This window comes from Malus domestica, chromosome 17, assembly GCF_042453785.1.
Source record: "Malus domestica chromosome 17, GDT2T_hap1".
Taxonomy (NCBI): Eukaryota; Viridiplantae; Streptophyta; class Magnoliopsida; order Rosales; family Rosaceae; genus Malus; species Malus domestica.
Genome location: NC_091677.1, coordinates 26,313,819 through 26,449,264, shown reverse-complemented (window position 1 = coordinate 26,449,264; position 135,446 = coordinate 26,313,819). Strand labels below are relative to the sequence as shown.

The 135,446-nt window shown below is 37.3% G+C and overlaps 15 protein-coding genes and 1 long non-coding RNA gene across 20 annotated transcripts; 6 read left to right on the top strand and 10 right to left on the bottom strand.

Moving 5' to 3' along the window:
• Positions 1-21,527: 21,527 nt before the first annotated feature.
• LOC103437293 (protein FAR1-RELATED SEQUENCE 8) lies at positions 21,528-26,528 on the top strand. Of its 3 annotated transcripts, none has more exons than XR_529673.4 (3): positions 21,528-21,685; positions 23,101-25,426; positions 26,182-26,528. XR_529673.4 is itself a non-coding variant. In XM_008375770.4 (2 exons), the coding sequence occupies exons 1-2, from the start codon at positions 21,617-21,619 to the stop codon at positions 25,264-25,266; spliced, it is 2,235 nt and encodes a 744-aa protein (XP_008373992.1). In that variant the 5' UTR covers positions 21,528-21,616; the 3' UTR covers positions 25,267-25,666. The 3 variants fall into 3 exon arrangements, 1 of the variants encoding a protein (XP_008373992.1); XR_529674.4 differs by having other exon boundaries at positions 26,179-26,528; XM_008375770.4 differs by lacking the exon at positions 26,182-26,528 and having other exon boundaries at positions 23,101-25,666.
• A 1,391-nt stretch (positions 26,529-27,919) lies between these two features.
• Positions 27,920-28,378, top strand: LOC139193435 (uncharacterized). The gene is made up of 2 exons (XM_070816456.1): positions 27,920-28,183; positions 28,286-28,378. The coding sequence occupies exons 1-2, from the start codon at positions 27,920-27,922 to the stop codon at positions 28,376-28,378; spliced, it is 357 nt and encodes a 118-aa protein (XP_070672557.1).
• A 15,397-nt stretch (positions 28,379-43,775) lies between these two features.
• Positions 43,776-46,920, top strand: LOC114822473 (protein FAR1-RELATED SEQUENCE 6-like). 2 transcript variants are annotated; one of them, XM_029096846.2, is made up of 2 exons: positions 43,776-44,006; positions 44,765-46,920. In XM_029096846.2, exon 2 carries the CDS (start codon positions 44,765-44,767, stop codon positions 46,766-46,768), a length of 2,004 nt encoding a protein of 667 aa, XP_028952679.2. In that variant the 5' UTR covers positions 43,776-44,006; the 3' UTR covers positions 46,769-46,920. The 2 variants fall into 2 exon arrangements, with proteins under 2 accessions (XP_028952679.2, XP_070673391.1); XM_070817290.1 differs by having other exon boundaries at positions 43,840-44,006; positions 44,856-46,920.
• A 961-nt stretch (positions 46,921-47,881) lies between these two features.
• LOC139193714 (protein FAR1-RELATED SEQUENCE 6-like) lies at positions 47,882-50,772 on the top strand. Its single transcript, XM_070817289.1, has 2 exons — positions 47,882-48,227; positions 48,607-50,772. The coding sequence occupies exon 2, from the start codon at positions 48,650-48,652 to the stop codon at positions 50,654-50,656; it is 2,007 nt and encodes a 668-aa protein (XP_070673390.1). The 5' UTR covers positions 47,882-48,227; positions 48,607-48,649; the 3' UTR covers positions 50,657-50,772.
• LOC114822604 (uncharacterized) lies at positions 50,666-53,530 on the bottom strand. 2 transcript variants are annotated; one of them, XM_029097325.2, is made up of 3 exons: positions 53,398-53,530; positions 51,304-52,321; positions 50,666-51,037 (listed from the first exon to the last, which is right to left on the bottom strand). In XM_029097325.2, the coding sequence occupies exon 2, from the start codon at positions 52,274-52,276 to the stop codon at positions 51,317-51,319; it is 960 nt and encodes a 319-aa protein (XP_028953158.1). In that variant the 5' UTR covers positions 52,277-52,321; positions 53,398-53,530; the 3' UTR covers positions 50,666-51,037; positions 51,304-51,316. The 2 variants fall into 2 exon arrangements, with proteins under 2 accessions (XP_028953158.1, XP_028953159.1); XM_029097326.2 differs by having other exon boundaries at positions 50,666-51,029.
• A 395-nt stretch (positions 53,531-53,925) lies between these two features.
• LOC114822551 (putative pentatricopeptide repeat-containing protein At3g15930) lies at positions 53,926-56,487 on the bottom strand. The gene has a single exon (XM_029097087.2). The coding sequence runs from the start codon at positions 56,485-56,487 to the stop codon at positions 54,217-54,219; it is 2,271 nt and encodes a 756-aa protein (XP_028952920.1). The 3' UTR covers positions 53,926-54,216.
• A 75-nt stretch (positions 56,488-56,562) lies between these two features.
• On the bottom strand, positions 56,563-61,085 carry LOC114822552 (zinc finger BED domain-containing protein DAYSLEEPER-like). Its single transcript, XM_029097088.2, has 2 exons — positions 60,818-61,085; positions 56,563-59,034 (listed from the first exon to the last, which is right to left on the bottom strand). The coding sequence occupies exon 2, from the start codon at positions 59,010-59,012 to the stop codon at positions 56,973-56,975; it is 2,040 nt and encodes a 679-aa protein (XP_028952921.1). The 5' UTR covers positions 59,013-59,034; positions 60,818-61,085; the 3' UTR covers positions 56,563-56,972.
• Positions 61,086-62,238: 1,153 nt separating this feature from the next.
• On the bottom strand, positions 62,239-63,981 carry LOC114822654 (uncharacterized). The gene is made up of 3 exons (XR_003770790.2): positions 63,753-63,981; positions 63,140-63,202; positions 62,239-62,425 (listed from the first exon to the last, which is right to left on the bottom strand). It is a non-coding gene; the product is annotated as an uncharacterized lncRNA (long non-coding RNA).
• Positions 63,982-76,159: 12,178 nt separating this feature from the next.
• Positions 76,160-85,740, top strand: LOC103437290 (PX domain-containing protein EREX). The gene is made up of 10 exons (XM_008375768.4): positions 76,160-76,650; positions 78,141-78,251; positions 80,001-80,099; positions 81,549-81,635; positions 82,455-82,563; positions 82,668-83,446; positions 84,139-84,303; positions 84,392-84,634; positions 84,865-85,083; positions 85,301-85,740. Exons 1-10 carry the CDS (start codon positions 76,357-76,359, stop codon positions 85,559-85,561), a joined length of 2,367 nt encoding a protein of 788 aa, XP_008373990.1. The 5' UTR covers positions 76,160-76,356; the 3' UTR covers positions 85,562-85,740.
• Positions 85,741-88,326: 2,586 nt separating this feature from the next.
• LOC103437289 (DEAD-box ATP-dependent RNA helicase 35-like) lies at positions 88,327-90,388 on the bottom strand. Its single transcript, XM_008375765.3, has one exon. It carries the CDS (start codon positions 90,313-90,315, stop codon positions 88,459-88,461), a length of 1,857 nt encoding a protein of 618 aa, XP_008373987.2. The 5' UTR covers positions 90,316-90,388; the 3' UTR covers positions 88,327-88,458.
• Positions 90,389-90,770: 382 nt separating this feature from the next.
• Positions 90,771-95,814, bottom strand: LOC103437288 (signal recognition particle subunit SRP54 2). The gene is made up of 9 exons (XM_008375764.4): positions 95,234-95,814; positions 94,590-94,689; positions 94,135-94,288; positions 93,589-93,739; positions 93,338-93,486; positions 92,608-92,708; positions 92,348-92,505; positions 91,578-91,692; positions 90,771-91,408 (listed from the first exon to the last, which is right to left on the bottom strand). The coding sequence occupies exons 1-9, from the start codon at positions 95,462-95,464 to the stop codon at positions 91,080-91,082; spliced, it is 1,488 nt and encodes a 495-aa protein (XP_008373986.1). The 5' UTR covers positions 95,465-95,814; the 3' UTR covers positions 90,771-91,079.
• An 11,200-nt stretch (positions 95,815-107,014) lies between these two features.
• Positions 107,015-109,062, top strand: LOC103437287 (uncharacterized). The gene is made up of 2 exons (XM_008375763.4): positions 107,015-107,357; positions 108,731-109,062. The coding sequence occupies exons 1-2, from the start codon at positions 107,100-107,102 to the stop codon at positions 108,920-108,922; spliced, it is 450 nt and encodes a 149-aa protein (XP_008373985.1). The 5' UTR covers positions 107,015-107,099; the 3' UTR covers positions 108,923-109,062.
• Positions 109,063-109,827: 765 nt separating this feature from the next.
• Positions 109,828-117,532, bottom strand: LOC103437286 (uncharacterized). The gene is made up of 11 exons (XM_008375761.4): positions 116,993-117,532; positions 116,441-116,509; positions 115,695-115,787; positions 114,526-114,644; positions 113,641-113,836; positions 112,743-112,918; positions 111,807-111,936; positions 111,462-111,622; positions 110,825-110,916; positions 110,601-110,697; positions 109,828-110,241 (listed from the first exon to the last, which is right to left on the bottom strand). The coding sequence occupies exons 1-11, from the start codon at positions 117,314-117,316 to the stop codon at positions 110,196-110,198; spliced, it is 1,503 nt and encodes a 500-aa protein (XP_008373983.1). The 5' UTR covers positions 117,317-117,532; the 3' UTR covers positions 109,828-110,195.
• A 1,454-nt stretch (positions 117,533-118,986) lies between these two features.
• LOC103437285 (uncharacterized) lies at positions 118,987-122,516 on the bottom strand. Its single transcript, XM_008375760.4, has 5 exons — positions 122,035-122,516; positions 121,532-121,664; positions 120,573-120,793; positions 120,207-120,380; positions 118,987-119,379 (listed from the first exon to the last, which is right to left on the bottom strand). Exons 1-5 carry the CDS (start codon positions 122,224-122,226, stop codon positions 119,293-119,295), a joined length of 807 nt encoding a protein of 268 aa, XP_008373982.1. The 5' UTR covers positions 122,227-122,516; the 3' UTR covers positions 118,987-119,292.
• A 918-nt stretch (positions 122,517-123,434) lies between these two features.
• On the bottom strand, positions 123,435-126,094 carry LOC103437284 (uncharacterized). Its single transcript, XM_008375759.4, has 4 exons — positions 125,882-126,094; positions 125,424-125,575; positions 124,178-124,715; positions 123,435-123,919 (listed from the first exon to the last, which is right to left on the bottom strand). The coding sequence occupies exons 1-4, from the start codon at positions 125,920-125,922 to the stop codon at positions 123,751-123,753; spliced, it is 900 nt and encodes a 299-aa protein (XP_008373981.1). The 5' UTR covers positions 125,923-126,094; the 3' UTR covers positions 123,435-123,750.
• Positions 126,095-134,401: 8,307 nt separating this feature from the next.
• Positions 134,402-134,731, bottom strand: LOC139193434 (secreted RxLR effector protein 161-like). The gene has a single exon (XM_070816455.1). The coding sequence runs from the start codon at positions 134,729-134,731 to the stop codon at positions 134,402-134,404; it is 330 nt and encodes a 109-aa protein (XP_070672556.1).
• Between the last annotated feature and the right edge of the window lie 715 nt (positions 134,732-135,446).

Below are 135,446 nucleotides of genomic sequence, written 5' to 3'. Positions count from 1 at the left end.
CCCACCACTTCCCAATGATCCTGAAAAAACCCATCTGTAAATCCATCAGGACTAGGAGACTTTGTTGCCGGAATTTGAAACACAGCTTCCCGAATTTCCTCGTCTGAGAAAGGGCGGATAAGTTCCACATTCTCCAAGTCCGATACCTTCGACTCCACCGATGCCGCTACCTTACCATCCTGCCGTGAGTCTCCAGCATGGAATAAATCCATAAAATACGTTATAGCAATTCTCTGCATACGTTCCGGTTCCATCTGCCATATTCTTGCATTATCGACCAATCCCTGTATCCGATTACACCTCCTTCGTTGTACAGTTTGAGCATGGAAGAACTTGGTATTTTTATCCCCTTCCCGAAGCCATGTATTCCGTGATTTTACCTTCCAATAATATTCTTCCTCTTTAATAGCCTATGTAAGCTCATTCTCCTTCTCTTTAATATGCTCTTGCCCCACCAATGGATCCAAAATCCCCCTTCGGATCTCATCCTTCAATTCCTCAATTCGTCGCTTAGAGTTTGGTTTCGTAGACTTCTTCCAAGCAACAAGTCGATGCTGAGTACCCTTTAGCTTTTCACTCAATCTAAAGGCTAAAGAACCTTCCACCGAATCCTTCCACACATCCCTAATAATATCCCTACAATCCGGGTTTTTCCCCCACTTCGAATCATAAATAAACCGATGTGGTCTTTTGATAATAGTTCCATCAGATGAAAGGACTAACATAGAGTGATCTGATCCTTCTAACACCACATGGTTAATTTTCGCCCTAGGGAACAATTCCATCCACCCTGCCGTGGCCACTCCTCTATCTAACCATTGTTGAATCAACCCATCATCACGCTTATTCCTCCATGTAAATGAAAAGCCTGAAAAGCCCAAATCAAGAAGTTCGTTATCTGCCAGGAATTCCCGGAAGTCCCTCGTACTTGCCATTGACCGATAATTACCACCTTCCTTCTCTTCATTATCCACAATGTCATTAAAATCTCCAATCACAATGCATTTCCCCTGAGAGCTACCAACCCTCATACTCAACTCTCTCCATTGAGCCCTTCTCAGTTTTTCATCCGTACTAGCATATACCGTTAACATCCGCCAATCCGAATGAATCAGATCTCTTCCAAAACCCATTTCAATAAATAAATTCTTCCACAAAATGCTAGAAATGCCAACCTCATCTCTCCAAAAAACACACAACCCGCCCCCAATGCCTTTAGGTTTAACCGGTTGCATAAAGTCTATCCGTAACACCTTTAAGAGATAACTATACCGTTCACTTTTATTTTTTGTTTCCAGTAAAATCACCACCCCGGGGTTGTGAAGCCTCACCTGCTCCACCAAGGCATCAACTGTCAAGGATTCCCCAATTCCTTGACAGTTCTAGCATAATGTTTTCATGGTGCCCGTGGAGACCCTTCACGGCTGGTCTCATCCGCCTAAAAAAAAAGTAACACTCGCTTATTCCATATACTACTCACCTCCCCACCCATATCCGTCCCTTCAGCATCCACTTCTCGAACCTTCGCTTCATTCTTTGACTTTCCTTACACACTGCAGCAATAATATGACCCAACTCAAACGGGTCCGAGTCTTGAGTGTCGCCCTGAACAGTCCCTATAATCTGAATACCATTCACCTCTACCTCCTGATGGTCCCCGACAACCATCCCGCCTTGTTGTGCTACCTCCAGGTTTCCCTCCGCTTCCATATTGAGTGGAGCATTTAAGTCCACCTGCAAGCCTTTCTTATACCCTGCCTCATCCCCCTCATCTTGCCTCGCAGGTCCTACAAAATCAAACAGCTCGACATTCGTTGTTCCAGGCACTACAACCCCTCCTCTACCAATGAGCCCAGCATCAAATGCGTTTTCTCGCGCCTGTCGAGCCTGCTTCTCCACTACTCGATACTTAGCAATTAGCTCATTCCTTTCCCCATTACCAGTTCCAATCCAAGGCATCTGCTGATTATGTGTATCCTTCATGTCTCCCCCACCTAACCTGCTGGATAAATGAACCTGCTGCGTAACCCTACATCCGTCATCCCGTATCTCTTCCTCACCACTCCCTCCATCCCTCCATCCCATTCCCACCCCCCGTGGTTCCATAGAGTACCAACTACACTCCTCATCGCTTGGCTTGTCGATCGACGAGACGGTGAATGGATCTCACTTCCCCGCAAATCCCATCGAGCCTCCAAACCTGCATATGGCAATTGACCTCTCTTTTTCTGTGATTCGTCTTCCTCCCCTAAGCCATGCAACTCATGCAAACCGTGAGTTCTACAAACCCGGCTTACATGACCAAGTTTGCCACAGTAAAAGTAATAATTAGGCAACCCTTCATATTGCAATTGTACCCAGACACGTCCTTCATTCGGAAACGTGACCATCATCCCCCGCATCAGTGGTTCCCGAAGGTTGATCCTGATATGAACACGAAGAAATCTTCCAATGCATTCTCTGATGGCTGATTTATCAATCCGTACCACCTTACCAAGCTTTTCTCCAATTGCCATAGCAACTGTAGCCGTCATACTCAGCGGCGGGACTTTATGAATCTGCACCCATATGTCCCCTAACGACAGTGCATCCCATCGTGCCTCTCTCCTATCTGTACAATCTTTCAGCATAACAAAATCCTCTCGAAACGTCCAAGGGAAATCTGAATCAAGCACACGCTGCATATCACGCTTAGCCACAAACCGCACCAGAAATCGACGGTCACCAATCTCTCTAATAGAAACCTCTTCCTTGCCTCTCCATAGCGAAGTAAAACGATCCACAAAAGCTTCCCCATGAACTGTCCTATCTGTTAGGACCTCGGCCAATACCATATGGTGGAAACCAATCAACGCTTCTTCTACATCCTTCCTCGCGATCACCACACCATCTTTCTCCTTTTCTGTCAGTTGAAGTTTAATTCCCAAAGCTTGCCCTAGTTTTGCCATCATATCCTCCGTATCAGGCTCCTCCATCTACACCCCACTCCTCACTAACCCGACACTGTGCTTCCAACCCAAGCAACCACCCTCACAAACGTAGAAAAAGGTCGTCCGCACAAGGTCAGAGAGATACCGCCGTCACGCCGCTAGGGTTACAGCCACAATCGCATAAAACGCTTTCCGACTTTCTCGGAAAGAAACCTCCTTTCGAGGACAGTAAATTAAGGGAATCTTTTTACAAATTGGTTAGATTAACCATGAGTAAAGTTAAAGACTGGAAAAAGTTTGTATAAATAGACTATTAACAATAATATCACTTAATAAATTGAATGGCTCCACAACAAGAAACTGAAAACTCCATTAATGGACTAAAACTTTTCCCCGAAGCGTAAATCCAATCAAGAGCAGTTTCCCTTTTGTTACCAATCATGATTAGAAATTAAAATCATCCAAGAAATAAGAATATTGATGATAAAACAGAACGGATAGGGACCCTCGTGAATTCTCATTTGAATTTAAAACTAGATTATATTTCACATGAGTGTTAGGCATGCAAGATATGATGTCAAAGTAATGATCATGAAAATCTGGAGTACACCTTTACAAGAAGCTATAAGTACCAAGTATTCCAGGATGGACTTCCTCATTTCTCACTTCAAACGAGTGTTGTTGGCATCAGATCATGACTGCAAGCTAAGATCCTCTAGGTATCATTTTGGTTCTCAGTAGAAAGATTATAAGAATAATAATATCTCCACCAAAATTTTCAATACCAAGAATGTAATTAATCACAACCAATTTTCATCTATCACAAAATAGATAACAATGCCAAAAATTATTTTCCGTATTTGATTCCTCTATCCCATTTATAACCATGAAGTCAATAAAATTATTATCGATTTCCTTCATAAAGCAAGCAATTAAATTTTCGATAACCCCACAATCTAGGCATACACAAGTTTGACTACTGACCAACAAGTTTTATAAAACAAAATTGAAATATAGTGCAATTAAACCCCCACAATTTAAATGTTGGTCTCTTGTGAAATTGTATGGCCACTGCCTCTAGAATAACTCATAATGTGACGACCCGTCAATTCTTCATGTAATTTCCTTCCCGAGTGTGTAAAATAACGATTATGCCCTTATTGGCAAAGTGGAACTTGACGTGGACGTAGTTATTTGACTTTTAATTTATTTTTCCTATTATCGTAATTAAATAGTACTCGTTGTTACGCATGCGTGAGCGCGAGTTAGGCCCGAATCGGATTTGTAACGAAAAAGTTACATTTAGTTAAAGTGCGTTAACAACGGGTAGAATTGTACATGTGTGTGTTAATTATTTAGTGTTAGAATTACTATTTTTGATAAGGTGAGCCGGATTGTGTAATTTTAAAGTGCACCAAATCTTAGCACTTCTCTATTTAAATCTGTCCCGTGACCTGCTCTTCCTCACCAACCAATCAATCACTCTCCTCATTTCTCTTACCTAATCAAACAACTTCCCTCTCTCTTTTGTCCAATCAGAAAACCCTTTTCTCTTCTTCACTCCAAGCCTCTCTCTCCCCTCTACAACACAAACACCATCATTGAACCTCACAAATCGAACCTCAAACTACCACTATCGTACTCTCCTCATCACCACGAGTCCATCCTCGGAGCAACTCAGAGCTCCGACTCGGGTGTAGGTTCTCTGACGACTCTCCGTTCGAGTTACAAGGTTGTGGATGGTCCATATGCAACTACACAACTCCATGGAGTCCCTAGCTTAAGTTTGAAGTTGAGCCAACATGAAAACACGTGGTTTTGAGACGAAAAAAATAGGTGCAAGACTTTCGAGGCTTTTTAGTCCATTTTCATCCACTTTTTGGACTCTCAAGAGGTCTAACCTTGTTCTTCTCTTCCCCAGCTTCATTTCCATATAAAATACGTTGAAAATGGTTGAGAAATGAGAAAGTTATGAAGTTTTTGCAAAAATCTAACCAAATTTTCCAGAATCTGGTGAACCAGAAGGCGGCGACAGCGGCAGAGCTCTACTGGAGAAGAAGAAGGAATATTCTGTTAGGCTAACGGAATATTTTGACGCCGTTAAGGTATTTAACTAATGTCGTTAGTTTTTACAGAATATTTCATCAAATCTGACGAAATATTCCCTAGGGATCTGCCAACGCGTGTAGCTGCGACTTGGAGCCGAGTGGCAGCACATGAGGGCGCGTCCGGCATCGTGGTGGCTCATGGTCGACGTGTACGGGTCCGTGACGTCACGTAGAATGTTTTCATATATTTAAACCTTGCGTTTGAGCAAACTATGGGGGATTTTCTAGCCTTTTAGTGTATGACCTAATTAATTAGTATAGTTGTTTCACATATATGAGAGAATTACCCCGGGGAGGTAGGAGGACAAGCAAGGCTAGGAGGCTACGATCCGACTACGTATTAGTGAGTGGGCATTTGTTTTTATATATTATATATAAAGTTTTATAGTTTCCACAAGTGCTTTTGGATTGATTTTATGCTTATCATGCCATGTTTTATTTAATTTTAAAAATGCCATTATATTGTCGAGTTTTATGTATTGTCATGGCATGTTTATATACATTATACTGGCTCATCATGCACGTTTGTACCGGTGTAGCACTCCCCCTGGGCCCGGGCCAGGCTTCACGTGTATGTTCACATCGCACTGCACACTCACCTTGGATCCATTGTAGGTGCCAGCCCTGTCCTAGGTTGCAATAGGCAAACTAGGACTCGTATGTCATGCACCTAGAGCCAATCTTCGTGTGATTGTAGTACCAGAGCGTATATAATGATTACACCTAGTCCTGTTCATGTCAGAATCCCTCTGCATGAACTCGTGTGTTAGCATAGATTGATGAGCACCTAATTTTCTTATGCCACGGTTGAGATATTATGATTTGTGTATTTCTGGAATTATTGTTGATTTACATTTGATTTCATACTTATACGTAGTATGATTTTCTGGAAACTATACATGTTTTACGGCGAGGGGTTAGTATGTTCAGAAAATATATGTGTTTTATAAACCTTTGTTTTTGCCCACTCACACCTTCTGTTTTTCGCCCCTTCAAGACTTGGTTAGCTGAATTCTCTGTGGTGTATGAGGAATCTTTGGCAATTCTGACATATCCCTACATAAATGTTGGAGCTTATTTTCGGTTGTGTAATAAGTACCTTAACTAGATTCGACTGCTTTATTTATGTCGTACTGTCATCTATGCTTTGAACACTTGTGTTTATTGGTTTCTTCCCACTACTGCGCACTCTTTGTATTAGTTTAAATAAATGCTAACTTTGGTTTAAATTTATCCATATTTTATACATCATATTCCTTTTGGCTACGTCACCTTCGGGTGTCGGCCAACTTCGGTCGGGGTGTGTCAGTTTGGTATCAAAGCATATGTTTTGGCAGTCCTGTGTTCCTCATATATGTTATAGGTCCTAATAATTTTTGATCTCTTATATCAAAATCATGCCACCTCGTAGAGCACCACTTATCTCTTCTGAGACAAACTTTTTTTGTTTTGGGCAACTCGGTGAGGCTATCACCAACGCCATTCAAACAACACTTCGTCCTTTACCTTAGAGACCGTATCTCATCTTCAGATAAATAATTTCTTTGGTAACTAGGGACCCGAGAAATCCGAGGTTTGGATCGACCATGTTGAAAAGACTTTTCGTGTTATGCAACAACATAAGAATCTTCTAGCGGAACGATGGGTCGAAACAGCGACGTGGTTCTTTGTCTAAGAGCAGAATCATGGTGCGCTTAGGAGTCATACCCATTGTCTGCTCAGGATGCCATGAGATGGGATGTTTTCAAACGCCTATTTGAAGCCAGATTCACACCTCCTGAATACAAAGATCGAAAAAGAGATGAGTTCACAGAGTTGAAGCAGGGTAAAATGTTAGTCACATAGTATCACCGGAAGTTCACCTATTTATCTCGTTACTGTCCTGCTATTGTTGAGAATCCCAGAAAGATGCTTTATCAGTTTAAGAAGGGAACTCGTAAACGACTGCGTTTTTTGGTGGCTTTTACTCTATGCTCCACCTATCAAGAATTCTTTAAGATTATGCTTTGTGTTGAAAATTCTGAAAATGGCCCTGATAATAATGATGACGAAGAGGATAATAGTAATACTATTATCTAATGGGAGTTCAAATTCTAATACACCTCAAAAGGGCGACAAATCTACTGGTAGTTCACGTTTTCAGAATCAAAGGAACTCCAACAATTCTGGTGCTCAGTTCTGTCATAGGTGCAATAATCATCATTACAATGAGTGTAAGAGAGGAAATAATGAATGCTACACCTACAATTAGATAGGGCACAGGTCCAATCAATGTCCTCAGAATCAGAAAAATCAGCCTCCTACATTACCACCTACAATTCCTCTACAACAGATTCCGGGATCTGGTACCTACCAGTAGACAGGTTATGACAGTGTTTTCCATTATCAGGGTGACATATCCCAGTATCCGGGAAGAGCGTACCAGCACCCACCTAATGTCCCATATTACCAGGGTGGCTATCAACAGTACTAGGGATGTTATACATTATATCAAGGTGACAGAGAACAATGGTATAGTGGAGGTAAGTATCAGAATCTCGATGTAGCTTCTAGCAGTGGTGGCTCGGGCAGACAAACTAACCAAACCAACCAGGGTTGAGGCAATCAAGGACATGGCAATCAGAATCAAGCGAACAAAGGTCGTGGAGGTAGACAACAAGTATAAAGTTGCGTCAACAACATCACGATACAGGATGTTCAGAGTAATCCCGACTTAATCATAGGTAGGTTGAATGTTCTAGGCCATTTTGCTAGAATTTTAATTGACTCGGGTGCTACTCATTCGGTTATTTCCCATACGTTTGCTCAAAAGACTCAACCTCACCCCGCTCCACTAAAAAAACTCAACCTCTCCCCACTCTCCTCGGTTATGATTTAGAATTCTCGATGCCTAGAGGTGAAATTTGCTATGTTAGCTGGGAGTATAAGGGATGTCCCATTCTTATCGAGGATGTAGTAATGCTAGCTAATCTTGTTCCCTTGGACATCGTTGACTTCGATGTTATCTTGGGCATGGATTGGTTAGATTACAATTATGTCATGTTGAATTGTTGCTAGAAAATTGTTACTTTCCATCGACCAAGCATGCCTATTGTAACTTTTGTCGATGAACGTAATGGTCTGAAACACAGAGTTATCTTTGCCATTGATAGGAGCATATTTATGCGACTTAGTTAGCTTGTTCTTGTGCATTTATGTTGTTATTTCTTAGTCAATTATGTATTTTAAGCTATTTTCGTGTGTTTGTAGGTCCATAGGCCTTATAAAGTAATAAGGTGCATTTTGGTGCATTTGGGAGTAGTTTTTGGCTTGAAATGGATAACACATGCATGGAGCAAGGTGGATGGACGAAATTGAAGATTAAATAGGCTAGGAATGTGTTAAAGAGAAAGAAGAATTAATGTAAAAAGGACAAAGAGCTCAGCAACCAAAGAAGAAATATGAGTCAAGATTACCTTATCTTGATTTAACCTTTCTTAATCCTAATCCAACTAAGTTCCAGTCATAAGGAGGGTTCCCAAAGATATTAGGACACTAAATAAGGATTCTAGAAGCCTTAATCTCAGCCATAAAGGGGTGTCAATCAACCATTCACCTTCCATGTCGTGCCATCATCATTGTCCATTCCTTGCACTCATTTGATGCACCACTCCTTCACATTTCCATCAATGTCGTGCCATCACCACTGTCCCCTCATTTGATCCAGATTTCATGCACCATTGCAATCCCTTTGGATTCCCATGCCGTGCATCATCATCCATGTTCTCTCCTTGCACTCAATTGATACACCATTCCTTGTTCCCTCCATCATTTCAGATTTCATGCATCATTTCATCACTTTAACCTCCACTCATTGCTGCAACATTCATTGTTCCTTCCATCATTTCAGATTTCATGCATCATTTCATCACTTTAACCTCCACTCCTTGCACTCATTGTTCCCTCCATCATATCTGATTTTATGCACCATTACATTGAATCATTGCACTCATTAATGCACCATTGCACTCCCTTTGGATTCCTATGCCATGTATCATAACTCTTGCTTCACCCTTGACTCATATCTGCACCATTCCACCTCTTTTTCCCTTCTCTACCATGTGCACAATCATTCATGTCCCCTACTTGCACTCATTGCTGCACCATCACTCCATTTTACCCCTCATGCTTTGCATCATCACTTCACTTTCACCTTTGAATCATTTCAACACCACTTCATGCACTCATTGCTGCATACATCACTCCATTTTCCCTCCAAATGTCGTGCACTACCTCTATAAAAGGAGTGTGTGTGTGCAGCTATAGGGAGTTCAAATTTTGTTAGAGCATTCACCACCATTTCAACACAACCTTCATCCAAACACATCCATTCATCTTCACATCCAATCCTCCATACAAACAAAGCTTCAAGCACTCACCAACACCTTGTGTCGTAACAAAGGAAGGGAAGGAAAGTGCTTGGACGTGCTTGCTGATCAACTTGGATCGTTGGAGCGTTTAAGTGTTTTCTTTCTTTTATTTCCAATGTTTAAATTCATTGTCTTTCGTTTTGTTATGAACATGAGTGGCTAAACCCCTCTTGGCTAGGGGTGATTTCAAAGCCATGATTATGTGTGCAATATGATTTGATAAATTCCAGTTTTGAATTCTTGAATCATGAATGCAATTGGCTTAACTATTTGATTGATAACTTATTTGTATTTGTTAATTAAGGGTCGACACTTAATTGGCATGCATAAATCCGTTGCTAGAATATAAGGAAGTTTTACATAATCATTACAAACTTATATTCACATGTAGTGAAGGTCGCTTATAAACGATCGCGTTAAGTTTAATTCCTAGCATGAGTAACATGATGTCATAGTTGCAAGTGCTTTGTCAATGCTTATGATTTTCATTAAATGTAATGATCTTTGATTGTATCTCTATTATGATGTCATGTAGGGAACTTTTGAAGAATGTTTTGGGTTGTCGAATGATGTCATCCAATCCAATAAAACAAGGAAAATCTGAGAGTTAACTAGTGATGTCACGGTTAATTTAGAGCATTGTTGTTCATAATTCAATGAAGTAGTAACTGGAAATCAAGTTGTTTGCATACATGTCATGTGTGGAGAAAAAGCCTCTAGCTATCCCATCATCCATCTAATTTCCTAAATTTGTTTTCAAACCTATTTTTAAGTTACAATTTGTTTTGTTATTCTAAGTTCGTCCAAAACACAACCCCCCTTTACTTTCTTGTTTCAAATTGTTTTAAACTTGTTTTGTTTGGGTTCTAAGTGTTTTGAGTCAAGCTCAAACCTTATTTTTGTCCAAATTTGTGTTTAGTGTCAGAAACTGCCTAGTTGGTGTTTTTAGGCAGTTTTGAATATTTTTATCTTATTTTGAGTCTTGTGAACTAGTTTTGAGTCTTTTGAATCTATCTTATTGTTTTTAAGTTTGTTTTTGTGTCTTTAAGTCAGTTTAGAATCAATTAGCAATCCCTCATAATCCCCGGCCTAGAACGATCCCTACTTATACATATACTACAATTGTCAAAAGAGGGTTTAATTTGTGTGTTAAGTTAATTTTCGCATCAAGTTTTTGGCGCCGTTGCCAGGGATTAGAAATGCTAATCCCTTGTTATTTCTTTTTGTTTATTTTCATGTGTTTTTGTTCCTAGTTGTTGATTTTACTTGTTTTCTTGTTTTAGGTGGTTTATGACTCGAAGTTCTCAACCTGTTCATAAGCACATCCTTGACTTTGACGACGATTTTGAACGAACTTTGAGACGAGCAAGGAATCAACAAGAACCCCAACCACCTTAAACTGCACCAGATCTTGAAGAAGACAAAGTAGAAGAGCAAGAGGAGGCCACGGCAGGGACTTTTGAAGAAGTCCAAGATATGGCAGTAGACAATCGAACAATCAAGGAGCTTTCCGATTCGGGATTGGACAATGCTATGCCCTTATGCATTCAATATCCAAGGGTGGCCCAAGACAAGACCGACAAGTTCGAATTAAAGTCCAGTTTATTGCACCATATTCCTAAGTTCCATGGGTTGTCCATGGAAGATCCTAATAAACATTTGAAGGAGTTCAAGGTTGTTTGTTCAAGCCTGACCCCTGTGAATGTTGATGGGAGCATTCTGAAAATGAAGGCTTTTCCCTTTTCTCTCTTGGAAAAGGCTAAAGATTGGTTGTATGAACTAGCCCCTGGAACTGTCACATCATGGGAGAGTATGAAACGAGCATTTTTGGAGAAGTTTTTCCCAACTTCTCAAGTCATTCTACTACGCAAAAGGATTAGTGGCATTCAGCAAAACCAAGGTGAATCATTTCCAACTTATTACGAACGTTTTAAAACTCTGGTTGTTTCATGTCCACAACACCAAATAAAGAAGGAGTTGCTCATTCAATACTTCTACGAAGGACTCCTCCTCATTAAATGCCAAATGCTAGATGCCTCAACGGGAGGAGCTTTGGTGGACAAAACACCCATGGCTGCCAAGACCTTAATTGCTAACCGAGCATTGAATGCTTAACAATATGAAGGCGTTGATCAAAGAGACAACCCACGGCAACAACAAGTTAATAAGGTAAGTGTTATTTTCGAACTTCAAAATCAAATGGCTAATCTTACTACTCTTCTTTCACATGTGGTTGAAAAACCAAAAGAACAAAGTGTAGCTGCTTGTGGCGTGTGCTCAATGCAAGGGCACCTCACGGATAAGTGCCTTCAATTGATCGAAAATGGAGGGTGGGAATCTGCCAACGCCGTGGGTTTTGGGAGTCAAAACCAACCAAGGAATGATCCGTTCTCGAATACATACAATCCAGGTTGGAAAGATCATTCAAATTTCAAATGGAGGAAGCCCCAACAAACCCAACAACAAAGTGCATTTAGACAGCAACCTCCGGGATTCTACCAAAGGCCGTATGCACCCACACAACTTGCCCAAAATAACTCAGGTTCGTCTTTTGATAATGCTCAAGTTATTCAATTACTAATTACGTTGGAGAAGGGTCAGGAAAATCAAGCCAAAGATATGCACAATTACGCCAAGGAAGTGCAAAATCAAGCTTGAAAGGTGACTGAATTGAAGAGACAAGTGGGACAAATGGTTGAATTCATGGGGCAATTTAGTAGAGAACAAGGTAAGTTACCTAGTCTGACGGATGTGAATCCAAATGAAGGCTTCGAATCTGCCAAAGCCATCATCTTGTGAAGTGGAAAAGAAGGTGGATCTGATCCCAACCCATCTAAATCCAATCAAAATGAGGACGAAAAGATGCAATCTGAGAAGAAGGAACAAGGCCTGCCCATGGCAAGGATTGAGCAATCTTTGCCGCAGCCACCTACACACCCTAATTCGACCACCAAAGGTAAGTTGGGTTCAAATTCCATGACTTCTAATTCCATTCCACCCAATGCACCATTTCCTCGCAGGTTTGTGCAATCAAAGAAGGATGAGAGCGACAAAGACATCCTTGACACATTCAGAAAGGTGCAAGTCAACATTCCACTTTTAGATGCAATTAAACAAGTCCCCAAGTATGCTAAGTTCCTGAAAGAGCTGTGCACTACAAGGAAGAAGGCTTCGAACAAAGAGGTGGTAAGGGTAAGTGAGAATGTCTCGGCCGTGTTGCAACAAAAATTACCTCCTAAGTGCAAAGATCCCGACAGTTTTACAATTCCTTGTGTTATAGGAAATACTCGCTTTGAATCTGCCATGTTAGATCTAGGTGCATCAATAAATGTCATGCCTTATTCAATATATGCATCTATGAACTTGGGAGAATTAAAAAATGATGGAGTGATTATTCAATTGGCCGATAGATCTAATGCGTATCCAAAAGGTGTTTTGGAGGATGTTTTAGTACAGGTGAATCACCTAGTCTTTCCGGCGGACTTCTACGTGCTTGAAATGGAAGACTCGAACCGTTCCCCTCAATTACCAATCTTACTTGGCCGACCATTCATGAAGACTGCCCGTACGAAGATAGATGTATTCAAGGGAACATTGACCATGGAATTTGATGGGGAAGTTATTGATTTCAATATTTCTGATGCTATGAGATATCCTCATGATGGTCACTCTTGTTTCTCTATTAATGTGATTGACTCTTTGGCGCAGGAATTCCTTGATGATTTGAGTGAGGATGCACTTGAAAAGACTCTCACGCAAAACATTGGACTAAAAAACGAAGGGTTAGCACTTAGGCATGCCCACGACAACAACAAGGAACACTTTGCCGTGCCTATTCAAGAAGAATTAGTGGAGATGGTTGCTGCCCTAGAGTCAAATCCAAGGCATATTGGTAAGTCTCCTAACCTTATTTCAATTCACATTTTAACTAACAAGTTGCTTCCTTCTGTAATCCAGCCACCTTCCCTAGAGCTTAAACCATTGCCTAGCCATTTGAAATATGTGTTTTGGGGAGAACAAGAGACGCTACCCGTCATCATCTCTTCTTCACTCACTGCACAAAAGGAGGACAAGTTGGTGAGGGTGCTTCAAGAATACAAAACTGCCATTGGGTGGACATTGGCCGATATCAAGGAATTAGTCCTACCACTTGCATGCATCAAATACTCTTGGAAGAAGGAGCCAAAACATCTAGAGAAGCACAACACCGACTCAATCCACCCATGATGGATGTTGTGAAGAAGGAAATAACAAGCTACTCGATTGTGGAGTGATTTACCCAATTTCTGATAGCCATTGGGTCTCTCCAGTCCAAGTTGTTCCTAAGAAGTCCGGAGTCATTGTGGTAAAAAATGAAGATAATGAGCTTGTGCCCACCCGAATCCAAACCGGATAGAGAGTTTATATTGATTATCGGAAGCTCAACGCTACAACAAGAAAATATCACTTCCCGCTATCCTTTATTGATCAAATGCTTGAAAGGTTAGTCGGTCATTTTTTTTATTGTTTTCTTGATGGCCATTCGGGTTATAATCAGATTGTGATAGCTCCCGATGACCAAGAAAAGACTACCTTCACATGTCCTTTTGGTACCTTTACTTATCGACATATGCCATTTGGGCTATGCAACGCACCAGCCACATTCCAAAAGTGTATGGTAAGTATTTTCTCAGAATTTGTGGAAAAAGATCATTGAAGTGTTTATAGATGACTTTAGTGTTTTTGGTGACTCATTTGATGCATGCTTGAATAATCTAACTTTGATCTTACAACGATGCATCGAAACTAATCTTGTCTTGAATTGGGAAAAGTGCCATTTTATGGTAAAACAAGGTATAGTTTTGGGGCATATCATATCAGAAAAAGGGATTGAGGTTGATAAATCCAAAATAGATCTTGTACGTCACTTACCCTCTCCCACTTCGGTGAGGGAGGTTCGTTCTTTTCTTGGCCATGCAGGATTTTATAGGAGATTCATCAAGGATTTGTCAAAAATCTCCCAACCCCTTTGCCGTTTACTCCAAAAGGAAGTAGCCTTCGAGTTCAACAAGGAGTGTGAGACCGCTTTCAAAACCCTCAAGGACATGTTGACTTCAGCCCCCATCATCATGCCACCAGATTGGAGCCTTCCATTTGAGCTAATGTGTGATGCATCCAACTATGCCATTGGTGCTGTTTTAGGCCAAATGAGGAACAAACAGCCCCACGTCATCCATTACGCTTCCTGGACCCTAAATGATGCTCAATTGAATTATTCTACCACTGATAAAGAACTTCTTGCAGTTGTCTTTTCTTTAGATAAATTTCGTTCATACTTACTTGGCACTAAAGTGATTGTATATTCTAACCATGCAACGTTGAAGTATCTTCTCACCAAGAAGGAGGCCAAACCAAGGCTGATTCATTGGATGCTCTTACTTCAAGAGTTCAACATTGAAATAAGAGACAAAAATGGGAGTGAAAACGTGGTGACTGACCACCTCAGCCGTTTGGTGCACGAGGATGACTCCTTACCCATTCTAAAGACATTCCCTGATGAGCAATTGTTGTCCCTAGAGGTAAGTGAGCCCTGGTATGCTGATTTGGTCAATTATTTGGTCACAAAACAAGTTCCTAGCACTCTAGATAAATACAAGTGTGATAAACTCAGAAATGATGCACGATTTGATGTGTGGCATGATCCATATTTATGGACGTATTGTCCTGACTAGATTATTCGTAGATGTGTGCACAATTCTGAGTTTAATTCAATTCTTGCATTCTACCATAGTTATGCATGTGGGGGTCATTTTGGCACCCAAAGGACGACCCTTAAGGTTTTAGAGAGTGGTTTCTATTAGCCTACATTGTTTAAGGATGCTAGAACATTTTGCATAACTTGTGATAGATGTCAAAGAACAGGTACAATAGGTGCCAAGGAGCAAATGCCACAAACCTTCATCTTTAATGTGGAGATCTTTGATGTATGGGGTATGGATTTCATGGGACCCTTTCTGCCCTCATATGGTTTTCCTTATATTTTGCTAGCCGTTGATTATGTGTCGAAATGGGTGAAAGCTAAAGTCACCCGAACTAACGATTCTAAAGTGGTGGCAGATTTTATCAAGGCTAACATCTTTTCCAAATTTGGCATGCCGAGGGTGTTCATCAGCGATGGAGGCTCCCACTTTTGCAATCGCACCATTGAGGCGCTGTTTAAAAAGTACAATGCCAAGCATCGGGTTTCCACACCATACCGCCCTCAAACAAGTGGCCAAGCTGAAGTTTCGAATAGAGAAATCAAGCAAATCTTGGAGAAGACTGTTGGGCCAACCCGGAAGGATTGGAGCTTGTGTTTAGACGATGCACTGTGGGCATATCGCACTACCTACAAAACACCTCTAGGGATGTCTCCATTTCGACTAATCTATGGCAAGCCGTGTCATCTTCCTGTGGAACTAGAGCACAAGGCGCATTGGGCCGTGAAAACATTCAATTTGGACTTAGATGCTGCTAGAATAAATAGAAAGCTCCAATTGAATGAACTTAAGGAGATAAGGAACGAAGCCTATGAGAATGCACGAATTTACAAGGAGAAAACAAAGGCGTTTCATGACAAATTGATTCGGGGAAAAACATTCTCAATTTGACAGAAAGTGCAGCTATTCAATTCCCATCTACGTTTGTTCCCTGGTAGGTTACGTTCTAAGTGGATTGGGCCGTTTTTTGTTACTAATGTTTTTCCCCATGGTGCAATCCAAGCTTAAGGAATGGCGACAAATTCAAGGTGAACGGGCATCGTCTGAAGCTATACTATGAGAGTGATGTGGGGCAGATTGTGGAAGAAATCCCACTCACTGCCGTGGGCCCTATCCAAGCCTAGAAGGAAGTTTCATCCGGCTGCAAGACGTTAAAGCAAGCGCTTCTTGGGAGGCAACCTATGTATTCAAATAAGGAAGATCTTTGAATCACTCCACGATTAGTTTTGCGTTCCTAAAAACTTTCCATTCTCTGCATTTTTTATTTTGCCATGATTGTCATTTTTTTTTCTTGTTTGATTGTTTTTTGTGTGGGTTTATGTTTACATGTTTGTGTTACTCTGGTTTAATTATTGGTTTTGCCAAGTAGACGGAACCGATGTCGCCGAAACCGAGACGTTCTGGGGAAGTTGAAGAGCGCTTGGATCTGTACTGAAGCCCAATGCTCCGACCCCATACGGTTGCACCACCAATCGAAGCCCATTGCTTGAACTGGTAAGCCCTGCCATCTGTGGTAGCTCCGAATTTAACGACGAATTTTAAAGCGACGACATTTGATGCAGATACTAAAGCCATAGGAGCTCTAGAGAATTGAAAAATGCAAAGGGAGAAATGAGAAGCTCGAAATGCGAGGAATTGGCGATCAGCTTTTATAAAACGAAGGCGGTTTGGTGAGGTTATGCTCTGCGTTGAAATGCTTTAGATTGTTGGGTTTTTTTTTTTGCAGATTCACGGCGGAGGTGAAAAATTAAGAGATAACCGACATAGCTTTTCATGTCGTTTCCCACAGACAGCGCCAAATGTTGATGCACAAAACCGGAGGGGTCTTGGAACAATGTAAATCCGACCGTGAATCTGCAAGAAAATAAAAAACACAAGATGTATCGTGGTTCACCCCAATGTTTGGGTTACGTCCACACTGATGTTGATTGTATTTCTCTATATGAATGTATGGATTATAAGCGTGAGGGGGAGTCCCACAGAGAAAGAGAAGGTTTGAGAGAGCTTCTCTGTGAGGATGAGAGCTTTGAATATGAAAGCCTCTGTTTGGGGATGTGAGGCTTGAGGATTGTGAGGGTGAGGAGTCCCTTTTATAGACTAAGAGCTCATCCATTTTTACATAGATCATGGGCTCAATGTCTGGAAGCCAAGTAACGAGGCCCAATATAATATGGTACTAACACAATAGATTCACATTATAAAATCAAGTGATATCTAACCAAATTATGATCGTCTATCCAAATGTACCAAGTACAACTAATCCTCATCACCCCTAAAATGCATATGGTCCCCCATCGCGGATATACCAAGCAGAACCATATACATAATCTCATCGTGCAGGCAGTGATCACCCATCGCGGATATACCAAGCATGATCACCATTTAATATGTATGGTCCCCTATTGCGGATATACCAAGCAGGACCATAAGTATAGTTTAATCGTGCATACGAATGATCACCCATTGCGAATATATCAAGCATGATCACCCTTGAAATACGTATGGTCCCTCATCGCGGATATACCAAGCGACCACATCTTAACTCTAGGTAATGATCACCCATTGTGAATATACCAAGCATGATCACTCCTAGAATGCGTATGGTCCCCCATCACGGATATAATAAGCAGAACCATAAGCATAGTTTAATCATGTAGGCGGTGATTACCCATCGCGAATATACCAAGCATGATCACCCCAGAAATACGTATGGTCCCTCATCGCAGATATACCAAGCAGGACTATCCATGTACCATTGCTACATGGTGCAGTAAATTCAATACACAACCTACCCATACCTTAACCCCAATGAATTACAACGTAGTCACCTACACCATCATCTTCTCATGGCCACCAACTAATATGTCACACAAGCATATAAGTTATATAGAATACTTCTAATAGGATTCTAGGATCATATTGTCATAACATTTATCATACTTATCATTCACATTATTAAGAAGATAAATAAACATATATATATATATATATATATATATATATATATATCACAATATGATGCCTCATACATGTAAACTGATGTATATATTATCGAGGATAACTCACTAACTAATATAAGCCCACTAAGCCCTACATAGTCCCTAGTAATACTGATTTTAATATTTAAGATCAATTCGTAACATATTGACCAAAAGTCAATTCTATGTCAAAGGTGAGGTCCACAACCCTATACAAGTCAATCTGGAACATCCGCCCATGGATTTCCGATCTGTAACTTACCAAGGGTCTCATTTATCTTTTAGAACAATATTCTAAAATTTCGGAACTATCTAACGGTCGGATCTCCGCTAATTGCTAGAATTATGTTGCTATCAACGTTTGGTTTTACAACTTGGAAATCCAATTTAGGAGGATCCGTACGTCGAATTTCTGATCCGTCAATTTCTAATGTCCTCCAATATTACGTACTATTATGTATTAAAGTTCTGTGTTGATCCAACAGTCGAATCGTCAATTCATATTATTATCAAGTGACGGCCAACTACGAAACTACATTAAAACATCGGGATTTCACTAAACGGATGTCAAATATGGAATCGAGGCATCAAATTTAGCCTAGGATGGACAAGTCGGGTCTCGACCCCCCAATGCCGCAGCCATGCACAGCCCGAAAAATTTCACCTACTTTAAAAATTACCAAATTTTACAAGTAAGTAGATCTCAGTGAGGGGAGCAATTTTCATAATTGGGCCGAAGTCCAATTCGGCCGGGAAACACCTGAAAACCTCCTTGATCCCCCAGAGCCCTATAATTTGGGTGTTTTCAATTCAACCTCCATACAAGCTCCGATGCCTCCACCACTGCTTGGGTTTTGTTCCTAAGGTTGAGGGGAACCTATTGGTGGTGATAATCGATGAAGTGGACTTCGAAAATGGTGGATCACTGCCGAGACGCCATCGCACCCATCGATGCATTTCCCACGAATCCAATGCCAAATTGTATGAATTTTGGGATGGAATTGGTAGAATGAGGGGCGAGATGATGATTGGGAGTGGTACATCGGTCCAATTTGTCGGAAATCCAATGGAAACCTGTCAGAAAATATGGAGGAAATGGGTCAGTCACTCAGGTCAGAAAAAGGATCCGTATTGGGTGTTTTCTTCCCCCATCTTTTCCCTCATTTCTCCTGTCTCTTATTCGTCAGTTCATATCTCCCTTCTCTCCTGAATGGGCAATTAATTCCCCCTATCTCTCTTTTCTTTCCTCTCTTATCCGTCCATCTCTCTCATTTCTCTCCTCCACTCATCATCACAACCGTCCACGTGGCTCAATTAGATTGCTCCAGAAAATCTGGAGCCTTCTAGAGTGAGGTTTAATTTACTAAAATGACTCCGACTTTAAACTTTAATATTTCTTTCGTTATAACTCCAAATTACGTTCCGTTTACGTTCATGCGCTCGTATTGATGAGTACTATCCAAATACATAAAGAAAAGTAGGAAAATATATGCAAATCAAATACGTCATCGAAAATTCAATTTAGTCCATTAAGGGCGTTTTTGTCCTTTTACTTATCAAAAAATTTGTACGCCGTAAATATATAAGCATTGAAACTACGAATACGAATATGAAATACGAAATACATAATTTTAAATAGTGAAATCCGGGGACGGAATTTCACAGATTTACTTCGAAATTTTGAGTAGCTTTTCAAGAAGGGTTCGAAACTACTCTACAGCACCGCCTATCATCCTCAAACCGATGGACAATTAGATAAAACTATTCAAACGCTGGAAGACATGCTAAGATCTTCAGTCCTGTAGTTTAGAGACAAATGGCACAAATGCTTACCTTTGATAGAATTCGCCTACAACAACAGCTTTCACTCCAACATTAGTATGTCACCATTTGAGGCGTTGTATGGAAACCTTGTCATACACCGTTGTGTTGGTCCGAGGTCGGCGAAAGAGTTTTGGTGGGTCCTGAAATTGTAGATGAGACGACGCAAAATATCCAAGTGATAAAGAGTAATCTGAAAGCAGCATAAATTGACAAAAGAGTATAGCAGATGGACATTCGACTGATAAGGTATATGTAGTTGGAGATTGGGTGTTCTTAAAACTATCACCATAGAAGGATGTTGTACGTTTCGAGAAGAAAGGAAAACTAAGTCCTCGTTACATCGGGCCATACCAGATCATTAAGCGTTGATGAAGTTGTTTACTGACTTGATCTACCTCCGAAATTGTCAAGAAAGCATAATGTGTTCCACGTGTCCATATTACTAAAATACGTCTCTAATTTGTCACATGTGATTCCTCCTTAGCCGTTAGAGATTAACCCAGATTTGACTTATGATGAGGTTCGAGTGACAATTCTTGACTGGAAAGGCAAAGTTCTCAGAAACAAAATAGTTCGTATGGTGAAAATCTTATGGAGAAACCACTCTGTGGAGGAAGCTAACTGGGAGACAGATGAGTGTATGTGGGACCTTTATCCACGTTTGTTCTTTAACTATGATCTTCAGTAGTGTTGACATTTCGGGGATGAAATTTTCTTAATGGGTTAGGTTGTGATGACATGTCCCTAATTCTCCATGTAATTTCCTTTCCGAGTGTGTAAAATAACGATCATGCAATATTGGCAAAGTGGAACCTGACGTGGACGTAGTTATTCAGCTTTTTATTTATTTTTCCTATAACCGTAATTAAATAGTACTCGCGCGAGTTAGGCTCGAATTGGATTTGTAGCGAAAAAGTTACGTTTAGTTAAAGTGTGTTAACAATTGGTATAATTATGCACGTATGTGTTAATTATTTAGTGTTAGAATTGCTGTTTTTGATAAGGTGAGCCGGATTGTGTAATTTTAAAGTGCACCAAATCTTATCACTTCTCTCTTTAAATCGGTCCCATGACCTAGTCTCCCTCACCAACCAATCAATCACTCTCCTCATTTCTCTCACCCAATTAGACAGCTTCCCCTCTCTCTTTTGTCCAATCAGAAAACCCTTTTCTCTTCTTCTTCTCTCCTTCACTCTGAGCCTCTCTTCCCTCTGCAACACAAACACCATCATCAAACCACACAGATTAGACCTCAAACCACCACCATCGTACTCTCCTCATCACCACGAGTCCATCCGTACGAACCGATTCTAAAATGATTGAGTTTTGGTGAGGATCCTAAGAATCCGTAAATCATGTTCGTCATTGTACATCTCGTGGTCAGTTTTTGTTAAGTACTGTTTATGTTTAATTTTAAATAAAAATATTTAAAATAATTTATGACCGTAAGATATACGATGAATGAACATAATTAACGGATTTTCGAGATTTTCACAAAAAGATTTGTGCGAGGATAAAAAATAGATAAAAAAAAATACACAAATAAAAAACAGCGGTCCCAGCAGTTGAGGGCAAACTAAGGTCACACAACTTTGACATAAGGCGAGCTGAAAGCTCTCCGCCAAAACCATGAACGGCGATGGCACTTTCTCTCCGATCGTCCAGGGTTTGTCAGCAGACCATGACCTCCACATCACCGTAAGTTTCCTCTGTCAGATCATCTTCTTCGCCGACTCTTCTAACAATCTCTCTTACATTGTTCACTCTCTGTTTGATTTGTAACAAGATTAGGGTTCAAAAGTTGAAATTGGAAGTAAAGTTGGGTAATTCTTTTCAAATTTGTATGAAGAACATTTGGGATTTAGAATTTGAAATTTGTTTTATGGTATAGGATTGGGAACTAAGAAATTTTAGAATTTCAGGTCATAAAGCAATTGAGCAGTTTAATTGGAACTCTACTTTGTGAGTTATTTGGGTATGATGACAATTTTGTCAGTTTGGGGAGTTGAATCGGAAGGCCTAAGATTTTATTGAACTTGTTCATGAATACTGTATGTGCCAAGTAATGGTTGAGCAAGTAAAATCATACACATTGGAAGAGGGGGAGAGGAGGGTAACAAGGAATGTGGGTGATATGTAAAGTTCTTAATGATGGTTGAGCAAACGCTATTTGAGCTACTGAAAGAAGCACTGCTGAGTAAAAGCGCTTTATAGAGAAGCACAAGGTGTGTGGTTGAGTGAATTGAGCTGATTGTATCTGCAGATTGAGCTCTGCCTGAACAAACCTTGTAATTTCATTGTAGGTAGTTGGGGAGGTAATAATAAAAGCTTGTTAGGAAACAACCTGCGATAAGTTAATCAATTAAGTTTTGGAATTAGGTCCAGATAAGTGTTAGTATATTACACACAAGAAACTTCGGCTCAAACTGACGTAATGAAGCTTCAAAACTAAAGGATGTTAATGTTAAAATTGGATATTTGGATCAGTTAATTAAGCTTGGATGGTGAAGCATTAACGTTAGAAATGTCTGCACTATCAGTGAAGGATGAAATAAGAGGATGACGATTAGCACACTCGCGTTTGGCTATTAATGGAAGTGGCAAACATGAATGGCCAACATATCAAAATGATGGTTGATAGAATAACAGCAGCAAAACTAGAAAATGAATATTTAAGGGAGCTCGGGATACGACAGATAAGAATCCAAATTTTGCATCTGGTCTGTGTACATGTAGAGAATATAGACGGAGGGTACTGATCAACCACAGTGAATATTCTGAAGTTTTTTAGAAACTATATAAACAATCATAAAGTGAATAAGATTGTGACCTTGCTATCACTTTGCAACAACAACATGCGTAATTTTTTTCAAAACAAAAGAACAGCCAAAAAACTATATTTAAGGGTCTATAAAGCATCATAGTTTTGCATATGGTTGGCACGCGATTTATTTTTTATAAGAAACAAGGTGAACAACAGGAACAATGCATCTAAAAAAGCAAATTAAGAAACTTGGTTGGCAATCCATTGCTTCATATTTCTTTGTTATCTTTCATAAATGCTGCTTGTATTTGGAATATCTTAAGATTTATTGGACTGTTTGCTATTGCAGATAAAAGAAGGTTCTCCAAACAGTGAGCAACTGCTGGAGGATGAAAACAATGACCTTGAAAATGATTGCGAGCAATTGTTTGAGATTGAAGGCAATGAGGCTGAAAGTGAAAGAGATGATACAAGTGATCAATTTTTTGACATTGAAAGCAATGACCATGAGAATGACCAAGGTGATATCAATGAACAATTATTTGAAATTGAAGGCAATAACCATGAAATCAGCAGGGATGATAGAACGTTAATTGATGATCAAAATGGTGGATCTCAAGAAAAGGACTATCCCCCGCCCTTTGTGGGTTTGGAGTTTGATTCATACGATGATGCTTACAATTATTATAATTACTATGCCAAGGAACTTGGCTTTGCCATCAGGGTGAAATCTTCATGGACAAAACGTAACAGCAAAGAAAAGCGTGGTGCAGTGCTCTGTTGCAACTGTGAGGGTTTTAAAACAATTAAAGAAGCAAACAGTCGCAAGAAAGAAACAAGAACGGGCTGTCTGGCAATGATAAGGTTGAGGTTAGTGGAATCTACCAGATGGAGGGTGGATGAAGTCAAACTTGAACACAACCATTTATTCGATCCTGAAAGAGCTCAGAACTCCAAGTCGCACAAGAGGATGGATTTTGGGGCTAAAAGAAAGATGGAGTCAACCCCTGATGTTGAAGTACGTACGATCAAGTTATATCGGACACCTGTCGTGGATGCTGTTGGTTATGGATGCCCAAACTCCAACGAAGAAGAAATAAACAACCAGGTTGATCGGTTCAAGCGATTGAAACTCAAAAAAGGAGATGCTAGAGCTATGTACAATTATTTTTGTCGGGCTCAGCTAACTGATCCGAATTTTTTCTATGTGATTGATCTGAATGATGAAGGACATATGAGGAATGTGTTTTGGATTGACTCCAGGTCTAGGGCTGCATACAGTTATTTCAGTGACGTGGTTTCATTTGATACTACATGTCTGTCAAACAATTATGAGATTCCACTTGCTGCATTTGTTGGCGTAAATCACCATGGGCAAACTATTTTGCTTGGTTGTTGTTTGCTAGCTGATGAGACACCAGAAACATATATATGGTTATTTAGGGCATGGCTTACATGTATGTCTGGCCGCCCTCCACAAACGATCATCACAAGCCAGTGCAAGGCCCTGCAAAGTGCTATAGCCGAGGTTTTTCCTAGGGCTCATCATCGTCTTTGTTCTTCGCATGTTGTGCAAAGTATTCTTGAGAATATGGGAGCTATACAAGAATATGAGGCATTTCAGCTGATTTTGAGTACGACTGTATATGACTCTGTAAAAGTAGATGAGTTTGAATTGGCCTGGGAAGATATGGTTAAGAGATTCAGGATTAAGGATCGTGAGTTTATTCGAAGTCTGTTTGAAGATCGAGAGCGATGGGTTCCAGCTTACTCAAAGGACACATTTTTTGCTGTGATGCCCAACATTCAAAACGGTGAGTCGACGAACCCATTTTTCCATAGTTATATCCATCCGCAAACTTCTTTGGAAGAGTTCCTTAGTGTCTATGATGTAATTTTAGAAAAGAAGCGTCAGGAAGAAACTCATAATGATAATGAGTCCGGAGAATTGAGTTCAATGTTACGAACAGGATGCTATTATGAGTCGCAGCTCTCTAAGTTTTACACAAAAGATGTATTCAGAAAGTTTCAAGATGAGGTTTTGATGATGTCTTCTTGTTTTAGTATAACTCAAGTTCACACAAATGGACCAATTGTAACCTACATGATCAAAGAACGTGAAGGGGAGGAAATTCTGAGGGGTGTTAGGAACTTTGAAGTCATGTATGACAAAGCGGGGGCAGAAATTCGTTGTATGTGCAGCTGCTTTAATTTAAATGGCTACCTGTGCCGGCATGCCTTGTGTATCCTCAACTATAATGGTGTGGAAGAAATACCGTTTCAGTATATCTTGACGCGATGGAGGAAAGACTTTAAGCGGTTGTATGTTCCAAATCTTGGGAGTAATAATGTTGATATCACGAACCCAGTTCAGTGGTTTGATCATTTGTATAGAAGAGCAATGCAAGTTGTTCAGGAAGGGATGATTTCTCAGGATCATTATATGGTGTCTTGGCAGGCATTCAAAGAGACTCTGAACAAGGTCCGTCTTGTAGCAGACAAGCATGTACAGTAAAAAAAGTGAATATAGCCTTCCGTCATTCTCTCTAGTCCTGGAGAGATGCTATGTAGGAAAGACCAGAGACAAAAAGGCTGGCGATCGACTGTATGAATTGAAGGGTATAACCAAGGAAGACAACAGAATGTACGGAATTCAAAAAGAAGGATCTCCATAGGTAATTGTGTGCTTTCTCTCCTAGGATTATTATTTATATGCTTTGAAAAAATTCAAGCTAGTTGTTGACGATCTAGTGGTAACCAGTAAGTGGATGCCATCACTCTGCTTGGAGCCTTTACAAAGTTACTTGTACTGATTATATTAGTGAGTAGTGAGTAGTGACCCGCCTAAGTTTGTTTTTGGGATCAATAATTTGGCCATCCAAACATGCAAATTAAATATACCTTTTCTTGGATAATCACTTGTTCCTCCTTTTCCTTTTCATTCCCTTCTTGTTTTTATTTTTTTGCTTTAACTTTACATTATCAAGCCTTTAAACCGGGTTTGTTTAATGTTATGCAAATAAATTCTCTATCGGGGCTTTTTTTTTCTTTTTTTTTTTTTTTTGGATCTATAAATGTACATAAATTTAAGTGGGACTGTGACCAAGTGTAGGAGTTGTATATAAATGGTTTCCAACTCCATTTCAGTTTGTGTTTGCCATTTGTGATTTTACGGGGCATTTGAAGTCAAGAAGTTACAGAAGAATGTCCATATTTTTGTTCGTTTAATAGTTCAAAACTATTATCATATATCTTGATGATGATAATTATCATCACCGATGATCTAAATGTCTTGTATCTGACCGTCCTACTTTCTACTCCAGAAAAGAATCATCATCAAATTGTTGAACTCAGAACTTAAAATATGTATTTGGATTGATGAGTGATTAATTTTTCAGCTACACTGCTAACCCTGTGCTATATACAGCAGGTGGTTTTGGCAAATGTGCTAGAAGATATTGAAGAAGTCGTTTTAACAGTATAGAAGGTGATATACCGTAAACACAAGGTGCAGAATCTTAGACTAGATGTTTCTTTCTCTCCTTCCTTTTACGTTGCGATAGAATGGATCAAACGATTGCCTACCATAATCCTACCCTTCTTCCTGATCCTCCTTCACGCTTAGCGTAACCCGAAGAAGGGTTTTAGACGTTTCTGTAAGGTAGTTGAGCTGACGTTTCTTCGTCGCAGCACTCTTCTTAGCTTCTTCCGTTGTAATTTGAAGATTGTGGCACTACTCTTTTGAACTCTTGTCTATTGAAGATTGAGGATTGTTGAGGATTGTTGTTCGATCGTTACCTTTGCTGCTTCTCATGTTCTCCATCTATTTATTTTTATTTTGAAAAAAATAAGGTTCCAAATAAGTAGAAATGAAAATAGTTCTTATAACAAAAAAAAAAGTTCGCATTTGCTAAAAAATTCTATTGATTGGGAAAGTGAATTTTTTGCCTACAAGCACCAAATTACTCTTGCATTTACATTTTTCTTTTTCTTCGGATTACAAACGATATTCTAAACTAATTTATTACAATAAAAAGTGGAGGAGGGTTGAACAGAAAAAGCCCAACCTGTTGAAAATGCTGGTGGGTAGTGAATGCTCACAATGCCTTTGGTAAAGTTTTTCAATGCCCTCACAGATTGGTTTTCAACATTGGCATTGTTATACATACACATTTCAATGCCCATGAAAATTGGAATAGACTTTGGAAACAAAAAGGAACGTATTTTCAAAGTTGAGGGTTGTAAGTTTCAAAATGCAATAATACAAGTTGCTCTATAAATATACAGAAAGAAAGAAAGATCAATAACATCATCTCTTCCTCCATCTTTTATTTGTTATCCTCTTGTGCTATCGTTTCAGTGTGACATTTTACACCTGCTTTGCTCTATTCACTAAAAAGTTTATCCCTCCAACTTTTACATATTTATAACACATTATCAGCATGACTCTCTAAATATAACTATTCCTCATTTCTCTTCGCCGAAAGAAAAAATGTTTCCTCTAAGGTTTTTATTGTTCATCTTCTTCCTCTGCCTCAACTGCGCAATATACCCTCGCGATGAACCGTTTGCTCCATGTCTGCTTCTAGTTCTCAACCTAACAGTTACATACATCTTTGATTTCTTGTTTGGTGTAGATATTGATTATTAACCCAGTATTTATTTATGTTAATTTTATTGCAATCCAAGATGATACGGTACAATCGCTCATCTTGAACTGAAAATTTAATATTACTGCGATCCAAGATGGTGCAGTATCATCGCCTATCTTGGATTGTAGATCTAATTTTACTACAATTTTAGGTGGAGTGGTATTTTCACCCATCCTACCGTGCATATTTAAATTTGCTTGCTGTTTAATTTCATTGCAATTTTAGGTGGAGCGGTATAATCGCCTATCCTACTCTGCATATTTAAATTTTTCCTGCTACTGGAGTGGTGCAGAATAATTGTTCATCCTATGTTATATTATTTCAATGAGAATGGTGCATTACAATCGCCCTCCTCATTCACCCTGAAAATCTCGAGCTAGAAGTTTTGAGTGCTTATCATTTTGGCCTGAAGATCAAAATGAAAAATTTGTAAGAAGAAGTTCTAACACTATATTCCTCCAGGAATACATATTGTTGCAACTTCTTACACATCTCATTTTTCTTTCAGAAAAGAAAATGGCGAAGCTTGAATATTCTGCCCTGAACATTACCGGGAAAAATTACCTTACCTGGGTACTGGATACCAAGATCCATATGGAAGCAGGGAATCTTGGAGATGCCATCAGGGAAGAGAAAAGCTCATCCTTTCAAGATCGGGCGAATGCCATGATCTTTATTCGTCGCCATCTTGATGAGGGACTAAAGAGCGAGTACTTAACGGTTGAAGATCTGTTAGCTCTCTGGCAGGCCTTGAGAAGCAGATACAATCATCAGACAACGGTGATTCTTCCAAGAGCTCGCTATGAGTGGACTCACCTAAGGATCCAGGATTTCAAGTCAGTGACAGAGTACAATTCTGCGTTATTCAGAATTACCTCTCAGATGAAGCTCTGTGGGGATACTATTACTGAGAAAAATTTGATGGAAAAGACTTTCAGCACATTTCATGCATCTAACGTGCTCCTGCAGCAGTAGTATAGAGCACAAGGCTTCACTGAATACAACCAGCTGATATCTGTGCTCCTAGTAGCTGAACAGAACAATGAGCTCCTGATGAAAAATCATCATTCCAGACCTACTGGATCTGTACCATTCCCAGAAGTGAATGTTGTTTCCCTCGAAGTGAATGCCATATCCTCTGGTGGCGATAATCATAAACGAGGACGTAGCCACAAGTGAGGTCGGTGGAACAGGAAAGGCAAGAACCATGGTGGTCAGTTTCACAACCAGGTTCCAAGGCATAATTCAGGCCCGAGCTTTAAAATTATGAGTCGCCACAAAGGCAAAACTCACATGAACAATGCTCCCAGGAACTCTAAAGGAGCCTGTCATAGGTGTGGTGGCAATGGGCATTGGGGGCGTACTTGTCGTACCCCAAAACATCTGGTGGATCTGTATCAAGCCTCCCTCAAGGAGAAAGGTGTCGAGACCAATTTTCTTGACCAGGTTAAACCAATAGATATACCTGATCCAGTGTGTGACTTATCAGGACAGTTGAACATAACCCACCTAGATGTTTCAGACTTCATTGTGGAAATGGGGAATGAAGTATACCGATCCAACTAAATCGTTTATATTTGATGTACTTTTATTATGCTGAACTTGTAGTTTAAAACTAGCATTTCAGATTCAATAAAAATGGCATGTAAATTTCTTGTTATAACTTGCTTTTAACTCTGATTCCCTTACTCAGAAAGCATGGATAAAAACTATGGTCATTCTCAAAACATGAGATATGGCGAAGACATTTGTCTTGCAGACTGCGCAACTACGCATACAATACTTCGAGATCGAAAATATTTCTCAAGATTGATGCTTACAAAAGTAAGGGTAACAACAATATCAGGACTTTCAGATGTAATTGAAGGCTCAGAGAAAGCCCAAATTATGTTACCAAGTGGAACAATATTGTCCATACAGAATGCGTTGTACACTACTCAATCTACTCAAAATTTGTTAAGTTTCAAAGACATACGTTTAAATGGATACCACATTGAAACGAAAAGTGCAGAAAATGTGGAGTATCTATGCATTACCTCCAATGATACCCAGAAGCGTATATTGGAGAAGTTGCATAGTTTGTCGAGTGAATTTTATTATACATATATAAAGATAGTTGAATCACATACTATCATGAACCAGAAGTTCATTGATTCAAAAGTTTACATGCTTTAGCATGACCGTCTGGGTCACCTAGGATCTACCATGATAAGTAAGATCATTACCAACTATAATGGACATCCATTATTGAGCAGACACATTGCTATCTCAAATGACAACCCTTGCAAGGCTTGTTCTTAAGGGAAATTGGTAATTAGACCATCACAACTAAAGGTTGATGCTGAATCCCCATCATTTCTGCAAAAAATTCAAAGGGATATTTGTGGACCTATTCAACCATCCTATGGATCATTTCGATATTTTATGGTTTTGGTTTATGCATCTACCCGATGGTCACATGTTTGTCTCTTGTCTACTTGGAATGTAGCTTTTGCGAGACTTCTTGCTCAGATAACTAAGTTACAAGCACAGTTCCCAAATTATCCTATTAAGTCAATCCGACTTGATAACGTTGGTGAATTTACATCTCAAACCTTTGATGATTACTGCATGACATTGGGCATCGATGTTGAACACCTTGTTCCTCATGTCCATAGTTTAGCAGAAGCATTGATCAAGCAGCTTCAGTTAATAACCCGTACTCTGCTTATGAAAATACAATTGCCATTTTTTGCATGGGGACATGCCATCTTACATGCTGCATCATTGGTTCGATTGAGACCTATAGCTAACCACCAATACTCCTCAGTACAACTCATGTTTGGGCATCAACCAAACATTTCACATTTACGAGTTTTTGGTTATGCTGTTTATGTGCCTATTGCACCCTGGCAATGCACTAAAATGGGACCCTCAGCGTAGACTGGGAATTTATGTGGGTTTTGATTCACCATCTATCATTAGATATTTGGAACCCTTGACAGGTGATATGTTTACAACTCGTTTTGCTAATTGTCACTTTGATGAGACAGTATTCCCGTCATTATGGGGAGAAAAGATCGTTCCAGAAGAACGAAAAGAGCTGACATGGGTTGTTCCCACGTTGTCTCATTTTGATCCATGTAGCACTTAATGTGAAAATGAAGTGAAACGAATCGTTCATCTTCAAAGCATTTCCAATCAAATGCCAGATGCATTTAATGATGCTATGAAAGTGACAAAATCACATATACCAACTGCAAATGCACCTGCAAGGATTGATGTCCATGTTGAACAAAATAAAGTGGCTGCGATTGATTCATCTGGTGCACGCCTGAAGCGTGGTAGACCCCCAGGTTCAAAAGATTCAGCCCCTTGAAAGCGAAAGACAAGGGTACAACTGAATCCAAATGAAATCATTCAGAAAAAGAGAATGAATGACAAATCTACAATTCATGATTCTAGACTTCCAAAAGTAGAAAATGTCCTTGATGAGACACATGTCCCTGAAGAAACACCAGTACATAAGAGCAAAGAAATCTCCATAAATTATGCATGTACTAATGAATTGTGAGATCAGAATGAAATAATCATCGACGATATGTTCGCATTCGCAGTAGCCACTAAAATCATATTAAGTGATAATATTGAGCCCTGCTCTGTTGATGATTATAAACAGAGATAAGATTGGCCTAAGTGGAAAGATGCAATCCAGGCAGAATTAAATTCCTTGGAAAGGCGATATGTTTTTGGACCAGTAGTCCAAACCCCGCCTGGTGTAAACCCTGTGGATTACAAATGGGTATTCACAAGGAAATGCAATGAGAAAAACAAGATTGCAAGATATAAAGCATGATTCGTTGCACAAGGTTTTTCGCAAAGACCTGGAATTGATTATGAGGAGACATACTCTCATGTAATGGACGCAATTACGTTTCGTTACTTAATAAGTTTAGTGGTTTTAGAAAAACTTGACATGCGACTTATGGATGTCATCACCGCGTATCTATATGGAGAATTAGATACTGACATGTATATGAAAGTCCCATAAGGACTTAAGTTGCCTGAAACAAGTAACAAACCACGAGGTATGCTCTCGATCAAATTAAGGCGATCATTGTATAGGCTAAAACAATCTGGACGAATGTGGTATAATCGTCTCAATGAGTATTTGATCAAAGAAGGATACATCAACAATGTCATTTGCCATTGTGTGTTCATTAAGAAATCCAACTCTGGATTTGCTATAGTGGCAGTATATGTCGATGATATGTACCTAGTTGGAACTCCTGAAGAGTTAAATAAAACAGCTGAATATCTAAAAATCGAATTTGAAATGAAAGACCTTGGAAAAACGAAATTTTGTCTCGGCCTGCAGATTGAACATTGTGCTAGTGGAATTTTGGTCCACCAATCAGCTTATATTGAAAAAATCCTGAAGCGATTTGGCATGGACAAAGCTTATCCACTCAACACGCCAATGTTCGTTCGTTCTCTGGACATTAAGAAAGATCCATTCGGTCCAAAAAAAGATGATGAAATGATCCTTGGTCCAGAAGCACCATATCTGAGTGCAGTAGGTGCTTTGTTGTATTTAGCACAATGTACTAGACCAAATATAGCTTTTTCAGTCAACTTGTTAGCCAAGTATAGCTCTGCTCTAACAATCCGTAATTGGAAGGGTGTCAAAGATGTATTGCAATACCTTCGTGGGACAACAGACATGGGTCTCTTCTACTCAAAGAACTCCACAAATGACCAAGTCCTTGTTGGATATGCAGATGCTGGTTTCCTCTCTGATCCGCATAAAGCTCACTCACAAACTGGATATGTGTTTAAGAATTGAGATATAGCAATCTCATGGCGCTCAACAAAGCAAACATTAGTTGCTACATCTTTAAATCATTCAGAAATACTTGATTTACATGAAACAAGTCGTGAATGTTCTTGGTTAAGATCAATGATCCATCATATCCGGAATTCATGTGGTCTAACTTCAAAGACAAACACTCCAACTGTCATTCATGAAGATAATGCAGCCTGTGTTGCCCAAATGAAGGAAAGATTCATCAAGGGTGATTAGACTAAACACATATCTCCCAAGTTTTTCAATGCATATGAGCTCCAAAAGGCTAAAGTTATTGAAGTCAAACAAATCCGTTCTAATGAAAATATGGCAGATTTGTTCACCAAATCTCTACCAAAATGCACGTTTCAGAAGTTAGTGCAAAGTATCGGATTACATCGACTTACCAAACAGCTATATTTGGAGAAGGCGGAATCAGGGGAGATATATATCAGGGGGAGCATCCATGATACATGTATGTTGTACTTTTTTTCCTTCAATTAGGATTTTTCCCATTGGGTTTTTCCTATCAATGTTTTAACGAGGCAACATAAGCATATTTAACACTACATCAACAATCCAAGTAAAGTTGTACTCTTTTTCTTTCGCTATGATTTTTTCCCACTGGGTTTTTCCAAGCAATGTTTTAATAAGGCAACTGATGTTGATATGTATGCATCCAAGGAAGAGTGTTGAAAATGATGGTGGGTAGTGAATGCCCACAGTGCCTTTGGTAAAGTTTTTCAATGCCCTCACAGATTGGTTTTCAACATTGGCATTGTTATACACACACCTTTTCAATGCCCATAAAAATTGGAATCGACTTGGGAAACAAAAAAGAACGTATTTTCAAAGTTGAGGGTTGTAAGTTTCAAAATGTAATAATACGAGTTGCTCTATAAATAGAGCACTCGACTGCAATCAAAATATACAGAAAGAAAGAAAGATCAATAACAACATCTCTTCCTCCATCTTTATTTGTTATCCTCTTGTGCTATCGTTTCAGTGTGAAATTTTACACCTGCTTCGCTCCATTCACTAAAAAGGTTATCCCTCTAACTTTTACATATTTATAACACAACCAAACTTTTAATGTATTTTTTACGCACTGTACAACTCCCGTAGGTTTCGCATGCTTAAAATCTAAAAGACTATTTGTGATAAAAACTATTTTTTTTTTACCTAATTGCTTTGAAGCCTTGATTTTTTATTTTTGTTTGGAGGAAATTGATGCCATGAAAGGAAAGAAAAACTTATTGGTGGTTAAAATTGTGGGAAAACTAACCAAAAGCCCTAAAAAGTTTCCTTTTAATCATCAGGACAAAAGTTTTCAAAAATACCGATGCTACCCTTCAAACATCTGTACAAAATTGGCCAAGTATTCAGTAAAATTCACATGGTCTTCACCAAAGAATACATCTAAAAGAAGAAAAATGAGGACTGACACTTTCAAAAAACATTTGAATGTAAAAGTTAAAGTGGCAAACATTGCAGCAGCCAAGATAACATGGATTCACATGACCTTCATTAAAGAAAAGACAAGTTAACCAGCTTTTAGAAACAGTGTGCAACTATTTAAAAAGTTGTAAATATATGAAAAATTATTTTGTTGTTTAGGAATTTGGTTTTGTATATAAGGGAGCTTTTCCTCCCATGCAGAACACGAAACAACTCAGCAGAGACACACCATCCTTTAATCCTTATACACTCAAGTATCCAAAACCTTCTTAGCATCCTTTGTAGACATTTCTTTGTAAACACTTCTCTTTGTAAACATACTATATATCAATAAAAATTCAAGTGTACAGATTCAAGTAATCTCCAAGTTTTACTTTCTACTCCAGAAAAGAATCATCATCAAATTGTTGAACTCAGAACTTAAAATATGTATTTGGATTGATGAGTGATTAATTTTTCAGCTACAATGCTAACCCTATGTTATATACAGCAGGTGATTTTGGCAAACGTGCTAGAAGATATGGAAGAAGTCGTTTAACAGTATTGAAGGCGATATACCATAAACACAAGGTGCAGAATCTTAGACTAGATGTTTCTTTCTCTCTTTCCTTTTACGTTGCATTAGAATGGATCAAACGATTGCCTACCATAATCCTACACTTCTTCCTGATCCTCCTTCACGCTTAGCGTAACTCGAAGAAGGGCTTTAGACGTTTCTGTAAGGTAGTTGAGCTGACGTTTCTTCGTCTCTGCACTCTTCTTAGCTTCTTCCGTTGTAATTTGAAGATTGTGGTACTACTCTTTTGAACCCTTGTATATTGAAGATTGAGGATTGTTGTGGATTGTTGTTGGATCATTACCTTTGCTGCTTCTCTTGTTATCCATCTATTTATTTTTATTTTGAAAAAAAAATAATGTTCCAAATAATAGAAATGAAAATAGTTCTTATAACAAAAAAAAGTTCGCATTTGCTAAAAAATTCTATTGATTGGCAAAAGTGAATTATTTGCCTACAAGCACCAAATTACTCTTGCATTTACTTTTTTTCTTTTTCTTTGGATTACAAGCGATATTCTAAACTAATTTATTAAACTAAAAAGTGGAGGAGGGTTGAACAGAAAAAGCCCAACCAAACTTTTAATGTATTTTTTACGTACTGTACAACCCCCGTAGGTTTTGCTTGCTTAAAATATAAAAGACTATTTGTGATAAACATTTTTTTTTTTTACCTAATTGCTTTGAAGCCTTGATTTTTTACTTTTGTTTGGCGGAGATTGATGTCATGAAAGGAAAGAAAAACTTATTGGTGGTTAAAATTTTGGGAAAACTAACCAAAAGCCCCAAAAAAGTTTCCTTTTAATCATCAGGACAAAAGTTTTCAAAATTGTCGATGCTACCCTTCAAACATCTATACAAAATTGGCCAGATATTCAATAAAGTTCACGTGCTCTTCACCAAAGAATACATCCAAAAGAGGAAAAAGGAAGACTGACACTTTCTGAAAACATTTGAATGCAAAAGTTAAGGTGGTAAACATTGCAGCAGCCAAGACAACATTGATTCACATGACCTTCATTAAAGCAAAGACAAGTCAGCCAGCTTTCAGAAACAGTGCTGACAGCTTTCAAAAACAGTGTGTTGTCACTATTTAAAAAGTTGTAAATAGATGAAAAGTTATTTTGTTGTTTAGAAATTTGGTTTTGTATATAAGGGAGTTTTTCCTCCCATGCAGAACACGAAACAGCTCAGCAGAGACACACCATACTCACACCATCCTTCAATCCTCATACACTCAAGCATCCAAAACCCTCCTAACATCCTTTGTAGACATTTCTTTGTAAACACTTCTCTTTGTAAACATTCTATATATCAATAAAAGTTCAAGTGTACAGATTTAAGCAATCTCCAAGTCTTAAGTAAGTTTTTTTTTTCTTTATTTAGTGTGTTTGTTTAATTAAACTTCTAGTCCAAAACAGGGAAACACTATTGTAGTTATATTATTAACCTGCTAAATTGAGGATCTTACTTTATTCGAGCACTCTGTTATAGTTGAATGCTTGCCATATAAATAACTGGACATTAATCAGGGTACCTCTGAGTTCAGCCGTTAAGGCCTTATACTTGTATTGTGAGTGGTCGTCATGCTGAAACATGTCGAGTTCCATATGCAAGGTTTTATGTCTAGTTTGTTATAATATTCATTCGACTATTTAACCGGGTCTGCTATCTGAATTTGGTATCAGAGCCAAGTTTAGCATTTTAATAGTATAATTATAATAGTAAAGTACCTTAAGGACGAAAGTCATTGACACAACTGATATCACACTTGTTTATTTTGTATGAACAACATATATTATTGTCCTTGTAGACCTTGTCAACCACAACCACCAGGTATTTATTGCCCCAGACATCCAACTATAACTAGCATAAAGAGAAGATTAGCATACATATCTAAAAGAATTAGCAGGACATTGAAGAAGCAAAAGTTTTATCTTTGTTATCTTGAACATCCTTCATTTATTAATAAATATAATAATTCAGAAATGTATCATAAAGTTTTAGAAGCAAAAAGAGCAACAGATTAAGTTTTAGAGACCCTGAGAGAAGAAAGAGAGTTTCTAAGAAGCCAGTTAGCCGTCACTTTAGAGAAAGGTAGACTGTAGTTTATGATAGATTACATTAATTTAGAAATTAGTGAACCTCAAAAAAGAAAGATAACCTGAGACTAAAATAGTTTAGTTTGTTATTTTCCATTGAGAAAGCATAATCATATTTTGCATAGTGAAGAAAATCCACAAGCCAATAGTATTATAGATCTTATTATTAGTCAAGCAAAAAATATAAAATTAGAAAATAATAAGCATAATCATTTGCTAAACTAGTTGTTAGAGCATTTTCAGAAAAATTCCATAAAAACAATTAGACAAAATTTAGATTATATTACATCTCAGTTAGAAGATAATAATAAAAATATTCAAAGGTTTCCTAGCAAAAGAGAGATAAAAGATTTATTGACCTCATAGGTGGTAAGCTTAATCAAGTAGAATTTAGATCATTAGAAATAGTTGAGCAGTTAAAATTAGAAGTTCAAAAAATTCAATTAGTGCAAAAATATTTGAGTGAATAAGTAGATAAGTTGAATAATAAAATAGATAGATTATTAGTTTAATGACTGATTCTAGAACTAGCAGAAAATATATCCAAGCTTTGAAAGAAATTAATAAGTTAGATAAAGAACTAGTAGGTTTAACAGATTTTTCAACACAATAAATGGGGGCAGCCTCTCCATAAATGGGGGTAAGGCTAGCCGACATTCACCTCTCCCAGACCCTGCGTAAATCGGGAGCCTTGTGCACTGGGTACGACCTTTTTTTTATTCAATTAATTTTAAGTTTCGCTAAGAAATTAGATCAAGTTGAAGAACAAATAGTAGAAATAAACCAAGTTTTACATAAAGCATTTCATCACTTCCACCATCTTTGTTAGAAAAATTAGAAAATTTAACTTTAAGTGCAAATAATCATATTAGAAGACCTAAGATAAATCATTTTGATAATAGAAAATGGAACTCATTAGGTGAAAAGGAAAAGAAGTAGTTAGAGCTGAAGATATTTACCCAGATGAAGAAGAAGCACAAGAATTTATTAGAAGAGGTTTTGAGAGAACACAAAAAATTAAATATAATTTGTATTAATTAGGTTTATTTGAAAATAGAAGCAGTAAATAGTATCGTCAACATGAAATTAGTTGTATTGATAAAGAAGTTACACTCAATTTAATTAGTAAAGAAGCAGTTACTCATTTAAGAAAATCACATTTCAGTCAAATTCAAATAGGAACAATATTAATTGGAATAGCATGATTAAACAGAGCACAAGTAGGCACAAAAGCTTTAGTATACATATATGATGATAGATGGGATAATCACCAACAAGCAGCAATAGCAACAACTGAAATAGATTTAAGTTCAAACTTAGCAGTCATAGTATGTATTCCAAATTATGTTATGACAATTAATGAATTTAGTAAATATATTAAAGTGAGCATAAAAACAAAAAATTATAATATGAAAGGAGAGTATAAAATTTTGTGTATTAGCTTAATGTATATTGGTATAGTATTTGATAAATATAATCATAAGTTTAATTTAGAATTTCAAAATTTAGTTCAAACATTTGATAGTAAACATGTAAATATGATAGAAGCAAAACCCGTAGATAATAACTTTTTAGAAGAAACTCAGTAAACCTTACTTAATTTACAAGTAACAAGAAATAAACAACCAGATAGAGTACAAATATATGAAACTAGTACAGGTAAAGCAACAATCAGATTTAGTAATTACAAACAACTAGAAAAAATAGAAGAGGATGAAAGTGAAATTGAAAATGAGAGTATTCATATGACTTTTGATAATTTAGATATTAATTTAGTTGAGCAAAATTTTGATCATATTGTAGATAAGCTTATAGAAGGTATTAATCATTTAGATGAAGAACAATATTTAGAAAAATATAAGACATATGATTTAGGACAACATAGAATTTCAGATGAAGAGATGAAAAAATTAATCTTAGAAATAGGAGTAAAACATATTTTAGGACCAAAAGAATATAATAATTTATTAGAATTGAAAGCAGAACATAATCCAGCAGAAGAAAGTAGTACATCAGGAGTAAAAAATCCATGATACAGGGTAGAACTGATCAACAATTTTTTAGACCAACAAATGAACAATATAATGAAAAAGCAAGAGTAGATTACATAGAAGAAAGTATGATAAAACCACCTAGAGAAAATAGGATTCCATATTTGAGAGGGTTAGAACAAATTAATATAGCAGGAAATATATTAAATTTAGATAATGTAGATCCACAAGATTGGGAAAGAACTATTGAGAGATGGGAGAAGTATTGCATACATGCAGTATTAATGTTAGATTTTAATAATTCACAAAATATGTTAGATTACTTAGAGCATACTTTAGATGGTTTAGTTTTTTGTTATTTTCAGTCATGGAAAGTTCAAAATCCAGAACAGCATCAGGTAGCTAAAACACATTTTAATATTGATGGTTTTGTTACTTTGATTAAACAAAAATTTTTGGATCATAATAAGTTATATTACAGAAGCGAACAAAAACAAATCAGAGCAATTAGAAATTTAGAACAATTACAAATTTGTGATTTACAGTATATAGCTGATTATACTATAAATTTCTTTAAATATTTAAGAAGAACAAGTAGAATTAGTGATATTTATTAGATACTTATATGACAAAAATAAAATGACTAATAGGATAAAAGATTTGGAATAAATGGCAAAAGCATCCAAAGAAAAATGATATTGCAATAGGACCTAGAATTACATGTATATGATATACTTAGACAAGAGTGTAGTCAAATAAAAGTTAAGAAACAAATTAGGAAGCAATTTTACATGAGTTGTAAAAATATAGATTTACCACAACAGTATGGTTGTCATAAGAAAAATATGTACAAAAAATATACAAAAAGAAATATAAGTCATACAAACTATACAAACAGTATAAGAACTTTAGCATAAGACCTTCAAGAACATATAGGAAGAGAAAATGCATTCCAAAACAATTTAGGAAAAGAAGTGGCAGACCTTGAATTAGAAAATATAAAACGCCAAAAAATAAGAGTAGTTGTAAATATTATTCATGTGGAGAAGTTGGACACATTAGACCTAAATGTCCAAAATTAGGAAAACATTTGAGAGAAAAAGTACATTTGATGGAGTTGTTTAAGTTAGAAGAAGATAAAGATATACAGTCAATATATAGTTTAGATGACTTAAGTGATAATGCAAGTATTTATAGTATTGAAAGTATAAATATGATAGATTCAGACTCAGAAGATTCAAGTAGTTTAAATAGTGATTTAGAAGAATATATGTGTGCATTCATAGAAAAACAACATGAAGAATAGTACAAATACATTAATTTAGGTTGATCAGAAAAATTTCATAAGTGTAGTAAATTAGTTGCAAATAAATACAATAATACATATTCAATATTGTGTGAAAAGTATTATAGTAATAAGTTATTTGAAATTAATTCAATAGAATCATAAGAAAGTACTGAAATATTAGGATATACTTTTCATAGTATAGAAAAACCAAAAAAATAGTTCTTTGATTACCATAAATTATGAAATAGAATTAGCAAAAGAACACAAAATACAAACAACAGCTATGATAGATACATGGAGTACAAAGAGTGTCTTAAGAGAATAGTTAGTACCAGAAAAATATAAACAAAAATTAGCAAAATCAGTGAGAATAGCACAGTTTGATGAGAAACCAGTTTATTTAACACATTGTATTAATAATGAGTCTATTAAAGTAGAAAAACAACAATTTAATTTACCATTAACATTTGTTTCACCAGTAGGATCATACCCATTCATTTTAGGTTTAAATTTTTTGAAAAGTTTACAAGGTTTTTTATTTATGAATCCTAACATAACATTTTTCAAAAGAGGCATTACAATAACTGATCAAAGTAATATTGTAGAAGCATACAAAAGCATAAATATAGAATAATCTAGTAGTCAAGATAATTATTATTTAGAAAACTCAAAAGAAAATGATGGGTATAATAATATAGAAAAGTTTGATGAAGAAATATTTGAACATGAATATCCGATTTTAAAAGAATGAACCTATATAGAAATATTACAGTTACATAAACCTAAGAGTTTAGAAGAATTATTACCATTAGCAGAACAAACTAGAATTATAGGAGAAACCTACAGTTACATTGGAGTAAAAATAAAATACTAGCAAAATCAGATATAATTAATCCAGATTTAACCATAAAGACAGTTGACATGCCTTGTAGTTTATTAGATAAATAAGAGTTTGAGCAGCAAATAAAAGAGTTGTTAAATTTAAAAGTAATTAGACCATCTAAGTCTAGACATAGATCGGCAACATTTATTGTGAGAAAACATTCAGAACTAAAGAGAGGTAAGGCTGGAATAGTTTATAATTACAAGAGATTAAATAATAATACATATGAAGATAGTTATAAGTTATCAAATAAGGATGAACTTATAAATAAAATTCAAGAAAGTAAATATTTTAATAAATTTGATTGTAAATCAGGATTTTAGCAAATACAATTAGTAGAAGAATCAATTGAGTAAACTGCTTTTACATGTCCAGAATGACATTTTGAGTGGCTTGTTATGCCATTTGGACTTTAAAATGCTCCATCAATCTTTCAAAGATGGATCAAATTTTCAAGAAATATGGTAATTTTTGTAGTGTTAATGTAGACGATATTTTAGTACATAGTAAGAATAGAAATGAACATAGAAAGCATTTAGAGATAGTTTTACAAGAATTTATCAATAATGGAATTGTGATTAGCAAAAATAAAATAGCATTAGAAAAGTAAGATATAGAATTTTTAGGAATGTATATCAAGTCAAGTACAATACAATTATAAGATCATATAGCTAAAAATATCTTAGAATTTCCAGATAAGTTAGAAGATAAAAAATAATTACAAGCATTTTTAGGATTGTTGAATTATGCAATAAATTTTATCCCTGATTTAGGAAAAAAAAATAGCAGTATTGCATAGTAAAACTAGCAAAACAGGACAAAAATATTTTAATAATGAAAATATTAAATTAGTTCAAAATATAAAGAAAGAAATTACTTAACTTAAGCCATTAACATTACCATTAGATGATAGTTACAAACAAGTTGAAACATATGCTTCATCATTAGGATATGCATGTATACTATACCAGAAAAAGCACAAAGAGTCACCAAAGTATGACGAACAAGTTTGTAGATATTCATCAGGAACATTTAGTGATGTACAGTCAAGATTACCATCAACAGATTTAGAAATTTTAGGGATAATTAATTCACTTGAGGCATTCACTTTATTTTTACATAATGAAGTATTTACTATTAGAACATATTGTCAAAATATAGTTTCTCATTATAACAAAATACATGTTAATAAACAGGTAGCCTGAAGATGGATTAATTTTGTTGATTCAATTACAGGAAATGATTTTAAACCATTGTTGAACATATAAAAGGTAATAACAATACATTAGCTGATATCTTATCAAGATTAATTTGTCGAACATGAATGAAATATCGTGGACCATCATCTTCAAATAGCACAAGACCACAAAGCAGAAGAGTATCTTTAAATAGCATAATGATGCACCATGGACCTCCACCATTCAATGGATTCCAAAATAGCATAATCAAATCAGCATCACCACTAGTATCCATTTTCAACTTTAATGATAATATTTTTGAAGGAATCAAAAATCCAACTATGAGATATAGACCAAGAGTACCAGGACTTTCTGATAAGCAACATGTTCTCTTAGATAATTTTTGGAATATCCAAATCAAACAGCCAAGCATGAAGTTAGGTCATGAAAAATTAATTAGAGTCTTAGAACAAGAGTTTGATAATTTTAATTTTAATTTCCATCAAATTCAGCATCATATTCATTTTCTTGAGCACCACTTTCAAGTCATTTCTAGATACCATGAGTTATTACTTAGTAAGTTTATCAAAATAAACTAAGAATTCTAATCTTTTAGAATGCAGCAAAATGCAAGTAAATTCTGAAAAGAGAATTGAAAATAGGTTTAGAAATTAATCAACATAAGAATAAAGAAAAAGAGGTTATTGAACCCATAGTTTAAGAGGCTAATGAGTCCATAGAAGATTAAGATTGAGCTCTTAGAAGAAGACATTGAAATGGAACAGCATCATAATAATGAGTAGTATCAGCATCTGAGTGACAAAGAAAAACAAGAAAAATATGAAAAGTTTCTTAGGAATTTACCTTTAGACTTAATCATAGATGATACCCTATTAGAAGAAATTTCAAAAGCAAAATTAAGAATAATGCCACCAGATATGCAAAATGAGATCCTGAGTAAAGCATCACAATCCATGAAAGAGTTACAATTACAATGTGCTTTGTATCAGTCCATCTTTGATTCAAAACTAGGGATGAATATTATTACAAAGATGTATCCACCATGTTTTTGTGATAATACAGAGAGTTTTATTTGTAAACTAGAGGTTAATATAGTTGTAGCCAAGATTAACATGAGAGATTTTAGACCATGACATTTTAGCTATGAGCATCAGAAAAGGCATAATGTAGTGGAGGTTACCCCAGCCTTACTATTAGAGTTTTGCTATCTTGATAAAATATTCATTAACCATATTTCCCAACTAGAATTTTTTTCCTGAAAAACTTATAAAAGTAGCAGGAGATTATCTACAAAAGTTGAAAGAAATTTGCATAAGTTTTATTAGTAGTCCTCCAGATTGATATGTACATATGCATAAGGAGAAAACTAGGCATATAGCCATGATTAATGAAGAGTCTTTTAGACTATCCCCTATCTCTCCACACAAGTGGACTCCTTCATACAAACATATTTTAAAATTTCGAGGGATCCAAATGTTAGTATTAGATGAGTTTGAAGATTTTAGGTATGATATGGTATTAGTAGGAGAAAAAGAAGAAATGTATATTTATAGTATGTCAAAAGCCCATCATTAGGCATACTGGAAGCCTCAAAAATTCAAAGGAGAAACATAAGATATGTATTATAAGGTGAAAGAAGATAGAGAAAGATGCATAGCTAGTAGAAGGCAATGAATAGTACTGGAACAATTTGACAGAAGAAGTGTTGCATAACATTAACAACATGATGAAAGCATGAAGAGCTGACAACAAATTAACATAAGTTGAATAGCATTATGTAAAATAATGTATTTCCAGACAGAAATGTCAACATCATTAGGGATCCCGCTGCAACAATAAAATAATAGCATAAGAGTAAATAAAGAAAAAAGTTTGATTAATTATGAATTTTTCATACGCAAAATGTTCTTTTGATTAAAAATAATATCATACCCTTTTTGTTAAAACTCTCTAAAATTTTCTTTTTCAAACCCATAGCATCTCAAGTTTAAACGACGTCTTTCCTTTTAATGTAAAATATCGCTCGTAAAAAAAAAAGCGAATTTTTATTAACTAGGCCCTGCTATGACGTGTCGAAGACTAAAAGATACATCTCCACTTGTATTTCACACCTGAGATGAAGGGGAGACCACCCCAAGTGTAAGAAAACGAAATGCAGGGGAATCCAAACCCCAGAAACAAAATTCTCCTTCGCTTCGACCAGTGAAAAAAGAAGCAGAGTAATTCAGCGCTCTTGTTACAGGCGGACCGGCGAAACCGTTGGCTCGCGGGTTTGTGGATCTTCTCTTTCCGGTCCGAACCCGTAAGTACTCTCGACCAATTGCTCAGGATTTTGTTGTCAATTGCTCGTATTAATTAATTTGAATTTATTGTCGCAGCTTTCTTAGGGTTTGGATTTTGAGTCAAAATCTTCAAGTTTTTGGGAGGAATTTTAGGAGTTGTATGCTTGCAATTTTCTGTTTGGTTCAGTAGAAATTGAGATAAAAAGTTGAAAATTTTGAAGTTTAAGAGGACAAAATGGTTGTTTTGAGCTGTTTTGAGTGTAGGATTGAGTATTGAACTCAGACTTAATTATGTATTTGGTTTGAGTATTTGATTAAATTGAAAATTTTGTTCATATCTTCCATTGTTTTGCTTTCCTGGGTTTTGTGTGATGCGAATGGGGCTTTCGCATAATATGAAGACAAAGTTTAAATTTGTCAGGTAGAAATTGATTGTTTTAAGTCCCCTTTGGGTATAGAGAATGATATAGTTGGTAAAAATTATGGTAAAGTTTCAAACTTTGTTTGACAGTTTCTTTTCGTAAGCAATTTTGTGATAACATGACTTTTGACGGTTAAAGTGAGTACGTATTTGTTTGCTCTAGTGATGGTTTGATCATTAGTTGTATTTGGATTGTTGGCTGGATGGTGTTTTATGTTCGCCGGATATCAATTTTACACAATTATTTTTTATAAAATTAAAGATTAATTTACTCTTTTTGTGAAAGTTGGTCTATTTATTCTAAATTTCTTGGTAAATGGTATATGGGATTTTTGTAAGGGTTCACTTGTCTTTCAGATGGAAGTAGCCTCTCTTGACAGTGAGCAAGTACCGGATGGTGAGTGCAATGAGATCATAACTGATGGAGATGGTGTTTTGACTGAATCAGATGTTCAAAATGGTGTCATTGAAGGAAGAAAGGAATTTGTTTCACCTGCAGTGGGAATGGAGTTTGAGTCTTATGATGATGCTTATAATTATTACAACTGCTATGCTAAGGAAGTGGGATTTCGTGTTAGAGTGAAGAATTCATGGTTTAAGAGGAACAGCAGAGAGAAGTATGGTGCCGTGCTTTGTTGCAGCAGCCAGGGTTTCAAAAGAATTAAAGATGTGAACCGTTTGAGGAAGGAAACGAGAACTGGATGTCCTGCAATGTTAAGGATGAGATTAGTGGACTCCAAAAGGTGGAGGATACTTGAAGTTACACTTGAGCATAACCATTTGCTGGGTGCTAAAATGTACAAATCGATTAACAAGATGGGAAGTGGAACTAAAAGGAAGTCACAGTCAAGTTCAGATGCAGAAAAACGAACAATTAAGTTGTACCGAGCACTTGTAATAGATTCAGGGGGCAATGGGACCTCAAATTCGAGTATAGCAGATATCAGGACTTTTTCTGATCATCCGGATCAGTTGAACCTTAAAAAAGGTGATACACAAGCAATCTATAATTACCTTTGCCGAATGCAGTTGACCAATCCTAACTTCTTTTACTTGATGGATTTTAATGATGACGGGCTGCTAAGGAATGTGTTCTGGATTGACGCTAGGTGCAGGGCAGCATGTGGTTATTTTGGTGATGTGATATACTTTGACAACACATATTTGTCAAACAAGTATGACATCCCACTTGTGGCGTTTGTAGGGATCAATCACCATGGCCAGGCAGTATTGCTTGGTTGTGCTCTACTTGCTGGGGAGACAACGGAATCTTATACTTGGTTGTTCAAAGCTTGGCTTACATGTGTATCAGGACATTCTCCACAAACCATTATTACTGACAGGTGCAAGGCTTTGCAGAGTGCAATTGCAGAAGTATTTCCAAGATCTCATCATCGTTTTGGTTTATCACACATCATGAAGAAAATTCCAGAAAAACTGGGAGGGTTGCGCAACTATGATGCCATCAGGAAGGCATTGACTAAAGCAGTTTATGAAACTCTGAAGGTGATCGAATTCGAAGCAGCCTGGAGGTTCATGATTCAGCGTTTTGGAGTCGGTGATCATGAGTGGCTTCGATCTTTATATGAAGAACGGTTTTGGTGGGCTCCTGTTTATTTGAAAGAGACATTTTTTGCTGGAATGGTGGCTGCACGTCCGGGTGAAGCCTTAAGTCCATTTTTTGACAGATATGTACACAAACAAACTCCACTGAAAGAATTTCTTGATAAGTATGAACTGGCTCTCCAAAAGAAGCATAAGGACGAAGCTCTTGCAGATATCGAGTCAAGAAGCGCGAGTCCCACATTGAAAACAAGATGTTCCTTTGAGTTACAGCTTTCAAAAGTTTACACTAGAGAAATATTCGAGAAGTTCCAATTTGAAGTGGAGGAGATGTATTCTTGTCTTAGCACTACACAGTTACATGTTGATGGGCCAATCATAATATTCTTGGTCAAGGAGCGTGTTGTCGTCGAGGGAAATAGGCGAGAGATAAGAGATTATGAAGTCCTGTACAACAGAACAGCAGGTGAGGTTCGTTGCATTTGCAGCTGCTTTAACTTTTACGGGTATTTATGTCGGCATGCATTGTGTGTGCTTAATTATAACGGGGTAGAGGAGATCCCTTCGAAGTACATTTTGTCGCGATGGAAGAAGGATTACAAGCGTTTATATATTCCAGATCAAGGGTCCAGTAATGTTGACGCCACCGACCGCGTGCAATGGTTCAATCAGTTGTATAGAAGTGCCTTGCACATTGTAGAGGAAGGTGTGATTTCTCTTGACCATTACAAAGTAGCATTGCAAGCATTCGAAGAGTCGTTGGATCGGGTTCATGTCGTAGAAGACAAGCATGAATAAATTACCTGTAATGTTAAAGGTTCGAATTTTATGGAAGTAGAAGGGGTAAATGTAGGGTTATTTTCCTCCTCTGTTCCTCAACCTGTTTATGCAGTTGTAGATTCACCCTTGTTTCGGATTGTACAGTGATTGTCAAAGCGATTTTGCACATATTCTAAGCTTGCATTTTCAGGTCCTACTGAAAACACTTTACAAAGGTGAAAAGGGGAAAAGAGAGAGAACCCCTTATATGAAATCGCTTTTAATTCTTGTATGCCTATTTGGAAGCGCTTTTAGATAAAAATACAAACGTCTTTAGATTACCAAGAGCATTTTTGACAACGTTTAACATGAAAAATTAGAGCTTATTTGGGAGTGCTTGTAAAATTATTGAAAGTGCTTTTAGAGAAAATGTTTATGGGTTTCAAAATCACTTAAATGCTTTCGGTAAGAAGCACTAATTATGTGTTTTCTGTTGAAAACACTTCAAAGTGTTTTTTTTTTCTTCAGAATTCGCTTGCATTTGTACAAAATATTGGTTTTAAAAACATTTTCACAAAAAATCTTTTTAGCAATTTTAAAAGTAATTCCAAACGAGCACTTAATCAGATTAAAAGAAGCTACCAAAATGCATTTCCATTTTATTAAAAATTAATTTGCTAATAGAGTCGCCACAAAGACTTGACAAAACTAACTGCAGACTAAAGATTAAAGATAGTTAGTGTCACAAATGATGGATAGTTGACAAAACTAGCAAAGTCTTGGCATACTGCCTAATATTTCAAAGCCCTCTTGCTTCTCATAATCTCCCCTTGTTTTCACCCTTCTTGCTCTCACATATAGATGTAGGATAATTGATGGTATGTTTACGAATGAGCTCTCCACACTATTTATAGCAAATGATGTGAAGTACAAACAAAATGGCTCTGTTGGTAATTTGTTATCGATTAATTATCCACAACTTTGTTAGTAGTCCGTTATAAGTGAATCATCCATCACTTTGGTAATGGTTTATTGTAAGTAAATTATTGATGGTTTTGTCATCCACCGCCTAATTTTTCTTCTCTTTTCAATGTGTGGGTATCGGATTATTACAACAAATTACTACTTTCATCCACTGATATTTTGGGAACATTGGTGCAATGAAAGTGCTTTTGGGTGCGTTATTAGAAAATTAACAAATCATTTTTGAGGGTTCAGAGAGAAGCGAAAAGAAATATGGATGTCTAAGCCCGAAGGCAGCCCAACGAAAGAGGTCCAAACCTTGCACAAAATGCAAAACCAACGAAATCCCCACAAAGGAAAAAACTCGGCTCGCTGAGACAGAGAGATCGTCGTCTTCTCTCTAGACCAGGGAGTTTCCACCCTTACATTTTCCGTTCTTTTTCCATTTTTGCAGGTTCAGAAACAATCGCAGTTTAGAAGATGAAGATTTGAAGAAGCTGAACAAGTTCTCGTGGGAGGTGGGCACTGAATCCAGGTCCGTGTTGTGTAGGCTCAGCTGGGTTTGTAGAGTTTTTTTATTTTTTTTATTTCACCTTTTAATTAAGTTAAATTTATGTTTGCCGAATAAACTAAAGATTTGATCTTTGTTTGGTTTCTGAGAAAATGAAGGAAAATCTAGAAATGGGTTGCTGCCCTTTTCGTTTTGTAAACTTTCAAAGTGAAAAGAAAATATGGGTTGCTGAAAAATACCCAGCTGAAGCTGAATTGGTGATTCTATATATTCAAATGGTCAATGGAGGAAGCTGATTGTATTAGGAAATCTTTTGAGAGATTATTTTGCAAGAGTTGGAAAGTGGAGGGCAATGAATTTTGTAGGCTAGGATTAATAGAAATTATTTATGCTTTTTTGTTAGGGTTCGGTATCAGTTGGTGTCTTGGTTTCGTATTGGTTGGAAGATGGATGAAGTTTCACTCAACACTGAGCCTGCGGGCCAGGATGATGCTGATGAATTTGAGATTGAAGGAGACTGCGCAATGACCGATTTCATCAGTCAAACCGGCATTATTCAAGGAGAGAACCCTCTCCCGCCGGTTGTTGGAATGGAATTTGATTCGTATGAGGATGTATATTACTTCTATAATTGCTATGCCAAGCAACAGGGATTCGGGGTTAGAGTCAGCAATACATGGTACAGAAAAAGCAAGGAAAGATACAGAGGAAAGCTTAGCTGCAGTAGTGCAGGTTTCAAAAAGAAGAGTGAAGCTAATCGCCCGAGGCCAGAAACTAGGACCGGTTGTCCAGCAATGATAAAGTTTAGGTTAATGGACTCCAACAGGTGGAGAGTTATTGAAATTGAGCTTGAGCATAACCACTTGATCAGTCCAGCCAGTGTAAAATTTTATAAATCCCACAAGGCCATAGGCGTTGGAACCAAAAGAGCGTTGCAGATGGATACTTCTGAAGACGTACAAAAGATCAGGCTGTTTCGAACAGTGATCGTTGATTCTGAGGGTAATGGAAGCATGGATGGTGATGAAGGAGAATCTGGGAATAGAGTTGACTACTCCAGTCAGTTAAAGCTAAAAGAAGGAGATGCCCAAGCCGTTCAGAATCACTTTTCTCGGTTGCAATTAGTGGATCCAAACTTCTTTTACGTGGTGGATCTGAATGAGAAGGGATGCTTGAGAAATTTGTTTTGGGCTGACGCGAGGACTAGGGTTGCTTACGGTTATTTTAATGATGTGGTTTCCATTGACACGAAATGCGTGGAAAACAAATTTGAAGTCCCGCTGGTATCATTTATTGGAGTAAATCATCATGGGCAATCGGTGCTGTTAGGTTGCGGTTTAATTGCAAGTGAGACGGTTGAATCCTATACATGGTTGTTTAGAGCTTGGCTTACATGCATGATGGGACGCCCGCCGCAAGCCATCATTACTAGACAGTGCGGAACATTGCAAACTGCCATTTCTGATGTTTTCCCTAGAGCTTCTCATTGCCTTTGCTTATCACATATAATGCAAAAGGTTCCAGAAATTTTCGGAGGATTGTTCGAGTATGAAGCAGTTAAAGAATCTTTGAGTAGAGCTGTTTACTACTCTCTGAGGGTGGAAGAATTTGAAGCAGCTTGGGAGGATATGGTCCAGCACCACGGAATTAGAGATCATAACTGGCTTCAAGCGTTATATGAAGATCGAAAGCGGTGGGTTCCGGTATATTTGAGGGATATATTTCTGGCGGGGATGTTCCCGGTCCAACCAAGTGAGGTTGTCTCTTCATTCTTTGAGGAATTTCTGGATAGAGATACTCCTTTGAAGGAGTTTCTGGATAAGTATGATCGAGCTCTGCAAACGCATCATCACCTGGAAGCCTCGGCAGATTTGGATTCAAGAAACTCGAGCTATACGTTGGAATCGAGATGCTATTTTGAGCTGCAACTCTCAAAATTGTACACTAATGACATTCTAAGGAAGTTTGAAAAGGAGGTGGAAGGAATGTACTCTTGTTTTAGCACTAGTCAACTAAATGTTGACGGGCCAGTCATAACATACGTAGTGAAGGAACAAACTGAAAGTGGTGGAAATCGGAGGGAGACGAGGGACTATGAAGTTTTGTATAATCAATCTGAGATGGAGGTCCTTTGTATCTGTGGCATGTTCAACTTGCGAGGATACTTATGCAGACACGCACTGTCGGTCCTAAACCAAAACGGAGTGGAGGAAATTCCAGCTCAGTGCGTTCTTTCGCGATGGAGAAAGGACATCAAACGGAGTTACATTTTCGATCATAGCTGCAGCGGCATTGATATTAATAATCCAGTTCACAGGTATGACCATCTGTATAAATGCATAGTGCAAGTCGTGGAAGAAGGGAGGAAATCAGAAGACCGTTACAAGCTCGCACTAGGGGCGTTGGATGAGATATTGAAAAAGCTTTGTCTTACAGAGGATCCTGCCCTGTGAGACTCTGAGTGATCAAATTATGTAGAAATTGAATGGTGTAATGCATAAAATTAGGGCAGTCTGTGTGTAGCTGGAATTTTGTGTACAATATATCTATAAAAGCAATCTCTCTGCCATTTTTCTGTTGATTTTTCTTCATGAAATTCATCGTCTACTTACCCGGTGTTTGGGTGCGGAAAGAAAAACTCCGAAAAATCGGAATTTAAGCGTGGAAGTCTTTTTCCCTTGTTTGGCAACAACCCTGGAAATCAGCAAATGACATTTATCCCATTCCGAAGCACAGAAATATGGACACGAGCAATAATCTTGCAATACTCTTGGCAAGAAACTGAGCCACCACCACTCTTATCCTACGCTCACAGACGCAATGTACCTGCAATTCTGCAAAATTGGATCTTTATTTTGCCAAACATGTTGAAAGCACAAGACGTTAGATAAATCATCGAACTTAAAAGAAATTTCTTTCCATTTCATCATTTCACGATTCATAAGCACGTAGAGGGATGTGCATGCATACAGAGAAACTGATTCATACAAGGATAGCAAGTAGAGCCACTGAAACGAAAAATCACAAATCGCTTTCTCAAAGATAAGATCAAACTGTTTATTTAAACCCGAGCAGTAAAACTCAACCATGAATGGCAAACCTGCATAATTCCTTTAACCCGATCCTTGGTCAAGTACAGGAAGTCTGCAGTGTAGACTGATGGACTTATCGATTTGATGAGAACCAGGAATGAAAAATTGGAAGATCACTGTCAAGCAAGCACCTTGTGCGGCAATCCCATAGAAAGCGCAGTCCGGTTTAGCCAAGTGGCACTGAAGGCTCTTACCAAAATGCTTGACACTCACTTGCACAGATTGAGCATCACCCCTTAAAATAGCCCTTGCCGACCGAGTCTGAGCGGTCATATTTCGATCTTCAGATGGAGCATCAGCTTGCTCACCTATGACCAACAGCTTCTGAAACTCTGCACCAAGTGTGATGAGTGTTGTTGAAATCTGAATGTGTAAATCCCCATACTTGCTTATGGTAACATTGAGCAAATCACCAACATGCCTCATCCGATCCACAAAATTTTGCAACTGATTCAGATCGGGAACCTGAACCAGAGTCTGAGGCAAGTCTTGAGCTGCATCAAGAGCAGTTTGAAGTTCCAGAACCTGGGCTCTGGACAAAGGTTTTGAGATTGGTACATCCTGAATTACCGCAGATTTATAACCCTTGGTCTCGAAAGTCAGGAAAGGCAATGGTTGGGTAGAATTTGGAGGTAGTTTTTTAACCAATCTAATCTGGAGCCGGTTGGCTGTCGGACCATTTCCAAACTCAGTACATATGCTGACACTGCTACGAAGAGCACGGTGGAGAAGAGAGATGTCTACTGTAAAGGCAATGCGGTCCTCATTCTGGCTGGAGATGCGATAGTCATCAAAAAGAGCTTCTTTGCGAAACTGGGCAATGGATTGAATTCCATCACCATTAAGAAGGTTGTGGAGGAAGATAGCATGGTCTCTGTTGAGGTAGAGATGGCATATCTTTCCCATCTTGTCTAGGGCTGGTAGGAACCTCTTTTCCAAAAGATTTACACCATTCTCTGTAAGAAATGCCTTGAACTTCATCTCTTGGTGCGTGTCTGTTCTCGTCTCACTTCTCAGGAAAGATGGCTGAAGGCAAGCCAAGAAGGGGTTAGTGTATGCATTCAACACAACAAAATGTGTTTAAATTGCAATCTTAAGATAGTTCTCAAAAATATCTATTCAGACATCGTAACAATACTTCCTGTAGACCTGTCTTATCGATGAAACTGTAAATATGTTTCACAATTTTGGATATTGCCTGGATTTATTATTTATAAACAGATATGTTATCTCAGAAACTACACAGAGGAGCCCAGCAAGTAGCAACAAACTGCACAATTTCGGAAGTCTTACTGTGATATCATAGTTTGGTCAATTTAACCTCACAGATTATGAACCTTCTCCCAACTAATTGAGATTCTTTTAACACGGTACACCATTCATGGTCAGTATCAGTATCAATATACATTAAGGGCCTAGTTACAAAAATTGTCCTAGCACAAAGAAACCCATTTGCTTTCAACTAATCAGGCAGTTACAGTACAATAAATTTCTACAGAGTCCGATAAGCGCTCTTCTGCATTCTATCTTCCCCTTTTACTCCTCTTTCAATCTATCTATCGTGCATCGCACTCCAACAATATTATCTCCTTTTTCTGAATTTTACCATTATTTCTCTTCTCTTCCATGTTTAAGGGTGTCTCCATAAACTTAGCAGTAAGCACAAAATGCCCTAAAAATACATATAGCTATAATCTTATACGTAAAACAATAATAAAATCAAATAATCGTCTCAAAACCAACCGGAAGCAAAATTTCATTTTCTTAGCATAATTAATTCAGTCATGCGTCTAAGTGACTTTTAATTTGAAATTCGATTATATATCATTACAAACAAAACAGCACACCCACAGAATCAGGACAACCAAAATTATATTGAATTACTGACTGAAATGGATTTCTCTGAGGTAAGAAGCTAATACACAGATAAAGCTTCATTTATTTAGCTTCTGTTTGGGTGCTGAGAAAATTGAGCAGTTTTCGATTCTACTAGTTAGTTTCAAGGGCTAGAAATTTGAAATTTAAAGAGAAATCTATTGTTACATTTCCAAACATTTTCTAGGGAAACAAACACATACGGATTTAGAGTTTTCGAATCTAACCTTTTGGGACTTGGGATCCGTCAAAAGATGGGAGGTTCCGCAGTCACCGCTGCCGCTGGACTCCGAGAGACTGGAGGGACTGGACTGGCCTGGCGCCAAAGCTCCTGGTAATTTATATAGGGCTTCTAGCGACAAGTCGTTTTGGATATTGACGAGTAAATGTCGTTGTTAATTTTAAATATGATTACAAATTAGATGGAAACGACACAGAGGAACAATCTTCTCAAAGCAGCTCTAAGAAAGGTCGGAATAGTTTAAAGGTACTTAGCAAGTGCTTGATGAGATTACAGAAGTTAACTTTAAGAGGAGAAAGTTAAAAACTTTTAAAAATTTTGATACGTGTAACACACTGTGTCAAACTCTAATAACAATGTAACAAAATCACAATATAACATGAGGTCATCCATCACTTTTGTATTAGAAAACTGCACATAATGATGTGTGTATTCATAGTTTTTCTATGATGAGTGTATTCGTGTTTTTTTCCATTCTATATCAGCTTTTCAAATATTAATAATAATACGAGTATTACTATTTACAGAATATTTACTTGCTGCGTTGAATATCATATCTTCAATACACGTGAGACTTATAGGTTTCGCGCATGCAAGATCTCTCTCTGAGATACATTTATCATTGAAATTGCAGCAAATGCTAGAGGATTTAGCAAATTAAGAAAGCAAGTTAATCATCAAACTACACTATCTTCTTCTTTTGCTTGGAAGAAACCAAACATTTGGACCTATTCTAGTCCTAACTGATTATCCCGCCCCCTTGGCCGCGTCGGCTAAACTGGCCAAAGGTCCTTTAATCAAACCGTCACCAATAATCTTTACACGAACACGAACCGTGTCTAAAATGGTGGAACCGAGTTCCATCCCTAACAATCACTTCTCTATCATAAACTCTGGAGACCAACTTTGCCATGCTGTGACAATCCACACAGATTCTAAGGTTCTTCATGATTCTAATTGTCGCCCCATCTCCCAAACTAAGCAGCCCAAATGCCATTGCTAACTTCTCACTATGCCTGCAAACTGCACTCTCTTTATCCTCCTCCCGCACATCAAGGAAAACCTCCGATGTATCCGGGGAATACCCGACAACTTTCAAGTCTTCAATCGTCTTATCCAACTTGGAATAGATTTTTTCGGATTGAGGGTGTGACCGGTCCCCGGCAACAAACTCATGAACATTACCATTCACCTCTATCGAGCTGCAACCAGGCGTCTTCTTGATTCCCCTGTCCATCATCAGTTGCCTTACGTCGCGCAAATTGTCCCATTTACTGCAAGCTGCATATATATTGCACAAGAGAACATAAACGGAACTGTTGTCGGGCTCCAGCTCGAGCGTCTGTTTAGCTGCAATTTCAGCCAGTTCTGCATCTCTGTGCATTCTACAAGCGCCAAGCAGAGCTCCCCATACAACTGCATTTGGTTTCATTGGCATGTTCTGTATAACCTCAAAAGCTTCGTTTAGATTCCCTGATCGACCAAGAAGATCCACCATGCACCCGTAATGTGAAACTTCAGGCTGGATTCCATGTTGGGTGATCATACTATCGAAAAAGTTCCTTCCTTCAGCCACCATTCCAGAGTGAGTACACGCAGAAAGAACACCGATGAAAGTTATCTTGTCGGGAGTTATCGAAGATTCTAGCATTCGAGAGAACACGTCAAGAGCTTCCTTACCATGTCCGTTAACAGCAAGGCCAACAATCACAGCCGTCCATGTAAATTTGTCCCTTTGAAGCATTGCACTAAAGACCCTCAAGGCTTTCTCAACATTTCCACACTTGAAATACATGTCTATTAAAGCATTTCGAACGAATACATCATTCTTGATCTTGTTCTTGTCAATGTAAGTTTTTATCCATTCTCCGAGTTCAAGTGCTCCTAGATGTGCACAGGCTGTTAGAATGCTTACCATAGTGTACTCATCTGGCTTTACATTCGAAGTTTGCATCTGGCGGAAAAGTTCCAGTGCCTCTTTGAACCGGTTCACCCAGAGGTACCCATCCATTATTGCAGTCCATGAAATGTAGTCTCTTTCAGGCATCTCATCGAAGTAGCTCCGAGCTAGATCAACTTGTCCAGAACTGGCAAACCCCTTAACAATGGTAGTCCAAGAAATTACATCCTTTGTTTTCATCTTTTCGAAAATCTCAAGTGCAACGTGCATTTCCCCACAAGCTACATACATGTCAACCAAAGCATTTCCCAACACTAAATCAGGTTTGATCAGGCAATCCTTGACGTATTTATGAACCTGCTTCCCGGCATCTAAATTCTTCAATTTGGAGCACGCTGATATCACCGAGACAAGTGTAACTGAAGTGGGCAACGCTCCTGTTTTCTCCATGTCACTAAAAAGCTTCAAGGATTCATCAAACTTCTTGATTCGATTGTACCCAGAAATCATTACATTCCAAGTTGCAACATCCTTCATGTGAATCATATCAAAAACCCCACGTGCCATATCAATTAGGCCACAAACAGAATACATATGCACCAAAGCATTTTGAACAAAAACATTAGTATCAAGTCCATACTTCAACACATGAGGGTGCAACTCTTTGCCACATTCCAGCGCAATTTCACGCGTGAATCCCTTCAACAAGAACGGAAACGTATAACAGTCGGGCTTGATACTCATCCTCTGCATTGCTAAATACAAAGAAACCCCGTCTTGAGGGCATCGTATCCGACTATAGCCTCTGATCATGGTGTTCCAAAGAAACACACCTGGTTCAGAAATTGCGTCGAACACTTGACGGGCATAGTTCACATCACCAAATTCATCAGTACAACAAAAGACGATGATTCTGTTACGCGCGATCGGGTGCGATGTGAGGCCTGTTTTCACTGCTTGGGCATGTATTTGCTTGATGTAGTACATGGAATTGCAGTTTTCAAATAGAGCAATTGGTGCTGGGTTTCTGAAAGACTGAAGCTGGGTATATGTTGGCAAGTGGGTTGGAGTTGCAGATGCCATAGCGATCCTTTTCATGAAGTTCATAGAGTCATAGACTGACAAGCTTAGAGATGAGAAGATCCAGTGAGTTCTGGAAGCAAGAAAGAACATCATACAAAGAGAAAAAGCATTCCTCTCTACCGCCGGCAGCGTGTTCGCACCGGCACCGACAGGTTATGGAAAATTGGATGGCTTCAACAAATTTATATGCTTGTACTCGAATTATCAGTCAGACCCAGAAATTCTACAATACAACGGAGGATATATCCCTCGACTAAGTGATGAGAGAGATACTAACAGCGGAATATACCGATGATTACAACAATTCATCATAACATAAAAAGTAGACACAATCAACTTTCTAAGACAGGAAAAATGGAGAAAAAATTATACACTCGGGCAATTTATCTTGCAGCTAAATTACTAACCAATAATGTAAACAGTTGCTATACTACAAGCATAAAAGTTGGGACTGTAAGCATTCTATGACTGTCGGAAAAACAAAATTTAACTAGCACCGCTGTTTACCATCTAAAAACCACCGAAAAGGGCCCATCAATGATCTACCTAAAGGAAGAAAACAAATGAAACCTATGGCACTAGAATTCCATTTTGACAGCAGAATTAGACTCTTGAAGTGCTGGTGGTTGCGGTAACGGTCCATACTGAATCCAATCCTTGGCGCAGATAAGGGCCTCAAGAGTTGCTGTACCCAATGAAGTCCGGTAACTGTCCATTCTTTTTATTTCGGTGTCAAACACAGAGTCTGGGGCAACAGTAGACACGGGTATTGACAAGATATCAGAAGCCATCCTGGAGAGAGTTGGGTACTTGTGTCTGTTAAGTCTCCACCAACCCAGAACATCAAAGTCTTCCACCCCATCGACCAAAAGAAATTCTTCCTCTTCCAGATACTGATCTAGTTCTGACTTCATTTGCTGGCCGCCTGTGATATCAGGCATAAAGAAATCAAAATCTTGCAGCCCATCTGCAGAAGAGAGTAGAATCTCCTGAGATGGTATTTCCGGTAGCTCTGTTTTCATGATGCCGTCGTTCCCTTCTTCTATTGGTATTTCTGGTAGAGTAAGCATTTGCATCATGTATTCAAGGAAGAGATCATGAATACCACCGTCAACAATCCTAATCCATGTTTCGGCATTCTCACCATATATTTCAGAGAAGGTTGACTCTACATGTTTCATTTTGAACCTCGGATCCATAATAACAGCAATAGCTAAAACAAGGCAGCAGTTTTCCCAATACTTGTCAAACTTTTCATACAGAGGTCTGATCAAGTAGCTGACAAAGGGATCATCACTCATGGCTGCATGCATCAATGCCTTCTGAATTTCTGATACTTTTGGAAAGAATGCATTTGCAGAAGGGTATGTTGGGGCAGTTACAATGTTGGCTGCATCGAAAAAATACATTAAGTATGTACATAGAGTTTCTACCTGCTTCCATTCTTCCAACGATATGTTTATGTTATAATCAGGATCATATGTATCCAAGCAAGCAAATACTTCCCTCAATTCACAAGCCGCAACCAGCATATGATAAGTTGTGTCCCACTTAGTTAAATTGTCAACTGAAATGTTCTTTGAGCTAGGAACTTGAAGTTGTTGCTTCAGCTGAACAAACTTTTCTTCACGGGATTCTGAAGTTTTCACATACTTAACGCTTTCACGAACTTTCGTGATTGTCCCGCTCAATGCCCTCAGTGCATCTTGTGCAAGACGACTCAGAACACGAGCATAGCAATTTCGTATCAGTAACTGACTGCTGAGCATGTGTGGGTTCTTGACTGAAAGAAGCCCTTTCAGATTTCCAATTATGGTTTCATTCGATAGGGATTGGTCAAGTGTGATGGTAAACAGCCGACCTTCCAGATGCCAATCGGACAAGCAGGTCAAAATAGCTTGACTAAAAGTGTCACCTGAATCAGTAGACGGTACCATTACAACATTAAGGATTTGACGATATGAATTCCAGTCACCATCAATGAAGTGTCCTCTCAAGAAAACATAGCCCAGGTTCTGATTTGAAGTCCACAAGTCCACTGTAAGGCTGACTCGTCCAGGAATTCCACTGATAAGATTCAGAAGATTCTGCTTTTCTCTATGGTAAATAGCCACACAATCATCTTGAACAGCCTTCAAGCTTACCATATTGAACTGAGGTTGCAGTGTTCGAACAAAACTAATGAATCCTTGTTGTTCCACAATGTGAAGTGGATACTCATGCATAATTATCATCATAGCAATCTCATGGTTGCAGCGTTCCTGATCAAAAGAAATTTTCGCATGGCCAGAATTTGCTCTGGGGCGTCGTTTTGGTGCATCAGTAGCACCAGTCTTGGAGCTTGGCGTAAAGGGAGTCATCTGATTTTTTTGACGACTTACTGGGCAGATACCCAGGGCAATATGTCGTTTTAGATGGCTTGTGCCTGCCAGCTTTGAACCAGTGATGTAAGCAAAATATTTCTTGCACTGCTTACAGCAAGCCCTAGTATTTCCAACCCCAATAGTTTCAATTGTGAAGTGCTCCCAGACAATAGACTTCTTTCTTCTGCGCTTGTTTGGCTGGGTTTCTGAACTAGGTATGCCATTAGTATCAGTTGGGGTCAGAGGAGTATTCATCTTCCAGTAAGCAGGTCCAGTCCTAAAACAGATCGACATGACCAATAAGTGAATTACAAGATTTCACAAAAAAAAATATGAAAAAAAAAAATACACAGTTGATCTAGCAGTAAAGGAAAAACAGACAAATTCAGCATCGGAAAACTTAAATTAAGAAAAGAAAAATAAATTTCACAACAGACACATGTAAGAGGGTTAGGGACAAACGGCTAAGGCCATATTTCACCTCATATGATCTGGTAAGCAACTTGGTTATTCCTTCTCACTCACAATCCCAGTCTCATAATCCTAAACATTACACATTATTAAAATCTTAACCATTTTCATCTAAAAGCCCAAATTTCCTACTTTTAGACCATGCTAAGTTGGTCAGTAGAACTATGCATGAAAATGAATTCACAAGAGCACTTCCCAACAATACAATAGGATTATCCTTTCATCCCAGGGCAATGAATTTTCATGAGCATAACTCAACAAAGAAAGAAGCTTTTTTTTTTTCTTTTTGTTACTATATTAAGCTACATCGACAATCAACCCTGAAGTACAGCAACAATCAACCCTGAAGTACAGCAGAACAAATCCAACATAAATTGCATGTTTCATCTGCATGCTTACAATAAAACCAAAAAGTAAATAAGTGCCAACTAAATACAGACCAAGGATTTTACCTACATGAACCAAACTACATACAGATGATTTAATTGGAAGTCAGAAAATAGCATATTCTACTAGTATCAGATAAATCCTATTAAGACAACTGAAAAATGCAAAACGCATCACAAAAAGCAGAATAACAAACGACATAGAAACGGTTCTTGAAACAATAAACGTCACCGAAAACATGAACACAACAGTTTAAAGTACATCGTCATAAATATTTTATCAAGTTACAACATGGTTCATTCTTATGATGCAGCTTCTGCCAACCAAACCACACAACAAAGTGGAATGAAAAGCAAATACAATCGAGTATATGCATACACGATGTGTTAAATTGAATGGATGAATTACACGATTTGTTACACAGAACACGGTTGAATTTACGAATCTCTGGTATATGCATACAAACTAGCAAAGTCTATTAGAATCAAACAATTTAGAAAACATAGAATAAAACCTAGTTCAAGACAGAGCTAGTTGAATGCAAAGCGCAGTGTTTATAACTCTTGAGGCTTTGGATTCAACCGTGAAATGTGTTTCATTATTGGCCTTTAAAAAATATGCCCACTACAGACAGACGCATCAGTATTACAATTGTCATATTTTTTTTACCAGTCACAAAACTTCTACTGCATCCTATAAAAAGTTAAAAACCCAGCCCTGCTGCACGTGAATTGTACATAATGCAGCAAGTACAATCTGCTTTATGCTGAAAGCAATTGTACCTTGAAATGTTCAAATAATACTATCATTAAAAACAGATTAAAAAAACGCTAATCAAAGAAATTAACAGATAATTGGGGATAATTAGGTCAGCAGCAACCAAAACTAAAAGCTTAAACCCTAAAATCACACCCGTAAACACATACAATAAAAACACAATTACCCGTAAACGCATAGATTACACACAGATATACACACATACGCACATACATAAATACATACACACACATACAGATACAGCCAAAGAAATTGAACAATATGACAAAACCCTAAAAAAATTTAAATTCAAAATTTCAAAGAAAGCTAAAGAAATTAAACAAACCCAGAAATATCAACAGTCCAGAGGCATCTAATAAATCCAGAAAATCAACAAATTCAAGATCCAAAAGTTTCCAAAAAACCGAAGAAAAAAATAGCCTTACCCTAATTCGCAGCCCCGAAGACGAAGAACCGGCCTCTGCGACACGAAATTCGGAAATTGTTTACTTTCGGGCAAAGAAAAAAAATAAAAAATTTGAAAATTCGAAGGTTGAAGACGAAGTTGATGGGCTTGAGGTTGAAGGTACAGAGCTTTTTGGGGATAAACCCTAATGGACCTAAACCTCGAGAATTAGGGTGCGGCCTGTGAGGATTTTAGGCTTTTTTGGGGGGTGTTTTTGTGAAAGCGAAGCGAGAAGGAATTATTTATTTAAGCTGCGGCCTTGGGGGGTCCAATTTATACAGGGTGCTACCTCCCCTTGGCTTCTTGCCCACTCTTTTCTATACTTTAATATTTTACCAATAAAATAAATACTTTAATATTTTTACTTTTTTTTTTTTTGAAAGCAATTAATATTTTTACTTTTTAGCATGTAAACTTCCCTGTACTTTCTCCATCACTGATCCTAAATGTTGAATTAAGCATTCAAGAGCAACTCGTCCCATTACAAGAATAATTGCCCGTAACTCGGCATGCTACTGAACTTCGCTGAGTGACACTCCTAACCACTCAAAAATTACCATGTGGTAATTTTTAAATATAATTTTTCATTTTTTTATATTTAAATTACTTGTAATTATTTTTCCTATTAATTAATATACACCATGAGATCGATCGAATGAGTCTTGTTTTCTTCCCGGACTCTTTGCGGTATGGAGTCTTCTCCCCAAACCATCTTTCCCTTCTTCATATCCAACTATTATAAAATGAAAAATAAAAATCCGGCAAATTTCCTCCCTTTTTTTTTTTTTTGAAAAAAAGTTGTATGTTCTTTTTTTTTTTTAATTATGAGCAATATTTCGTTGAAATTTGTTATATATTAGAAAAGTTGTAATTGTTTGTTTCTTGAATTTTGTATCTGGGTTCTTTGTGATATTTCATTGCAATTCCAATCCATTATTTCATCAAAAGAAAACTAACATCCATGACAATTCTAATCCATTATCTCGTCAAAATATATTCCTCTAAAAATTTCTAATGACTCATTCGTATAGAGTAGTCAATATGTTCTCACCTTGTACACATGGAACTCTTTATATATTATTATCAAGTCTGAAATTTAAAGCCAGTGTATTAAAAGGCTGAGGCATCCGAGGGATAGACCCGCCTAGGCGTGAAGTGAAGCCTCATGGGATTAAATTTTTTAAATATATATGTTTTATATATTATACATATAATTGTATAAAAAAAATAATACTTTGTAAAATAAACATCCATTCTCAATTTATCATTCAAATCCATAGTCATTCAAAAGATAAAATCATCTAAATTCATGTCACACCCCAAATTTGAAAATAAGGATGATAATCAAATTAGGGCATGAATAGTATCTTAGTAAAACAAAATTGAAATATTACAACAAAATTATGATGGAACCAGAGCCATCTAAAAGTTCATTTAGATCTGTTTATTTAATACATCTTTAGTACTCTTACCACACACTCTTAAGATACTAAGACACTTTATTTTAATTACAACTAGGAACCAACACACATATGATATGGCTATTCATTTAGAGACAGGTCATCCTCATGTTCCTTCATACTGGTACCTGCAATAGCTAATAGGGTGTGTGAATTTCATGCCCAGTAGGAATCATATACCGTTCAAGTTCGTTTATCACAGTTAATCAAAGTGTCATGCATCAAACAATATGGTAAAATACAAATGATATGACAAAGAAGTACCCATGAACTCACTCCCTTCTAATCCCGCTAACTTATATTTATGGCATCCAAACCCGTACGTCTCATATCATGCTTATACCACCTGGTTCCAAACACCATAGAATATAAGTTAACTCCCATTCCTCCCTTAACCCTAAATTTTATTATTAGTTTCAGTTTCATTAATATGGGCCCTTCCCCCGATGCCTAACTATATGTTCAAGCCATTCCCCCGACGCTTGAACATATATATAATTTTTCAACACTTTGTTTAACCAAAACTTTACACAACCCAACACTTGACTCTGTATCATGTAATGCAATATGAGCATTTCAATTTCATAGATACAATTGTAAACCTCAACATATTCAATCCAGCAATTTTACATAACTCAACCATTCATCAAAACATAACAACATTTAACATAGTCGATATATAAAATTCATCGAAAAAGAAACTATCAACCCATAACACAACCATGACAATCAAAGGATTCAATTTCATCCAAGCATTTCATTACTATTGTATTAGATATAGTTACTAATATCACAAAGATTAAACATGATATAGACCTATCATCGGGAAATAGAGCTCATACCTCGTGTCCAGCTAACTAGAATACCTCTCTAAGCCTCCGAAGTGTCCGGAGTCACTCCCAGGCCTAAAATCACATAAATAATAATAAAAGTTAGCATAAAACTAGAATGAAGATTCAATTTCAGCCTATCAAAAGTTTACCCAAATATATCCTTGTCACAACCTCGTGATGAACCATGCTTAAGTCCTCATATTGTGACCCTATTTTCATCCCTCAAAACTCCATGGAATGATGCAATTACTTGGATTTTAAAGCTTAACAAACCTAGTTTCTAATCTAATAAAAGTTTCTCAAAACGGATTTAAGAGAAGAAAATAATCAAGCTCCAAAGTTGAGTTCACAAACAGCTTTTTTGCAGAAAATCTGCAGAGATTTTCAGATTTTTTTTCACATTTTCAAATCATATTTTTCCATAGAAGATCTCAACCAAAATCGGTGAAATAAATTGGGCTTTGTTCCTAATCATGTCTAATTTCAAATATATAAGAAGACTTTTTAAAAAGGTAATGGATTGAGAGAAAACAAGAGCCACAGTGAGGCTCACCCATTGCAGTTTTCTAGAAATCAAAGTTGCAGTGGTAAGAAAATAGAAAATTAACTAATTTGAGCTAACCTTTTGTACCAATTGAAGAACACACCAGGCACTCTCTCATCTCCCTTTTTTCCGTTTTCCTACTTTTCCCTTTTCCAAAACTTCTCGCTCTCCTTTAGTTCTTCTGTGAGAGTTAGAAATACTCTCTCTAACCCCATCATTGCATTCTCTATTTTAGAATGCTTACTCACCCCTCTAAACTACCCACATCACCCCCAAAATTTATGAACAAGATCAGATTCTCTTGGCTCTCCACCATGTGATGGTTGGGAAGAAGAGTTTAGGATGTCTACACGTTAGCTCATCCTTTGTCTGTTTTTTTTTTCTTTTTCTTATTTAATATTTAAAAGCTAAAATAATTTTACTACTATCATTTATATATATATATATACACACACACATACTTTCCAAGTGTTACAATTCATCATTCAAAGGTAATATCATCCAAATTCATCATTCAAAAAGTAATACAAACAAAGAAATCAATTATTCATCCAAATCATCTTTATCTAAATCAATTATTCATCCAAATCCTCTTCATCTAAATCAAAGGCAACATCATCCTCTTCATTGCCAAATCTAGATGAATTTGTACAGTATGTTATCAATTCATCAAAAGAATCTTCTGAATCATACTCCAAATTTCTTCGACTTGAGGATCCTTCATTACCTCGTTTTCTCTTGTACGTAATAGGACTTCGAGGTTGAGTAGGCTGGTGTGGAGTAGTAGGCTCACGATGAGGAGGATAACTCTCTAGGCTCTCGAATGTATGGGCCACTTTCATAAACCGGGGGAAGCACATTTCTTATAGCCTCAACATTGTACAATGACTCATCCTCGAGCCATGTAGGATCTTCTATCTCCATTATCCATTCATCATTGAAGGCAATTTCTTCCACAACAATGTGATTATGCTTCTTCCTCCTTTTGACTTCTCTCTTGTAAAGCTAAATTGTACTTCACATAGGCTAAAACATTAAGCTTATTCCTTCTTTTTGTATGAATCTACAAATAAATCAATTCTATTATTTAAGTCTAATCATCTTAACCAAAAATGACACTTGATACTAATATTATATTTACTTACATTTTGAAATGTGCTCAAATTCCTCTCACATCCTGACACCCTAGAAGTAAGGCTAAGAACTTGGAAAGCAAACTTCATTAACTCGGGTGTTTTAGTCCCAAAGCACTCCCACAAAGCCGCTACAAAAACAATAGTAGTAAGGTAAGTAATTTAAGGGTTAATGATAAAAATATATTAACAATTGACTAATTAAATCTTACTTGGTGTTCGCCTTTTCCTAGTTTGCATAGCCATAAAATCTGTAAATTCACCAAGCCTACCATTATATAAATCCAATTGAATATCGGCCTCTTCACGTTCTTTCTTTTTCCCAAGCATCATATCCATGCAAGCAAGTAACCCACTTCGCACTTCATCACTATCTGTGAAATTTTCCTCATACCGAAATTGTGGGTTTAAGTAATAGCTCGTCGCATGTAGTGGTTGATAAAGTTGATCGTCCAATCTACGATCTTTCTCCAAATAGGCATATTTTTCTCCACTTTGTTAAGATTGTTTGCAATTTTCGTTTTTGTGGCATCCATCAACTTATATATAAAACTCGTTGGGGGGGGTCTCTACTCCGAATCAACCTCTCTCAAGGCACAAACAAGAGGATGAACACCATTAATGCAAAAGGAAACTTTACCTCAAACTCACGATCATGTAGCACATGATGCTTAGCTAACTTTGCTTCATCGGATTTTGCATAGGTACTTTTCCGACCATTCTTGAAAGGCAAACAAAGCAACAAGATTTTCCTTTTGTTTTTGTAAGCTTTGAAGTGTGAGGAAAGAAGTGGCAAATCTAGTGACCGCCGAACGAAAAATTTCCAAATTGTTGGTGTACTTTCTCATCAAAGCTAGTACACATTGATGTCCATATAGATACTTTGAAATATACCTAGCATGTTTGAGTCATCAAATCAATGTAATAAGCTGCACATGGAGTCCACCACACCTTATCTTTCTTCCCTATAAGTTATGCCCCGGCATTGTTGTAGTTCAAAGCATTGTCGGCTATAACTTGAACCATATTCTCCTCCCAAATTTCTTGAATAACATCATCCAAATAGCCATATAATAAATCTCTATTCTTAATAGAGGCTGACACATCAACCGATTTCAAAAACCAAGTACATTATGAGCTATTGACAAGAAATTTGATTAAACACCTACTTTTTCCATCCGAACATCCATTCAACATAATAGTGCATCCATCTTTTTCAAGCATTTACATGTTCTTTCATCATGCTTTCTACATCCTCAACTTCTTCTTTAAGTATCTAAGTCCTATATTCATAGCTTATAGGAGCATCAAAGCTGAGACTAAAATTGGATACCGCTTTCATTGCTTTAATATTCATTGTTTACCGCATTAAAAGAAATGACACTAGTGTAGAACCATCGTGCAAGTGCTCGGGATGTTTGTTTGCTTTCCTCTTTTTTGAAAGGTGTATTCAATGTGGTTTGACGAGCTTCCGATATAACATACCTATCAATTGATCCCCTTGACCTAGGTGGGAGAAAAGAACCGATTTGTTGTGAATGTGTGGCACTTACACTCACACTCTCACTCCCACCACTTTCACTTTTTTCTCCACCATCACGACACAACTCATGGCTATCTTTATTCTTTTCTTTAGTTTCGATAACATTAGCAAAGCATTGTTCCTTCACATTGGGAGAAACTTTTTTACAACTAATCATTCATCCCGAACTTACATCACCCAAGTGATGTTTGAATCTAGAAATTGAACCCGTGCATTTGTGATTACAAAAAACACAATAGAAGTGCTAGGTGATAGGATCCAAATCTTTTGCCCATGACAAGCAAAATCTTTCTTAAAAGAAGCCATATTCTTCAATGCCTAAACAATAAACATTCGATGCATATAATTAATCCATTTTTTGAACAAACAATAAGCATTCCAATGCATATTCTTCAATGCCTAAATAATATATAAACAAAACTATATAATTAGGCCATATGAACATACTATGTAAACTATATAATTAGGCATTTATATGTCTTGACTTCACACTTGCATAGGGACCGTGAAAGTATATGACTTGACTTCTTATAATTATATGAACATACTATACAAAGTTACATACAATAATTAGGCTTGTTTTGTAAGCAGTTTTATACAACAATTTTGTAAGACTTATATATAAAACCTATATACTATGCACAAACTATATATAGAAATTTAAAAGAAAAATAAAAAAATAAAATCGCAAACTTTTTCAGAAACCTTAACCTTTAAATTTAGGGATTTGTGCGCTTGCTTACGGTGATGTTGCTGGGTGACAGCAACGTTGCTCTGAAGAATGAAGAAGGCAGAGGACGCAATCAAAGGAAGAAGAGAGATGAGGTACGGTCCGTATGGATATGGAATTAAAAATCTCTACCTAAACGGCGTCGTTTTGGGTTTAGGAGGGTTTTTTTTTTTTAACCAAACAAGACGCTTGGACGCCTGGACGCCTGGACGCCTGAAGGCGTGCCTCTGCCGCTTTGACGTTTCTGGCAAAGCCTTCCGCCCACTCCCTCAAAATAGAGGAGAGAACACTGACGCCCAGGCGGCCTAGGGGCGCCCTGAGGCGAGCCTTTTAAAACATATGTTCTTAATATAAAATTTGCTAATAGCTTTGTAGTATATTAAAACACATGTTCTTAATATAAAATTCAAATGAAATGTAAATTTGACAAATGGATTCACATTTCCAACCAACCAAACTTTATGTACAATTAATTTATCAGTAACAAGATTTGTACCACAGAGAAAGCATATTACATTTAACCATTTTGTCCAACACAACCAAGTAGGCCAAGGGTGTTGATGGTGCATTTTATCCCATGTATACAATTATGCACATCAATTAGATAATAGCTAACAAAAATCACCCAATTGGTTATATGCATTTCCTATGGCATTTCTAGTATACACATCAAGCAAAATTCACAAAAAAAATCGTATGTTGAATCACAACAAAACGTTTATCTTCAAGATCTTCATCTGCTGGGGTTTTCAAAGCAGTCCCTAGTTCAATTCTATTGAGATAAGCTTGAATCACATCAACTCCATTTGGTTCTACCATGTCTCCATCAGCATTCTTCTTTGATGTGTGCATAATCACAGCCCATGTTTCACGCTTCATGGTCTCCACTTCCAAGTCTATCTGCCTCTTGTGTGCCACTATTGAATTGGTCTGCACTTTGTGCAAGCACATTTGCTTACTCAACCTTTTGCCTTTCCTCTCTCTCAACGACCGCAATCCTAAGTCTCCCATTTTCAATATTAACTAGCTTGGTTTGCAGCTTCTCTTTGCTCCTCATATGATGCTTTAAGTGCTTCAAGCTCTCTAAAAATTTCTTTTTTCTCAGTTATGATACCTGGCACATCAGACCACACAACACTTATCACAAACCCTCGCAATTGCTTCTCTCAAGCCCTTATAAATCAACGTATAAAGTATGATGAACCTCATCAGTTACCATCTCAAATATGTCATCTTACTTTTTTAGCCTTTTATTGAAATCATCTTGCAATTACATGACAAGATTAACTACTAATTCATATGCACTCTATATAAATTTGTAATCTATTAAATCAAAGATATTTCAATCATGCTTCCATATTAATTCATAAGTTATATGAGTGATTGTTCTGTTTTTGGGCCTATGGTGCATACCAATAAATTCGTATACATGAGAACCTATTTCATAACTCTACTGTATTAACTAATGCAAGTTGACGTTGACTTATGATCTCCATTTACACGATATTTCATATCTTAACAGCAACATTTCATCTTAATAACATTTGCAATAACATGTATTTAAATTTAAAATAGTGCAAAACAACTAGGAAAGCCTTACATATTCATGTATGATTTGTACAAATGTCCTGGTTCCATTCGTGTGATTTTTTAGAGCATTTCTATCGTTTTTAGATAGTGTAGCACACTTCTGCATTGTGTCAGACTCATCATTCATTAATTAGATTTTGTTGAAAGTAATATATCTGAATCCTTAATACATATAATCTAGACATTTATAAACATAATTATGCCATAACTGAATTAAGCATATATGGTGGCTAAAGTGACTCTTGAGATAACATTCTTAGGAACCTGAAAAATCTTGCAACAGTATAGGTAGACTCTACTGCTTGTCATTTGTAATTAAATTTCATTAGCTCCCTTGTATCATTGGGTGCCTTCTTAACTTATTTATTCCCCTAAGACTTTGTGTTCTACGGGTCATAAGACGACGTTCATCCAAAATCCCTTTGACATTGTTTGGAACCCTTAAATGATCTTCATGGTCATGTTCCATCAGGTCGTCTGGTGAAAGTTGAGCTTCAATGTCATCACCAAGCAATATTGATGCAGTTAAGTTACTCTGTTCCTGAATCATATTGGCTTTGTCAACTTCCTTTTATGTAAACATAAGACAAATGTGTTAAATTCATATGTAAACAAAAGCATTTCCATTTAATACATTTTGAAGTTGCTGTAATATAACATATCTGCCTCATATGTTTTCTTGTTTTGGTTGATAGCCTTGATGCAACTAAACAAGATAATTTGTGTAGGCTGACAACTATAAGAATTTAAGTCTTCTTTTAGTTTTTTCTCCAATGAGTTAAGGTGAGCAGGAAGTTTTCCCGCTCAAATGCCCCGTCATTTTATTAAATATTATAGCTTAATAACTGGAAAGCTCATAACCACACAAATGGACATCATAAATTACCATATGTTTTTTTTTTACTGAAAAAAATTGGCCAGCTATCTATCATTTGGTAGGATCTGAAATTTATGATTGATGAGAATAACATATATATTGTGTGATGAAAATAATATGTATGTTGTGTGAACAGAATGATTATATTCATGTATAGGAAAAAACAACTTCAATCGTTTTTATCTTGATTTGTAATTATTCAACTTAGAGCATGACCTGACGTATATTAAAGCCATATCTTAAACAGCCAAATAAAAGAGTCAGTATTTTCTCTTGAAATCAATATGTATCCTAGTAAGATTGATTGGCCATGATGATTAACAAAATGAGGAAATGACATAGTGTACTTATTAGTCAAGTACATCGTGTCAAATATAGCAATATCACCAAATTCATTATAAGCTACCTTACTCTTTGCATCTATCCAAAATACATTTATTAAACTATCATGTTTGTTTAAATCAATTACATAGAAGAAATTTGCATTTTGAGCTTGCACTCTTACAAAGTAATTTTGAACTGCAATAGCATCATCTTTCCCAAGTCGTAAGCGTCGTACGTTTTCGATATAACTTCTACAATTTTTTTTTTCTTGAACATTTCAGTGTTCTCATAACTTTTGTTTACCCTTCTTCCAACTTTATTGTTCACATCAAACTTTATTTTAATGTCCGAACTAATCTCTCAGTAACACCTCCAATTACGAGCTTTTGTTGGACTCAAACCATGATTATTATCCAGCTTTGTAGTATTCACTCTTCACTTTCCAATACCCGAGTGTAAACCTACTCTAAGAATATAGCAACCATTCTTTATATTTGGACGTGGCTTAAGAGGATTACTTGAAGTACTTTTTGATGTACCTAATCATGCACATGTCATAGTAAAATATTTCAATTTATCATCTCTCTTCATTGATTATCCTTATCTCTGAAAACCATGTTTGTCTTTCATATCTCTAGTAATATCTAAGCACCTCATCTGCACTGTCAAAAAACATTTGAACTCGAAGCTCTTGTACTTTTTCTTCCACATTCATCATGTTCTCATTATCAGTGTCACATCCTGGCTCGGGCCCCCACCACATCCCGGGCTTGACTCCGCCGTAGCACGATATTGTCCGCTTTAAGGCATCAACCACGCCCTTACTGTTTTGTTTCTGGAAACTCAAACGAGCAAAACTTCTCAGTAGGTCATCCATCCTGGGAATGCTCTGGCTCATTTCTCTCTTAACTTCGGAGTTCCTATGGAACCCGAAGTCAGTGAGCTCCTAAAAGACCTCATGCTAGGAAGAGGTGGTCATGTACATAAAAGACTTAGAGGATCAACTCTTCTAAGCGATGTGGAATGTTACAATCAATCTCATTATTTTCTATGTCATCTCCGTTGCTTTATATTTCAATGATATTAGAATTCACTTCAATTACATTTTCTTCTTCTTCTTCAATCATCTCATTATAAGATGTCCATGCCCTACAAAACATAATTATACAAGTTGATATAATCCACACAATCATCAAGAGTACTTCTACGATTGTTTAAATAAAAAGTAAATTACCTTAATATATTGTATTGTTATTCATGTGGTTAATGCCCTCTGATTCATTGGGGGATGTTTCAATCTTCATTGTCAATCTTTCAACAATTAAACAAAATAATAAAGTGACTTAGTAGCTCTAAACAACAAAATCATCCCAGTGAAAAAAAAAAAATCATAATTTTGTTAGAACTACAGCAAACCAATTTAGAGAGAAAAGCAAACTAAAGCAATTGGGGATGCTTAAATTCAGTCTACAATGATACTGGACTTCCCATTAACATTCAACAGTTGACTAGTATAAAATAATGATAGCAAATAGCAACTTGCAATGGTGGAGATTAAGAAGCCGATTAAAAAGATGAACTCAACAAAAGTACAATAATCAACATGATTGTGGATGAAAAAACAATAATTTGTAACAATGAAGAATGAAAGAAACTGCATACAGACACACAAAAGGGGAAAAAAATTCAATGAAAAAATAACAATCAATGCTTACCAATAATTAAAAGGCAAACTAATGAAAAAAGTTTGAAAACTTTGAGTTTTAATGATAAGGAAAAAATAAAAGGTAAAGTGAATATTACCAGGATTGACTTTTTAGTGTAAAAATGTGGTTTTTCGTTAAAATGAACAGTACCGAGAGCTTTTCGTTAAAGTTCCCATAATTAAAACATGGAGAGTAGTGGAAGCAGTGTTCTTGTAGGGCATAGGGAAGATGGTGACTAGTGTCACGGGCCGCATGTTAAAAACAAAGAAAATGCCCAAGACATCATATATCTAAGCCCATGAAGCCATGTCTTCATGGAAGCTTCTGGAACGTCCCGGAGAAATCAAGAACGTGGCGGAGCATTCAAGATAATCTAGGGTATTCCGGAACATTCCACACAAGTGTACATATTTAAGCCTCACCTAGAATAATCTAGATTAGGCAAGTTGTATCTAGAACTATGCTAGATATTTTTGGATGTAAGTAGGGGATTCTAGAACCCTCCATTGAGGAGGTGACTTAGGCCTATAAATAGGAGGTAAGGCCATTTGGCCAAACCATCCAAGAATTGTAAGCAATTGTAAAGTTCTCTTAACTTTCAATACAAAGCTTCCTTTCTCCCATCTTCTAAGTGATCTTAGCATTCTCCAAGCTATCTTAGCTTTCTTTGTGATTCGATCCGGGGAAGCGAGGCTTCGAAGGCTTACTTAGCTTGTTCGTCGAGGTATTCAAGTCTAAGTGCCGCACGGGCGGAAGGCTTAAAGAGTCATCCCGTGACAGCTGGTATCAGAGCCTAGCTCGTGAATCACTTAAAGGAAAGTAGGATATGGCAAGTGGAGAGATGGTGTCCGGAGTCTCCGACCTAAGGGAGCGTACTGCCGAGGTCCAAGACGTTGCCAAGAGCAAGCCAAAGTTAAAGGACTTGCAAGCATCGATGGAGACCATGGAAGAGCGACTCGAGAAGGTGGAACGAACCATACTCGAGTTCGATACTCGACTTGATGAGGACGTTGTCGACAAGGAGGAAATCCAAACCATGGTGGACAATGGTAAGGATGAACTGCGTGGCTTGGTGGAAGGGCTACGAGATGAGCTCCTTGGCGCTCTCAACACCATGGCAGACAAGATGCGGAGGGAAGTCCAGGTTCACCTTGACAACATAGAGGCAAGGTTTGTGGCGCTTCAAGAAGAGATAAAGGACACAAGGGAACTTAAGGGAGATGTGGCGTTTTGTAAAGAAGCAGTCGTGAAGCAATTCGTGCAAGGGTCGAGGGAAATCAAGGCGTTGGACTCCAAGGTAATCGACTCCTTTAAACCCAAATCCTATAATGGGAAGAGGGAAGCAAAGGAGCTCGACACATTCGTGTGGAACGTGGAGCGATACTTCAAGTACCTAAAGCTTGAAGATGACGAGTCCAAAATCTCAACGGCAACCATGTTCTTAGCTGACAATGCCCTTATGTGGTGGCGTCGCCGAAGCATGGAGATTGAGCAAGGTACGTTCTCTCTCACCACTTGGGATGAATTTAAGAAAGATCTTATGTTGCACTTCTATCCCCAAAATGCCAAGTACGAAGCCAAGGAGAAACTAAGGTGGCTCAAGCAAACGGGGAGCGTCAAAGACTATGTCAACGCCTTCGTGAGCTTGTTATTCGAGGTGCCCAACATGTTAGAGGAAGACAAGCTCATGTACTTCATGAGTGGACTGCAAAATTGGGCAAAACTCGAACTACAAAGGAGGCACGTGCAAACATTGTCTGATGCCATTGCCGCCGCTGAATCCTTGATTGAGTTTAAATCAAGCCACCAAGGGGATTCCAAGTCCACGGGGAAGAGGGGTAACCATGAGAGAAGTGGGGGAGAACACAAGCCGAATGACAAGGCCGAGACAAGCAAACCGAAGGAGAAGAAAGCCGATAAGCATGACAAAGGCAAAGGTAAGTCTTGGCAACCCACTTGTTACCTATGCGACGGCCCTCACATGATGCGAGATTGCCCACAAAAGAAGGCCCTTAAGGCCATGGCCTTCAAGGAGGACAAGGCCGAGGAGAGTAACGATGCAACGATGGGATGCATCCGTCTACTGAATGCCATCCAGACAACCCTCCCACAACCTAAGGCTCAAGTTGGGGGAGGATCATTGTTCGTCGACGTCAAGACTGGTGACAAGACGACGCGTGTGTTGGTGGACACGGGAGCAACACACAACTTCATGACGTCGGAGGAAGCCACAAGGCTTGGCCTCCGAGTCACCAAGGAGCCCGGTAGCGTGAAGACGGTAAATTCCGCTGCCACCCCCATTGTTGGAGTTGCGCGCAATGTACACGTAGACATTGGCACATGGAAGGGAACAATCGACTTCACCGTAGTCAAGATGGACGACTATGGCGTAGTCATTGGGTTAGAGTTCATGGACAAGGTACGAGCCTTTCCCATTCCCTTCTACAATATTTTCTGTATCCTGGCCGACGGAAGACAACCTTGCCTAGTGCCATTGGAAAGGCAAGCCAAAAAGTGTACCCAGCACTTGTCGGCAATTCAATTTGCCAAGTCTTGGAAGAAAGGCGAGGCCACATTTCTTGCAACCCTAATGTTGAATGAAGGGGAGGAGAAGCACGGGCCTTTGCCGAAACAAGTGGAAGACGTCCTTGTGGAGTTTGCGGACGTGATGCCTAAGGAACTGCCAAAGAAGTTGCCACCAAGGAGAGAGGTCGACCATGCGATTGAGTTGGAGCCTGGTGCTAAGCCTCCCTCCAAATCACCTTATAGGATGTCGCCACCCGAGTTGGAGACTTATTTGCGGCACTATGTTAGTGCCAATCAACGAGATTGGGCTAAGTTACCTGATGTTGCCCAATTCTCTTATAACTTGCAACGTTCGGAGTCGACGGGGAAAAGTCCGTTCGAGTTGGCTATAGGGCAACAACCCTTGACCCCGAACACGGTCGTGACTGGCTACACGGGGAATAGTCCAGCCGCTTTCAAAACTGCTAAGGAGTGGCAATTAGCCCACGAACTTGCTCGAGCTCATTTGGAGAAGGCTTCAAAGAAGATGAAGAAATGGGCGGATCGCAAGAGAAGGAATGTGGAGTTCCAAACTGGCGACCAAGTCTTTGTGAAGCTCAATGCATCTCAGCACAAGAGTACTCGTGGCTTGCACAAGAGCTTGTTGCGGAAATATGAGGGACCATTCCCTATCATCAAGAAGGTTGGCAAAGCCGCGTATGTTGTGGAACTCCCACCCCGCCTCAAGTTTCACCCGGTGTTCCATGTGAGCAACTTGAAGCCTTATCATGCGGACGATGAGGAACCAAGTCGAGGTGAGTCTCATCGAGCACCCCCTTTGATGACGGAGGCATTTGACAAAGAAGTGGAGAGCATTGAAGCCAAGCGTGTCGTGGTGCGACCAAGACAACCAAAGCATGTGGAGTACTTTGTCAAATGGAAGGGGCTACCATACTCCGAAGCAACATGGGAGAAGGAGATGTCCTTATGGCAATATAAGGACTTGATTCAGACATTCGAGAGGCAAGAGTCGACGAGGACGTCGACGGCTTAAGTGGGGGAGGATGTCACGGGCCGCATGTTAAAAACAAAGAAAATGCCCAAGACATCATATATCTAAGCCCATGAAGCCATGTCTTCATGGAAGCTTCTGGAACGTCCCGGAGAAATCAAGAACGTGGCGGAGCATTCAAGATAATCTAGGGTATTCCGGAACATTCCACACAAGTGTACATATTTAAGCCTCACCTAGAATAATCTAGATTAGGCAAGTTGTATCTAGAACTATGCTAGATATTTTTGGATGTAAGTAGGGGATTCTAGAACCCTCCATTGAGGAGGTGACTTAGGCCTATAAATAGGAGGTAAGGCCATTTGGCCAAACCATCCAAGAATTGTAAGCAATTGTAAAGTTCTCTTAACTTTCAATACAAAGCTTCCTTTCTCCCATCTTCTAAGTGATCTTAGCATTCTCCAAGCTATCTTAGCTTTCTTTGTGATTCGATCCGGGGAAGCGAGGCTTCGAAGGCTTACTTAGCTTGTTCGTCGAGGTATTCAAGTCTAAGTGCCGCACGGGCGGAAGGCTTAAAGAGTCATCCCGTGACACTAGGAAAGCGTAGAATGAAGGAGAAGGAGAGGACGGCAGAAGAAGAAACATTAAGTTTTATGTTTGCTAGATTTTACTGTTTTAGGACTTTTCCTTTTTTTGGTTTTTTTTTAATTCCCTTTAATTGAATAAAAATTGATATTATTTAAATGTGGTTTTCCACCTAAGATGCCATATAAAATGGTAAAATATTATGATACAAATAGATAGTAAGTCGTTTGCTAGCATGATTTTATTTAATTAAAACTTAGCACTAGTTGACTTCATAACATTTTTGTGTTGAAAAAAAAAGCTTTAATCTTTTAATCAAATTGAAATATGTAAGATGTGTGAATATGCAAAAAAAAATTAAAACTCTTAAAATGGTAAATGTTTTTTCTTAAATCTTTTATGTTTTAAAATAAGCTTAAACTGATTGAATCAAACCAATTAACAATTTAATTGAAGATAAAAACCAATAAACAATAGTTTGATTTCGTTCGATTCGGATCGATTTCAATGATAAGATCGGTCAAAACAAATCAGACCAAATTGAACCGGTAAATGCTTGTTGATCCGGTTAAATTTTTAACATCAAACCGGATCGCGTCCACATTACTTGGCGTCAAGCCTTCGTAGTTCATGCTAATTGCGGTGACACCAAGAACACAGACAACAACGAACCGAAGATGAATCTGTACGCGCACGATCTCTCTCTCATGGACTTCAACTCCCATGATTTCTCCGATCCTTATTCCGATCCCTATTCCGATCCCTTCCCTCACCGCCCTACTTCTTTACTCTCCGATTCCCGAACTGCCCCTCATCGCACCGACGACGTAGCTTCTGATGCCAGGGACGATTATGACAACAAAAGCACCACCAAGCGCGTGGAGCGCAGTCGCAGCCCTCCCAAATACCGCCACGACGGCACTTCGCCTCTCCCTCTGGGCATGGATTGGAGCCCTCCTCCTCGCAAATGGGTACTCGAACTTTCCGTTTTCTGATCGTGTTTTGTTTAGTTTATGGCTTTTGGGGACACCCAGTTATGAAGCTTTAATTTTTTTTTGAATTAATTATTGGATTTGGGTTGGAATTTAGGTAAGTGGGTTTTGGTGAATTTTTCGACTGGTTTTGTGAATTAATTATGTGTTAAAAGTTTGAAATTTGATGAAGTATATGATTAAATTTAAGCACTTGATCTCAGACCTAGGTGATTAAAGTTATTTTAGTTATGTTTTAGAAGACATATCATAACTAAAAGGAAAAAAAAAGAAAATGGACATATAATTTGTTTACTGAAAATACGACAATTCAGAGTGGCGATGAGAGAATAAATTTTGATCCATACCAGTAGTGATGGGTTGCAAAATAATGGAATAGGTATGTCTGGGCTTTTGACAGTCCCACAAGCCTTAAGTAGGAAATGTTTCACACAGTCAATGGGTATGTATGTTGACAATGTTTCTCTAAGGGTGTTAATGATATGGTATGGTTGGTCGATCTGGGATGGGATGGAAGCTCGGGAAGAAGTTTTGGGGGAGAGGACATTGTTGGATGTAAACTGAAAGATATAAACGGGAAAGTGTAAACAGGTGTAGACGTTTGTAAAGTATTTCTAGGTGTGGGAGCAGGGAAGTGAAATAGAAACCCTCTTGAGAATAATTTTATATTTTTTATACTGCAAAAGAGGATAGAAAGATCAATTTGAAGTAATATGTTAGGATGCTGCATCTTCTATGCGCATTTCACTCTGGGAAAAAAGGGGGTTTTAGAACAAACAATGTCGCAGGAACCCTACGAATTGGTTGTATGCTGCATCTGAAATTCACAATTGAAGAGATCTACCAAAAACAGTGTTGAGCTATTATGTAGGGTTTTGGTGGTTCACCTACAGAAAGAAGTTGAGGCCTAAATTACTATAAGACCTGAAAATAAGTATAACAGATGGTATTTAAATCTGGATTTTCATTTTCACAGAGAATTACGTTTTGCTGTCGTTTTTGCAGTTATATGCTTAGATTTTGAAGGTCCAAGTTTAAGTATCATGGATAAATTTCCATCTTACACGACTAGAAATGATGGTATAATACTTTTTTTTAATCATGTATATTTCCATCTAGGTCAGGTAACTTATTTAGTTCAGTTTTCTCTGTTAAGACAAACATACCTATTGGTGTCTGCCAATCATCGTAAATATGGTGAAATACAATATGTGAACTGTTAATTGCAAAAAGGTAGAGGTTACCTCCTCCCATTTGGCCTTATTTTTGTGGTGTGAGCCTAGACCAGTACTTCAACTATATAGTGAATGAAATATGTCACTGACATGACCTGTATGCTGTAAGTCAATCAGTTTTGTAGTATATGACAGATTTGGCTTTGCAGGAACAAGATTCTGCATGATTCTAATTTAGATGATTCTGTTTTTTTTCCCCTTCTTGTAATAATCTATTTTGGGTTTTGAATGAAGGATGGACGAGACTCTGTTTGGCCACATAACCCACATACAGGATGGAGTTACTGTGTCACTGTTCCTTCTTGGATGTTCCTGCCCAAGTCAAGAGGTTCAGATCCTGTGGTGGTATGTATATTTTTTAATGAAAATTTTTAGTTTTAAGATTTATACTTAATTTCTGTTCTCGATTGTGACAACATTATCTAGATTATTGTACATTTACTTGTGCACAACTATTCTTCCATTGGCATTATTGTTACTAATGTGTGCTAAAGTGATCATTTAGTTTGTACTTTGTTCTTGCAACATCTGAGTTGTTTACTTGTTACTTGTTTTGTTCAATGTTCAATCTTTTGAAAATTTTCATTTGTATCAGTCATAGCTGTTCTTGACATCAACTATAGGTGACATGAATCCCCTAATCACGACAAATACGAATTATGGAAATAATTTAAAAAAGTAGTTGGAGATGAAAAGGCATACCAATATTTATGTGGTTCAGGGTAATTATGCCGACGTCCAGACTATTCAACTTCACTGGAAGAGAGAACAAACACGTACAAGTAAATACCACTCAAGAGTTAATCTCTAGCCTGGACCTTGTATCCAATTGGATACTCTCATATATCATGAAGGACACTATCATATATTCCATGAAGGACACTCTTGCTCCAAACTCTCTCTCTTTAGACAATTTTAGTTGGAATGCTGGTATAACTCCAAGGCTCCTCTCATAGTCTCCCAAATTGAAGATTGAGAAACCCTCCACTTAATGCTATTATCAGCAGTATTATTCCAAATTAATCGGCCAATGAAATTGGTAGATTTTCGTTGTCCCTAATAATGAGGGATTAGATCCAACATCTTGGGTTAGGCAGATAATAGGCCACTGTCTATTGTTTACCTGCAAATTCTCTCTCTTCGGCTTCTCTCCATACTTTTGTATTTTCTTATAATTTTAATTACAGATATGTATCAGTTCTTAACCCATGTTCTTTAATTTTATAATTTTGATAATTTTAAGTTTATCTTTATCTACATTTGGACTTTCCTGTGTAGCAGTCCATTACTTAGTAGTTTGTTTATTATACGTGGTTATATTGAAGCACTTTGCTTAAGCATATGGGCTTCTCTTGTTGGTTCTTGGACCATCCTAGTTTGATTTTCCACCATAATCAGCAAATCTCTTAGTTCTGTGTCTTTTGCAAGGTTTCTTGTCCTTCATTTTTGTCATATATTGTTCCTGTTTTATTTCTACTAGTATAATTATTATCATTATCAGTATTATCTTATTATTATTTTATTGTTAATTTTTAATTTTTATAGTCAAATCATCATCGTAACTCACACTAAATTTGAAGGCACAAAACTACATTGAGTTGATTTTTGGCTTGTTAAGTAATGCATTTAAGGATTGATTTATGGTGATAAATTAGGAATATTTGGTTGATTGTGATAAATGATTATGTAAAGGCGAGGACAACTTTATTTAAAACTCACATAGAGAATCTAAAAGTGTTCAGCCTCATTGTCGAGTGCCTTAGTAATTTTCTCTGAGAACTTTGCTTGTGGATTTTCAATAGTGTAGTTCCCTTCTTATTGTGCTTGATATACGAAAAGAAAAATCTCTAGGGTACCACCTGCTTTTTAGTGATTCCAATAGATGTAATAGCTTGTTATCTAATTTTTCAAAAGAAAAAAAAAATGTAATTTGATTTTTATATTCAAAATTATGTGATTAGAAATGGCTGGAGATGCTAATGTAATGTTGGTGAGGATTTCTATTTGTTCTCTTGCAATGTTGGTTGTGCATTATTTTCTGTTAAATGTGTACCTGTTTTAGTTAGTTTCCCTTTTAACATTTATAGAGAACAGTTTTATAGGGTTCAAGTTGGTATACAATCGCCTGAAGGAATCACCACTACTCGGGGGATATTACGAAGATTTAACGATTTTTTGAAGCTATCTTCCGAAGTAAGTGACATCTCTTTTGGAAATTTCAAAGTACGTGAAATTTCATTTTGGAAAGTCTAAAGTACATGACATTGTTTTTATGTTAGTCAGAAGTAAGGGATAATTCTATTCTGTGTATCATCTTAAAATATATATGGTGAAAATTCATAGAAATGTAGATAGTAAAATCCTCTACGATATTGAGGATCAGTAATGCAGATCCGTAGTAAATGCAAAATAAATGACCAAGCTGGACAAAACGGAGACAAGCTATTGGTATCTTATACGATAAAAGAATACTAAGTACATTATAAGTGTGGTTCTATTGAATTCTCACACGCCTATTTATTTTCCAATTTCCATGCACATTGTTCGGCTTAGTGAAAACACTGTGAGTGGCACCTATTAGTGATAATACAGGAGATATCTGGCCTAGTGGTAGGACATATGTAACTTAAGGCTAGAAATGCACTTATGATTTGTAAATCAACCGTAGATTTGTTAAAGTAGAAGGTGAATAACGAAAAGGGTAACCAAGACTAAGACTGACATTGAAATAAATAATAAACTATGATGCATGGATACGGCAACTTGGTCGCCTATCTCGTATCAGATACTTGATGGGATATGATACGCTAACGATACACTCGGATACGCCTTAGATACATATTGGGATCAATGGATACGTTGTTAACTGATGGATATGAGTATCCAGCATTTAGGATACGGGTATCCAACTTTTCGGATACGTATGATGTTGAGGAGAATAAAATTTTAAGCTTTTAGCCTTGAAAGCGCAATTGCAGATATGTGCGAGGAAGAAGACGACAGCCACTTCAAAACGCTCCATTTGAATTTCATGTGTTGGACTCTGTTATTGGCCACTGGCCCACTAATCGTACCCACATGTTGAGGTGGAAAAAAAAAATGCAATTAACGTTAAACTATGTTATTTCATCTTCCAATTTAAAAAGAAAACTATGTTATATATTTAATATGTTATTTCTTCTTCCAATTATATAAAAGAAAACTATGTTATATATTTAAATTTGTATGACTACATCTGGTAAATATAGGCAATCATATATGACTTGTAAATTACCAGTAAATTCTTTATGATATCTTTTAAATTATCATAATAATAATAACAACTAAATGTATGTAAATTACCAGTAAATTCTTTATGATATATTTTAAAATATCATAATAATAATAACAACTAAATGTTAAATAAATATAATATTAATTCCCGTATCCATATGACTGGAATAACGGTAAGGATGATCTTCAATTGTGCCAATTTCTTATCTCTTATTGACATAAGGCTGAGATGCTGTTACTGAAATTAGCTACTTCTTCGTATAGACAGGCAGACACGTTTATCTATATATGCCTTACGTGTCGTAGATCTTAGAAATTTCCTTGTTTGTTGGACTGTTGAGCGATTTCATTTCGCATTGTCTTCTGTAGCTTAAAAAGGCGTTCCCCACAAAAGATCTTCCCCCAGCTCCTCCAAAGGGGTTTCTGAGAGTGAAAAGTCGGACACTATTGGAAGAGGTGGGCTACATCTCTCTCTCTCTCTCTCTATCTCTCTCGATCCAAATATTAGTATATGTATATTCAGAAGTAACTTTAGTGTAACATACATGTTGAGATACATTTTATAGCAATACCCCATGTCAGAATTTTTAATTGGATCATTGGTTTTCTCAGTATCTTTATAGTTATTGCGAGGTTACTTGCACACAAAAATGATAGTTACAGAGCTATTTTGAGACTTAAGCCAGGTTTTCGCTGTACCCCTAAAAAATCTTGAAATCTTCTATTGCTTGGGCTTTTTATTGGAGGCCAAAGGTTTTCTTGTTAAAAACCTGCATATTATTCATGTGTAACAAATGATCTAAGCATTTACCAAAGAAAAATTACAAATGATCTAGGGTAAGAATTTGCATATGAGCCGATAGGTCATTTATAGATTGATGCAAACCATCCACTGTGCATCTCAGCAGTCCTATTTGTTCTAATGGCTGAGGTTCAACCATGCAAGTCCTTAACTGGAGCCTTTATTTGGACCATTATGGGGGCCTTTAACCAGAATATATGCTTGCACATGTTTTGCATAGATATGTCAACTTCTATATATGACCAAGTTAATGGTTATTTAATCATCACCAATATAGCTATACAAATATCTACACATACACACACACATAAATACACACACATCTACACAATGTGGATCTGAATAAAATATGTTGATGCAGATGTAGCTTTACAAAATATAGGTTTTTCTTATTTCTGAAAAAGATTTTGTTATGCCTTTTATTTTTCTAAAGGGTTCATCCTCTTATTCTCAAATTGGTTAGTCTGTTGCAGCGAAGGCGTTCTTTGGAGGATTGGATTGAAAAGCTATTATCGGACATTGATTTATCAAGAAATGTCTTGGTTGGAACCTTTCTTGAGCTTGAAGCTGCTGCGAGGTCTTGTATGTGTATCCTTTATGCATCTTAGAGATGAAAATCCTATCATGTATAATGTGTTGATTTTGTCCATTTGCTTATATTAATTTTTGGCTGTCATACTTTACAGCATTCCATGAAGACAATCAGGAATCTGCAGATGTAAACTCTTCGACTAGTGGCGCAGCTCCATCATTTCTGGTACAAGCTCATTCAGATCTTTCCATTGTTGCTGCTAGTTCATCTATCACATCAGATTATGGTAATGATACTCCCTTTGATGTATCTGAGAATGGAACACCAAGGCATGGAGGAGATGATAACCATTCTGATCTTGGCATGGAGAATTCAACATTTGAACATGACTTAGTTGATTCAATGGAAAATTCTAAATTTGGCATATTCAACCGGAATTTTATCCAGTCAAGCCTAGAAAGGTTCTCCAGGCGCAAAATGCCTGGCAGAAGTTATGCCAGTAGTACAGATAGGGACCGAGTAAGCGAGAATAACTCTGATGCCAAACCTCTTCGTATGGATGGAACAGAGTTCTTTTCAGAAATAGAAAATTACAACCGGGATGGCCATGTTCGAAGGCTTTCAACGGAGAGTTTTGGTAGTGACTCGAGTTCTATGAGAGTTACTGAAACATCTAACTTGGGAGTGGCCAATTTATTCGGTGATGGCTCCCTTGATCTTGCAGAAGGTTCTGAAGCTCCTAATGCTGTTGTCAAATCTGATTTAAGGCTTTCAAGGGACTTAGTAGTTGCTTTTCCATCTGAGGAGCGACATAAGTTAAACAGGGTTCTAACTACATTGCAGCAGAGACTAGCCACAGCAAAAACGGATGTTGAGGATCTTATTGCTAGATTGAATCAAGAAGTTGCTGTGAGACAATTCCTCACAACAAAGGTATAATCTATGACAGCTAACAAGTCTTTGTTGCTAATATGCTACTGAATCACTAATTGACAATTAACCTATAACGGTTAGTAAGTGTGCTGCTAATATGGTACTGATTGACTGTATTATAGAACAAAGTCTGCTTCTATTCCCAGCCATTGGGTTCTCATACTTAGATGGCTGCAGTTGGGTTATCCATTAGTTGCAGCTTTTTCGTTCTTTTTTTTTTCTTTTCTTTGAAAGAGATATATTAGTATTTAAGATTTCTAGTGGTATATGCACCATTATTATTTTAGGTCATATCCCAGCCATGCGGGGAAGTAAGGAATCAAATTCAATAAACAAGTGAGTTAGTAAGAGCAAAGCCAAACCTAAGGCAGATGCCACATTAAAGAATGAGTTTTCTGACGATTAATTAGTAGTTGTAAGGAATCCCAAAAGTGGCGGGAAAGAATTATTGATTCAGTTATAGGCTTGCATTGGGAAAATTATTACCTCGCCAAAAAACTCAAGTAAACCTTTTTTCTTTATTTGTGGTGTTTCTGCTGTTGTTTTCAATGTAAAAAGGCTGATGGATTTGGAAAAGAGAGAAAGGGGGTTGAGAATGATTTTGAAATCATGAATGATTGTTTTCTTGTTCTGTTATAATTTTGTAACTTTGCTCAAATTTTGTGTTGCTTTATGGGAATTTTCTCTTGTAGGTCAAAGATTTGGAAGTTGATCTTGAAACTACCAGACAGAATTGTAAAGAAAACATGCAGCAGACAGTTTTAACCGAAAAAGAAAGGTTTACCCAAATGCAGTGGGATATGGAGGAACTCCGTAGGAGATGCTTGGACTTGGAATCACAACTAAAATCTGAGCAGGTTTTATTCGTTCTGCCACAAATTATTTATTCCTCTTTGTTATTCAATGCTGAGGTCCTTATGTGGATGATGTTAACGAATATTCCAGGACGAAAGGATGCATTCAGAGTCAACAAAAGTGTCCATCCTTCATGAGAATGATGTGTTACACCAGGAGTTGGATGCCTCTAAGCAGCAACTTGAGAACTTGCAGAAATATCATGAAGAGTTTGAGGCAAAGTCAAAGACAGATGTAAAGCTACTTGTTAAAGAGGTCAAATCTCTTCGGAATTCACAATCAGAATTGAAGCAGGAACTTAGTCGATTGATGAAAGAGAAATTAGAAGTAGAGGTAATGTCGCTTATGCTTCATTTGATTTTTGTAATAGGTTCCCAAACTTCTCACATATTTTAATATGTTTTGGCAAACCTTTGATAATTTGTCTTTCTCTGCATAGGTCCACTTAATTAAAATTGCGTATATCTCCTAACCTTCTGGATTTAAGTAGGGTTAGTTGCACTTTTCCTTAAAGAAAATTCAATTTTAAATCCTCCAAATCTTGTTCTGTTTTTGTCTTTCAGAGAATTCTTCACAAGGAAAGGCGAAGGACAGAGTCGGCAAATACTGCCAATGCAAAGTTGTTACATGAATGTGAAATCCTTCTCAATCGGCTTCAAGAATGTAGCGTTAATTTCCTTGTTGAAGAGGAAGATAAGCTCATTATGGATACTTCATCTCCATCTGATGCTATAGATTTACTGACAACTTCTGACAATCGAATTGGTCTCCTTCTGGCGGAGGTATGTTATGCACCTTTAGTTCTTGTCCTCGCCCTCGTCTTTTCATCCATTTAGTGAGTTGTATTATGAATCTGTATTCATCAACAATCGCATGCTGGTCCATGATGGCATTTATATATATGACTAAACTACATCGTTTTTTCATTTACGAGTCTTATTTGGCTTATAGTACTGGTGCCTCCAGTCCAGATTATAATGGTTTATGAAACTGGAACAGGCACAGCTCCTCGCCCAGGACGTGGAAAACACTGTTATGGCGGCAGACGAAAGTCACAACGTCAATGGTAATGATAGGAAGGCTGATGATGAGCTGAGGAAGATGCTGACAGATCAGTTTGTCGACAATGCCAGATTAAGGATGCAGGTCAACTCGGTAATCCGCTGTGCGTTGTACACAAATATGAAAGCTGAAGAAGATGATGAAGACGGAGATACGCATCTAAGGAAAACTGTTCTAAGCAAATTCTTGGAAAGATGACATGTGAGCAATAATACTCTAGATATATATGTATATGTATATCCGAGTTTTCTAAATCCTTGTATATGCAGGTACAAGTTGCCAATATACTTTCTACTTCTATACGGCAGGTGGCTGCCTGGAAAACATTATTTGTAACATATTTTTAATTTGGCTTAATTGTTGCAATCGTCTCTCAACTACACTGTGCCTGGAAAACATTATGATCTGCATTTTTGTCCCTGAATTTCAAATATTGATCTATACCTTCTCCAATTTGAAAAGATCCTTTCTTTTAGGGTAGATAATATCGTGTAGTATTCCTTTTCACTTTGAAGTAAGAGGTCTTGGGTTTAAATCTTGTGGATGACGAATCCGATACCAAATTAGGCTGCTCATTGTGTGGTTTTGCTAAACTTTTCCTCCTCCTAGTGTAAAAACGTCGATGTACCAAAAAAAAAAACAAAAAAAAGAAAACCACCATTTAAATGATTACATAAAATAGTAAAAAAAAACACCATTCAAAACACATAGCCTAGAGCTAGTCGCCGGTTGGGGAATGCCGGGAAGCGTGAGTCGCCACAGAGCCTAGTGTGAGGTTAGGCCATCTCCAACCGAAAGGTCAAGAGGGCCAGAGGGCCTAAAATAGCCCGAAAACCGTCTTCAACCGAGGGCTAGGCCAGATGGCTCGTGGACTCGACGGAATCTGAAAGGGCCAAAAGGCCAGAGGGTTGGCCCTTTCCAGCCATCCAGCCAACCCCGGGCTGGCCAGAATTTTGTGTACAAGTGTCGGATTTCATGTCGGCTATAACCGACAAGAATAATTTTTATTATTGAAATCGTGTTGGATATAACCGACACGAATGTTAATTTGAATATAAATGGCATCGCAGGAATCAGTTTGACCCGGCGGAATCGTGTCGATTATAACCAACATGAATAGTAATTTGAATTGCAATCGTGTCGATTATAACCGACACGAATAGTTTAAAATTTTGAATACAACGGCTAGCTGACTACAGCTAGCCGTTGCCTTACTTTTTTTTTTGTTATGAATTTAAACCTTTTTTTTTCTTCTATAAATACTTAAGTCATTCCTACACCATTTCTCACATAATTTTCACCCTTGCATACTATCTCACTTCATTCTATTTCAAATTTATGTTGTTGTTTTTAAATTTAAATAATAAATTATGTTTGGCCCTATGGCCCTTAGTTGGAGACGGTTTTTTGTGACAGGGCTAAAATGAGCCCTATGGCCCTTTGGTCCTCGGTTGGAGACGGAGGCAAATATGACCATGTACTGTTTATTAAAATATTAATATCTTGGAGGGCCAGAGGGCTAAAACGAGCCCTCTGGCCAGCCCTCGGTTGGAGATGGCCTTAGAAACTAAGAACGACTCTTTGGAATATCACAAGCGGCAGCGTTTATATTGAAGAAAGCAAAAAGTGTCACATCGGCCATCTCATAAAATAAATCACAACTTCTATCAAATAGTTCCACTTCTAATTTGCTTTTTTCATAAAAACCTCATACTCATTTTAGAGAGACGGGCTGCGGTTCACCACTAATTTTGTTTACCACACTAATCAGAACCAAAAGTAGTTTATCCGCAACAAAGGAGATTTTTGTTGGCGGGACCAGCAGTTTATGCATTGTATCTTGGCGAGAGTCTCTTCTTAGAGTATGGGAAGGAAAAACCAACCCATCCCTAGCCCCCGCCAATGTCTGCTGTTGCTGGCTACAAACTTGGGCCAGACGCATTTCAAGTGGCAGTTGCAGGAAGGCCGGAAAATGGAGACTATGATGCATACAGGGAAGAACACGTCCGGTAGAAGAAGTATCCTAAACAAGACAATAAAGTAATGAATCACAGTTCGCTAAAAACGTATCATGAATGCATTGCGAACATTGATGACTCCCCTTTACATTCAATGGTAAAACTTACAAGGATTGCTTGTATGGAAGCCTTATCCCGTGCCTCACAAATGCTTTGTTAACAGTTTTCGGATCCTTCTCTTTGAGATTGTTGAGAGGAGAAGATATCTTCCTGTAGATGCAAATGAGCCACGGGAATGGCTTCCAAAGCGGATATGGGAAATGTATGACAAAAATGAATGTTATAGACGACTCACATATATTATAGTATTTCAGAAAAGCATGTGATTTGTCTCTACAAGCAATTTTAATGTCGCGTTGTGGGATCAAGGAGAAGACATGGAAAAATCGGAGAGGATCTTATCGGTAGCTCTGTTGTGCGTTCAGAATGCAAGACCTCTCATGAGCAATGTGGTGAAGATGTTGCAGGGAGATAAGGAAAATACTCCCCCGCCTTCTTCTCCTCGGCAAAGTTTAACCCAGCAGAGTGAAACAGATGAAAGGACTTCCGAACACCCTTATCAAGGTACTTTCCATGGACTAAATGAGATTGAGCTAGCTACTGCTAAATATGATTCAAAATTTCAAGTATTCGTGTTAGTTTTTGACATTTTGATGGCACAAGTTTCGTTTAGTACTGGTTGCTGAATGTAATGAAATGTATTTTATTGGTAAGATCCGTATACAAGAAGACATCACAACAGAAGCTACAGAATTCATAGTTGTATCCTCAATTTTATCTTATGTAACTGAAAAGGTTGCTACAGAAGTTAAGGAAAAACGATAACAGACGACTATCATAAGATTAGGCAAAATAATTGCATGATCAGCATCGTGGAAGTGAAAATTAGTGATAGAGGTTAAGGTTGATGCCGAGTAGCAAATAAACAACAAAGACTCGGATACATCAAGTGAAGGTTAGACATGTAATTGAAGATTTACACAAAGAAAAACATGATCAAGTTAATATTTTTCCCGTAATTCAGAGTAGAAACATACTACATAACTATCATACACGATTGAGAATGACTAAAACAAATCAGATTTCTCCTTTGTAACCACCAGACCCAAAATACATCCCTGATCTAGAGGCGGCAATGGCCATTCTTTTCTGATTCTCTAGTTTGGGGCAGTCAGCAATCCGATGACCAAGCCCACCGCAGTTAGCGCAGCCCTTAACCCCGCTTGCATTTGCTATTGCAACGTCCACGTAGTCTCCAATTGGATTGTTAAGCTCTGCCAAGACCGGTGGAATCCTTTGCTTTGCCTCTTGTAGGAGGTGCTTCAAGTCGAGCAGTGTTGTCTCACTTTGATTCTTGTTTATAAACGTCGTTGCAATTCCAGTCTTCCCACATCTTCCTGTTCGTCCAATCCTGTGGACATAATCTTCGATTTCTGGCGGCATGTCATAATTTATGACATGTTGAATATTCGGAAAATCCAAACCCTTTGAGGCAACCCCAGTGGCAACCAAAACATCCTTCTTCCCTGCCTTGAACGAAGAAACGGCATGCTCCCTCTCCTCCTGACCCTTCCCTGCATGAAGGGCCACCGCGTCCACTCCTTTTAACAAAAGATACTCATGAATGTCATCCACATCCGCCTTGTTTTCGCAGAAAATTACCACAGGCGGCGGGGTCTTTTGCAGACACTCAAGAAGGTACACAATCTTAACCTCTTGCTTCACGTACTCAACCTCCTGAATCACGTCAAGATTTGCAGCTCCGGCTCTTCCCACATTTACGGTTACAGGTTTTACCAAAGCGCTTTTGGCAAAGTTGAGAATTTTCGCCGGCATTGTGGCTGAAAACAAGAGTGTCTGCCTTTGATCTTTAAAATGGTCGAAAACTTCTCGTATGTCATCCTCAAATCCCATATCCACCAATCTATCAGCCTCATCCAAAGTTAAATATCTACAATTATCGAGATTCATCTTCTTCTTCCCCAACAAATCCTTCAACCTCCCCGGAGTAGCAACAACTATATGAACGCCTTTCCTTATAATCTCCAACTGAGACCGCATGTCAACTCCACCAATGCAGAGCAAAGACCTAATCTCTGGATATCCATCCTCTCTCATAGGAGCCAAATTCTCCTCCACCACTTGATAAGTCTGCTTGGCTAGCTCCCTCGACGGGCAAATAATCAATCCGAAAGGGCCTTCACCCCGAACAATTGGCATCATCATCTCCTCCTGCAATGCCACCATGATCAACGGCAAAACAAAAGCAAATGTCTTTCCCGAACCTGTAAACGCAATGCCAATCATATCCCGCCCGGATAAAATCACCGGAAGACCTTGCACCTGAATGGGGGTCGGTTGAACAATCCCCTTGGCTTTCAACTTCTCCAAAATTGGTTTCGGAAACCTCATATCCTTGAAAGTCTTGATAGGCAGCGGAACATCTTCACCACCAACTAGAATATGCCATTGCTTTCGAATCAAATCACATTGCTTCCTCGTCATCCTCCTTATATGCAATGGAGGCTTCCAGCCCGTCGGTATGGGATCCGTATAAGTGATTCCCTTTGCCAATTCACCAACTGACAGCAGCGCCTTGCGATCGGATAAGCTTTCAATGATCTCTCTCTCTTTTTGCACCATCTCTTGTGCTGGAGTGATCTCCGGAGCGTCGTGCTTCAACCGTGATGCTTTGACAACAAGACTGGGGGGCTTAGGCTTTTCTTGAGCAGCAAGTTTCGATAACTTGTCCAATTCCTCTTCCTTCCTTTTCTTGGTTCTGGCCGACTCTAGCTCCCCGCCGGCGAACTTTCTCTTCCGCTCAAGTATTTTCTGAGCTTCGATTGCTCGCCACTTCGCCACCGGCACATACTCAATATAATCGTCGTCTTCTGCTTCCATCGACATCTCGTGCCTCAGCACAACTTCTTCCATCGTTTATGTCCCTGACCTGGTTTGAAAAGCAAAAGAGAATTCTGTGTATGGATGCATTTCAATTCTAATTAAAATCCAAATACTAATAGGGATTGGATAACTAATTGATGAATAAGGATAATAAATTGCTAAACAGGAATCCTAATCCTAATCCTAACCCTAATAGGATTAGTTTGGCAATAGTCATCATCGTGCATGGAAGCGAGAAGATGACAATTATTACAAACTTTATCGTAGCCCTTGCCAATAGCAGAGCCCTGTGGGACGTAACTCCCATGCAGATTTGAGATTTCACATCGACCGCGGTGGTACCAGGGTTTTGGTGGGGTTCTAGCAGTTGGTTTGCATTTGGATTAGAGAGAGAGAGAGAGAGAGAGAGAGAGAGAGAGAGAGAGAGAGAGCGAGAGAGACGATGGAGATGCAGGTGGCTCCTGATGATTGATAAAAAAAAACGCTAAACAGATGAAGTTCAATTTCATTGCCTCTAAATCATTGCAATTCTTTCAATCACCAAAACGACTAACCTTTTTTTTCTTCCTTTAACCAAATACATACAAAGATTTAAACATTGTGGACCCTTCAGATTACAACTAATGCAACCGTGTTTAAAACAAAAGTATCTTAGATGCCGGGCCTTCTGGCAAACTAGTGAGTAGTATCAACTTGCGGACAGACGTCTGTTAACCTCTCTCGTTGACCAAGGGAAATCCACTAGGAAATAAACTTGAGATCACCACCGTAACTGTCATTTTCTTCATCAATATCTACTTGTCGCCACCTCCGAACATCCCCATCATGTCTTTCCCAGAACCCATTTGCTTCATCAAGCTTTGTAAGCCGCCCATGCCACCAATCTGCTTCAGCATCTGCGGGGGTAGGACTTTGCTCATGTGCTGTGCATTCATGTTTCGCGATAGTGCACTCATGTCGCCCTTCTTCGGAATCTTGAGTCCTTTCATTTTGCTCCATATCTTGGCAAGGCGCTTGTACTCTTCCATCATGTCCATTACATCTCTGACTTGGCGACCAGAGCCTCGTGCTATTCGCATTATACGTGACTCATTCATGAGTTTTGGATTTGTGCTATCCAACTCTGCAAGATAAGTTGAGATATTCAGAACAATAAAATCAGTTCAGCATGATGAATTCAGTAAAAAGTTAGTTTCTCATGGCTTTTTCCCCCGGAGGAACTAAACATGACAGTAATTGCTCAAGCTATGTGGCTTATTAAACAAAAACAAAAGGAATGGCCTTTACTTTACCTTCATTTGTCATTGAGTCCATCATGTACATGTATCGCTTGATCTTTGCCTGGCTTTCCTTTTCACGGCCCTTTGGCATTAATTCAGCACTAAATCCAGGAAGCATTGAGAATACCTATACAAACCAATTAAATTCATAGCATTATAGCTACTTTTCAATTGTTTTATGAGGCTCTAAACCCACAGAAAATCATGAATGTGACTCTGAACTTCCCAGTCTTTTATTATTTGAGATTTTTCCATTGTTTTATAAGGTTAATAACATTATAACTACCTTTCAATTAAAATTAAAGCTACTTCTCATTTGCTTTATAAGGCTAATAACCCACATCTCTGCAGTCATTTTTTTTTCCTTTTCTTTTCTTTCCTTTGGTTGATATTGTTGGTTAAAGAATTTTACTCAGTGCACCACAAACTATTTATGATTTCAGTATATGGTTTCTTGAATCCAGTTACGACATTTTGGGGAGGGGAATTTGAAGACTACTTTTATAGAGGAGCTGTAGCTACTGAGTCGGACTAACAAGAAGCATTTGAGAAAAGGGAAACACCCAACTAGATTTAGAGCAAAATTTGTTAATTTCTCAATTTTGGGAAAGCTGTAGCGAAGGGTATAAAGTGGCTTTTGCTAAAATTTAAAATTGTGAAAGAATTTAGGAGAGAATTGGTGAAGCTAACATATAAATGAACCAAAACTGAAGTCTAGAAAAAGGGGCAATAAGAAAAAAGAGGCACGTTCTAGATAAACTTCAACAAAAAAGAATGATAACCTGGCCAATTGGACCCATTTTAAGTATGTTCTGAAACTGCTCGTACATAATCCTCATTGTAAAGTTCCCTTCTGAAAGCTTTTGTAGAAGCTCTGGCTGTTGGTCCATAGGAACAACTTCATGAATCTTGTCCATAAATCCAGACCAGTCTCCCATGCCTAGTAGTAAAAACCATTGTTATTAAAATTATTTAAAACATTCATTGCTAAGTCGTAAGTGCAACAAAAAAAATTCAAGTTCCAAGAAAGCAAGAGAGTGACCTAAGAGACGGCTGACAAATGGTTTAACATCAAAAACTTCAAACTCATCCATGTGCTCTCCTGTTCCAATAAATATAACAGGACTCTTTGTTGCAGCAACACTGCAGGGTAAAATAAAATCTTGTTATCAAACAGTTACAGATACCAAGGAGACAAGACCTAAAGAGTTTAAAATCAGCATTCCCAAAAAGGTCAAAACCCAAAAGTTCAAGGTTTCTTCTCCTCTACAATCTCAAAACTTTACCGGAAATTCCATCCTCAGAAAAACATGGAGAAACTTAGGAAACTAAGCTGCTTATTAGTAGATAACTCACTGATGATTTGGTTACATGCAGTACAAATTCTACAAAGCTTGGTACTAAAGATAAGTGTTTCCAAGTGAGAACTTTGGGACCCAAAGAATATTACAATATACAATCTAGAACTTTCTAGGGTTGGATCATAATATGAATGTCAATGTAGCTCGGCATGGCCAAGTGAGGTGGATGTACAAAAGCGAAGTTTTGAAGATTTGGGCAAAACAAGTGGCTAGAATTTTATTTACTATAAAATTTATAACTATACGAGATTTTCCCCATGCATCCAAGAGGTTGAAAACAAGTCTAAGAACAAAGGTCAAATACTGAGTTTCCAGAGTGAAGCTTAACAAAACATCTCCATATGAGTTATACCAATGCTTAAATCAAACTAAAAATTATTACAAGATTGCAATAGTTGTAGCAACACTTACGCACTAAGAGCTCCACCTCCCTTTGCATGACCATCCATTTTTGTAACAATAACAGCCCCAACTGAAACACTTTGCCTAAAGGCTTGAGCTTGATCAAATGCAGCCTGACCAATACTGCTATCCATAACAAATATAACAAGATCCGGTTTCTGGAATATGAGGGAAAATATAAGAAGAGAAAGATATTATCGAGCAAATGGAATCAATCAGAAAGTTAATGTAGTATGAGTATGAAATTCCAGAAAAAGTACCGTTGCTTCAGAAACTTGACGCATTTCTTCAAAAAGAGCAGCTTCTTGTTTGTGACGCCCACTAGTATCAACAATTATAAGATCACAATTCTCCTTTTTGAACGTTTCCACACCTTCAACCGCAATTTTCACAGGGTCTGACTCCATATAGCTGCAGGGGAAAAACACCAACAATCACTTGAATGCTAAAAAGCATTGACTGCGGAAAATATGTCTGGTGGTAAGGCTGAAAGAAAGAGGGATACACAAGAGGAGACCAAGGGTGGCTGCTTTTAAGTGAAAATGACCATTCCCAACCAGCAACCTTGGTTTTAACTTCCAAAACAATAAATTGTAGTCCAGACCAGTGGAGTATGAGAACAAATATAACCACTGTGGTACCAATCTAATTTACCTTCTTTCTTTAACTTACCCTAAGAAAATGTAACAAATATCTGGAATTCAACTAATTACACAAAGGAAAATTCAACATTCCAAATTTCACAACTGTACAAGGCTTGTAATTGTCCTAAGAAAGTATATAACCAGTAGAAAGTAAAAAAGTACCTTCCATAAAATGGAATCTTAGCCTTAGTGGCATTCTGCTTCAATTGATCAAATGCACCAGCTCGAAATGTATCTGCACACACTAGGGCAGGCTTCCAACCTTTTTTCTGATAATAATATGCATACTTTGTACACGTTGTGGTTTTTCCAGACCCTGAATGTTGTAAAAAAAATAAAAAATAAAAATAAATAAAAAATAAAAAAGCATGAATTGGTTAAAAATGTAAACAGAAAAGATAAGTGCAATTGAAGTTCAACAGAAAAAAAAAGATATAAATACAGCACGCTACAGCTAAATGTACATTTAAAAGGCAAAGAAGCTTTTTTTCCTGAACATAAATCAATCATTAAATCTTTCTCTGGACAACACGATGACAAAAAGTTTAAAAATTGCAGATAATAAATGCCAAATAATCCAATCAGTATGAAAATAATCCACTAGCCAGGAAGCATACCTTGTAAACCAACAAACATGACAACACTTGGTTTCCCTTTTTTGGGTGCGAAAGAAGGTTTCCCTGGATCCAGCATTTTGCAGAGTTCATTAAATATAGCCTATAAAGAAAGGAGCACTTATTTAGAAAACAACAGAAAACCAAGAGAAAATAACAGTGAAATATGTTGTTGTACATAAACATATGGAATTTGCTATATCAACTGAATACAAACGAAAGGAGAGGTGTATTGTGCCCGCATTAACAAAACAAAATCCCGCACTGTAAAATGTGTCCAATCAAAATAAAGCCTTTCATCATATGCACAATAGAAAACCCAAAACAGTACTTGTTCAAATGCAGGCCTCGATGCACGCATTGTAGGCTATACAAGATAGAAAATTTACGATCCTATAAACTCTTTTCTAGACTAAATTCATTGTATCTCTAAAGTTCTCAATGTACCAAACTGCCAAATGCTTCATACAATCTTGCAAATGCTGCTAACCAACTTCCGAAACAGGCAAACCAGCACGATTATCAATAGCACAATATAATATTAAATTCTTTAGCCCCAAACACAATATAACCAACAAAATCACAAAAAAGAAAAAAAGAAAAGAGAAGTTAAATGCGTGAGAGTGAATCACAGAACACGTACGTACCTGCTGAATAATCTTGCGCTTGTTGTGACCGGCGGCGAGATCATCGAGATTGACGATCTTCTTGATATTGGTCTGCATGTCGCGGACGAGCTTGAATTGAACATCGGATTGGAGCAGGGCGCGAGTGATCTCGTTGAGGCACTCGTTCAGAACCTTCTCGTCGATTACGGTCGCATTGCTCATCTGCTGGAGAGCACGCGAGATGCTCCCTCCCAATTGCGCCAACACCATCTTCGCTGATTAGAGGGGAAAGCTTAATGGGTTTGGTTAGGGATTTGGGAACGGATTTGGGGATTCTGGGATTGGGTTTGGTAGAGATTTGGGGATTTAGGGTTCGGGTGAAAACGTAGGGGTAGGGTTTGAGCAAAATCAGGGATGAAGTGATGTGTTTCTTCTCGAGGATGTGTGATTGTCGTAGAATCCTAATTTCTGAAGAACTGTAATTGAAGGAGAAGAAACCCTCGAGACCAAAATCGAATTGGGGTTTTAAAAGACATGCTTCCCAATCTTGACTAAATTTCATGTTGGTCCCTGGACTTTCATACGAGCTAATTTTGGGTCCCTAAATTTTCGTAGCAGCTTAATGTGAGATTTGATTATAATACTTGCATGTATTTTTATTTTTTTTGAAAATATACTTCTAAGTATATAATTACCATGACGTTATCTGACAGTTATATGTTGTAATGGCACATATGACCATCAAACGATGATAGTTTTTTTATAGTTAATCTATGTGGTGCCATATGATTGGATTAGTAGGACCATATCAGCACACTAACAAAAAATATTGACGAAATTTTAACAGAATGACTAAATGGATGTGTGGTAGAGAAAGTTATGTACCAAATTTATCGATTTTTGAAATTCAGGAACCAAAATGAGAAGTTTGATCAATATCAAGGACCATTTGAGATAAAAACATTAATTTGTGGGTCCCACATACAAACTAACAGAATAGTGGACCGAATCTATATGAAATGACCAAATTAATGTGTGGTAATGAACGTCAATTGATGTGTGATAAAGAATGTCAAGAACGATATTGATTGATTTTAAAAGTGAGACACTAAAATGATGAGTTCGGTCAATTTCAGAGACTATTTGTAATAAATTTTTTTTTTTTCTTTTCCAAAAGATACGTCCCCAGTGTGCAGCATTTGGGCGGTAAGGTATTTGTCAAATCTGAAAATGCCGGCTCATGTCACAGATGATGTCCATGTCATCTACAAATGGGTCTCATATTACTAGATGCACATTTTCATGTATTAGGTATGTGTGTGTACACAATTTTACACTATCTGTCCGAGCAATCGAGGTTATTGAGTGAGCAAAATTCAGAACCGTTGAATTTAATACTGAAGATTAATGCTTATCTAGGTTGAATTACCATGAAAATATTGTGGAATTATATGTTGCATGGCGGATTAGCGAGAAGAGTCCAAGAGTTGCAAGGAGTGCTAATATACAATTTCATGTGTATTATTTAAACTTAGCTTTAACCAGAAGAAAAAGAAAAGGCAAAGAGGCTTATGTGGTGGTTTAGCTTTCTGAGAAAACTGAAGAGAATTTCAAGAAGTAAATGGAAAACGAAGAGCTTTTTCACAACCAAGCAAGCAAGCAACATTTCGAAATACGAACCCAATTTAGAAGTATAACCAAGTAAACCACTTAATCAACAAAACTCACTAATTTTCTCAAAAACTCAACTAATTTAAAGGATACCCATATGATAAATCCCAGTAAAATTCCAAATTTGAAAACCAGAAGAAAGAAAAAAAGGCAATGAGGCTTATGTGGTGGTTTAGCTTTCAGCGAGAGCAGCATAAATATGAAGGGTAAAAAATTAATAGCAAAAGCCACTTTTCAGCAGTAATTAATAGCAGAAATCAACGTTTAATGGCAGGGATCAAAATAATTTCGGTAAAAAAGAAACAATTCCAAACAAATCTTTGGAAAGCAACCCCACTCCTCACTCAATCTCTCTCTCCCCAACGCAGAGGATAGCAGGACTGAACCCAAAAAAAGAAAATGAGAATAGGCAGGTCTTTAAAGCAACAAAAGAAATAGAACATAGAAAGCATTCTCTAAATCCCCTGATTTATAACAAAATCGCAAAAGCATGGACTACTCAACATATTTATTTATTTTTGGTAAAAGCATGGACTACTCAACATATTTTCAACACATTAACTACCATATCATATCATCAGTTAACATGATCCCTAACAGAAATGTAGAAGAAGTGACCATATTATTAATATTCATAAAGCACTTAAACACTGAACTGCATAAACTGATTAAACTAACCACACGGAATGAAAAGAAATGAAACAATAACCGATAAAACAATCGTGGTGAAAACAAGCAAAGCAATTGCATTACTATAAATCAAATCTACTACAAACAAAATCCAATCATATATTGAAATGAGGGAGATCAAAACCTTGCCTCTCCACGCACGCTTACATGTGTGCGAGAGGTTTTTTTTAATCCCGGCGGTACCCGCCCCTAAAGATAATGAATGCATACATTGAAGTGTATACATTTCATATAGACTACACGTGGAAATTATTCACTTTTACTTTGCAGATTAGTCACATACGAAGATAAATTTGTGTTAAATTAGATCAGTACGTCTGGTTTCAATCTAATTAAACTATGTCAATCATATCGCAGGCAATAGACTGAGTTTCCATGAATTTTACACTTATTATATAGCCTATATCCAATTTCCTTAAGAAAAATCCAGTAGTTAAGTATTGATACGTAACTAAAACAACTCAAACTACGACATCAAAATGATTGTTTCCACATAATATAATTTCAATCATTTGAAGGTCTTACAATTAGACAAAAGAAAAACAAAATGACAGACCACCACCCTCCAATGCCAACACAAAACACATACAAACAGGACATGATGAACATGAAAATGAAGCTGAAATGAAAGAAAAGTAGAGCCTAAGCTGAAATTGATTCAAAGGAAGATTTTTGCACCAGAAGAACAACATTGTTACCATTCAAATACAAACATATAAGACAATAACATATGTTTTAACTCTTCTTCCAGCCTTGAAATAGATTTAGCAAGGGGGGTCAATCTGGAAACCATCTAATAGACTAACTTTACATCAGATATGTGTGTGTGTGTGTGTGCGCGTGCGAACCTAACTCCTTATTTGGTATGGTCCTTTAGCAGAAATCTCTACTTATAGTATAATCTTCAACTAACCTAATCATGTTCAAGGTGTATGCCATGAAAGGTTGATACTTTGGTTATCATTTAAACAAAATGCAGTAAGGAATAGCCCAATCTTTGAGTTAAATGTTGATGCTTTACAAATCATACAACCTTTTTATAAAATAAAATAAAATGTCAAAATAAATATTTTATGGCTACATTTTTTCATCAGTCAATCAATACACACAGAACATAGAACCCCATATGCATACCAAAATCATAAACCTTATTTTCCCAATCTAAATACATAATAAACTCCAGCACAAAATAAAACCCAGGTTTCCTTCAGCACTAAAGCTCAGTTCATGTGGATTTTGGGAAAAAAAAAGGTCCAAAACTTAACAATCCAGATTTGATAAAACAATTAAACTGTAAAATTAACAACAACTAAACAAATTAACGAACTGAAAACCCACAAACCCCCCCCCCAAAAAAAAGCAATTGACCTTAAAACAAAGAACAAACAGACATAACAAAGAATGACTCCCCAAAATAAGAGAAAATGAAACAAATAAGGCAATAAACAGAGAGCTAAATTGTAAGATTCCACATCGTCTGGGGGAGAGGAGGTGATGTGCCTTATATGTACATGTCCACCTCCCTATAGTGAGACGCATTTTGGGTGGAAGCCCAAGAACAAATTTGTGAGAGTGTGGCTCAAAGTGGACAATATCTTACTATGCGGACTGAGATGTGACAATTTGGTATTAGAGCCACTCCCCCGCTGGAAGTGTGCCAACGAGGGTGTCGGGCCTCTAAGGGAGGTGGATTGTAAGATCCCACATCGCCCAAGGGAGAGGAGGTGATGTGCCTTATATATACATGCCCACCTCCTGATAGTGAGACGTGTTTTGGATGGAAGCCCAAGAACAAATCCATGGGGGCATGGCCCAAAACGGACTGTATCTTACTATGCGGACTTCGATGTGACATAAATCCCCCAAAATTGGACCTAACATACTAAAAATTTAAAAAAATCTAAGCTAACATTAAAGAATCCAATTAAAAAAACGAACTTATCTTTGGATTTTAAGCATGCAGCGCAAGATCCGGCACACACCACTCTCAGTAGCATCTGTTCATGACCCCTACCTCTTTCCCTGAAATCCCAACGACCCATATGGTCTTCTCTAACCATACCCATGCTCCCACTTGTAAAATCCATATGTAGCAACAGTGTCGAGACCCCTACCCCTCCCCCTCGCTCTATTTCCATCGCCATTTCTCTCTCTCTCTTTGACCCTCCATCCTTGAAACCATCATTGAACGACATCAAATGAAAATGAAAACCTACCCGGTTACCCCTTATTTAACCCAAAATCGAAAGGACAAAATTGCCCTTCCTAATACACCATCCCCACTATAGGATTGTAATCTTTGATAGGCAGAACTGTAATTAATCATTTGGGTCTGACTGAGGGCTGAACTTCTTAGCTAAAACCAACACAAAGAGCGATGGCATGGTTGTAATTAAACTAAAATCCGGATCTAAACATTGTTCATTTGAATAGTGCAATTGCAATCCTTACTTTAGACTAAAGTAATTGCTCTCCCGATTGCATGGGATAAAGATGGGAAGTCCAACTTGGTACGTGACTGCAATTGGGAAGATAACCACGTCGTCAGAGGATGCTAAGGAGGTGTAATCAATTTGGATTTCACAGAATTTTAATAGACTTTGTTAAGTGATAGATTTTGAAGGATTTTAATAGATTCTACAATTGTATATGAATTTTGGAAGGTTTATATGAATTACCATTATAGATTTTTTTTTGGATTTGTATGGACAATTCATGTTAAGATAATTCATTTCTATGGTCTGATGGGAAAATAAATCAAAGGGGGGAGGGTTGGATTTTTTTATTTATTTATTTTTTTTATTATTTTTTATAAAACATCGATAGCTTCATTCATAGAAAAAGTGGTTACAATTAGACCAATTGCAAGATAGACTCCTTAAACAATACATTAAACATAATATCAGGGGTTTCTCGAACCAATTACAATTTGAGCCATTCAAAAGAGCAAATTGTGCTAAGCATTGTTTGCATGACGATGGATATGGGTATGATGAACTTTAGTGATTGTAGACATGAGCACCTTCAGATCTTCAATGATAATTCCTACATCGGATAAACATTGAGAAGAGTCATGAAGGGCAGCCACAATCTGGATCGAGCCGCTTGAATAATATTTTAAAGACCCATTTGCATCTCCAGTAAAATCCAAATCTTGTAGCCACCGCCTCCACCAGCACTTGAGAGGTAATAAAATCTACCTTTGAGACAGCTACAGCCACAAAATCCCCTTGGTCATTCTGAATAATCATACCACCCCTCCCTTTTTGGAGGCGTCATTCCAAGCACCGTCAACATTCATCTTCAGAAAACCCGACGGAGAAGGAGTCCAATAAGGCAGATAAGGAGTGCTGCAATTCGACTTTACAGGAAATGACACCTTATTGAACTCCAGCCACCAGGAAATACATCTCGCCGAGATGATGTCGGAAGGCTCCAAGATGTCATTCCAAAGCTGGTTATTTCTCGCTTCCCAAATTGCCCAAATGATCATCAAGCAGATAGTAAAGTTTGAGATGTTGAGATCAGTAGCCCAAAGAGACATCCATTCCAGCATAGAGGAGGATGGAATTGTACAAGGAGGAAGACTAATGGGGGAGACAAACCAAACATGCTTAGCAAAAATACATTCCTGCATCAAGGGTAAATTCCAGCAACGTAAATTAGGTAAGATGAAACTAAACTCATAGTCGGGAGGCTTGGGAGAGAAAACCCAAAACCTTGATGGAGTGGGGAGCCAGCGGTCATCCCGAATCACCACAAATTCACCACCTCTAATCCACCACCTAGAGCCCAAAATAAGGATAGGCCTTGCATCAAAATCCTTCATCCACACAAATCCTAGCAAATCTTTGACATTCCCACTACACTTATACCACCTACCCTCAATTCCATCAAAATCCTTCATCCACAAAATTCCTAGCAAATCTTTGGCAAACCTCACTACACTTAGATTTGTATAGACTTTTTAAAATTTTAATTGACTACCATGGATTTGGATGTATTCTTTAAATCCTCTTGAATCCTAATTTGACTATACCATGATTTTAAAATCCACCTTTCAACTTCTATTGACTACATTATAATTTTAAAATCTATTAAAATACCATCAAATCCTAATTTGATTCCCTTAAGTTAATAAGACTCTTTTTTGTCGCAATTAACCAAAAGATTTGAAATCCACCCAATCATGAAGAAATCAATTACATGTGTTTGGATAAGGATAAGGATCTGGTCAGTGAGATGCAAGTTTTGGTGGAAAGATAAAGATGATTGATTGCCGTAGAATCAGCCGACCGAAAAACACATTCAATTTGAATAAATAGTACGTTTTCGAGACCGACTAAAATAAAATGGCAATAGAATCAGTCGACCAAAGATCAAGGTAATTTTATCCAAAATAAAGATGTGGCTATAAATGATACACCCTGACCCAGAATGTCCACTAAGACTTCGAATCGAGCTGTGATGATCGACACCTGGAAGGTGACGAAGCCATAAAGTGTGATGATGTGGAAAAATGTGAATAAATTTAAACCTAAGAGTACCTAAATACCAGAGTGCACTGGTGAGCGGGAATAAACTCACTTCACACGTGACGTTAGAGCATAAATAAGTACAGAAGAATGAATTAAGAATCGTACCCTCAAAATAGTCTCTGATACTAAGAATCGCCCCGAATCTTCGACGATAAGAAAACTCAGCTAATAAAACCTGGAAGGTGAAGACAAGACAAGAGTGAGTGACCCTGTAAGTAAGATTTTAATAGAAACCATATAAAACATGATAATCATCTACTACAACACATGTATAATTCCCAGAAAATATCATAAATATACCATAAGACAGCATCTCGTCAGCAATATCAAGTTGTCATGCGATTAATAACTCATACTAGTACGCAAGTCGAGGTCACCTATGGTGACCTGTATGACTTACCCATATCTCATCACATATACTAACTCATCACATATTCATCACATATGCTAGCTCATAAGTCGGAGTCACCTCTAGTGACCTGTACGACTTTATTTATATCTCCTCGTATATCTCATTCATCATTGCTAGCATATAAGTCGGAGTCACCTCTAGTGACCTGTACGACACAATGCCTGCATACGAGTCAGAACCACTGTAGTGGTCTGCACGACAGGACTGGGTGTAATATATTTATGCTCAATGTTATGCACTTATGATAGCTATGCGATAAATCGCTAGTCACCTACGAATCGGAACCACTTATGGTGGTCTATACGACAAGACTGTGCACCTAAATTGGATCTAATGTAAGCATAGGGTGCGGGATGTGACATCATAAATAGGCTTGTACCATATCTCTGGTTAAATCACAATCACCCAGGGTGCAGGTTTATGAGTTCTAAATGCATCTAATACGACATGTACGACTCATAAACAACTTGTACGACAATGCCAGAGTTGCCTACTATTGCACCCTGTATAACAGTGTCGGAGTTGCTTAAAACATAAATGTAGTCGTACCATAAGCCCATCCATTCAACTAATACCGTATACTTACTTGAACTTACCTGAACTTACTTGTGTGTCCTGCGTTCACCTTTGCATTTCAGAGCGTTCACAATAATTATGAGCAAGGAATATACATATAGATATACCAAGATGTAAGTCTGAACTTTAACCATATCATAATATTTCCAGATATATAAACATATAAACAAATGGTCTAGAATGCATAAATTGTAATGCCCCATTCCCAAACTATTTACTTTTAAGAGTAATCATCAATGACAAGCCTAATTAAGCACTAGTTAAATTAACTATCAATTAATTCCCTTTCCTTACTTCAATTTCTTGATTATTCACCCAATGATTTATGATTGACATTTAACCACTAAAGCATAGGGTCAAATCTTATAATCTTCCTACCAATGTCCCTCAAACTACTCAATTTCCCAAACTAGACTATTGTCTCGATTATTCGTTCTCATTTATTATATGGCTACATCTAACGTCTCGTTAGACTGCCTACGTACCCTAAGCAGGGATCAAGCCATTTGTAGTTCACAATAATTATTCAAAGCATTCATAGTAATCATAAGCAATAATCAATTTATAAACATTTATGGAATTGTCAATCGTATATGTGTGTGTGTGTCTATATATATATATACAGTAGAAGGGGAAAACCCCACTCACCTGATGTCCACGCTACAATTCCCTAGCATGCATATCGAGACATCACGAACCATCGTCGCCTATAACCAATTATCGAATCACATCTCAGAGTTCTAACCGATAAAATACATAAAACATATCCTCAAAGACCTTCAAGAATAATTTGAGACCTATTGACCAAGAGTCAACCGTCGGTCAAAGATCGACGGTTGGGTCCACAACCCTGTGTAACCCGATATGGAAGATCCGCACATCAGATTTCTAATCCGCAACTTCCAAAGATCCACATTATACTTCTAGAATAACATACTAAAATTTCATTACGATCCAACGGTCGGATTTCCGTCAATTGCCCAAAACTAAGTGGCGGTTAACATTTATTTTATAAACTTACAAATCCAATTCGAGAAGATCCGTAGGTCGAATTCCTAATCCGTAAGTTCCTATGATCCTCAAATATTATGTACTATAACATACTAAAGTTTGGTGACGATCCAACGGTCGGATCGTCGATTCATATAATGACCTATTAACGTAACGTAGAGAGTTTAGATTCCAACAATCAACCTACGTCATACAACTACCAAAACTGAACTCAAGGCATCTAATTAGCCTAAAAATAACATCGATGGTCCCCTGGCCACGCGCCGTCGCACCAGCCGACGCAGGTGGCGGTCGGCCGCCCGGCTCGCCGGAAAACTCAACTATTTCTAAAAATTACCAAAAATTACAAAAATGAAGATCTCAATGAGTAGAGTAACTTTTATACCTGTGACCAAGGCCAATTTAGCCTGGAAATGCTCCAATTTGCCTCGAATCCGCTAGGAACCCTAGAAATTGGTGTTCTTGATTCGTCCCCAATTCGACTTCGACGTTCCAACCAATGATTGGGCATTGTTCTAGGCCTCAAGTGAAGTCTATTGGTGGTGGAAATTGGAAGAAATTGCTTCAGAAATGGGAGAATTGACACAAAACCCGTTAGTGTCACGATCGTCAAATGTCACGGATTTGACCCAATTTCCATCGAATCTTGATAGAAGAATGAAGGGGAAGAGGTATGGTGATGATTGCAGGTGGAAATGGGGTGAAATTTGCTTGAAAAACGGCTCGGAAATGTCAGAATTCCACCAGTTTCGAAACTGGGTTGGGTGCGGGTTCAAGGGATCCGGCCGATCCTCTCCCTTTCTCCTTTCTCATTTCCCATCCTTTCCTCTCTTCTCATTGGGCAGACTTTCCTCCCTCCTCCTCCAATTCGTTCCTTATGTCCCTCTCTTTCTGATTGGGCGTTCTTGCCCAATCCCCTTTCTTCTTTCATCTCTTCCTGTTTCCTTCTTCTTTTCTTTCTTTCTTTTTCCTCTTTTCAAATAACTTAATATGAAAAAAATATAATTATAAACGTTATAAAAATATATAAAAATATATAAATAGTGACTTAAACCAAAAATACTTCTCGAGTGTTTCAGGAAAACGCTAAAGGATTAAGTCATACACATCATTATATGCTGATCCACGAAAATCAATACCTTCGCCTCTAAGGGATTTTTGTAAAATCATACTTTTAAATTTTGTAAAAACGTAAGATTTGGGACGGGTTGTCACAATAAAATTGCATGCCTTGGTTCTAGCACTTGAACTTGGAGGCCATCAAATACTTGAATTAGGATTGATTTCCACAAAATGAGGACATAAAAATGGCTTCCACATGGATATGGTTGCTTTGAAATGCAATATTCTCAGGAATATTATAGTAGATGTGGAATTCACGGCAACAATTTGCCATGTGGCCATTGAAGTCTTTTAGTGCTATAAGTACATAGGCAAATTTGTATTAACGTGGTTATTTGATCCTAATGGAGAGAGGGAGCTAGAATTTTCAATAAGGACGGTCAACCTAACGTTAATATGTAGAATCTTACACATGAATAACAATTAAGCTTTTTAACCAAAATGGTCATGGAGAATAACTCATCATTTTGCTTTCTGAGATTTGAATTCAATATAAGTAGTTTTTGAGTTTGTCCACTAGTAATCACTTTGGTTATTCCGTGAAAATTATGTTAAATCGAAAATGATTTGAAAAAAAAAAATTGAGGGTATTTTTATCATTTTATTTTTATTTAATAGAGATTTTTCATGGAATGACAAAAATGATTAATGGTGGACAAACTTAGAGACCACTTTAGAGACCAAAGTGAGGAGTTATACAAATCTTAATGACCATTTTGACTAAAAAGCCTTTCAATTACAAAGAAGATTATAAATGTAATATGTTTATACCATATTTAGGACCTCATATTTAGATCTCGTATAAATACTCGGATGACTTAAATGTAATTATGTGATAAAGAAAAGGGCAAATATGTAATAAGTGAGGAGTCTTTATTCTATAAAAGGACCTCTCACCCTCACAATTAGGGGAGGCCAATTCCTAAGGCTCCTTATCCTCTCAAGGCTCTCACTCTCAAAGCTCTCTCTTCCTCAGATAAATACATAACTAGTGTGGACGTAGCCCAAACCTTGGGGTGAACCACGATACATCTTGTGTTATTTACATTACTTGCAGATTCACGGTCGGATTTACGTTGTACCAAGACCTCCGGTTTTGTTCATCAACATAATATTTATGAACTAATTGATTTATCATTACAAATTCATATAGTAAATTGTAGCAATGGTCCCTCAACTTTAATCAAATTAGAACAATGACCCTCAACTAAAAATCCATTACCATTGGTCCCTCAACTCATCAAAATGTGTAGTTATAGTCATTTTCGTCAACTTCGTCATAATTTTGTCTACAATGAGTTACTTTGAAATGACCACTGCTACAATTAGGGTCCCTCAACTCATCAAAATGTGTAGCTATGATCTTTATCGTCAACTTCATTAGAATTTTGTCAAAAGTTATGTTGGAATAACCCTTGCTACCATTTGATTAAAGTTAATGGACCATTGCTCCAATTGAGTTAAAGTTGAGGGATCATTTATCCAGTTGGATCAAAGTTGAGGGTCAACGGTAATGAATTTTTAGTTGATGGATCATAGTTGCACGGTTTGATGAGTTGAGAGATCACTGGTAATGAATTTTTAGTTGAGGGATCATTACTTTAATTGAGTTAAAATTAAGGGACTATTACTATAATTTACTTCAAATTCATATGATAATAATACTAATGCTAAGTATAATTAATTTTTTTCAATACAAGTTTAACCAAAATTTTATCAAGGAAAGAGATTAAAAAAGATAAGCAAACCATAAAAGTATCAAATGATAATTTAAATTTACTGAAAAAATGAAACAAATTCAAGGCACACATGTGGATAAATTAAAAACTTAGGCAATGAATGGAGTGACATACACTTATTAAGTCCAAGTGTCAGCCACACAGAAATGGTGGTGGCAACTGCCTCAGCTACGGTGACAGGAGCCTCCAGCCTCCGATACTCGTCCGGGTCTGATCAACGGCGGCTACGGCCCGCACAGAAGTTCACGAGTTACACGAAATTTGCCATCCACTACCCCAATTGCTTATCTTCCACAAGGGTAAAGGGGTATTTCCCTATCCGAGCTCTTGACCCTCAAAGAGGAGGTGAGGAAGAAGAAGTGAATTCAAACGTGGGTAACAATGGCAGCGGTTTGATCTCTGAGGTATATCCATTTACCCCTTTTCCTTTTTTGATTAATTTTGGCCACTGCGAGTAAATATTGAGGCTCCAAATTGAAGGTAAATTGGTACATCTTACTGTTGTTTTAGACAGATTAGAAACTCTGCCCTATATACAAACGTCCGAAAATCTATTGAATTTTGATGGTTTAATAATTTCTGGGTTTTTTAATTTAAATATTGCACTATTACAAGCTAGGTTCTGCAGGGGAATTAATGAGTTAATTTCTGAGATAGAAAACAAGTTTGGTCATTTGGTATAAGCAGATTATCACTAGGTAGTAGAAGGGTGTGTTTGGAAGTGCTTTTCAAATGACTGGAAGCGCTTTTGATAAAAATGCTTTTGAAACTAATCCTTACTAAAAATGCAAGTGAATTCTGAAAAGCACTCGAAGTGCTTCCTGCAAGAAGCATGTAACTAGTGCTTCTCCCAAAAAGCACTTGAAGTGCTTTTGAAACCCAAAAACATTTTCACACAAGCATTTCAGTCAAATGTCGATATGATTAGTGGGTTGAATGTTGAATATGAATTCTCCAGATTCGGCATTTATTTTCTTTGGTAATTCACTCAAATAGTTTGAAAAGAGATGCAAGCGTCAGTATGTGCATGAGAAATCTATGTCCACCGTCCAGTAGAGTTTTAGGCTCAATTAAAATGTATGATGGCTTTGTTAGCATTATGGACATGAATTTGTTTTCCTCTGGGGATTTCACTTTCTTGCGAGTTTTTTTTTCTGATCAGCCCTGTTCTATTTTGCTTGCTTATCTAAACATAAACAATCAGAGTGTCAAGATTATGTTGTTTATAAGCGTAAGTTTGTTCTCTTTCATGAATGATTTCAAATTCACTAGTTTGTGTTCAGTTGTTTACACAGTTCTAGAGAAGTATTTTCGACAAACCTATCTTACATGTTTGAATTGTCGTAGTACATTTTGAGTAGGTATCTCATACCAGGGAAAATAGAGTGAAGAAAGCGACATCCTTAGTAGTTTTGATTGTTTTTCATTTTTGAAGAATAGGGTTGCTTAATATGTCTTCTGAAAAATAGAACAGAAACTAAGCTGCATTTCGATCTAATACCATGGTCACAGTTGGCGTCGTGGCATCAAGGATTTAGTCTGGTTGCCAAAACGAAGGGAAAAGATGGAATATCAGCGGCCAACAAGAGAACGTGATTTATGTGTAAAGAAGTTATCATAAATCTGCTAAAAATTGCTTCCAGTTCTAACTAATCAGAAAACCTGAAACTTAAAAGATGCCTTATGTCTTCTGTTATCTATGAAATTCTGTGGTCTCGAAACATACAAATGATTTGAGAATATTCTGAATTGTAAATGTTTCCTTTTGTGTAAACAGGACGATTTGGAATATCTGGGGAAGGTGGTAGCCGGTTCCCTTGTGGCTGCAGCGGTAATAAAGTACGGAAGCGTAGTTTTGCCTGAGATAACTAGACCCAATATCGTCCAGGCTCTTATCATGATATTCATGCCTATTGTTGTAGCTGTTTTGCTTTTGATCAAGCAAAGCCGTGCGGAGGGCCGAAGCTAGGAATGTAGTTCACCAATTTAGCACTGATCCTAGTCGTGGTACATTCTTATTATTTTTTAATGTTATCGGAGCAAATCCGTCTCTATTGTGTACTTCCTCGATGCCTGTATCTATTGTATACATGTCAATTTTCTCCTCGATTCCCGGCTCTATTCTGTACTTTGTTCTTTTATTAATTTTTTCTACCTTGATTTCCAAGCTTCAGCGCTTTCATCGAGATCAGCTTGTCAGGTCATGTCGATCAGCTTGTCAGGGCAGGGCATGATCGACATGACCTGACCAGTATGATCAATCAAATGGAAGAGTTAAACTTGCTAAACTTAAGATGTTTACATTTCTTTGTAATTTTAGGTTTCTCAAGTATCAAGTAGTGTAGGGAAAGTCGACTTAGATCGTTTAGATCGATCTTTTGCAATTCCATCGGTTCTGTTTTACTTTTGGGAGTTTTAACAAAACACTCACGGGATTGTTCATTTTTAACGAAAAATCACATTTTTACATTTAAATGGCACTATTCACTATACCTTTAAAAAGGGATTTTCGTTAAAAGAAGAGTTTTTTTAGACTTTTCGTTAGTTTTCCTTTTACTTTTTCGCCTGTATCTTAGTACAATCAAGGTTCTGATCTGATTTTTGGAAGAGGAACTACAAAACAAAGTGCCGCCTAGGGCAACGACCACGGAAGCACTCGAGCGCCTAAGCTTGAGATGACGCGGAGAAGAGAATGGACCAAAGAAGCTTTTGTCATAGGTGTGAAATCTGTGAACCAAGACACAGAAGCAAAGGAGTGACGAAAACCTATGAGACTACGTCGCATGATTCGGAAAATCATCAGTACTTCCTCACAACCAAATTATACGTATTTGTAAACATCACCGACCGATGGTAAATACTGTTGACAAACAATAACCGTGAAAGAAATTCATTGACCAAAAAAAACATGAAATTCCAGAAAAGTTGAGTCTGAAATTGAGTTTCATTGACAAGAATTTGATGCCCCTCTAGCCTGCTAGATGATACAAATCAGTTCATGCACGCAGACGCAGCAGCTGATTTTGTATATTATTTGACAAATGTAAAATGCAACAAATAAAAACAATGTCGCCTACCGCACAATTCAAGATCTTCACTGCAACGCTGGCAAGTTAATTTCTGTAAAACAGTGGAGACATTTTGGCTGCACGGCCTCGTCCAGTACCCCTTCTGGGAGGAAGAAAAATATATATAGCCGAATATTTGGGCAAATTTGGAGGAAACTTCATAAACACACCAGACTAGAGGTTGTCTCTCAGCCATTTTAGGGCACCATTTGCAACAGACCTGAAAATTCGATAAACTCTTTTGGTCAGTTGTTGTGCAGATGATGAGTGCTTTAATGAAGAGAAGATAAAAGCAAATATGACAGAAAATATACATCTGAAGCGACTATTAATTTACACAAAAAAAAAAAGCATCTCATGAGCTTATACATATCTGGATATGCCACAAATAACAGAGTACCTCCAGGAAATAAATATCAACCGCCTTTTCCATATCTTTTTATACTTTTTAGAAACAGATGTAGAATTTTCACTCGGTAATTAGTGACCGCAGTTAAGTTGCATAAATACTCAGTGCGTGAAAGATATCATTGTATGTGTGAGAGAGAGAGAAAGAGAGAGAGACAGAGAGAGATTTACCCTGCAAAGTCTTTTAACTTCTTCCATGGGTCATCTTGATCTCCTCCTTCCTCTGTTTTCTCCCCAACCGCTCCCACCTCAGTTTCCGTACTAGTTGCTGCAGAAGCAAAAGCATCAAAGTCAAGTCAGATAAATCATAAATCTGTACACTGAACCTGAAACTAAAGTGTTTGTAACATGCGCAAGCAAAGAAAACATCCTCAAACGACAAAGCGATTACTTACTAGCTGGCGGCACTTTAGGGCGAGTACGTGAACGTGTGGCAGTAGTATTACTCAGTGAAGCAAGTTCTTCCAGCAATTCACGCTCCTTGGAACTATAAATGAATGAAAAATGTCGGTTAATATTTCAAAAAACTCCCATTCTTTAGAGAATGCATGTATACAAGAAAATAGAAGCTTAAAGATCTCTTTGATGTTTATTATTTGTGAATCGAGCAAACAACCATGCCCCTTCTCTCCAACCAATACTCGTTTCTGTCTTCATGAGTGTGCTTCCACAGCACCACATGTACCGAATGATGATAGCTGACAACATTCCCAGTAGTGTTCATCCACCTTTTAACATTTCCTTTTTACTTTCCAAGTTAAGTCATTTAATATATTTACAAGCTACTATCGTATTCATGTTTCTTTTATATTGTGTCTCTTAATGATATTCGTGTCTTTTTAATTTCTCATGGATGTTCTACCACTAGAAGAGCTGACATATTGCCAAAAAGCATTCACCAAAACTTTTGAGTATTTGAAGTCTGTAACAATACATTTAAGTCGCAACAATACAGGGAGATGAATTTGTGGCAAATCCGCTACAGCTACCCAGTAACAATGAAAATAGAAAGAAAAAGAGAAAAATGTATACCTGATACGATTTGGTATTGTTACTTTAATTGTAAATATGTGGTCGCCACGTATTGATGGTTTGTTCAGCTTAGGCACTCCCTTTTTTGCCAGGACAAGAATATCCCCAGGTTGGGTGCCTGGTGGGATTTGTAGTGTGGTAACCCCTTCAACTGTGTTGACCTATTTCAGATGCCAGAAATTCAATAGATCGGTCATGAAAAAAATACACGTAAACAATAGTATAATTTAAGGTTTTCTACTACTCCAAGGCTTGTGAGATATGTTTTCTGTGAGATACAAATAACAATTAAATGGAAGCAGGAGTTTGTCTAATGTTATGCTGAATAAAAATAACAAACTATACCTTAACAGCAACCCCCAATATTGCATCCAGATAGCTGATAGAAACTTTTGAGGAGAGATTTATGCCATCTCTTTGAATTTCTTCTATTTCTTCAACATCAAGATATACATAAAGATCCCCGGGAGGGCCCCTGATGGTATAACAAGATCAGCAATTGGTTATAAACTTTGTATCACAGTATGACGCATATATCTACACTCTGAAGTTATGTGCACAAATAATAATTAGTGAATTTTTTAATTATAAATTTTCTTCACCCAAAAAAGTACTTTCTCAAGGAGAGGAAGAAACATTTAATGTTCTATCAGAGTGGCTGGAGCGTACATTAAGATAAATGACAGAATCCAGGAGGCTATAATACTTAAGAATACTAAATCCTCAACACATTGGACTGGGTAACACAACGACTTCAATTTTCCGTAAAGTACGTACGGAGGTCAACATGACAAGCAGCGAACAAAAGAATGGTTTGAAACAATATCCAAATTTGAAACAGTACACATGCAAAGTCCATATGACATAAATTATGATTGAAAAACAGGACTAAGAAAAGAACATAAGGGAAAAAAACTGTATAAATAAGATGAATAGGTCTTTAATGTCTCAATCATCTTCACATGACTTTTGTTTTAGATGAGAATCTTCACATGATTTTACTGTTGTAATGCTTTTTGTGAGCCTTCTATAAACTTCGTAGCATCTATAGTGCTCCCACAAAGTAGTTAATGTTGTATCGACACAACCAAAAAAAATAAATTGTAACAAATTTTTAATTGAAAACATTGAATATGCACCTTGTATATGCTTGAAAGCATGAATGAAGGAGAACTTCATACTTTTTCTATTCGTATATTACAGAATATCTACCTTACAGTTAAACAAAGACAATACCTTGAAAATGCATGGTAAAAAACAAAATGAAATTCAGCCACCTACCCTTTCGGCCCGGCATCTCCCTCTCCAGCAACTCTCAGAATGCTTCCTGTGCTAACACCAGGAGGAACTTTAACTTTAATACTTTTCTTAACACGAACACGTCCTTCACCAGAGCACTTCCGACAGTATTCAGAAATGACTTCCCCATCTCCACTACAATTTGGACATACGGAAACCTAACATGAACAAAAAGATAATTCAAATAATCATGTAACTAGTTTTGCATAGAATACAGGGTGCTTATACCCGAGTGATGCAATATAAACTTAAATATAATCCCGTGGCCACAAATAGTTGCTGACTTGAGCAATCAGTTCCACATAGAGCTAATACATAAACTTAAAAACGAACCTAACATGTAACTACATCAAATGTATCGCAGATTTATTACATTCATGAACGTGTAGAACTAAATGAGGCCACTTGAGCAATCAGTTCCATTTACGAGGTCAAGAATTGGCTATAATTTCATTTCTCACTACCACAAACCGTTCAACGTTTGGCCTTCCCGTGTGCAGAATACCACCTGAGTAAACCATACCTTTCCTTACTGATGTATTCATCACATCCAAATTTACCTCAAACAATGTTTTCTTGTCTTATCGCCAGTTGGTGCTATCTAGTGCAAAAACATTTATCCAGTTCTATTGTAAAATAATACCAACAATCAAGCTACTCTTTAGAGATGCAATCAGTCATTAAAGAATTTAAACTGGATTGAATGCAAAACTGGAAAAATTTCTAAACCATAGGCAACTAAGTAGTTAAAACACTAGGAGATAACCCTTGAGAAATCACACTAAACAAATGTTTCTGATTTTGATTTGATACGAATATGCACAAAATATCAGATAAGTGCAAAAAGAAATCAATAGAAATAGAAACCAGAAGCCCTTACCTGGGAAAACAGGCCAAAAGGTGTCTGTTCTGTTCTCATAACTTGACCCCTCCCACCACAAGTAGAACAAATCCGCATTTTAGAGCCTACTTTACCGCCAGTTCCAGCACAAACTTCACATGTTTCCAGATGGGAAAGTTCAAATTCTTTTTCCGCTCCAAATATAGCCTCAGAAAATTCTAAAGTGAAGTCATAGCTGAACATAATTGGACCAGGAGTCAACTAAAAAGCCGTCAACGGTATATTCATTTTGTATCACAACAATAACTGAGCAATAGGACAGTAAGAAATTTTCTAACACAGTGAAGACAAAATAACCACAAATCAGTAGAGAAAAACAACTTTTTCAAAATAGTAAGTGGTCGTAAAAGATTATAAATGTGATCAAGTAGCAGTGAGGCTCTAATATTCTTTATCATATACTCGTAAGGCACAATTGTGCTTATCACATAAGTTTAATAAAGGACACTAAACAACTGTGCTACTGATTACTGAAGCTACTCAAAGCACATCCTCGAAACCAAAGAAAATAAAATTCCCAGACATTTACATGAAGAGCAAAGGAATTGAGCTGCAGTAAGAATATCTCCATATGATATCATTTTATAATCATAAACCACTTTCATTGTAAAGAACAAAAGATATCTTCTCTCTCCTGATCCTGAGTTGAATGTGTGTTATAACTAATTAACAATTTATTAGAAAACTTGCTTACTAAGTAGCAAATCGGAGCAGACATAATCAGGCCACACAATTAACCAATATGTACAGAAAGTTGTTATAAATATGATTTCCTAAGTATCAAGTGAATATTAGTGTTGTATGCAGGAAGAGAATGGTGGTAGTAAAAAAAATACGTGTATTGTCTGCAACATTATAACTCACCGGATGTCTTCACCCTTAGTAACAGTGCTACGACGACGCGTTCCAAAACCAGAATCCATACCAGAGAATCCACCCATACTAGGCCCAAAAAAAGTCTCAAATAAATCAAATGGATTTGTCTGCAAAATAGGAGTAAAAGTTTGTAATTTAAACTTTTAATAAGCATCTGCAAAAAAAATACCAAGCAACAATCAAGTAATTTAAGCTTTAATATATGTTATCATTAAGAAAACGATTACGAAAACCTTGCACATCTCTATATTTGCTTATTCATGTTTACTCAGATACCTAATAATAATGTTAAAAGGAAAAACATCTTGTATCCATGTGAAAGAATAAGAACATAGTACTTAATTAAATTCAACATTCAGCAAAGAACTCAGATTAAAATCGGGGAAACAGCTCTGATTGCGAAACTTTTCCAACAAACAAACATTGTCATGAGAATATAGGATATCGCACAAAAAAAAAAAAAAAACTGGGATGACAAGTTCTCTCCCATTGATTACAGTGAAAAGGAAACTAGGCATGCAATTCAGGTGATCAATATACGGTACTAAGATATATACATTCTGCAACCTGTTCAAGAGAAGGCAACAACTGAACATATAAACCCAGAAAGAATATTGACCAATAATCTACGCAAACACCACACAGGCATGGTTTGTCACATAAACAAAGCAGCAATTAACTAAAAGTACCATAACTTCTCTAAAATGATTGGTAGGTTGGGATTGTCTGCTCAAATAAATATGCTATATAAGGAAAGTTGCAGAGATAGTAGCATATACCATTTTAAATAATACATGTATATAAAGAATGTTGCAGAGGACGTAGCATATACTTTTGAATATCAAGGTTAATTAGGAGATACATATTCTCTGTTTTTTTTATGAATCTGGGGCAAAGTGGCCTCTCATTATCTCTAAACTATGTGTGTGCAAGTGCATGTCTGTTATTGTTTACTGTGATTTTAAGACCTGAATTTCAGAAAGGAGAATGACCAAATGGAGGCCACGTTGCCCCAAAATACATCCAACAACTGGACACTGCATGGTGTGCAATGATATGATTGACATGCATGCAAGTTTCTACATACATCAAGTGACTGCCATAATTCACATTTATTTATTTATCATGCAAAAAATTTATGTGACTGCATCCACTACCGTATAGGCACTTGAACCTCCCCCTACAGCACTCTTAACTCCTGCTTCACCATATTGATCATATAAAGATCGCTTCTTATCATCTGATAGCACCTGACAAGGTTGTACTTCAGAATTCAACAGACGATATTAACAATGTGAAAACAAAAGATAAGCAAGATAATGTGCTTCATTGGAGACTAAGGAAACAAAAAGCATAAATCCCAATGTTAAATGATTGCAGACTACAAGAGATCATACATGTTTCAAGCTTAAAACCCTGGAAATGAAGGAAAGCCAGAAAAAAAAAATCAATTGCACTATTGGTGATGTCACTGATAAAGACGGAGGTCATACTTGGTTAGATTATGAGCAAATGTGCCAATACAAATAACTAAGGTGAGTTTGGATTACTGTTGCTCACGGATTCAGAGTCTAACTCAGATACGTAGCATACGCTTCTATGGCAGTTCTGTTAACACCAGTATCTCCAATACAGTTCACAAGGGCCATTGTTGGAAAGACAAAAGGTGAATGTTACTGTAAATACATTTCTTGTTCCAGTGACCAATGTACGCCAATAAAAGATAACTGAACAACGAGTACCACAAGTATACAGATAGAATGCACCGACTGGATTTTCAAAAGATTCAACTGAACAGCAAAAACTATATAATCTATCATATATTCTAAGTTCATTGCTTGCTACAGAGATGTGATAAGCATGTCATTAGGATAGATGAGATAAAGAAAAGCAAGTTTCATACCTCATATGCAGCACTGATCTCTTTAAACTTTTCGGTTGCTCCTGGTTGCTTGTTGACATCAGGGTGGTACTTGAGAGCATAATAATACATAAGAAGGTCAGAATTACGTAAATATTATAAACATATATTGCTAATTACTAATTCAAGATGGATAAAATACAGTAACTACAGACACAAACATAATTCCAATAAAAACTGATTCTGATCGTATCGCGTGTGAAATTGCAGTGGCATCCAAATTTTTGGAAAGCTTTCTCCTTTTAACATAAAACTAAAGCATCAACAAAATTTTAGTAAGTACGTACAAATGCTTAAAAAGCAAGCCATAAGTTCTGATAAGTTCCTTAAAATATGCCAAAACAAAAGCATGGATTTTGTGTCATTTAATCTATATAAACTATACTATAACTTTGAAAGATACCAGTTGTTTGGCTGCTGAGAAAATGCATACAATTGCATAATACCCACAATTGAAAGTTGAGTTTTTTACAATTTCCGAAGTAACTTAAACAAATTTACTCCAAAAACCAAGCAGTGTGTGAAAATAGTTACCTGGCGAGCCAAACGTCTATAAGCGGCTTTGATTTCCTTGCTGGTGGCAGATTTGGGAACCCCAAGAGTGGCATAGTAATCGCCAGAAGCAGCAAACACTCTCCCAACGCTGCGTTTCGCGCTGAATTTCCATGAAGAAGTAGACGAAGAAGATGACGACGGCCAAGAAGAACTAAGAGAAACGAAGCTCTTGTGGGTCCTCAAATGGGTCCCACCGGATACAAACAAAGAAGAAGAGGAGGAGGCGGAGGAGGAGGAAGAAGAGGGCGGGAAGAGAAGGTGGGGAGAGGAGGAGGGGAGGAGGGAGAGAGCTGCGGCCGCCATTGGAGGTAGGCGAATCAGTTGTGGGACGAAGGGAACGTGGGTGCTGCAATGTCCATGGCTGACTAGCGAGATTGAGTGTTGGTGCGATTGGCAGCGTCTTTGGTGTACTTACGGATATTATGTGGTGTGTGAGTTCCCCACTTCAATTTCTTTTTCTTCTCATTCTTTTTTTCTCCCTTTTGCAAAGAAAATTGAAGAAAATAAATAGTGCAAACTACAAAAAATAAAAAATAAAATAATATATATGTGTGTGTGTGTGTCTGTATGTATGTATATATGTATATACCAATACATGCCCACTCGAGTTTTGTTTGAGCAATTTTTTTTTTTTAACATGAAAGAAGAGTGAGATAAAGAGATATCTTAAAATCACATTTGAAATTTTTTATCATTTCTCAAAATATTTTTTTGAAAACAATTTTCTTTAAGATTCAAAAACTTGATTGGTTTGCGATTTAAAATTTTTAAATCTTACGACTTAAACTAGATAAAGATATCTAAAAAGAGGAGGTCGCATGAGAGAGAGAGATATATGAGAGAGGAGGAAAGAAAGTAAGAGATGATTGAAGGAAAGAGAAAGAAGAGAGAGAATCGGACTAAATAGAGAGGAAGAAGAGTGGGAGAAATAACCGAGATAATGAAGCGAACGGATTGGAGGAGAGACAAGGTAAATAAAAGGAGGAGAGAAAGAAGAAAAGAGTGATAGATTTGGACTGCGAGGGGAGGAGGGAGAGAAAAGAAATGAGTAAGTTTAAGTTTAAAAACTCTAAATACTCATTTTTTATGTTTTTAGATAATAGACTATATTTTTTAGTTAGTCTTGCGTTCAGTTTTTGAAAATAATCATACCAAACAAGTTTTTAAGGCCTAAAACTTGAAAATTGTTTTTGAGTTTAAAAAGTTGGATTCAAGTAGAGTACCAAACATGCTCTTAGTATTTTTTTTTTTTTTAACAAATGATATTATCGGGGAGGGAGTGGACTTGGCCTCACAATGGGCTAGCAATAACCAAAAGTGTAGGTCCGTCGTTGATTAGTTTGTGGCTATCACTTGGCAAAACACAAAGAAAATATATGAAGTCCTTGGCTACATAGACTTAACCACTCTATGGCACAATCTCTTGATAAGAAGCTTGATTTACTTGTGGTGCAAGTCAAACGATCTAACAATAGCATAGTACAAATCAATGTGTTCTGGAATTTTAATAACTACAGTATGTATTCTGAGGTAAATCAAAAGAAGTGGGGTAATGGAAGCGTTAACGTCCAGTTTGGAGAGTTTGAATTAGATGCATTTTTTGCCCTTAAATGTGAATGGGAGTGTCTCATGTTCAGGCTCGGTTTGCGCTGAATCCGAGGCGTTACGCGTTACTTCTTTGTTTCAAACTATACCGGTTTTCAAGACGGGAAAATTAATCAAAGGTCGTTTTACAATTAAGTAAAAAGTATGAACAAAACGTAACATAGAATCATATTACTTTGCCAAATAACGGTGAAAAATAAAACATATTTGATTGACAGTATCTTTCAATACTTAAAAACTGATGACAAAAAAAACCCAACCTGGGAAATGATAGCATCTGCCTGAATCTTGTAGATAAACAGTGCTAATTGGTCTCTTACGTCAATAATGCCGGAATTACGGCATTAGAGGAATGCAACTAAACTATATCCACCAACGGTAATCATGTTCTCACTTTTATGTTAAATTCCATTACAAACTTGATAGAATCAAAATACAAATTCACCAATATAAACCAAAGTATTCAGTTGCGATGATTTCGGTTTGACAAATTTCCACTGACCTGAAACTGGGAACATTAAAGACATAGAGCAGCAGCAATCTACAAACGCTACACGTACTTGGACAGACAAACTTTCAAACTTGGACAGACAACTTTCAAACGGCTCAAGACGCAGCATGTATTGCTGACTCTATATCATCAAGATGCTACATTTTATTTTTATTTCTTCAAATTAAAAGATGTCCGGGTGGAAACGTCCAGGGATGGAGTTGCTTTGCTCCGCCTGCTTCAGACGGATTGTCAGAGCATAGTTGTTAATCTGTCATGAAACCACAAATGAATTCTTATGATTAGTTAAAATGCCAAAACGTGATTTTCAACAACGTTACAATGAGATAGAATGCACCTTCCTTGCTTAGTCTAGATACAAAGGCAATGTTTTCTCGCCAGATAAGATGCTTTAGTTAATATGAATCATTGACCATGTGGATTCTTCCCTGACCTTGTGGTTCAGAGATTGGCAGTCTAACAGGACTCTATGCAAGAGAATCCCTTAGTACAATATACAAATTCCACATCTTTCTCATTTTTTGTCCTTAATTTCTGTAAACTGTTTTCATTTTTATGTTTCGGATCTCTTACTACATCAATATTAAGACATAGGAAATCTAACAGTGATTAGTATTCATGGTCAGTAAGGTTTCTGTAAACCGTTATCATTTTTATTTTTCAGATCTCTTACTACATCGTTCTTAAGACATAGGAAATCTAACAGATATCAGTATCCATGGTGGGTAAGTTTTCTACCACTACCTTCCTCCTTACCTCCCCCTCCATACCAGCTTTAGGAATTAATTTTCAAATCATTCACAATAGAGGACCTAGCAACAGCTTCTACTAACCAAATGAGGATTTAAGAAATAAATCATGCATCTTCAGATATTTTAAAAGTTCTACATTCCTTCAAAAGGATATAAATTTCAACACACTCAAACTTATTATGTTTTGAACCAGGATTATGGATATTATATACCTTTTATGTGCTCCTGATATTAATGCCGCTAAAAGACTTTCACTATCATGCTTCTAGAAAATCAAAAACAGCATAAAAAAATATTTGAGCAGCCAGAAAGTTATGATTCTGACCTCTAGTGTTCTACACTGCTCCTGATACTGAGAAACTAGCTGCTTCAGATGCTGTAATTCTTGGTTCCTCTCTTCAAATTCTTTTTGACGTTCATGCTGGATAGCTACAGCACGTTTCAGTATGGTATTCTCCCTTACCAATCCTTCAATTTGTTGTTTCAGCATCATATTTTCCTAATAATTGTAAATAGTAAACACAAATCATTATAGAGAAAGATAATCATCCTTCTTATAAGCTCCAATCTACACCTGTTATCCAGAAGCTACAGGTTTGGAGCAAAAGCATAAATGACACTTTGACCAATTATCACAAACAAGGCCAACACATACCAGAACAAGAAAAAGAATACTAAAAAATATACTCGCCTTCTGAAAACTTTGGGCTGCCTCAGCACCAGCACGTTCACTGATGGATTTTTCTAAAACCTCTAGAACTTTAGCAGCACGGGCCCTAGCATCATCCACACTACTGGCACTCATCATTTCCCTTACAAACAACTCAACCCATTCTGCACCATCTGCAGGAAGGTTGTTTGGAACTGATGGATTCTCAGTAGTGGCTGCAGCTTCATCATTACACAATAGACCTACAAAATTAGAAGGCAACAATAAAAGTCGTACCCTTGAAAAAGATTAGTTATATGCAGTTTGAAGTATACCATAGGCAAACAATAAAAACTGTACAATAATTGATAAAAGAATGTTCAATCTAATGGAATTAATTTCAGGTAACAATGTTCAAATATTTTAAGGAACAAGTTGAAATGACAGAAATAGAACACTATTCCAATGACTTTTTTCCTTTTTCTTTACTATCTTTTTTATAAGAAATACAACAAGCTGAAACACAGAATACTGCTTATAATGTAGCAAGATTTGTTGATTTAGAGTGATGTTTATTACCCCGCTACTAACAAAATAGATGAAAGGCATAAAACAACCGAAAAAGTGTAGAATTCAAAATACAAACACGAAGTAATTCTTTAGAACGTTGATATAAAGAAACAATAAACGATTTATAAACTCCATTCACTATTCCACTGAGAAAGAACTTGACTGATTAGCAGTCTAGTAATCACAATAAATAGAAAACCCCTCACAACAAAAATATGCACAAGCCATTCTGCATCTTCAAGAGAGAAAGCAGTACGCATTAACCACTTTTACAATTAAGGCAATCATGCTAATGAACTTTCTCATTTATCAGTCCATGATGGACCTTTTATATCATCCCATCCCATATGCAGAAGCAACCATGAACTAAATCGCAAGCCTAAACAACAAAACAAAGTATAGCACCAGAAAATGTACGAATGACATCATACCGTTAGCTACGATATCAGCTGTTTGTTCGGCAGATGCAGAAGTTTCCTCCGCAGATCCTAGGCAAAGTTCATGCAGCCTCTTGATGGCAGCATCCATATCGTTGCCACATTCTTCCAATGCTCTCTCAAGAACCTAAGGATCATCAATGCAAATCCGTTATTGGTTTCCCCAACACACAAAATGCTAACATTTATTAAATCAAAATTAGATTTTGAAACTTAATTCTACATTGCTCAACCTTGTAATGGAAAATCAACCTTTATATAAACTGGACGGTCTAAACTTCAGGCTTACCGTGAATCGGAGAAAAACAAATCATTTTTGTACCCAACACCATGAAATAAATCTAAGCCATCATTATTCCAGAAAATTTATAAACAAAATCCTACAACTCCAAAATTTCCAACCTTTCTTTTTCTCAGCAACCAAACAAACAATAGGAATCGAAAACTAAACACAGCATCGAATCAAAACACAAGCACAAGGCAATGTCTATTGATACCTGAGGGTCCATGTGAGGGAAAAGAGAGCGAAGCTGCTCGAGAAGATACGGAGCAGCGAAGCGAATGGGAGAGGTAGAAGACGAACGGCGCTGCCTCTTTGTGAGGACCGGCGACGGAGGAAGCCTCTGTGCGAGGGGCGGCGATTGATCGTCGAAGAAAGACCTCTTGCTTCCGCACACCGCCGCAGACATCCTTCAATCTATCTCTCAATTTCGAACGAATCAACCAGACCTCCGATTTGAATCCGATGATTTTACAGATAAATTAGGGTTAGGGTTTTGAGGGATTGAGAGGGATTTTGGGTCGAGAGGGTTTTGCCTTTGGGGATAAGTTTCCTGTTTGGTGCTTTGTTTGGTTTGGCTTTGACGAAATACTACGCAACTCACGTATTTATATACTTGAGTGGTAGAGGAGAAGGAGAGGTAATGCACGCGCTCTGTAGGCGCGTCTTAGGATTTTTGGTTTGAATATTCGGGATAGGTGGGAGAACTTTTTCATTGTGATCCGAACATAAATCACGTGTTTCTATATAAGTAAGGGGAAATTTTATTTTTAAATTATTAATTTTTTAACACACATATCACACTACATATATAGAAACACGTGGTTATCATCCGTATTCCGATCACACTTTTTTTTTGTCAACAGTAGGGATCTGTTAGGAAATAGGCGTTAGACGATTGAATTAAAATTTTCGGGAAAGAAATCATATTTTTAATTACTTATTTTATTGTAATTGGGGAAAGAAATCATATTGTAATTACTTACTTTGGCTAAAATATCAATTTATTTGTTTTTGGGTGATGATTCTTGCATTTTTTTTTTATCGTTGCCCATTGTATGGCTTTGCCAAACTTCTTCTTGTCTTAATGTAAAAATTATCGATGTACTTAAAAAATAAAATATAAAAATGAGAATATAAAAATCATTTACACTTGATAGATTTAATTATGATGTGGATAAGTTAGGGTCAAAAACTCAGAATTGCACACTTGAATGGTTAATCCAATATGTAATTCTTTTAAACCTTAGCAATCTGACATTTTTTTTTAATGCGGAAAAAGAAAATCGAACTCAACCTCGAGTACAAAAGTGAACCTGCTTAACCAATAAAGCTTAAAGCCGTTCACAACAATTTAACACATTTTAGTTCTTTCACAATCCAAACTCCAAATACACAATTACCTGAGCTTATCGTCACTAACTATTAGCCAAAGCTAATTGGAAGATGCTTTCAAAAACTTAAAACCAGCTACTTGTACATTTAAATTTGATTCACTACTAATCTCAATTTGTAATTTTTGTACAACACTATCGTACATGACATTTGAACTCTGGATCTCTTCTAACAAAGTAGAGACTAAGTGCGGCTAGATCAAATGGTGAACGACAAACCTCATGTCAAATTTGAGAATGAATTAAACTATCTTCATCTTACAAAGCTTTATACATTCACTACAAATATAATATGTTCAACTTCCAATCACAGCAAATGCAAAATTCTCTTTCGAGTTTCCGCAAACAATGTTTAGACAACACAATATTGGCCCACAGGATTCTGCTCATCTGCTACATTTCCGCCGGAGCTGACACGATGACAAGATATCATACCGAAAAAAACAGGTTCAGTAAAAATGGTCAGTTGGAAAGGTCTGTTATCTCTTCTTTCTCTGCTTGTTTCTGATTTGGCTAGAAGGTTTCACATCTCTTTGTTCTTAGCTAGACCCCAAGGACTTGACAGGCACCGTGACTGGACCCTTTTGGAACCTCTGGTTTGCTGCAAACTGGTGAATTGCTTCTTGAATTCCCTCGAATGCAACCAAGAACTCTGCCGCATCAGTTTCATTCAGTACCTTCTTCAACACCAACTCCAGTGCCTTGAACCTGTTATGCAAAATCACATATCTTGTAATTAGTTATAATGGCATGTTCATTTTAGAATTGCATATCAGGTAGGAATGGAAAGAGGGAAAGCCAAGACACGAAAACAAACACTAGCAAGCAGAAACCCTACAGCACATGTTCTGTCACATATATTGTACTAGACTTGATACTAACTTAACAACGATCGAGTCTATCATGTTTCTTAAAGTCGTAACAGGTAAGTAATTCAGAAAAATAATCAAGGGAAAGTAAACAAACCTAAGTTGTTGAGCTTTTGTGATCACCCTTTCAATCTTCTTGAACTCTGACTGAACAGAAGCCAAGGCAGCTCTACCTGATTGGATGTTTCCCGGAGCAAATGGAAGGTAGAAGATACATGTTGATTGAATTTCAGCCATTTCCTCATCAATTATTGCCTCTTCAATCCGAATCTCATAAATGAGCTGCGATAAGAGCTGTTCAGTGCGACTAGAGTTCGAAGAGGATGATGATGATGAGCAGGAACAGATGGGCAAGCTACGCACAAGCTCCAGAATTGCAGAGGGACGCCAATCACCAAGCCAAGCTGTGGAGATCAGCTCATCAGGCGGAGTCCAATTGGGCATGAGCAGTTGAGCAACATCCTTAAGCCGGGTTGGGACCATATCCAAGTTGTAGTGGGCATGGAACCTGTTCAGTTGTTCTTCAATGAGCTCCTCAAGTTCCCACCTTATCCTGAGCTGTTTCTCTAGCCTTGCAACTCTGCCCTTCTGCTCTTGCTTCCACAGACATTTCTTCTGAAAAGAGATCTCTTCACCTAAATGTACATAATGTATTTTTCAATTTTTCAGTAATCATGAAAGCTGTCTTGTGGATCGAAAAAAGATACACCACAGAAAACGAGCAACCTTTGCAGGCAAAGACGTAGAATGCAACATTCAGTGGAAAGTGTATATGGTGATGGTCTTCCAGTATGTGGCTTTTTTGGGTTGAATGCGCATTTTGGTTCTTTACAGAAAAGACTCTAAACTCTCCCAATTACTACTAAACCTACTACCATTGCCAAACAATCGGGGTCAAAAGTACAAACGGGCCTTTAGATTGGAGATATTTTACCAAAAAATTTCACTTGATGTTCCTGATTCAACGACTCGTACTCATGATTTTTGTCGGACAATGTAGACTTTAGACAATGTTTCCAAGCTTACCACAACTAGGGGTCTAGTTCTAGTTATTCCAAGCAAGTACAAACACGGAATGCCCAGAAATCTTGTTTTTGTTTTCTTAGTCGAGAAAAGGTTTCCTTTTTTACTGTCTTGGGAACAACAAATGTACGATCTTCTTGATCTAGCTTTTCAAATGTTCAGCATCTCTCCTCGTTCTACATACAATTTTCTTGATCTTCCCACACATACATGAGAAGGAAATTTATTGGCTTTTGTCTACTTTGATTCAAATATATCTTAACATCTTGATTTAGGACAAAAATCGGAGAAAACTGGAGTAAAGTAGCAGGGAGGGTTACCTCGTTTGGCAGCGTCTCGCTTGTGAATGCTCATGCACTGAAACTTGTCTGCTATACCATCAATTCCACGGCAGCCTTCTACTATGCCTCTCCTCAACAATCCTTCATTTTCTTCTTCTAGTTCGTCGTAGCCGTCTTCATTAGCGTAGTTCCTGTACAAATTCCAATTTCTCAGCAAAAATAATGAAAGAAAATAAAAGAACGCTTCAATTCTTCAGCTTAATTGTTATTTTCTCGGCAACAGAATTGATGCAATGCCCATTTGTCCTTTGGTCAAGAAAACTTGAAAGAACAACTAGGTTGTCATTAATCCCACATTTTCTTGTCCTAATTGTTATTTTCTCGGGAACCAAACAGAAAAAAGAGTTTAGTTCTTCAGCTTTGGTGTTTGTGGAATTTTCTTTTCTTGATTCAAAAGAACCAAACAGAATGTGAGAGGGAAGGAAGAAACTACTTACACGGAAGATTGAGATGGCATCATCCCCTTCATCCCCTTCATCGTTTCGCTTTCTGGTATATTGCACTTCTCTGCGTCGATCGATTTCTTGGACTCTCTTCCTGATCCGGGAAACTGAACCGTAAGCCTACAGTGACCACTGGAGGGAGAAAATGTAAAACCAAAAGAGACGGGAAGCCTTGCAATTTATAACAAAATCAACTAGGCCGGTCCTAAGATTACATAGTCTAGAATTTTGGTTGTTATATTTTTTTTATAAATTAAATTGTGTATAAATTGATATAGCGCAAAATATAAGAAATAAAAACGAAGCATGGTATAGTGGTTATGTACTTATCTGCTTTTTTTATATTTTTGAGTTTGAAACTCCTTATTTTTTAATACAAAAAGCATGTTGTAGTGGCCATGTACCTAACATATTACCGTACATATACCGTAATTAGGACCATTCTTGCTCTTATTATCGCTAGAGTTCGTCTCAAGAAAAAAATTATGTGTTAAACAAATCACCGATTTTGATATTAGTAGCATGCTTATGATGAATTTTCGAATTTTTTAGTGCATTTTTGCTCACCTTCTAAAGTAAGGATGTTTCTCACCCTACCCCGGTTGATTGTTGTTAGATTTGTTAAAATTTTGATATTTGTGTCTTAAATCAATTAAACAAAATTAACCTAACAGTAATGAATGGGGTACTTTAGGGGTGTGACCTTTGAACAATGACAAAATAAACGATTAAATGATATCATACAAGAAAATGGGGGGCTTTTAAAGATTATATCTCCTTTTAAGGATTTTAATTTATTATAATATTCCTAATTATAGGTTTATTAGCAAAAGCAACCTTTTATAATGAAAGAAATTAACTACATTTATTTAAAAGAAGAAAAAAATAGTGTACCAAGAAAAAGATTTTTTTTTTTTTTTTTGGTAAAGTGTAGCAGGAAAAAGATAGTCTTATTGCAGTCATATTTATAATAAGAATGTGATTGCGTAAATTATAGTGTATCTAGGGATATCTTTGAATATTTTCTTTAGTAGTTATTATCCTATTAGAGTTGTAATCATATAAGGGTAAGGATTTAACATATTTTACTACTATAAATAAAGGCACAAAGGGTTGATACAACACACACCTCACAATTAAATCTCTCTCTTATCTCTCTCTCTTGCCGCCGGCCTCTCTCCCTCTCTAGTCCTAAATACAATTACGTCAAATAGACATATAACACGTTATCATCACGCTTTTGCCAGAAACTAAGAAACTGAAGGATCATAGGAGGAGGTTTTCTTCTACAAAATTCAAAGGCTTTTATTTGTTTTCTGCCAATCAGGTACACTTAAAATAAAGTAAAATATTTGAAACGTCCACGAAGCATGAAAACATTCCCCATGATGCACAAACCCCTTATATTTATATTTTTCTTCCGATATATATACATGTTTCATGCATTATGCAATTATTTTGCTATGTGAAATTTGTGAGTCAAATCATATAAATAAATTAGAAGCAATTTAGGTTTTTCAAACCCTAGAGATGTAAAAAAAAAAACAAAAATTATGGGAATTTAATGCGGCATGGCTGCGGCTCTCTGTCGCTGGCACCACTGCCGAGCACCGCTCTGGCCTGTAGCCCAGCTGCATTAAGCACGCCCCAGGATGACGTCGTTTTGACGTCTGACCGATGGTTACAGCCATTTGGGCTTGCTGCGAGCAAGAACAACTCGACCTTTATGGCCTGAGATTGGTTTGGATTGGGCCTGCAGCCCCAACCCACCTACCAGCACGACATGTAGTCGTTTGCTAGGGTCTGCCCTTGCACTTATAGACCATCACTAGCAACCTGCGTGTTGCTTGCTAGGCTTTGCCACCCATCGACCCATTTGCCCATAGCTTATGTTGTTGGGCTTGACCTGCCCCAACCTTAAAAAAAAAACTTAAAACCAGCCTCGACTGGCCTTTCCCGTACCAACTCGCAAACTAGCCTTCGGATGGGCTTTGCCCCATGCCTCTTTTTTGCCCAAACCAGTAGCTTTTGTTGTTGGGCTTACCAAGACCACACGGCCTAGAGGTCTGCAACCCTCCCTGAGGCCCAATGACCTGCAGCCGAGCTGCAGGGCCTATCCTCACGACGTTATGAGCCCACTTTTGGTTGGGCCGCGTTATTTTTTCGATCCAATACCAAATTTTGGCACACCTGTGTTATAAATCATGCCCACATATTTTTTTAGGGGTACTTTGATTTACGCTAATTAATTCTAATTTAATTATCACTTGGTTTATAACCAACCGAAGCTAATATGACCCGTCTGTCATTATTTTGCTTCCACGATCAACCTCGTTTGGTCCCAATCTATTAAATTAATTAAAAGTGACCTGCAACCATTAATCTGATAATTAATCCAAAAGTATTGACCTGAATATTACTTTTGGACATTAACGATTCAATAATTTATTTTTCTACTTTGAACCGTTAACATCCTTTCGTAGTCTCGAAGCTCTCACACTTGAGTTCCCAAAGCAACTCAAATCCACTACACTTTAATTAGCATATTGCATTCTATGTTCTTGCAGGAACCTCTCATTTATAAACTAATCGTTCAAAAAACTAAATTAAACCTGTAGTTTCATATTTAGTGCCTTTGAAACCCGATGTTTTCATTCAAAACTTACCACATGAAACCTGTAGCTTTCATGTTTAAATTAAACCAATACATGTCTATAGAACCCGAATGTTCTACGATGTATGTCTATAGATTACCATATGACTAACCACGTTTTTACGCGTCAAACTTGAACAAGCTCGATTTCACCGCTCTAGAAGTATATGGAAGAAACTACTTGAAGTCCAAAACGTGAAGCTCAATCTTATTGCCAAGGGAATTAGAGCCACCATCAAGGCACTTACCGACGCCATCTTGGTCGATGAAGCTTAGAAAGCTATTGCACTGATCTTCATTCGAAGACACATCCATGATGAGCTGCAAGCCGAGTACCTCGTTTGGTAATAAGGTAATATCATATCTTACTATTATCCAGTCTTTCATTAACAGTCTAAGAACAATATAAGTACCTTGATATATGTACTTGTATATCTGTGAGATTACTGTATACATTTATATAATTTCAAACTCATTTCGTAGCACAACCGAAAATAAGTATGAATTCCTTGAAACTGTGTTTCTCCTTTTCTATGGTCTTTCCAATTAGGCACTTACCTACCAATCAGAGACTACCAAATTAGATATGGCATATCACAATTGATCCCCGCCAAGTACTAAGGATCAGAGGTTCAAATTCTATCAGACATATTCAGGTCAACATATTGATACAACCCTAAAAGATCAGCACATTAAACTACAGATAACACCAAATCATAGGAGCCAAAGTCTTACATATTTTTCAATCAAGTAAATAGCCAAATTAAGAGGCAAAATCGAACCTGGAGTGGAATCCGGAGAATGGAGATGCAGTGATGTAGAGACAACCATAGATGACAAGGATGATTCCGTCCACTACACGAGGGAGGAGAAAAGAGAGACTAAGAGAGGCTAGGCTACCGGAAGAAGTGAACATACGGCGGGAGAGAAGGGCTAGGAAAAACAGACGGCGGGATCCGGAGAGAGCCAGACAGGGTTACGGGAGTGGGGAGAGAGAAAGGGATTAGGGCTTTTGTTTTGATCAAATGGTAAAATTGGAAAATAATGGAATAGAGAAGTGGTTATTTCGTTCAAAAAAGTTCTAATAATTTAAGTGAAATAGAATCCAACGGTACAGATTTATTCTCATTTATCTTACGACTGTTATTTAAGTAAAGTCTTTAATAATTTTTTAATTAATGTAGAAGTGTAAAAAATATAGAAAAATATATAAACGCTCGTAATGACAAACTTTACAACTTTTTTAAAGAGCTTAACTTCGAAATTCTCCATTATAATCATATAAATCATAGATCAAAATTTAACCATTGATTGTTGTTTACATTTACGCTTCATTTTTCTCATCAAATTTTGTTTTTTCGGATTTTCTTTTTTTGAAAACATGATCTATTAGAGGATGCATGAAGATGAACGGTTTGGATCGTTGATATTATGTTCAGAGTTTTACGGTTAATGAAAATATTGTTTGATGTTTATAAAGTTTCTACAAACTATATGACATCGACTCATATTTTAGTTAACCGTAAATATCGAAACATGATATCAAATAACTGAACCGTTCATCTTCTTACATCCGCCAGATGATCATGTTTTCAAAAAAGAAAATTTTAAAAATGAAATTTAGAAGAAGAATAAAGCGTAAATGACAATCGATGGTTAAATATAAATTTAAGGTTTATAGATTATAGTGTTGGATTTCGAAGTTGACCCCTTCATGAAAGTTGTAAAGCTTGTCACTATGAGTGATTATATATATATATATATATATATATATATATATATTTTTTTTTTTTTTACATTTTTTACACTTCTACAATAATTATTATTAATTTTATTAATTTTGCCCTCAAATAAAAAACATTATTCATGAGGGTGTGGGGGATTTTAAAAATCTAAACTATAATGTAAGTATAACCATTATCTACTTGTGGAGGAATAATGATGAATCACGAATGTTTATATATTCTTTCACATTTTTCATACTTGTATGTATGTCTTCTTAGTTATTGCCTATACAAATACTATACTAGTTTATTTTAATTTTGGACAACAACATGTTAAGTAAAATTTATCCTAGTAATGATAAATGATAATAAGGAACTCTCATAATAAAAATAAATAATGACTAAAACTTTATTTTTTATTTTTTAACTTATATAGAATAATAATACAAAACTATATGTTTAATATAGAATATATTATATTTATTAATATGACTATTGTATTTTATAATAAATCTTTTAGTAATTAAACTTTAAAATTATCAAATTAATTTTTTTCTTAACGGGTCGAAACGAGTTACTTATGTGTATACCCGTTAAGAACCTGTTATTAACGGGTCACCCAATAATAACCCGATTAGTTATCGTGTTGACTCGAAACCCGTTATTTTCGTGTCATTTTCGCGTCGTGTCAGAAACTGTCGAGTCTAATAGATATATCATATAAAGGTTTAAATGTAATTGTACGCATCAAATCCACCCAACTGAGAACAAGACTGCCCTCTGGATTGAAATTGAGGAAAGCGAGCAATGATGTCGTCGGCATCTTCCTAAGTTGCATCTTCTTCAGGAAGTCCTTGCCACTGATTCAGCCAACAAATCACAGCTTTGTTCTTGACTTTAAACATTCATCTTTGCAAAACTTTTGCATGTGTCCATTGCATTGCTCTAGTAGTGCAATCCCAAGGTGGGAGGGTGGGTGAGAAAGGGATAGAATCACATATTCTTTTCTTAAGCAGTGACACATGAAACACATTATGAATTCTGGAATTGTGAGGAAGCTACAGACGATATGCCACTTTGCCAACTCTTGCTAAAATCTTATAAGGGCCATAATACCTTAGAGATAACTTGTGATTTTGGCGATAAGCAACAGAAACTTGGCAGTAAGGCTGTTGCTTTAGAAAAACCAAATCACCTACTTCAAATTCACGCTCTGTCCTATGTCTGTCAGCTTTCTATTTCATTCTATTTTGAGCCAAGAGTATATTATGGTGAAGACGAGATAGCAAGTCATCACGTGATTGTAAAACAATGTCAACCTGATGAACTGCAATGGAGTTAGGGATATAAGCTTGAACTGTGGGGGGTTGTTTTCTGTAAAGTGCTTCAAATTGAGTCATCTGAATACTAGAAATGGAAAGACATATTTGTTATGATGTTGCATATGACTGATGCTGTATATGGAGTCTATTACCAAGGTGACCCCTAGGGTAAATCTCTAAGGTAAGGCTCATTGTAATCTTTAGGTTAAAGGTATGTAAATCATTTTTCCCTTCTTGTTGGGCACTGGCAATGTCCTTCTTAAGTTGAAAGACACGTGCATAATTGTTTTGATTTCCATACATATCTTGCAAGGCTTTCCAAAGCTCACATGAACAATTGTAGTAGCTAAAAATCTCAACAACATGTTTCTCCATGGTGTTGTAACATGTTGTTGAGTAGCAAGGACATGACAAGTTGATCCTTGCAAAGCCATGCACCATATGTAAAGGAAGAGATGTCTGAAACTTCCACATTTCCATTTACAAACCCTAATTCCCTTTTGCCTTCGAGAGCAAGAGACACAGCTCGAGACCAAGGGAGATAATTAAACTCGTTCAAAAGAATTGAACACAAACGTTGATTGGTGTTAACCTCGACGTCTAAGAAATTTGAAGGAGAGATATACGAGATGTCACCCTCTATGTTTATTGAATCTTCTTCAGCCATGGCTTAAGATTGAAGGAAAGATGCAGCGGAAAAAAATGGCCAAAGGTAGGTTACAAAACCTGCTCTTATACCATGTAGATTTTCTAGTTTAAAGTTTCAATGTATAATTCATGTATGTTTGTACAAGAGTGAGTCCGGGTATATATGAAAAGAGAGGGGGAAAAGAGATTGGAAGGATAGATGCAGCAAACAGCCAACAAGAAAGAAGAAGGCGTGTTGCCTACCTAATCTAAACCTTACACAAAGACATTACCCCAATCAGTCTTCTCTCTTAAATCAAGGGAAGGGTGATTTACATACCCTTACCCTAAAGATTACAACGAGCCTTACCCTAGAGATTTACCCCAGGGGTCACCTTAGTAGTAAACTCCATATGTAGCATCAGTCATATGCAGCATCACAACAGTATCGTACCACCATTCGGTAAATATGTGGTCCAAGATGATGGTTTGTCACCCACAAAGCATCTCAAATAATGTTCAAGCGTCATATTCAATACTTCTGTTTACCCATCAGATTGAGGATGGTAAGCAGAGCTTCAACAAAGTGATGAACCTTGTGACTTGAAGAATGCATTCCAAAATTAACTAAGAAATGTGGGATCACAGTTGCTTACTATTGATCTTGGCACTCCATGGAGATGAAATATGTTTTGGATGAAGAGATCAACCATGTTGACTACCGTGTAAGGATATGAGAGTGCTATGAAGTGCCCGTACTTAGTAAGTCTGTCCACCACAATGAGAATCACATTTCTGTGTTGTGATGTAGGCAAACCTTTAATAAAATCCAAAGATATGTCTTGCCAAGCATCAGTGGGGATTGGTAGAGGTTGCAATAGACCTGGTGGTCTAATAGCTTCATAATTTTACCTTTGACACATATCGCAAGCTACCACAAATGCCTTGATATCCTTTCTCATTCCTGGCCACATAAAATTTCGAGACAATCATTTGTAAGTTGCCAAATATCCTGAGTGCCTTACAGTGACAGAGGAATGGAATTCTTGGAGTAATGTGTAGGGCCACTGTGAAGTTTGAGGAATGAAAAGTTGATGCTTATAATACATCATGCCATTTTGAATGGAGTAATTTTTTGGGTGCGGTTGATTGTTTCGAATGTTGTTGAAAATAACTAAAGCTTCAGGATCATTTGTGCAAGCCTTTTGTATCTCTTCAATACCCTCAAAAATTGGTTGTGACAATCCCATCAACATGTGAATTTCCTTTTTCCTTGAAAGTGCATCAGGAACAATGTTTTGAGCACCTGCCTTGTATTCAACCACATAGTTATAGCCAAGTAACTTAGAGAGCCACTTTTGTTGATTTGGTGTAGTTATTCGTTGATCCAAAAAATGTCGAATTGTTTGGTGATCGGTAACAATTTTGAATTGTTGTCCCAACAAATAAGGTCTCCATTTCTGGATCGCATACACAACCGCAAGCATCTCCTTATCATATACCGACATATTCAACATGGATCTGGACAATGGTTTGCTAAAAAATGCAATGGGATGTTTGTCCTGTTAAAAACAGAAAGAGCTTCGAGAGACTAAGAGAGAAGGAAGTTCAATACACACTTGTTTTTTGGGAGAATATTCTTATTGAATTCAAAGATAACAAAGACTACTTATAACCTTACGAGATAACTGAATGGAAGCAACAACCCACGACTTTACAACACCTAGAATCATGTTATCTGACTAGGGTTAAAGACTGAACGTGCAACAATACTGGTTCCTTAATAATATGAATTATTAACAGTTACAAAGTTGACCTAGAAACTAGAAAGCTTAACCCTAGTGGTCAAAAGAATCCTAACAACTTTAACATCCTCTCTTAAACAGAACGTTATCACCATTCAGTTTATTCCCGAATAAGAACGGATGCCCAGCAAACCTCACAGTTTCAAGAAATCTTCAAGCTTCAACGACTTTGTGAAAATATCTGCAACTTGCTACTGAGTTGAGCACTAAACCAATTCTACTTCTTCCTTTGTAAGATCACGCAGGAAGTGAAAGCGGACATCAATGTGTTTGCTTCGACCATGCAGGACCGGATTTTTTGAGAGTTTGATGGCTGATACGTTGTCACAAAGTAGCATCGTAGCCTTGCATTGATCATGACACAGTTCCTTTAAGATTCTCCTTCACCAGACAGCTTGACAAGCACTAGATGCAACAACAATAAATTCAGCCTCAGTGGTGGAAAGAGTGACCACAGGTTGTTTCTTTGAAGACCAAGACACAGCTCCTGAACTTATTAGAAACACATAACCTGAAGTGCTCTTTCTGTCATCTTGATCCCCTGCATAATCACTGTCCGAGTATCCCAGAAGCTCCTGATTTCCTTCTTTCCTGTAAAACACCCCAAGGCCAATGGTTCCCTTCACATACCTCAACGCTCTTTTTGCCGCTTGTAAATGCATCTCAGTAGGGCGCTTCATGTACCTGCTGATCAAGCTTACTATAAATGCCATGTCAGGACGTGTAACAATTAAATACCTGGAGACTTACTACGATTTGTTTGTATAATGTGTTATCCACCATTTCTCTATCTTTATCCTTCCTTAACTTAGACCCTGGAACTGCTGGATTATCCACTGGATTGCATTGATCCATGTTGAACCTGTTAAGCACCTCCTGTGCATATTTACGTTGACCAATGAATACCCCATCTAACCGTTGCAACACCTCAATACCCTAGAAAAACTTCATTTTTCCAAGATCAGTCATATCAAATTCTATCATCATGAATCGTTTAAATTCTTCAAACATAACTTCATTATTTCCAGTAAAGATTAAATCGTCTACATACAGACAAACAATCAAAACTTTACCTCATTCCACTGTTTTGATGAACAAAGTGTGTTCATATGGACACTTCTTGAAACCTTCATTGACAAAGTAAGTCTCTATCTGGCTGTACTAAGCTCGAGGAGCTTGCTTGAGACCATACAAGGCTTTCTTAAGCTTGTATACTTTGTGTTCATGTCCTATTTTCTCATATCCAAGAGGCTGAGCAACAAAGACTTCTTCATTTATCTCTCCATGCAGAAACGCAAACTTGACGTCTAGTTGATAGAGAATCCATCCCTTCTGAGTAGCAAGTGAAATCACGATTCGAATGGTGTCGAGTCTAGCCACCGGTGCAAATACCTCAGCATAATCTACCCCATACTCTTGACTGTACCA

What these genes read in the sequence shown, in the direction of transcription:
- LOC103437293 (XM_008375770.4), top strand. Translation starts at nt 21,617, where the DNA reads ATGAACGGCGATGGCACTTTCTCTCCGATCGTCCAGGGTTTGTCAGCA. An exon ending in ACCATGACCTCCACATCACC is followed by an intron (nt 21,686 to 23,100) that starts GTAAGTTTCCTC and finishes TTGCTATTGCAG; the next exon opens with ATAAAAGAAGGTTCTCCAAA.
- LOC139193435 (XM_070816456.1), top strand. Translation starts at nt 27,920, where the DNA reads ATGGCGAAGCTTGAATATTCTGCCCTGAACATTACCGGGAAAAATTAC. An exon ending in GATACAATCATCAGACAACG is followed by an intron (nt 28,184 to 28,285) that starts GTGATTCTTCCA and finishes ATTACCTCTCAG; the next exon opens with ATGAAGCTCTGTGGGGATAC.
- LOC114822473 (XM_029096846.2), top strand. Translation starts at nt 44,765, where the DNA reads ATGGAAGTAGCCTCTCTTGACAGTGAGCAAGTACCGGATGGTGAGTGC.
- LOC139193714 (XM_070817289.1), top strand. Translation starts at nt 48,650, where the DNA reads ATGGATGAAGTTTCACTCAACACTGAGCCTGCGGGCCAGGATGATGCT.
- LOC114822604 (XM_029097325.2), bottom strand. Translation starts at nt 52,276, where the DNA reads ATGAAGTTCAAGGCATTTCTTACAGAGAATGGTGTAAATCTTTTGGAA.
- LOC114822551 (XM_029097087.2), bottom strand. Translation starts at nt 56,487, where the DNA reads ATGATGTTCTTTCTTGCTTCCAGAACTCACTGGATCTTCTCATCTCTA.
- LOC114822552 (XM_029097088.2), bottom strand. Translation starts at nt 59,012, where the DNA reads ATGAATACTCCTCTGACCCCAACTGATACTAATGGCATACCTAGTTCA.
- LOC103437290 (XM_008375768.4), top strand. Translation starts at nt 76,357, where the DNA reads ATGAATCTGTACGCGCACGATCTCTCTCTCATGGACTTCAACTCCCAT. An exon ending in GCCCTCCTCCTCGCAAATGG is followed by an intron (nt 76,651 to 78,140) that starts GTACTCGAACTT and finishes TTTTGAATGAAG; the next exon opens with GATGGACGAGACTCTGTTTG. An exon ending in TTGGTCTCCTTCTGGCGGAG is followed by an intron (nt 85,084 to 85,300) that starts GTATGTTATGCA and finishes AAACTGGAACAG; the next exon opens with GCACAGCTCCTCGCCCAGGA.
- LOC103437289 (XM_008375765.3), bottom strand. Translation starts at nt 90,315, where the DNA reads ATGGAAGAAGTTGTGCTGAGGCACGAGATGTCGATGGAAGCAGAAGAC.
- LOC103437288 (XM_008375764.4), bottom strand. Translation starts at nt 95,464, where the DNA reads ATGGTGTTGGCGCAATTGGGAGGGAGCATCTCGCGTGCTCTCCAGCAG. An exon ending in GTCAAGTTTCTGAAGCAACG is followed by an intron (nt 93,487 to 93,588) that starts GTACTTTTTCTG and finishes CTCATATTCCAG; the next exon opens with AAACCGGATCTTGTTATATT. An exon ending in ATTTGTCAGCCGTCTCTTAG is followed by an intron (nt 92,506 to 92,607) that starts GTCACTCTCTTG and finishes TTTTACTACTAG; the next exon opens with GCATGGGAGACTGGTCTGGA.
- LOC103437287 (XM_008375763.4), top strand. Translation starts at nt 107,100, where the DNA reads ATGGTGGTGGCAACTGCCTCAGCTACGGTGACAGGAGCCTCCAGCCTC. An exon ending in GCAGCGGTTTGATCTCTGAG is followed by an intron (nt 107,358 to 108,730) that starts GTATATCCATTT and finishes TTGTGTAAACAG; the next exon opens with GACGATTTGGAATATCTGGG.
- LOC103437286 (XM_008375761.4), bottom strand. Translation starts at nt 117,316, where the DNA reads ATGGCGGCCGCAGCTCTCTCCCTCCTCCCCTCCTCCTCTCCCCACCTT. An exon ending in CCCTAAAGTGCCGCCAGCTA is followed by an intron (nt 110,698 to 110,824) that starts GTAAGTAATCGC and finishes TTGCTTCTGCAG; the next exon opens with CAACTAGTACGGAAACTGAG. An exon ending in AAGTTAAAAGACTTTGCAGG is followed by an intron (nt 110,242 to 110,600) that starts GTAAATCTCTCT and finishes TCGAATTTTCAG; the next exon opens with GTCTGTTGCAAATGGTGCCC.
- LOC103437285 (XM_008375760.4), bottom strand. Translation starts at nt 122,226, where the DNA reads ATGTCTGCGGCGGTGTGCGGAAGCAAGAGGTCTTTCTTCGACGATCAA. An exon ending in TCCCTCACATGGACCCTCAG is followed by an intron (nt 121,665 to 122,034) that starts GTATCAATAGAC and finishes GATGATCCTTAG; the next exon opens with GTTCTTGAGAGAGCATTGGA. An exon ending in AGCAGTGTAGAACACTAGAG is followed by an intron (nt 119,380 to 120,206) that starts GTCAGAATCATA and finishes GTTTCATGACAG; the next exon opens with ATTAACAACTATGCTCTGAC.
- LOC103437284 (XM_008375759.4), bottom strand. Translation starts at nt 125,922, where the DNA reads ATGAAGGGGATGAAGGGGATGATGCCATCTCAATCTTCCGT. An exon ending in GCGAGACGCTGCCAAACGAG is followed by an intron (nt 124,716 to 125,423) that starts GTAACCCTCCCT and finishes ATGTACATTTAG; the next exon opens with GTGAAGAGATCTCTTTTCAG. An exon ending in ACAAAAGCTCAACAACTTAG is followed by an intron (nt 123,920 to 124,177) that starts GTTTGTTTACTT and finishes TTTGCATAACAG; the next exon opens with GTTCAAGGCACTGGAGTTGG.
- LOC139193434 (XM_070816455.1), bottom strand. Translation starts at nt 134,731, where the DNA reads ATGGCATTTATAGTAAGCTTGATCAGCAGGTACATGAAGCGCCCTACT.